This window comes from Pyrgilauda ruficollis, unplaced genomic scaffold, assembly GCF_017590135.1.
Source record: "Pyrgilauda ruficollis isolate IOZ18807 unplaced genomic scaffold, ASM1759013v1 scaffold13, whole genome shotgun sequence".
Classification (NCBI taxonomy): domain Eukaryota; kingdom Metazoa; phylum Chordata; class Aves; order Passeriformes; family Passeridae; genus Pyrgilauda; species Pyrgilauda ruficollis.
The window spans coordinates 14,163,927-14,285,822 of NW_024511432.1; the positions used below are offsets into that span (position 1 = coordinate 14,163,927).

Consider the following 121,896-nt stretch of genomic DNA (forward strand, 5'->3'; position numbering starts at 1 on the left):
GTGCTCATTTCTGAAACAGTCATTGGCCCAACACTGCAGAGCAGCGAAGAGCAGAGAAAATGCAAAACTGACCCCCTGATCCACGTTATCCAGAAGCTGAGCAAAATAGTTGAAAGTGAGAAGTCACAAAGGTGCCTTTTAATAGGGAAGAAACGTTCCCATGCCGACGCTTCTGCGCAGTCCTTGGACGCAGCCGAGCTCTGTGAAATCCCGGCTAAAGCCATCGAGCTCTCGGTGATTGCTACTAAAAAGACTGAAGAGTTACAAGCAGATTATTTTGTGACTGAATGTCTTCCACCAAGCAAAAAAAAGGTGACGTGCTACCAGTGTGGTCTCTGTAATTTTCTATCGCCTTCGCTCTTAACTCTACAAGAACATATAAAACAACACGGGCAGAAAAATGAGGTGATATTAATGTGCTCAGAATGTCATTTTGCCTCCAAAAGCCAAGAAGAACTTGAATCCCATTTCCAAAATCACCACGAGAACGGTGGTAAAAACAGCATCCAGAAAAAAGTGCAGCAGTGTGTCAACGTCACAAGTTCATTTCTGCAAGGGCCAGTGGAAGGAAGTGTCAAATCAGGGACTGATCAGACAGGAAATGTGGAATGTAAGGATCCAGCTCAGTCTGCTCCTGTGCCTGAAATGGGTAGGAGGAAATGGTACACCTACGAGCAGTATGGCATGTACAGGTGTTTAATTTGCAGGTACACCTGCGGTCAGCAGAGGATGTTGAAAACACACGCTTGGAAACATGCGGGGGAGGTTGATTGCTCCTACCCCATCTTTGAGGAAGAAAATGAAAACACCAGCTTGTCAGAGACAGTTGTAACTCACACACCTCAGAGTGTGGATGCAGTTGTCCTCTCTTTGGAAAACAGTGAACTTGATATCCATAGTGAGCCTTCTCTTCAGCTTCAGATTTGCAATTCTGAGCAGCTGTCGTGTAAATCGCCCATAGGAACAAATGTAAAAGAGGAAGAGATATTGAGTGAGTCCGTGGTGCATTCTCCTACTACAGAGGTTGTAGAGGAGACTGTGTCAGATACAGAGCCAGACAATATGATAACTGACAGCCTGCTTTCATCAGCACAGAAAATCATCAGTTGTAGTCCAAATAAAAAGGGTCACGTTAATGTCATAGTAGAGCGTTTGCCAGGTGCTGAAGAAAGTGTTTTACAAAAGCCATTCTTAATGAACACTGACATTGAAACAGAAAAAAAGTTGATCTCAGAGGAGTCCTCTGTTACCTGTGAAGAACCTGCTGAAGTTTATCATTCAGATGCAATTCAAGAAGTAATAATAGAATGGAATAACACCGAGAAGAAAGATAACGAATTAAGCACTAATAAAAATGTAACAGCTGACGAAAATGTGCCTCCTGCACGAAGGAGGACAAATTCAGAGTCTTTGCGACTGCACTCCTTAGCAGCAGAAGCTCTCGTTACAATGCCAATTAGAGCTGCAGAGTTGACACGGTCCAGCCTCAGGGCTCTGACTGGAGAAGATGCTGTGGATGCAGGTGCAGGACAGGGAGGAGCTGATGGCCCGTGCATGGCTCATTCTAAAGTGGTGTCCTCACTTAAGGATCCTTCAGAGGAGTTTGGTGGCTTAAACCAAAGTGAATGTGCAATAGTCGAGATAAAGAAAGACAGACCGGAGTTATCAGAAGCACCAATTAAAATGGGCATCAGCATGTCGCTGCTCACTGTCATTGAAAAACTGAAGGAGAGGACAGACCAGAACGCCTCAGACGATGACATCCTGAAGGAGCTGCAGGACAACGCGCAGTGCCAAAGCGGCGGCGAGGCGGCCGTGGCGGGGAGCAGCCTGGTGGAGTTCATCCCCAGCGCCGAGCGGCCGTACCGCTGCCGCCTGTGCCACTACAGCAGCGGCAACAAGGGCTACATCAAGCAGCACCTGCGCGTGCACCGCCAGCGCCAGCCCTACCAGTGCCCCATCTGCGAGCACATTGCCGGCGACAGCAAGGGCCTCGAGAGCCACATGATCAACCACTGCAAAGCTCGCATGTACCAGTGCAAGCAGTGCGACGAGTCCTTCCACTACAAGGTAGAGCTCTTCCCCGTGCCATATTGTCTTCTGTGTTGCCATATTATCGCAAAAGTTCCGTACTGTTGTCTCCTTATCACAAAAAAAAAGTTTCCTACCTTCTTCATGTTTTCTCATGGGCAGCTTCTCAGAGTGATGACTCTTTTTTCTTCCCAAAGTAGCCAAATTACTCCAGTTCCTTCTCAACCAGCCACCCCACTCTTACAGCACTCTTCTTCTCATCCATCACTGCTGTGGCCTGTTCAAGTCAGGCCTGTTCCTAATCTTTGGTAATTGGGACTCCAGTTCCTTCTCAATCAGCCACCCCACTCTTACAGCACTCCTCATCTGTCACTGCTGTGGCCTGTTCAAGTCAGGCCTGTTCCTAATCTTTGGTAATGGGCCCAGCTGCAACTCCTTAGGGGTGAAATTACTCTCTGCACTATCTTTGTTTTCTTATATTCTATCCCCCCACATCTCTAGAATCCCTAAATAACCTATTTCACTGCTTTTTTAATCGCTGGTGATCCCTCTTTCTAACTTATTTCAGTCCGACATCCTGGCTTCGTTGTAATTACCATTAGGGATTATTGCCAGCAGCACGTGCTGAATATACAGTTCAACTGTGATTATTCTGCTTTACCCACTGAAATAACCTTGCTTCCTTACATAACTTTTTTTCCTGAGAATTATCTTACAGACATAATTATATTGTGTTGTTTTTCTGCCCACACATAGCAACTGCAGGAAGATAGGGAAACATCAAGGATTTTAATAGCTAAAATTTTAAAAGAATGCTCAAACATGCCTTCCTCTTGTGAGTGTGGCAGTTGGGGGTAACATTGAAGCAGAATTTTTTTTTATTTTTTCCGCTGTTTTGTTGCTTTGGATGTTCTGTAGAACTTAGATTTGAAAGATTACATACCAGAGCAGAATAATATATTTCTGTCATTTTCCTAATTGCTATTTTAAGCATTAGTGAGTGAGTTCCTATGCACTCAGCTCAGTATTCAGGAATACAGAACAGATTGCATCAGTACCCAGCTATACAGCTGAACCTCTTGGAAGCAAGAGGTGGTCATGCAATTTTTGCCACATTTGTCATTTAGTCCTAGTTTGAAAAACTATACAAGTAGGGTGGCAAAAGGCTCTCTTGTCTTTCTCCTCCCCAAGCAAGTAGAAACAGGACTGGTGTATTCTTAAGTCAGTAGGCAATATGAAAATTGAGGTAATTTTCACACAAGCCTCTAATCTCATACTGCTTTTGGAGTACAGTAATTTTGGAGGAAGAACTGTGGCCACTTGTCTGTGGCAATGGGGAAAGAAGGAAATCTATTTTCTAAATAAACACAAATCATAGAATCCTCTCAGTCACTCCCACCAGTCCTTTATGTTACTAATCCATGATATTTACTTGTTTTGTTTGTAGTAAAATTACCTAAGGGATAATCTGCATATATGTTAACATGCATTTCATATCAGTTCTCATTAAAGCTTGAGTAACAATGTCAAGATGATTGCAATATTCCAAGTGATCACTGTATGTTTGTAGTATATATTTAAACATTAGGAACTGTATTTTCAGAGCCAGCTGCGAAACCATGAAAGAGAACAACACAGTCTTCCAGATCTCTTCTCCACAGCCACAGCTAACAAACTAATAGTTTCCAACGAAGCAGATGATAGAGAAGGTACTGTGTATATTTACACTTGGAATTACAAAAATTTATTAATTATATTACTTCTTTGCTGCATTTGTGTAACTGGTTTTAGGATCTCTTGTGCTGAAATGCTTTCATGCCTGTTCATGACCTTAAATGTATGTTCTTTCCAGAGGGCAGAATTTACCATAGTCAGTCTTGAGGCGGCGTTTATTGTTAGCTGATATATTTTTAGCCCCAGTAATTAAACCCTTCTTATGAAAAACAACTTATATGCAATATTATTCTGGATTTTTAAGGAGAAAATCTTTTTTTCCTTCCTTCCTTTCTTCAGCAGCTATAGTAGTTTCCAAATGACCTAAACAAAATAAAGCCTTTTTTTTAAACTCACCATGGTAATGTAGTTTACTGTCACAATATGCATACACTGCCATCCCTTCTGAGTTTAGAAATTTCTGTTTAATTATGGTAATGTCCAAAATGAGTCATTTATTTTAGCCTTAGCGAGACAAATGTAAGACATTCTAAATATGCAACCTGTATCTGTAAGAGTTGCCTGGGTAACAGTAGGTATGCATTTTCATAGAGATCTAGAGAAGAGGTCTTTATTTCACAGAGACCTGGAAGGGACATAAAAGCTCCTCTCTTTCCAAACCCTGCCATGGGCAGGGACAGCTCCCACTAGACCAGGTTGCTTAGAGCCTCGTGTTTGTTTAACTGTGTATCTGCTTCTAATTTAGTAGGGTTTGTTTGCTAAACATAAACAGAAACAAAAGAACAAAACAAAAACAAACCAAACAAACTCTTGAGGCAGTAAGGTAATCAAATAGGGGGAAAAATAACCAAATTCTGAAGTTTAGGAGAAAATGTGGCCTTAAAATCCCTTGTGTGTCATGGAAATCCACTATGTATAATTGCAGTGTGAATGCACCCTCTTCTCTGGTGAATTACAGCTACTGAAAATATTTACAGCATTTTTATTTTGAAGGCAACACTGTAATTATTAGCATTTGCAATTTTAGAGCATTATGGATAAATACTAGTAATTAGATAGTCTCTGAACAACTGTGAGCTGAAGTATTCCCATTTTGTGCACAAAGCTCTTTTCTGTCCTGTCTGTGCTCCCTCGTTTGTTTAGACAGCAAAATGTGCACTCTGATAGTACTTAGGTTGCTGTGGAAATTTCTGTGTTCTACTCTTTCCTCTGCAGCTGCTCAGTGAGTGCAAAGTGGTTGAAATGGATGCAATTTCTTGTGAAAAAAGGCACTGACCAGCAGGAGCCAGGGTGGGTGGGCAGTGGTTTGCCCAAAACAACTTGACATGTGTCAGACCAGAAGGAGTTCCCAGCTTTGCCTTCTGCTCTCTCAGCTCCCACTGCCTCCTTTTCTGGCTTTCAGTATACAAGTTGAAAGTGAATTACCTTATCAACCTCAGGTGAAAGGTACCTGAGGTACCCTCCCAGCTCCTTTTTGCTCTCATCAATGCAGAAGGCATTTAAATTCAGGAAATTGATCTGTACTGCTCAGTACTTCCCCAGGACCTAAGCCTGAGAGGGCCATTGAAAGCCAGAGGGAGAGGGCCAGGGAGGGTCTGCTGGGAGTGGGAACTTTTCCTGTTACATACTGGGGGGTTCTGCAGAAGCACTAGCATAAATGTTTAATGGAAGTGATAGGAAATAAAACATTGTTACTTTAGTAAGTTACAAATATCTACAAGCACAACTTGGACTGTTACTTCTGACAGTGTTTTGTGTGCTGTAAACCAGTGTTCCTAAAGATGTCATGATACAGGAATAACTACCTTGCAATGCCTGAAATGTGGCAGATTTGGAGAAATACTGTACTTTTTGAGCTCAACTCCTGGTAATGGGACTGGTAATGTGAAAATCAGTAGTCCTGTCTGCTTTTGAAATTGGTATGTTTAATGAGGTTGTTTTATAGTTTTTATCCTGATTTTGTAATTTGACTTTCCTGAAAGGGAAGCCCCTGTTCAAGAAATCTGCCTACTTTCAATTAATTTAGAAATGTTTTTATAAATATTATTTTCTTACTATATTCTTATACAAGTGTTCCAGCCATGCACTTTTAATTGTTTACCCCACATCAAATTTAGTAATGTGGCTTGAATGAAAACAGTTCTCCTTTTAAACTTTTATTAACTCGTACTGTGGAATGCTTAAATTATTTCAGAATCAATTTATAATCAAATTGCAGCACCACTGCAGTACAGCAATCTCTTGTCAAACAGATGTCATCCCTATAAAGCGACACAAAACAAAGAAGTTTATGGCATAGCATCTGTTTATGTGAAAGATGCCTGAGCTGGAACAGTTTCATTTCTTGTTTATGAAATGGTTAGTCCTAAAAGTCTCTTTATTCATCATGGTTGTACAATAAATTAAAAGGAGCATTACGACACTGGATATGATAGGATTGTAAATGTCTAATAATGAAGGAATAGGGTAATAAGCAGCATTAGAGGAGCACCTGTTACTGCTGCTGCAACAAAGATCTGTCATTTCCATATTCACTTGTAGGAGACCTGATATTCTCCATCCAGAAAACAAAACAGGCCCCAAACCCACAAGAAATAAGCCAGTGGAGGGGGTGAGGGACACGAGTGCTATTTTATAACAGCAAGAGATTATGTGATGTATTATAATTTATGTGCATTTTGTGGAAGGAATAAATATAAAGTAGTGATTGGTATAAATAATTGCTCCTAAGTGTGTGCTGCTGGGTGTGAGCATCTTAGAACTATGCTGTAGCTAATATGTTTGCATAATGCTTTAAAAATCTCATTAGATACTGTTGGTTTTAAACTGCCTGCCCACTGAAATACCAAATTCATAACAGAAAATACATTTGGGAGCAGATCATTCTAAAGCTGCAGAATTTAAGATGGAAAACCCCTTCAAGCAGAGCACAGCCTCTGCTCTCCCATGGATCTGCAGCCCAGTGAGTGTCCTTGATCCACTTGAGGTCTTCTACATGAATGTGTCTTCATAAAGGAATAATGCATAGATATAAATTCCAAAGTCTTCAAGTAAATAATTAGGATTGTTCTGATAATTTTTACATTAAAGGAAAAACAAATCTAATAAATTTTGAGCATTTTGTAGGAAAAATTCCAATATATTTTGCTTTAAGGTTGACTTGCAAAGAGTGCCTGCTGTGTATTACTTCCATATTATTTCTTATAAGAATGCTAAAGAGTGAGAACTGTGCGATGTTTTAAAATGAAATACAGGAGATATGTTTTCAGTTATCTTGGTACACACAGAAATACTCCAATTTTATTTCACTATCTGCATTCAGACTGCTATTTTATTTTATATGATATACTATATATTCTTCACAATAACCCTCTGGGGTTATCAGCCTTACCTAATTACTTTGCATCTTGAACCAAAAGTGCTAAATTTTGGAGTGAAAGTTTAATTAGTTGTAATTTTTCCTTGCTCTTGAAGCTGTGTGACTGTATTCATCAGAATAATATATATAGAACCCTTTTTGGCATAATTCAGTGCCTGCCTGTGGGAAAAGAAATGTCTCTTTAAAAGAGTTTTACCATCATGACTCTTAATTGTTTTGATAATGAGAAAATTCAGCCTAAAAAAAAAGTGCATGAGGTACAGCATGATAGGCTGGAATGGGAAAATTACCTGCATAAAAAATACCATCCCTCTTCCCAAATGTTAATATCTTAACCCAAATCAGTCCCATTACTCAGTGAGGGAACAGGAACAGGGCTATTAAAGTGTACACACTTATATCTCAAAAATATTCCAACTGTGCACTGGTGGGCACACATTTTCCTGTGTAAGGAGTCATTAGCCTTTGTCTCTGCAACCATTAATTTTTCAAGAGTCTTTTTCATTCTGGAAGGAAAAAATTACTTTTGTTACAATTGCTTTTTAGTCATTTGGATAAGTTCCAAATTATTTATTAAGACATCTGGTCAATATCCATTTTTTTTATCATCTCATATCTTTCAGAAAGTGTGAGTGTATGTTGGATGATAAAGAGGATTTAGAGGCTTCAGGAGGTCTTTTGCTTTTCTTTTCTGTGTTTGCCAGTTTGAAACTCATCCATTCTCAATCCCAGTGTTTACCTTTGATTTGATGCCTTCTGCAAAGCACTGAAACTGCTGGGTTCAGCAGTCCCACATATTATCACCTTTTGCTGTAACACAGGACTTTACCCAACTGCAGGGAGAAGGAAATGTCCACACAGAGAAAAAGAATGTGTTTTCCTAAAATTTTAATAATTCCTGTAAATGGCAGGGCAAATGCAGAACAGTATGGTAAAACCATACCTTTATTACCTCTGTGTCTGTTGTCTTATTTGATACTTTAAAAGTATTAAATATTTATCGACATTCAAAACTTACTTTAAAATGTGAATTTGTATTTCATAATTCAGTTGTGATGAAATTATAATCTGAGAATGCTTACAATGCTGAGTGCAGCTCTCTAAAATAATGGATTTTGTTCCAATAGGAAGCAAGTCTTCAGCCCAGAAGCTGTTCAGGTGTGATGTCTGTGACTACACGAGCACAACGTACGTCGGTGTGCGGAATCACCGCCGCATTCACAGCTCGGATAAGCCATACAGGTGAGTGCCTGCCTCACCCTGCCAGGGCCACCCAGCTGCTCATGCACTTGGCAGAGGTGCTGGAAAAGAGCTGCAGTTACACTGGTTTACTGCAAATTACTGAAGGAGACACACTTGCTGGCTGACTCAAACCATGTAATTAAGATTTGCTAATTTTTCCAGAATGCATCTTTTGCTGTAGCAGTCTTCTGCCTGTTTTCAGTTTGAAGCATTCACATGTGGAGTGGAAGATAATTCTGTTATGATACTGGACTTTGGCCAACAGTAATAATATATTTCTCAAAACCCTTGCACACCTAACTTCATTTTGGATTTGCTTTATTGCAAAATGTTCTCCATTGTCGTATTACTGCTTTATACATCAGCTACTAGAGAGCGTGGAAAAATTCTGCCCTTGTCACCAAGTGCCTCATCTTTTTCACTGGTTTCTAACAATAGTAACATACTCACTTAGGATCATATTTTATAATTTTTCTACAAGGGTATCATGGATTTATATAGGAACTTGAGTACCTAAAACCACATGTAATACTACTGCTGAGGTCCCTAGCAAAAAAATAAATCCTGCATTTTCTTATTGGTTGCTGCATAAATTCCCCCAAATTCAATCTGTGCTTATGCAGGGTGGATCTCTGTCCCTCTCTAGTGGCTAGAAAATAGATCTGAGTCAATAGATTTTTTGAGCTGATCTTTAATGCCAACCAATGTCTTTAGTGTAAATTCTGGAAACTCAACACCCTGAAAGGCTGAGCTAAGCCAGGGACTTTCTCTTATGGATAAACAAACCCTGAAGACGTGTTGTATTTTGATTTGTGCATTATAATGATATCCCATAACACCAGCAAAAATTCATAAGATGTTTACTCAGAGAGCAAGTGTGGAATACAAATAGATTGTTTTCTCCTCAGAACCTTCACTATTACCATTATTTATTACTTAGTGAGGTTGGAGCAGCAGATATTGTAGAGTGTCTTGTACGTGGTAGTTTTCAAATTGGTGTTAGCAGCCTGTTTTGATTTAGGAACCCATGGAAATTTTCCATTGGTGATACACACTGCTGCATACTAAATACAAACCAACCCATCTGCCTTGCTTCTCTTATTATTTTTTCATAAACCCCTTAGACAAATCTGAAAACCTGGCAGGATACTTGAGCCAGAGTCTGAAAACCATAATGATCCAGTAATTATGGTATTTCTCCTTCTGAAACATGAATTCCTCAAGCCTTCCATAGTGTCAAACAGCAACCTACTACATTGCTGCCTTTTTGAGAGCTGTAAACATACCTTATTATTTGTTTGACAAAACTTGCTGGAAACTAAGCTGTAGAGCCTTAAATGATATGTTTTTGTAGATTTGATATGTTTTGGATTTTAATACTGCACAATTAAATCCTTTCAAAAATATATTCTCAGGCTAAGTATGAGGCAGTTTCAAACTGTTTCACACTACAGAACATACTTCCTAACTGGACATTTTACCATTAAAAAAAAAAAAGAAAGAAACAACTAAATTCAAACAAATACATAAAAATTTTAGCTGAGCTTGATGGTTTCTGTTTTAATATGGTAGATACAGGAAGGTTGTGTGGTAGTATATTGATATTTATGAATAATAAGGAATTTGTGTAATACTTTGGGATCTAAATCCATGTATCTGAATTCAGATCCACGCTGCTTTATGTATTGGTTTTATAGAAAGATATTGTGACAGAAGTAAAAAAAAAAAGAAAAATTTGAATGGCATGATGTGACACGCTTAGGGCACTTAAATCTGGATACGTTGATCTTGTCACTGACTTCTTTTTCAGCAACAAAGCCCTGAAACTTGGTGTTTTATTACTGGTTTGGCTTTTACAATGTCATGAGAACCTTGCTGGTGCATTAAGTAGAGCACATACTCTCCCCTGCAGCTCTTAGGGTCACATTGTGCCTTTGGAAGGGCTGCACCCAGCCACCTGCATCCTCACCTCCCTTGCCCTTAGTGATGCTTACCCACATCAGGAGGGGGGCACGAGAGAGATCTCAGGAAGAAGCATAAGCCTAGTGATGCTTGCTGAAAGGTGGAGGCTTTTTTGGGCTGCAAAGATTCTCACTGCCCAAGAACAGTTAATGTCATAACCTGGAGTTGTGTAAATATGGTTAGTCCTCAGCTGTAGCCTTTCTAGGCACCTTTGCGTTCTGGCGGCTGTTGGGGCTTGGAGCAGGGTCAGCAGTGCACGGGCAGATCAGTCACTTGTTGTTGTCTCTTCAGATGTCGCGTGTGTGACTTCGCCACCACAAATATGAATAGCTTGAAGTGCCACATGAGGCGGCACCCCCAGGAGCACCAGGCAGTGCAGCTCTTGGAACAGTTCAAGTATGTAACTCACGTGGCAAAAGCTCTGACACCGGGGTCTTGTTGTTAAAGCAGTGTTCAGATCCTGTTCCCTTCCCTCCTAGAGTCATTCTTTGCTCCACAGAGTTGTTTGGGGCTGTGTGGGGCTTTTTGATGGATTTGCCATGGCATTCCAGGCCGTGCTTCTGCTGGCTGATTAAACATGTCCATGACTTCCCTCTGGGACGCTGTTTAGCTTTTCCTTTCCAGAATGTGCTGGTTGCACACAAACTGCCTATTGCAAGTAGTTTCTGGGCCGTGTTAATTACCTAAGCATGCCTGGAGTTCTTTAGGAGATTGTATGAGCCAAAACCATGCCATGACACTTCTAACATTTAACATTATAGATAGGTAAATTCCAGTATCCAGGAATGTTCCCTGGCTTTCTTTAATAGCTCAGTCTAGGCACAGCCTTTGCATGTACGTGTCAGCTGGAATCCAGGTTGGCATCACCTAGTTAATGAATAGCCATTAAGGGATGAGTGTCCCTTGTAGTCTGTCCATAGATATGGGTGGTTTATAGGTGTATGAGAAAGTTGGTACAAATATGTGTACTACTAATTTGCAACAAAAAATAGAAGTTGGGAAGGGAAAGGAAAGAAAATCGGGAATATTCTGAATATTTCTTAGTGAAAGATTTTAAGGGCAGTATGAAAAGTCTAAATAAAGCACACTCGTGTAGAGGTTTCTTTTCAAGAAAAGCTGCTTCTACAACTTGAAAGTATTTCCACTGCATTTTTCCCCAAATGTTCCTAGAAGCATTAAGTTGTATTTGCTCAGCTGTCATACTTCCCACAGTATTGCTTTTGGTATTACCATGGATTATTGGAAGCCTCCACACTTTGGTCCCTGACCCCAAGGAATTAGTCTATCCAAAGCTGCAAGAGAATTGTTTCCTCAGTGTCTCAATGAAGACTACACCTGAACAGTGAAGTTTAATAATTCAGCACAAATCAAGCAGTAGGGCAGGTCATGCTATGGAATTGAAAGACTTCTGCTACTGAACTCAGTGGAAAATAATTTTGTTTCTCTGAGAAAGTTGCATATACTGTAAGTATATGATCATTAAATGTAGTGCAGCATACTGAAAGCTACTGGAGTTTCTGTGTCTGATTTGAACTGTATGCTAAAATAGTCATCAGTATTTGGCTCAAAAGATACTGTTCTCAGCAGAGTAATTTGTGTTAGTATATCACCTGAGCAAATTAATGAGCTTCAAAAAATGAGAATATTTTAAAGGGACTAAAAATGGACATTGGGCTGTGGCTTCATTGATTGTGTTCCCAAATCACTGACCAAGCAGTGTTAGTGGCACAGAAAATCGTATGTATGGTGAGACTAGTGGGCACATTAAATGAAATTAAGATTATTTGTTGACCTTTGTGTTTTAAAAAAAAAAAAAATTATTTTGGCCTAATTTTATCTATAAATTAACTATAAGGTCTGCCTTTTATCTAATGATGTATTTTGTAACAGCCTGATTAGAGATACTAGGATTCCCAATCTGAGAATAGACTCACCTATCTTTGAAAGCATCCATTTTCTTTGTAAGGCTCCAAATTGAAGGAAAAGAGACAAACAGGATCCTACATTCCAAATCAGTAGGGAAGAGTGATCTAGAAGGACACACCCATTGTTGCCCAGCAGGACAGAATTACCTTGCTCCATAAGCAAGGTAATGTACTGTGCTTTCACCTCACTTGGGAGATTTCTGCTGTTCTCTGCAATCGTCTGCTGAGCAGAAATAGTTTGCTGTGTATGATTATTTGCAGGCTATTTAAGGACTACACCCTACTGTCATTAAGAAAAGTCATAAAACCTTACTGAATTGTAGTGTACAATGTGGTTTTATGTAGGCCTTCTTGTGTTTCCAGGTTACATTTCTGAAAAGCTCTTAAAAATTAACAAAAACTGACTTGCATTGTGGTCATTTTAACAGACTCATCACAGTAACACACTGGGATCATATTGCTTGAGCAGAGCTGCATTCCTAGTTATAATTTATTAGCACAAGGTCACCTTCAATTGATTCTGATCTTTTCCATGGGATCTGGGGAACTGAAGCCTTCCCAAGTAGCAGGCAGCTGAGCAAAAGAGCTTTTTTATCCAAAAGACAAAAAGACAGATCCTGCTCTGAAGTGATGTCATGCAGTATCACTCATCTCCTTCATGCTGAGGTGACTAATTTATCATCTTAAAAAACACATAAAAAACCTCCTCTGATGTATATTCGTGCATGAAAAGGGTTATACAGGATTTGATCAGTCTTGGGTTATTTCTGTCCATAAATATACACTACATCTCCCTGTCAATAGGATTTATTCTTCAGGGTTTTGTTCTTTACTGCCTAAGATGGTGTTTTACAGGGAAATAGAAAATTTAGTCTTGTGGTACCAGAGCTGATTGAAAACTCTATGAAGAAAATGATCACCTGTCTGAATTTTGATCTGTGAATATATTCAGAATCTGACACTGCCCTCAGCAGCCTGCTGATCCTGCTTGAGGGGCTGGATTGGACTGTGTGACCTCAAGAGGTCCCTTCCAACTTCAACAACTCTCTGATCCTTAATAAACTAATACCTGCTATACCAGGAAAGACTTCTTTTGTTCAGTTGACATAATTAGTGCTAATTACACAATTCCTGCTTGGTTCAGAGCTCACCACCTCTCTGCCAAATGCCATGTTTCTGCACTCAGCAGAAGTATTGCATTTCTGCAGTGTTTACACAATTTCATCAGGCCAAACAGATGAGATTTCAATTCAGTTGTTTAGGAAATAAAAATATATATATTAGAAAGTTCTCAGACCCTAAAAATAGTCTTACATTTCAGGAAAAAACTTTGCAAACTAATGTGACCCAGTTATGGAACCGAAAATGGGACCAAGAAGAAGGTTCACATGGATCTCTCTGCTTACTCATCCTTTTGGAAGAACTAAACCATTACTAAACAAATAAAATTTACTTTTTAAATGGTTCTCTTTTCCCTTCTCCATTTTCCCCCTAGATGTTCTCTCTGTGGATATGTATGTAGCCATCCTCCATCCCTGAAGTCCCACATGTGGAAACATGCAAGTGACCAAAATTACAACTATGAACAAGTGAACAAGGCTATTAATGATGCAATTTCACAAAGCAGTAGGTATGTCTGATTTACTGTCAAGCCCTATTATCTTTCAAAAGACCCAACCCTGACCCAAAATAAAGTTCCCATCTAAAAGCAACAGCTGTATATTTTAACATTTGTTTTGGTTTTTATTATTATTTCAGGTTTCAAGGACAGCTGACTGACAAAACCTTATTAGAAGGCGCAGATGAAAGTACAGTACCTATACTAGGAAGTTCAGACAACCTGGTGTCTTTTACAGAGTCCATTAACCAGACTACAAATGAAATTTCAGGTTCTGATGAAAATGAAAAACCTACCTTGATGAATACCTCATGCAGTTTAGAAAAGAACTCCACTCTACCCCATCTTGGCACAGAATACTGTGTTCTTCTCTTCTGCTGCTGCATTTGTGGTTTTGAGTCTACCAACAAAGAAAATCTGCTGGATCATATGAAAGAACATGAGGGTGAAATCATAAACATCATTCTAAACAAGGACCACAGCACGACTCAGAATACAAACTAGGTGAAGCAGTAAGTTGAGAGGATTTCCTAGAGTGAATATTTTCTTTTTTTTTGCTAATTTTTGCCTGAGAAACTTGCTAAAGAGAAGAATTGCAAGCAAAACTTGATTTCCCATCCTGAGTTCTTGTTTCAGTAGGAGTACAGTGTTTGAACCAGGGACTGATGAATCATTTAAGAGATAAATATAAGGTTTGGAGAATAGAACGATCCAATTTAACCTGTTACTTCTTTATATGGTGCCAAGAATGTAGGATTGTTGGTTTTTTCCATTTCCTGTCAGGTACTAGTCAGTAATAATGCATTAGCACAGTACTTTAAAACCCAAAGGTGTGAAAGCTTTGAATCACTTGAAAAGCTTTTTTCTTCCTCCCTCTTTGTTGTTTTCCAAGTAATTCAGCAAAGAAGGTTTTTACCCTCTTTTTTTGAAAGATGATTTGGCAACAGATCAGGTAGAACTGTTACAATATGATCTGGTAAAGCCCCCTCCCTGGAAGGTGGGGAGAGGGGAGGTGGGCCAGGGCATGTGTGTGTCATATTCACACACAGGAGTTCCATTTTTCCCAGTCTATTTTTGAGGCTTTACAAACTCAAGTCATTTTCCAACAAAGACTGCCATCCTTTCCATTGATTTACAGCAGCAGGAGGTGAAGGGCCTAGAAGCATTTTGTTAATAACTATTTGTTTGATTGGATCCTAACTACAAAACTGCTATCTTTTCAACTCATAGTGTGTCACAGATTATTTTTAATAACAATAACCAGTTGTTTCTTCATGATTTTCTTGACATGTTCAAACAAATTATTTAAAAAAAGAAAAGCTTATAATGTCACTTTCCATATTTGGTGATTATTTTGCAGTATGGATGAGCAATGTTTTTAATGAGAACAAGATATTAACAATAATTGCCATAAAGTGATGCAGATTAAATCTATGTAGATTCCAAAAGATGTAGGTGAGCACAAATTGGGATTTTCAGAACGCCTACGTGTTTTGGCAATCTTTGAAATGCCACTGACTGGTCAAATTTCCCACTTGTCTGTCAGAGCTGTAACTGTGGAAATAATGAGCTGCAAGATAATCTTCCTGTAGAAAATCATACTTAAGAAATGGTAAACAATGTCTTAAGCCAAAACTGTATCCAGTCACTTACTGAATAAATTTTACTAGTGCCCATAGTATGGATTGATAAAAGGAATTAGAGATTACTTTGTTGACTAAGAAACACATAGAAATCTCTCCCTTTAAAACTCTTCAGCTTTTAAAATGACAGTGTGGGGATTTTTTGTGTGTTGTTTTTTTTACAGTTACAGCAGTTGGCAGCTGAAGATACTCATCTGTATATCAATGTGGAATATTATTTCACTGGCTAGTTCCTGGCAACTTTGTTGAGGTTATTGATTAAGTTGGCTACTTAATTTCTTGAAAGATTCATTAAGTGTAGTATCACTTCCAGAGAAGGCCTTTGGCAGCCAGATTTAAACTTCCTAGTTCAGGCATGTATTCCTGCTTCTAGTGAATGGCAGATGCACAGCAGCTTGCCTGCTGCTGACACGGGCATGCAGTGACCTGATTTTTCGTAGCTCAGTACTTACCAAGTCCCTTGCTCTTAGGAAAACAGTGGTTTCTGTTCCTTTATTTGCACCCTTCTGGCAGCAGAAATGAGCTGCTGCAGCTGTAAATGTGAGAGGCTGGCACATGGAGTGTCTGTATTGTGCTAGCACTGCCTGGAAGTGGCAACCAGGAAAGGAAAACAGTAACAGAAGTCACAGCTTCATGAAGCAGCACAAAATGTAGAGACCAGGGTAAAAGCACCAAGACTTCAAGTGTATTTGATACTTGTTTGCAAGAGATTTCCTCAGTTTGACTTCTTCTTTTGGGTTAAATAGTATTATTTTGTTTATAAATTAGATAGCAGAAAGTACACATTTGACTTGAAGAATTAGTCAGGATATAAGGTCAAAGCAAATTTGTGTTGAATTTTTGAGATACTTTAAATCTGTATTTGAAGTTAATTATACATTATTTTCAGTTAATTGCTATTTTTCATGTTCCTACAGCTGCATTTTACATTTCAAAAACACATTATTTATTTACATGATCCCAAATTCCAGAGGAGGTAATATAAATATCCCATTAAAAGTTTATTGTCTTACTGACACTGCTATTTTACCTTCAGTATAGAATTAATGTGAAAATACTACGTCATCTGGAATGTATCTCAACTTTCTTACTCAGAAATCCCATTTGTTTGAAAAATTAAAGGACAGTGAGATCCCTAGTAATGCTAAACTACCAGTCAGTATTCACAGAAACAATATTTACCACACTGTTATTTTTGTGTAATTCTGTTCAAGTTGCTCAGCTAGTGAAAGATAAAAAAGGAAAAACTTGCATTCATAAGCTAAAGAGGAGATGGCAGTGAACCAAAATTTCAGAAGGCAATAACCTTGAATGCAAAGGAGCAGCTCTGGTGTGTGTGGAAGCACACGAGCAGCGCTCTGTGCAGCGCACCGGGAATCAGCGTCAGGATTCCTGAGCAGGATGTGTCTGTTCACAGTTGTTCTTTGCCATCTTGTTGCTCTGTTCTTTTTGACCATGTGTTCCTGTAAAACAGAAAGCTACTTGCCTCTAAAAACCATTATCAGTCCTGACAAATGCCAACAAAGAATTCTTTCCCATATGCACAGAGATTTACTTTTTTTAGCTGTCTCCATGCTGCTTGCAATTAGTTACCCACTCACAGTTCCCAGGGACTTTGTCAGAAGTCCTGCATGTGAAATAATTATAGACTTAGTTTTTCTGAAAGCAAATTGTTTCTCAGGTTATCTGCTTTTGAAAGTGTATGGCTGGCCTGGCTGCATGTTTTGTAAGGGGTTTTAAGCACATTTCAGAGTCACTAACACTGCAAATTTCCCCTTTCTTTAAGCTTTTAAACTATTTTTGTCTCTTCGGTCACAGCACTAGCAGATGATCAGCTATTCACGTGCTGTTTGTTCAAATTAGATTTTATTCTGTGATACAAACTGTACCTTGCAGCTTTGTTTGCAATGCCTGTACTTCCACTAAAGAGCAAAATTCATACTTGGCTGTGCTGAAAAATGGGTGCATATTTCATCTTCCTGATTTATGCTTGACCTGGAAAAACAGAGTGGGATTCAGTTGGAGTTATTGTATTTTCCTCTTTCATAAGCACTTATTTAATCATTTGAAGCAATGTACAGTTGGTGCTCAAAGTAACATTTGTTAAGATATATTTAATAGAAATTTACATTTGCATTTGATATTCATGGACATGGGTACATGTATTTTTTTAAGAAAAGGTATTGTAACACTATGGCACTGCTTTTATAGCCAAAGTATAAAAAAATTTAGAAAACTGACATGTAAAGACTGCAGTTAATTCTGATACTGTATCTTATTAAATAGGATGAGTTTTGTTTTATAAAGTTATCCAGCACATTAAGCTGCATGCCTTAAGCTCTCTCTAGGATTGTGTTCCTGATAGGCAACTCTTTGGAAGGATGAAGCAAAGTCTGTAGTACTACTTTAACTACCTTCTGGAATACTGTACAATGGTAGAATAATTTATTTTGCTTTACAGGAGTTTGTCACGTATTGACTTTAATATTGTATTTTGGTAATAAACTTTTTTTGTTAAACTTTTTTGTCACTTTTATTTGACTTCTATGAAATATGAATATAGAAAATCCAAACACTGAACCAGTGTTTAGAGAGAGGGAAATCTGGTTGAGTCAAAAAGTATTTGAAATACTTTACTGCCATTTCTTACTGGTGTATGAAATTATTAGTATTAGTTGTTATTACTAGTTTAAATACTGCTAATACAAGTTTTATCAAAGTAACTGTTGTGAAGAAATATGAAACTATTAAGTCAAAATATTTGCATGCAGTTAGGGTGGCACCATGCTGAAGAACTGCAAATTTGAAATTCATAATGAAACTAGTAGGAATTTTTTCCCTAATTTAAATAAGAGTGAAAGCCTTAATCAGCTTTTTTTTCAGGTGATTGACTTTTGCTTTTCCATCACATAAGCTAAAACATATCTTGAAACCTATTTTTAAATATACAGCATATTTCTTGGCCTTGCTGGAGCTTTTGTTCCCATCTTTCTCAGGAAAAAATAAAGTCAGTTGGTGTTGCTGGGGAGAAAAGAGAGAGTATGGCCAGGATACCCACTGCTGGTATCAGCATGGTTTACAGTAACATAAACAAGCAATCTTTTGCCATTTTCTTCTTGTTATTATTAGGGCCCTGGGCCAAATATGTTGAAATAAAGGCTGGAACTACAAATGGGTTAGATGCAACACTACAGAATGCTGTGTCATGCAGCTTTTTCACATTTTCTCTAAGGCAAAACCTGGGAGAAAAGCTCTCTGTGGTAGGATGTGGCATCCAGGTATTATCCTGTTCACTGGGCTAAAAGACCTTCCTCACTTCAGCTAACAAAGCACAAGAGCTCCCCCCATAAATAACCCGTGTGATCACAGGTAGGATGGGCCCCGAGGGTCCTGTGGTGGTTGGATCAGCCCTGGGAGCTGGGAGAAAAGGAGCCAGAGCCCTGGCACAGGGCAGTGGGATTCAGTCACTCTGTCCTAGATCTCTGGCAAGTGTTTAGGGCTGGAATTGCTGCGGAAAGCTGATGCACCACAGGGAGCCTTTGTTCTGCATCCCCTCGAGGCATGTTTGGAGAAGAGCTGTCACACCAGGAAGGGACACACCATTGAACTGACCTAACATTAGCTAGCTAATGAAATTCACAATTGGTAAAGCCAAGATTTTTTTTTTTTTTGCACAAAAGCAAAAACTTCAGGAGCCTGAAAAGGTTTAAAAGTTGAGAAAAGTGAGAACTCAGAAACTTGGCATGTTTGCCACCTACCACAAGGTTGCTGAACAGCAACTCAAAACACTGCAGGTTTAGACTTAAAATTTACTGGGGCAGAACGTGAGTCCTCCTGCTTTTCTAGTTCATGGTAGCTCTTTCTGAAGCACAACCCAAGAGAAAACACAAATAAACTGAATTGAAAGTTTCTTCCAACCATTTTGCGTTTGTAGATGTTTGGCATTTGCTGGGATTATTGCTAACTTGGTGCCAACAGGAACACTCCACTACTTGGATCTAGTTGGAACAGAATGAGCAAACAGAATATTGTTAAATATCCTTTTGTTATTTTGGCAAGTAAGAGGCCAGCATTGCAACAGTATTATAACAATACAGTTATGATATAATCATCAGTATTACTGATTGCAAGCTACAGTTTGGTGACTTTTAATTTACATTTTATAATACAACTTTTAGATATTAATATCCATCTGGAAGCTCTTTAGTTCTTCTGTATTCTCATACTTGAAACATTACAAATCCCTTACATCCATGCACGGGGGGAGAATTAAGATAACTCCCCCTTCTTAGGGATTTCTGAAGCTCTTCACTGATTATGTTTTCTAAACCATTTCTGTAACTGCTTTTTCTTGTAGAATTTACTTTGCATTGGCCTCTTTACAAGTAGTGGAGAAGTAGAACTGTTATTCCAGGAAATATCTTCCACAGCATGCCCTTTCTTAGAAATGTAAGTACATTATCTGCTTTACACAAAAACCTGCAGGCACTCAAGGTGTTTATCTACACTGTAAAATTTCTTGTACGTATACAATGTGTTCATTTCAACAAACACATGACATCTAGGATGTGGCAGTGAGAAAAGGAAGGTAAATCTATTGCCCATGGTAAGGCACATATTTATTTAGTTTTCATTCTTAGTTTAAGCATTCCCACAAATGTATGACCTGCCTTATTGCTCAAAAAAAAAAAAACAAAAAAAAAACAAACAAACAAACAAAAAAAAACTAACGGAAAAGCAAAAGAAGTATGGCTGTAAATTGACTTACAGTAGAAATGTTTAAATATTTGGCAGACTTGATCAGAGGAAGATAATTCTGTTGGTTCTAAACAATACTTACAAAACAAAATAAGCACGCAGAGCAGATACTGAAAAATTTCCTGATTTCTAGTGTCAATGGCTTCAAAGTTCAGAATGACCAGGATGATTACTACATCATTTTCTTGCTGTCTCTGAGCATGCTTTCTATAAATTTCATGGCTCTTTCTGCTTGAAATACTACCTTTTTTAATGAACCAAAGTTGTGGAATAAGAGAGAGAGGAAAAAAAAGTGCTGCTGTACTCTAAAATTATGATGGAAAATCAGCTAAATATTGTCCTGAAGTAGTGAACTCTCTCCCTGACAATTCCACAGAATTTGTACGGATTCTTGGGAAATCAGCCCTCTGTGATAGGACCTGGAGTTGGTTTGCTGGTTACAGCTTCATGGGGCATGGTTTTTTCTACAATTACTAAAGAGTGCAAATAAAACTTACAATGAAGACTTACTGCAGGGCTAGCTTGTAGCCATTAAGTAGAACAAAGTCTGGCATTGCCGTTATCTTCCAGCTACAAAAGGTCTTTCCCCCCTTTAAACGTTTATGGGGCATTTAAGCAAGAAATACAGTGGAGCTTACAATGCGTTGAACAGCACACGCAGCTCTAATTTCAATTTTAAAATCACACATATACGGTACTATATCGAGGGGGGAGAGGGGCGGTGAGAAATACATTTTAAAAAACACTACAAATAAATTCTAGGGCACTATTTGAGCAAAGCATCCTCCGCCAGCGCAGCCCGCTTCCCGCAGGGCTGCCCGGCCGGCCGTGCCCCCATATGCCGGATTTCCGCCGCACGCCCGCCCGAGCCAGCGATGGAGGCAGCGGGGCCGGGGGCCGGGCCTGTGACGGGCGGCTGTGCCCGCCCCGGCTCTCGGTCTCCGCCCGGCAGGGCCGAGCGCCCGGCGCCGCGCCCGCCCCTTCCCCTTTCCCTTCTCCTTTCCCTTTCCCCTCGCTTTCCCCGTCCCTGCCCGCGGCGGGGCCCGGGCGGCTCCCGCAGCAGCGCCGGCAGCAGCGGCCGCAGGTAGCGGGGCGCGGGGCCGGGGAGCGGCGGCTGGGGCTGCCCGCCCCGGCGGAGCCCAGCCCTGCGGCACCGGCGTGCGAGGAGCGCTGGCACCGCCAGCGGGGTGGGGATGAGCATCTTGCCTTTGTTAATTAATTGTCAGGTGTGCTACAAAGCCGCTCTTGCAGAGCGTGAGCTCGCCTCGTTCCCCGCGTGTTTCCCCAGGTGTGCGAGGAGGAGGCGAAGCTGATCCGCTGCGAAAGCTTTAAACAAAGTTGTGTGGTCGAGGCGTTCGTTCCCTGCAGCGCTGCCCGGCCCCAGCAGCCGGGGAGCAGCTGTTGCTCCGGGATGGAGCGGGCGGTGCCGCCGGGCACGGACGGAGGGAGGGAGAGGAGGGAGAGGAGGGATTGTCACTGCCCGCCGGGTGACGGGAGCGCCTGGCCACGGACAGCGCACGGACCGGCCGAGCTTCTGGCCGTGAGGTGTTCTCAGATTCTAGGCGTGGAAAACAGCGAGTGCTCTTTTAATGCTGTTTCTAGTTTTTTATAACACAAGTGTCCTTTGGCATCGTTTTTGCATCTTTTGACCCCCTTTTTTGGGTGTTTCCTGAAAGTCAGGATTTAAATGACTGCCGTCATATTTTAGGCACCCAATTAAAATAGGCTGAAAAGACTATTTTTTCTTTGAAGGGCTTAGGCGTTTTAAAAAAGGGGAGCCTGGTGTGTGTTTTGAGTCACGGGCTAAAAAACTGAGGGCAGTCAAAATAACAAATCATTCTGAAAACCTGTTCAAGAGTATGTAAAATGGTGAACATTAGTCTTTATAATTCTAAGATAATGTTTTCTTTAATGTACTGTAATTTGCTGAGTGGTACAGACTTAAAGAAAAACCTTGCATTTTGATAAGATAGCCTTTATGTACAGTGGAGTTCTAGAAGTTAAAGTCAGTAAGATGTGGTTTTATTTTCACATATTTCATACAGTATCAAGTGACTGCTTGGGTGGGAAGATGCATTGCTTGTCTGTGTCCATTTAGGAGTCAGGCTGAAGAATAATGAATTGAAGTGACTGACACCATGACAACCGTAAGACAGAGAAGGGTTGGAAAAGGCACAGAAGCAGCTGAAGATCAGCCTTCAGAGGAGACAAATGTGAAGCCTGATGGGAAAATTCTGCCTGGTGGGTAAAGAAAAACAAAGTGACATTCTGGCTTTTTAGTAGTGTTTTGGATTTGATCTGTCCTAAGCACAGCTCAGAGCTAGGCATGTGCCAAATGCATTTCCATACTTGAATATCACCAAGATTAATTGGATGAGACAGAGGGTCTCATGCAGATTGCTCCATGTCAATCTTATCTCTGTTTTAAAATCCTAGTTTAAATTGGTGAGAACAATTTTTTCAGTTTATTATTGGCGACACACTATCAGCTTGTATGTAGCCATCCAAAGTTATTCAAAGAATCCCTGTCCAAATCATTGGTAACATAAAAGGATTTGAAGACAACTGATGAGATATACTTAAAAATCTGAATTTAACTGGTTAGGTAAATTTAAAAGAGAGTCATTAAGTGTCTTAATTCCAGGATCTGTTTAAGTAGTGAAATTCTGACATTTTTGTATGGAATTATAGCTTTAGAGCTGACAGAGTTCCTTGTTTTCCGGGGGGATCTTTAGATTAACTTATCTTAGGGGATATTTTGATCTAAATTCTAAATGTTTCTCTGCACTTGGGCAGATGAAAGGAAATTCTGCACAAACACACTTAGGCTATATACAGAAAGAACAAGTGGTCATAGTTCCCTGCAGCCCAACCCTCAAGTTGCATGGAATTGCATGGTTGGAACCCTTAAGCAGATGTCACACACAGTATGAAATAGCCATTTCAAAGATACAATTCCAGATCACAAATCCATATTAAACCTTACATTACCATTGAAAATACGAAACCCCCAGGAACGTGAGTGCACAGTGAAGGCCTGGCGGCCAGAACCCATCCTTTCTCTGCCATCACCCCATCCCTGCCCCTGCTCCTGTGTCAGCAGGAGCCCATCTGCAATTCAGAGCATGACACCATCATCAAAGGCTGCTTTGGCTGCTGTTCAGTCTCTTTGTGGGTATTTAGTGAGGCTTCTGAACCTTCACTGTTGTTTTTACAAAAACTGAGCAAATCCCCCCAAAAAGGCAGCTATTTTTAGACCTTTCTTGTGAATTTCTTGCTTTGTCATCAGTCCTGCTGCATTGCTTGAATTTAAAAAGTTCTGGAAGATATTTCAATTCAGATTTACAAATTAGTTATGGCGTTGAGCTAAACTTGTATAGGATCATTGTGTTCTTAAATTTAAAGTATGCCAGTTAAGGCACACTTTACTTAACTTTGTATGTAAGTAAAATACTCTGATTTTTTACATGAGAAAATAAAAACAAAAGATGTGTTAAAACCAGATGTCCTGTTACCTGCAGAATGTGAACTGTACTAGCATAGGCATTGGATAAATGGCTTTCCAAAATCCCCATAGGGTCAGTAATATGTTTCACAGTTACAGACTGAAATATTTTTCTTCCAAGATCATCCAGGTGGAAAGCTGTGGAGCATACTCTCAATAACTCTTGGTGGAATTGTTGCCATCTCTCTTGGACTTCTTACTTCTGTTTATGTGGCTACACTGCATGAAAATGACCTGTGGTTTTCCAATATCAAGGTAACAATCATTTTCCTAGTTTCATCAGTAGTTTTGTGGAGCATTAACATGAATATTAGTTGAAATTTCTTTTTTTTTGGAGGGGGTATTTGTCTTGCAACCCGCTCAAGACCAGAATATTTCATTTTTTAAAATTCAATTTAAAAAAAAGCTGTGCTTCCCACCATGCTTCATCAGTTCTATAAATACCTGTCCCCAATTTTTTCTCTAAAAATATTGCTAGAGGGCTCCTGTCTGAGTTGTAGCTATGGTTCTTCCAAAAATTGATCTTTATCTACAGTAGAATTTCAACATTTACTTCAGTATGTTTTCATATTTTCAGTATGTTTTTCTATAATCATCTTACTTTTATGCAAAGCAATCTAAAATTAAAATAAAACCCAACAGTTAAAAGAAAATGTATGCACAATCCTGGCACACAGTTCTTGAATTGTATTTACACTGTTGTAATATTATTTTGTAATACAGTTTAGGGACAGTCTCTTGCTATTCAAAACTAATTTTATGTGATATCATCCTAAATGTGCAAACATCAGAACATATTTCTGCCATTCACTAATGTCAACCCAACCATTCCCAAGACCCAGGACTGACTAGTTTTTTCATAGAATCGCTGCAGAGAAAATAATGCAGCTGTACCCACAGCTAAATTTAACCAGAGAAAAGAACAGGTGAGTCATTTCCCTTTCAAATGCCTAAGATCCATTCTGCTAGGTCTGTGTATTGTGTTGTTCAAAGAGTACATTTATTTAACTGGAATACTTGCCTTGCAATATGTCTTTTCTATGCTACACACTTTTTGTGGCCCAGAAACATTTATGTTCCCCTAATACAAAGCATTTGCATTTGCTGCAGCAATTGCTGTTGTGTTATACCTATAACACCGTGTTGTGCCCACCCTTATCTTCCCTTGATTATATAGAGAGGCTGTACTCAATATATTGAAGGAACACCTTGGGTTTGCATTTTCCTTCCAAAAGCAAATAGTGACTAATTTCAAGGTGTTGAATATTTCCAAGTACAAGCAGGCATGGGCTTGTGGCAATGTATGAACATAATGGATACATCTCTTTTAATTCTGTCAGACTGACCCAGAGGAGCGCAGAGTTGATTGAAATAAGCAGCTCTGTAATTATAATGAAGGTGTCCCCTCAATGGGTGAAACAGTTACTTTATTTGATAATTACTGTTTTCATTTTAAGTACACTAGAATGTCACTAGGTATCAAAATTGAAATAAACCCCTCTAGTTTTTTGTAGTCTGGATTCTGTTGTCTTTGTAGCTGTTATTTCATCCCATGGAGGTGATGGATAGCTGGTAACACTGCAACAAGAGCAATTTCAGCCAATTTGATGGAAAGATTCTAAGAAGCATTGAGTTTATCTAGCAGGAGGGTGAAGGAGAAGGAGCTGCAGACACTCTCTGGTCTCACAGTGTCCCTTCTTAGAGGGATGTGATCTCCACCAGAGCGTGCATGTGGAGATTACACAGTGCTGACTTCAAACAAAATACTGCTGTAGGAGTAGCAGGGGAAGAGAAAAGTGCATATGAAGAGTCTGAAATTCCCTGCAAAGCTGAGGCAGGAGGGCTCATCCCAATACCTGTAAAACAATCCACAGCTGTCTCTGTGCCTGTGTGTAGGAGTGTGGTCTCTCCAGAGCTATGTGCATGTTTTCCAGCACTTCTCAACTGGCTAATCTTTTCATTACAGCACATACTATATACTAAGAAAGATAACACCCTCCAAAATCACATAGAACATAAGTGGAAAAGGTGCTTTCTTCTCTAGCATTTTATAGTTTGGCCAAAGCATCTATTTTTGCAGATATTGACTGAACTTTCCAAAAGTTTGAAAAATGTAAGTTTTGTTTTAATTCATACCCCTGCCCAGATTCTCAGAAGGGAGAACTGTAGTCTAATCCTTGCCTCACAATTACTGCATCCTTGATTAGTGAAATGCAGAGGTCATCTCATTTTATTATATTTTCATAAAACATAGCATACAATAAATGGATGCATTGCAAATGCACATCCTGTGTTTTATTAATCCCCATGCCTGTGAAGTACAGTAGAGCATCATCACTGCTCTGCAACATAGAAAAGAAAAATTCTAAATCAGTTCTATTTCCATGTATTTTAAACTACTAATTTCAGTCACCCTGAATTGGCTGTAAATGGGGCAGATTTCAGGATCTATGTTGTTGAAATGTGATACAAAAATTATATAACAGTTATTATTCCCCTGAACTTTGTTCCTTTCATCCAATAAGCTACAGTTAGTCAGATTATAAGAATTCATGCCCAGAAGGGTCTGTGTAGCAACTTAATTAATACAGAGATGTAACGGGAGACCTGTTTTTTCATATTTTATTTTATATTAAGGTACTGTTCTATTGAAGAAGGTCTGCAATGTTTTTCTGACACTTCTGCACCAGGCAGATGTTTGTACATGCACCTTTCAGGTGCAAAAGGTGGAATTTTGGTTCTGAAGACCCCACTGATACATGAACACCATGACTGCATATTTAAAAAGTATGCAGTTGAACTCGACCCTAAAAATGGGAAGTAAAAAGAGTTTATTATGCAAAGTCATGAGTCCTAACTCCTAAATAATTGGAGTCAGGACTTGCACACACACTTGCAGTGATTGCCTTTCTGTAATTTCAATTGCAATTCATCGAAAGCCAGTTCAGATTTGGGTGTCTTCCAGCAATGGTTCACCCAAGTAGAAAAACTGTCTGGTTGTTGTTAAACTGTTCTGCTGTATTTTGAATATGGCTTTCAACAGTGCATTGCTTTCAGCTGCTGCTCTGTGTGCGAGGCTTGTTCTTGTTGCTGGTAAATGTGCCTGCTATTATCCATTAGCCATGGTCACAGGAGAAAGATGTACAATTGTTTTCTCACCAGGAAAACTGAAAAAGGACATCTTGAAGAGTGGTTTATGCTATGAAGGAAGTACACAACTGTTCCTTTTATTTTTTTATTAAAAGATTTCCTGAAAGAATGACCAAAAAAAATCCCGAAAGAGAAAAGATTCAGCATATCATGACACCTAGTCAGGAGCTGTGTGTGTGTCCCCTTCCAGCAGGGATCACAGGTTATAATCACTTATCTTGATCAACTAATTTTTAAGAAAAAATTTTGAATCCCTTCTCATATACATTAAACCAACAAACATTTCTGTTTGTGATGGTGGAAGTCAAAACAGATTTCTTATCCAAAAATCCTTTCTCAGTTTTCTGTAAATGTTCTGGCATAACACATCTGAAATGGCTTGTCTATTTTCAGTGATTTTCAGTAGCAGTTTAGTGACTGCCCCTCCAGTGTAGCATCTTTTGGGAACAGAATCTGCTATGCAAATCACAAAATGGGGGGCCACCTCTCCTGTCAGCCATTTCTTGTTCAACTGCAAATTCTGAAGACACTTTGAACAGGAATAAGCCAAGGCCATGTAGCAAATTAATACTGTAAGAAAAACAGATAAACTTCAGAGCATTCATTTCTTCTTCATCCCTTCTGAGTAAGCATTTAGATACTGATATTGATTTTTCCTTTAATAAAATTGCTGCTTGCAGGAAGTCAGGCATGAAAATATAAGATTGTAAGTCTTTCAGGATAGGAATGCCAGGATTTAGTCTGTGAAGCGCTCATATTTTCCCTTTCTACGTTTTGAATGCAAACCCAGAGAATTTGTGGCTGCCCCTGGATCCCTGGAAATGTCCAAGGCCAGGTTGGACACTGGGGCTTGGAGCAGCCTGGGACAGTGCAGGGGGTGGCACTGGATGGGCTTTCAGGTCCCTTCCAGCCCCAAACAAAATGACTATGAAGAAAAGCAGGGAAACAGGTGATGAGAACTGCACAAAGTGAATGCTCAGGCATGAAGGGAAGGAGGGCATGCAGCTTGGGCAGTACTTGTGCACAGATGTGCCTGCCGAGGAGCTAGGGGTGCTGTTGCTCTGGATCACATCTGATCTGGAACACACCATCCAAGGAGATGGGCTTGAGGTTACCAGCCAGGAGAGCTGTCCAAAGATTAAATACATTTGCTGAAGGCTTGTTCTCAGCTGGGAACGTTGACAGCTGCTGTGTGTTGAGAAAATTTTCAGATCATCCTCATCTTAAATTGAAAAGTAACGAATAGTTTCAGTTACATAAATTTTGTTTTAGCTATCTCAAAAAAAAAAAAAAAAAAAAAGAAAATTAATTGGAGCTTTATTTATGCTCATTATTTATAGAAAAACTCAACTCAGACTTTGGCTGCTTGCTCAGCTTTCTGAAGGACTTGCTTAAAGAGTTTGAGGAATCATATGCTCTAAAATTTTACACTGCCCTTGAGAGAAAGTCCTTTGTATTAGGTTGTGAATACTTAATATTATTAGGATACAATTGCATAAATTGAAATAATAAGCAGCTCTCTGTGTCCCAGAGGAATGTGTTCTTTATTTTTCCCTTGGAACACTGGTAACTTCTTTGTTACAGCCTCACAAAGTGCATATACAGACAGATAAGCATGTGCTCTCACAATGTTTACCCATAAGTCTGTATGTTTTTATTGACATGGAGTGCTAGGAAAAGTATAAATTGCTGTAGAACTGGAAAAGTATTTTCAGTGAATAAAGCAGATGTTATCTTAGCATGAAACAGATGTAAAACTCACTAGTGTTTGTCTCATAAAGTATAGCATTTGGTTGAATACAGCTGGTGCCAGGATTACAAATTAATCATGTTTGAATGCATTTTTTGCTAATTAGATCCCCCTCTGTGACTCCTCTCTCCCCCTTAATAAATTCCAAATGTTAGCATTCCCATTTTTTTTTTGTCTTATGAGCCTTTAAGAGTCAGCTACTTTTTGGTATTAGAAAACTTTTCAGTAGTGATGAATTTGAAACTAGAGTTTGTTTAAAATCCAGCCCTCTAATTTTGCTAAGTGTGTGGCTTGGTATGATGATGATTTCTATGTCAGAGGGCAGCTGTGAGAGTTTAATTGTGAGCATAGATTGAAACACTTGTGGTTTTATCTATTGACTTTTCTCAGACCAGAACTAATATTGGCTTGTCAACAATTGACTTCAATAAAACACATCCTTTGAGATAAGAACCTGTACTGGGCAGCAGAGAAGAACATGATTTTTTTGTCAAGCTTTATGTTAGCTCTGAAATAGAATTGATTCTGCTCCAGCATAAGAGTTGGGACTGTATGAGAAAGCTGAAAGTCTTGAGGTTCTGTGCAAGGTTGCATTAACAAGATTGGCATTCATAAAAGTCTCTGAAAAAGTAATATTCTGTTATTTCAGTAACATTCTTTTGTACAGAAAGATGAATTCATAAGGTTATTTTTATAAATCACACAAATTTTTTAATGACTTGCATATACCACATATAGGGATTTCACTGGATTTTCAAATCTAAGTATAAACTTTTTCTAACTGGATAGAGACCTTTTCTAACTACTACTTAGGAGATACATTTGCTGGGATGTTATTATACAAACTACTGAAAAGATCACTAACAATAGAACAATTCTGTTTAAGACAATTGTTAGTTCTCATCAGATTGGTTGTTCATGCCATCTTTGTTTTAATGTGGTTGCCCAAAGCTGTGGATTTGTTAAATTTCATTAGGTCTTCACAACTAATGAGGTAACAAAAGGAAATGCATTCCAAAGCAAAAAGCTTTCAGATCTTACTAGACCCCATCTGCTGCAATATTAGCCAAGAAAAAGGCATAGTTTGAAATGTACCTGGTTTGAAGTGTACCTAGTTTAAATAATTTGAACATTTTTAATTAGATATAAGAAGTTCACCAGCCCTAAAGCCCAGTAAAGAAGCCCTTTTCCTTTCACCTGTAGTTCAAGAATGAGAGTGATGCCAGCTGGCTTCCTGCAAGAAGCAGTGTTGAACAAGTGGGCAGCAGCATCCCCTGCCAGCTGAAATATCCCTGACATCATGGTGCAGCTCCCTCATAGCACTGAATTAATGGAGCCTTGAGCTGGCAAAGCCAGGGAACACAATGGGATAACTACATCTGGGAGAAAAGGTTAAATGCACAAAGCAGGCATATGTAGCTTTGCAGTCCAGCTGTGGGCCACTGTGCCGGTCTAAGCTTGTCATATTGCAAAAAAATAGCAAAATGCCCAAAATGTCTCCAAGCAGCAAATCAGAATCACAAAAAGCTTGTGCATTTCCCCAGTTAAAAGAGTCATTTACACCCCAGCCGTTTGCCTCTCACCCTCATTTGTCCATGTACGTTTCCCTTTGGTGGAACTAAGTTGCTTGGACTATGAAACCCGAGGACTGAAGCCTCTCTGCAGGTCAGTTTCTCTGGTGCTGCAGGAACTGGCGTTAAAGGCAGCTTTGGATGATGGTGAAGAGCAAATAGAAAGTGAATTCACTGTTAAACTTCACTTGCAGGAGGTTGAAAGAGAAATTTCATTCAGAACCGAGTGTGGACTTTATTATTCCTACTACAAACAGATGATTCAGGCTGCTTCCATTCAGCAAGGTATTGTAAACTGTAAAGTAAGTTTTGCAGCTGACTATTTGTAGGTTTGGTTGGTGTTTTTTTTCCAAATATAATTGACAACAAGGTATACCATAACTATGAAAGATAGTGTAACAGTTGTACTGGAGACAGATTTATTCTGTTCCTATGCCAGGGAGCCACTAAGTTATGGACATAGTAAATTTCACAATGATGCATTGATTTCTGTGCCACACCTTCACATGCTAATGAGGGCAATCACTTTGAGGGACAACTTTTATATCTGTTCAGGTTTCAGCTGCTGGTTTATTCAGTTTATTACTTTCATTTTTATTCTTCTCTTGTTTAATTTGAGGTATGAGCTATTGCTGGGAAGGGGCAATGTTTTTTGCTGAATTCCTGGAAGTAAGTGACACAAGGAGCAGCTTCCAAGCAAATCATATACAGTGATGGGGCTTTCTCAGACAGTCTCATGTTTTCTAGATATTTAGCTGTTGCTCCTTAGCAATTTTGCTTATATTACACATTTTTTCAATAATAACTTCACCTGTGATTAAAGTAGTGCCAAGAACAGTTCTCAGGATCCAGAATGTACCACAGATTCTATGCTGGGGATGGAAGTATAAAAATAAATGTTTTATACACTACTAAATATACAGTACTTGAATTAGCACTGTGAGTCACATTTGAAATGGGGAAGCTGAAGACCTCAGAAGGTCATGTTGATTCAGAGGTAATATGTTCTGAATCATTGACTCAGAGTTTGCAGTTTCTGATAAGAGATCCTAAAATACCTTTGAAAAAGTTATTCACTGTTCAAATGAAGATGGAGGGGGAAAATGACAATCTCCTATTTCAATTTCTCTTTATCATTAAGGTTTACATGGTTTAGTATATGACAATAAAACTGAATCTGTGAGGACAATTAACATACTTGAAAGAATGAATGTTTACCAGGAGGTGTTTCTCAGCATTCTGTATAGGATTCTTCCAATTCAGGTAGGCATTTATTTATGGCTTTAGATTGTAAGTGCATTATGAAGATTGCGCAGTGAATCATAGCTCCCCTTTGTAGATATTTTCTAATTAGAAATATTCCTGATACCTTTTTAATTTGTAAAAGCAAAACCTAATTCATACTAAGTATAATCCCCCCTGTGAGTGTTTTAATGTCAACATCAGTATTCTTGTGTTTTACAGCAATACCTAGAGCCTGTTTATTTTTATATCTACACTTTGTTTGGACTTCAGGCAGTTTATGTCATTGCTCTGTATGTAACAAGCTGGCTTCTTAGTGGAACATGGCTTTCAGGGTTGTTGGCAGCTTGCTGGTATATTACAAACAGGTAAGTGAAATGAAACATTTAATATTTCTAAAATTTTACCTAGTTTCAAAGGTAAGGCATTAAAGCTTTAATTGCATTATTAATTGGACAAAACATGAAAGTCTAAGGCCTGTCTCCAATTAGCCAGAAAGTGGAAAGAATGTTTAAATAACAAAAAATAATTAGAAAATAATCAGAAATGAGCTGACATATCAGAATGGGTTTTTAAAGGTTCTGGAAGTTTGAGTAGAAAATTTTGTCTTAAAGTGGTCTCTGAAAGTGGACTACATCTTTCAAATGCATCTGGAGCTCCAGGTGATGTACCCTGTCTTCTCCAGCCTAGGATCTCTCAGATGTTAAAGACATCTGCATGAAAACCTTCAGGTGTCTCCTCACAGCCCCACACCTGCCTCCAGGGGTTCCTTCCACAGCCTCAGCTCATCTAAAGTTCAGCTCCTCCCTCCCCTTATTCCTGTAGCCACCTCCTGCACTAAGCCTCAGAGAAAAAACATGGTAATTGAGCTGTTCTCGTGCTTCATCACTTGAAGTGGCATCAGTTTGGAGATAAAAACCTAAGAACTGGCTTTATGCCAGAATTAAGCTGCTGGCAGGAAGCTAAGATTGGTGACATTGGCTGTTACCTGTAAATTACTCAAGAAAATAAAAGTACAGTCTTGGTTCTACCAGAAATGTTTGATATGTTAATGAGCAGCTCTAAAGGAATTTATCTGCAAGCACATTCACTACAGAATAATTACACGTGTATGGAGGCAAGATGTTTCTTTCTCCAAATATAAAAGTAATTAAAAGCCACATGCAATGTACAGTATTTCACACGTTTCTTTCATGAGGTCATCTCTTCCATTTACAGAATATCTGCAGCAAATTTGTCCCTCTTTCTAATAATTGGTGAACAGTGAGAGCTTGTTTACTTTATGCAATATAATAAGTGCATAGAATGGTTTTGGATAAAGACTTTCTGTCCAGATTAATTACATCTGAGGCTACTGAGTAATTCCATTTAGACACATTCTTCCTCCAGCTGAACATGTCTCAGATATGTTGCTTACTTGCCGTTTTAGCAAATATTTTCTCTACACTGGAAAAAAAATAATTATTCTTTGTTTTTAACTTTTAAACCAGATTTTGTAAATGACCGTTCTTTGGGGAATTCTTCCATCACATACTTCTTATGTTCAAAAGCTTCAAATCATGACCAAAAGTTCATAAGCAATTAAACTGTCTTCATGATCAAGTCATTGGGATCACAGTGAAAATTATATTTTGCTTATATTCTTATATGTGTATTTGCAAACCATAAAATGAAGTAACATGACCCGTGGTGTGGAAATCCACAAGCTGGATTTTGCAAGTGCTTTTCTAAATTACCCAAGCTGGGCTTCAGAAGTAGGATGTAATCCATAGTATAGTTCTTTTACAGTTAGTGAAGCTGAAGTACATCATTTGAGATGCAGAAACAATGGATAACTTGCAGAACCTTCGTAGTGATTTGTTTTCAGAGCCAGCTGTGTTGAAGGAACTGGAGTGTAGAGCCTCCAATTTTATAAATTAGTTAAAATAGCATAAAGATGCCTGTCATTGCAAGCTGTCTGTGACCAAGTGTTTGCTTGATTTTAAATTTGTGAAACTCTGTTTTGTACAGAGTAGATACTACAAGGGTAGAATTCACCATTCCTTTAAGGGAGAACTGGGCACTGCCATTCTTTGCTGTTCAGATAGCAGCCATCACATACCTACTCAGAACTCATTTACAGCCTGCTCAAGAAGTGAGTATTTCTGACAAGTATTACCCAATAAACTCAATAACAGAGAACTGTCCTGATCTGCAAGAATTAAAGCAAATGGGTGATCCAGTTTCTTTGACCAACAGTTCTTAAGTTACCACTCCTCATTTTGATCAAGTAACTGCTATTTATGCCACAGTAAAACAGGTATTGCATTTTAATCTGGGGTCTGAAACTATCCAAGATCTCACTGTTTTCTTGAAGATGCTATTACAGTGATAAAACACAGGCATAAGTCAAGAATTTGTAACTCTAATAAAAAGTTTGTTATCCTCTAAGCTGTTATTGCAGTTAGAAAATTCGTATTTTAAAAGTGGTTTAAAATAAAACCAGATTAAGGTGAGCTTTGGTTTGGTTTGTTGGGGTTTCTTTTTGTTTGATCTTGTGTGTTTTAATGAAGAAAACTACAAAAGAAAACTTTGTTCCCTCCTTGCAGAGGCTCACACTCATGGCAGTATTCATAGCAACGTTTCTCTTTAGCCTGACTTGGCAATTTAACCAGTTTATGATGCTGATACAAGCATTGGCATTGTTCATACTGGACTGCTTGGACATGCTTCCCACAGCAAAGGTAACTTTAACTTTCTCTTTGGAAAGAACCTAATTTTGTTTCTTTGCCTTCACAAAGCCAACAGTTTAGGAGGTGTTTTCCTAACCAGTGGCCTGGATGCCCAGAGTAATAGAGATTGTACTGTGTGCCTCATGCTTTGAAGTAATCAGAGTGTGTAAACCCTGCAAGTGTAAAAGTGCATAATGGAAACAACACCATTCCTGGGTTTTGTTCACTTGAACCTAGTTCATGTCTTGTTCATTTTTGTCTACTTTGTTTAGACACTATTTTGACACTTCCAAACGCCATCCTAACAGTGGATCTGATACCACAGCTTTAGCATGGCCTCTCAAAGTTGCCAGAAGAAAAAAGTACCACAGGAAATCTTTGTGTAAGCTGAAGTCAAAGCAGTATATGAATTCTGCCTCAAGCATTGTGCATCCTCGTTTGCCAGTCAGGGCCAAGCTCTGTACACAGGAGGAGGATGCAGAACACCAGGTTGCTGGGGAGAAGCAGTTGTCTTGCCTGCATTGACATTCACCGCAAAATAACAGCATTGCCCCTGCTGTGTTGCTGAGCTGGATAAGCCAGAAAATAAAACAAGTCTTACTAAGAAGGTCAGGGATCATTGACAGTCAATCTTTCAAAATAGAAATGTACTGTAGAAGATGAAAGAACTGTCTTTGACATTAACATTGCTGTGAAATTCTACCAAGATCATTTTAGGCATGCTGAAAGCTTGCACTGGTTGAAAAAGGTTCTAACTTTAGGAAAGGTTACAGGAAGATGAAGAGTAATTAATGTAAATTCATTTTAAATTTGAAGCAGACTTGAACTTTACTGATTGTATTAATTTAACTGAAAATGAGTATGGTGCCTGCATATCAAGATAAATGTGGCTTACTTAAGTTTTTGAACTCTTCATTATATCAGCAGCTGCAAGCTGAAGTCAACATTTAATGTGACTGGTCAGCTGCCTTAAAAGTCAGCAAATTACCAGCTTCATCGTGAGTTATTCCAAAACAGACTCACCACACCACCGTGTCTGTACTCATTTTCAAAAAAGCACTGCTTAGAACTCTTGGAGTTTGTTGGGCTCTTTGATACTGATTTATACCACTGCTGTTACACAAGACTGAACCTGGGACCTTTGTGTGAGGTAAAATGTATATTTTGGTACCACTGTGTCAGAAAATCAGCTGGGGTTTAGTGCTTACAGTGAGCTGAACACTGATAATAGTTTAGCATAACCCAAAAGGGATTATACTGAACCATTACTGAAAAGTTTGAGAAGGTAGGTGATGTTTGTTTGCTGAACTGCACTGAGCCATAACTCTCTAATCATAAAGACATCACAGAGGCTACAGAAACACCTCATGGACTGAAGAAGATATAGACATCTTCCAAATATTAAGTAATTATTATTTTCCTCACACTGCAGTTATAATCAGCTATAATCAGCAGTTAATCTGCTTGATTATAGTATCAGGCTTCCTTAAGTATAAAATGGGCATAAAATATTAACCTAAGTAGTTCAGGACATAAATATAAAAAGGATACAGTAATGGCTTTAAATGTAATGATTTACTGCAAGATGATAGATTATTTGCAAAAATAATTGATGTTGAAATAAATTGTAAAGCATATTCAGAGAAAAGCACCTATGACTGTAAAGTTTTGTAGGCATAAAAATCTCCTTATTGTTACAGGTTACATGGCTCTATATCATTCAGATTTCTGGGTTACTGCTGGTCTGTGTCCTACAGTTCTTCAATTCTATGATTCTTGGGTCATTACTTATAAGTTTTAATGTTTCTGTCTTAATAGCAAGAACAATCCAGGTAGGTACCAAAATATTTCTCTAGTACTAAATAAAGAGTATTTATATATATATGTGTGTGTGTGTGAATGAGTAATTTAGATGCATTATAATTTTCATTTAGCAATACTAATTAGAGGAATTACTGTAGCATACAGCAACCCAAACATTGCCTGATCAAATAATGAATTCCATTACACTAACTGCAGCTTAACCAAGCACATCAGACATCATAATTCCATGATTGCTATTAACATTAATGACTGTGCAAGCTGCAGTTTGGATCCTGGAAAAAAAAATTGCATAAATGGACTTTACACCTGTTTCAACAGGACTTGGCTTGAATTTGTGGATCTGCCTCCAACAAAATAATCTGAAACAACTAGGACAGCTAGGCTCATGTCGAGTTCAGCTTCCTGAAATCCATTGTCTCTTTCAAAGATTAGGGGTTTTTTACTGTAGTTATGGTTCTTTTTTTTCTGATTCTGGCATTGGTGATAGGCTCTGACCACAATAAAGGAGTTTACAGGGCCATTCCTATTGTCTGCACCTATTCCCAGTTACCTGTGAGCACCTTATCTGGATCTGGAGCTTGTAACTGGAAAATTGCTCAAAATCCTATCAACTGACAGAGCCACAAGATCCCTTTGCCATGTTTAGTGGAAGGTGTAATGAGTAGGTATTTCAAAAGGCACACAAGACTGTGGAAATCAGGGACTAACTTCTGTAAGTACACTAGGCCTGCTGCCAAAGAAAGGCTGTTTGGCTGCTTCCAAAACTTTGCCAGATCACAAGATCAAAGCTTTTATGACATTGTCCCTTCAGTTTTGTGCAAGAAGTATATCTTTATTCTGGGTACTTGGTTCTGTGTCTATTTTTGCTTAAATGACCCTAATGCAAAGTTGGTGCTGCTCAGGACCAGCAGATGAGCTGTTTCAAATAGCCTGTGATGCTTTTGTTCCAAATACATTAAAATAAAAAAAAGGACTGAAATACTAATATTTTCTTCTTTGTAGAAAAACCTAAAAAAGGGTGGCTTGCTTAATAGGCTTGGGAAACTTATCCTCCATGTTCTACTAGTTTTGTGCTTGACTCTCCTAATAAATAAATTCATTAAGGTAGGCAAATAATTTTTAATATCAAAAATTACGTATTGTTTATGTTAAAAGCTATTTGTTAACCATCTACAGGAATATCATTAAACAAAAACTGCAGTGAGATTTTTCTGCATCTCAGAAACTGCATTTTAGAAATTAAAGATAGTTTTGCTAATCTTTGATATATGGATTTGAAAACTTCATAAATTGCCACCAAATAATTTCCATTAACTTGAAGCTCACCTGTAGTTTTGTCAGTTGTAGATCTATACTGTTGAGCATTTGCAAAGTGTATCACTGAATTTTCTTTTCAATGAATGCAGTTAAAACTGAATGCTTCTTTCATTGCAAAGCACCCATCTTAGTAAGCCTGTGTTGCTTTACAGTTTCATTTAAATGAAAAAAAAGCTGTTTACTGTGTGACTTTTTTGATATTTAAAATGTAATTTCCTGTCTCTTCCCCGCTTTGTAGAAAATTCTTAATCTTGAGTCAGATGAGCATATATTCAAATTCCTGAAAGCAAAATTTGGATTTGGAGCAACAAGGTACGCTTCAGCTGCAATTTTGCTTTTTTGTTTGACTTCTTTAATTGAAGCCTTCAGGTTGTTCCTATTTCAAATGTGTGCAATAAATCACAGTTTTACCTCATGTTACTTGCCCTAAGAATAATCTGCACAACTGTGACTTTATAATTTCTTGAGAAGAAAGGAAACTTTGATCCTTTTTGACATCAAGTCATGAAATACATGATGGACAAAGATGTTTATTTTTTTTTAGAGATTTTGATGCTAACCTGTATCTTTGTGAAGAAGCCTTTGGTTTGCTACCTTTAAATACTTTCTCAAGACTCTCCAGTACATTACTTTTTTACATCTATGGATTTGTTCTCTTCCTTCTGACAGTAGCAGCTGTAATTGTTGCCTTTCGGAACCTCAGGTAAATCCAGTTTTAAGAAAATTCACATTTTTATCAATTTTATTTTCTTCAGCTGGCTGAGGAACTGACAGGTGAACACAGCAGCAAATACAGGATTGCTTTGCACAGCTACTGAGTAGTGGGGTGTATGAGAGAGAAATCAGGCAGAATAAGTAACTTCCTGTTGAATCTAAAAATGGAACCAAAGGAACATCCTTCCCTAGATTCAGTTAAGCTCTTTGCTGCTGAAGTTTTGCAGTATGTATAATGTTGGTTGGGTTTTTTGGGATGTGGGAAAGCAGGGGAAGGATGTTTTTATCTAAAACATTGTTAGTTTCTTTAGTTCATCCCATTTTCCCTGTGCAAAGCACTCCAAATCACAGATTTCCCAGATGTTACCCTCAAACTGCCCAGAAATGAGCTGGAATAGTCTGTGCTGAACTTTGTGATCTGTGTGAAGGGACAGGAGCTGTAAATGTGTATCACTGCTGGCAGTTCCCAGAGCTGATCAGTGGGATTCTGAGGTATCTACAGAACACAATCAGACAGAAATGTTATTTTTAAAAAATGGTTCATTATAGAGCTCTCAGTTTTACTTGTACAACCTGGGCAAAAGGTGGAAGGGATCATATAAAACTTGATTAAGCAAAAACTCAAGGAGTGTCACCTGACCAGTGTCACTATCAGAGATTTTAGGGAAGACTGGATAAAAAGGAGAGCAAGAGAAAGGGAGAGTATCCAAGACAATTACATTACATTACAATAGTAATTGTCAAATGCCAGTCATCTGTAAATAATTTTGGTAGTATTCAGCCAGCCTCTTTAAAAACTTACTGCATCAGTCAATTTTAAAAAGAAAGATTCTGGTGCTCTTATTTTCTGCAACCCTAGATGTAATCCCAAACATGTCCCTAATTTTTAATGCATTTATCTCACTTATCCCCTGCCCTGAAAAATCACAAAAACCCCACAAATTGAAGCAGCTTTTTTTTTTTTTTTCCCAAGGGCCCTCCACATATATTCACAAGGCTAGACATCTCAAGCAATAACCACTCCCTTCAGGGCTCATTTTCCCTAACTCTGCTTTCAATCTGTGGCTTTGGTAACATCCAGACAGACCAGCACAACCCCACAAATCACAGTTAAATTCTTCACTCTCATCAAAAGCCCTCTGAACATGGGACTAGCTGCTTCCAACAAGAAACCAAGCTTGCCTTGCTGTAAAGAATTTTATCTCATTCTAATCCAGTTTATTTAAACCCACTGCATTTCCAGAAATCTGCACATGAAAAGAAATACCTGATGCTGCATCGAGTTGGTGGCATCAGGCTAAATTAGATCATAGAGACAATAGAAGGTTGTGGGCTCATAGCAATGGTTGTTGTTTCTGGTCCCAGAAAGATTCTGTGCTTTTTAAAATGCAGATAATTATTTGAAATATGTTACAGAACTTCATATAACACTTTTTTTTTCTTCAATTAGTGGTTCAAATCAAGTCCATTTTAAGGACAAAATGGAAGAATACACAGTAACACTGAAGCCTGATGCTGCCTACAGCTTAGCTCACACAGTTCTTTTTGGATGTCTGGCATTAAGCACAATGAGGTATATTTTCTTGATTCTAAGGGCTTGTTCAGATGATTGAGTATATATTTATAGAAGTGTAAAATATGTTGACCACAAACTGATAGGATCATAAGCATTCTTTCTCTCCCTGGTGTGTTTCTACTTGTAGACTGAGGCATTTCCCAAAGTTCTGCCAGAAAGAATGGAAGTCTGGGAACAAAGATGTTCTCAAGAGTGCATAGCAAAGTGCAGTGTCAGTCCTGTACCTCAGTTATTTCAGAGGCATGAAAGTCCAAGGAAGCCGTGTTCAGAATTTCTCTAGACATTAACTGCTGTCACAAGCAGCTTTGCAGAGCTCCAAATGATCATGAAAAGCTTGTGTTCTTCCAGGATGAAGTACCTCTGGACATCCCACATGTGTGTTTTTGCATCCTTTGGCCTGTGCAGTACAGAGGTTTGGAAACTCATCCTGAAGTGTCTCCATCTCTACACATCCCAGAGGGTGAGCACTGTATCACAGCCTTTCATCCGCTGGGCTTTGCGCTGCATCTGAACCAAGTCCAGGCTCAGGGCTGAATATTGCTTGTAGTTCTCTCAAACCAGGTATCTCTGCTGGATGCTTGTATAAATTTAGTAAGTAAAATGGATTTTCTGGTGATTTCTATATTAAACAATTCCACTGGAATACACTAGATGGCAATATAGATGTGGCTATGAAAAATAACCTTATTTTTGCTAAAAAAGTCTCCATATTAAGAAATCATCAGCAGTCTGAAAAGACCTTTGCAGTCAATTATATTGAGTGACAGTGTTTTCCACCTTGTAGAATATAGATTTAAAGATATAAATCCATCTTTTGTGATGGGTCTGTAGTTGGGGTTTTACTTGAAAATAAAATCAGAATATGGGCTTAAAATTCAATCTCTTTAATTCCACTACATGTTAAATATTTCAGATATCAATACATTAAAAATTAAGTCTATTAAATGTATCATCAAAATAACCAATTATTTTTTCAATTTCTCATAGACACAGGTGATTAAGTATTCTATACCAATAATTACATTACTGTACATTTCATTTAAGGTAAGAAATTTTTATCAATGTTTTGGCATATTTTAATTGCATGAAATTTTTCCTTTCTCCTAGAATGGTTGTCTTATTAGTAACTACATACAAGAATTGTAACTGAATTTTAAAAATAAGGATAGCTGTGCCTATGGAATTGTCTGTGAAGGATCAGTTGGGCTTATTTGATCCAAAGTAGTTGTACATAGATACAAATGTTTATCTGATTGTATGTGTAAGTAGCAGGTGCTATTTAAATGCATAATTTTATGGAAATGGGCGTTGTCTCTTTTGGTTTTAACTAAGTTGTGGATAAAATGGCGATTTTCACATTGTGTCATGATTTCTTGTAGGAGCAGAAATAATCATAATCTCTTCTGCTGTGCCTCATCTCATGTGTTTTAAAGTTCAGAATTATTAAATGGTTTGTCTTCTGTCTGTTCCAGAAACAGAACATTATTATTTCAAACACTTAAATGTAAATGCATGAAACATACCTAAATCAATAACATGTACAAGATTATCAATCTGTCATAGCAGTGAGATTCAGAACACTGATTTAATGGTCAAACCATTCTTTTAATCTGTAGTCACAAAGACAAAAAATTCACAGTCTGCTTTGATGGAGAAGTTGTTTCTGCAATAACTAGTCTGAGATGAAAGTAATTCCCTTCAGAAAAACACAAGATTCATTTCATTGTTCCAGTTCAAAAGGCAGTAGTGAAGCAGTTAAGAAAGCTGCTAATAGAGTTCACTCCAGTATTGTGTTCCCCCCTCCAAAACTGAAACAAAAAGTAAAAAAATGCTGTTTTCCACTTAAATTGTCGTATTGTTCTGTTAGAAGACTCTTTTTTGTCCACTGATGTGACAGTTAGGAAGTCATTAGCCGTTTTCATCATCTCCGAATATGACAGAAACAATGCCATTTCTTCTGAGATGGGGGATACCAGGAGCATGACATTCTGATAGTCTAATGTGACAGATCACTAGGAATAATTTTCCTCCCACTCTTCATGAGCAGATATAAAGTTCCTAAATTCTGTCAGATTCAATTCTGAAGTCAACAGAAACACTGATTTCATGGGCTGTAGAGCAGTCATTAGTTGTGCTCAGTCTGCCTGAAAAGCATCATTTTTGTGTTTCTTCTAAATAGAGGAAATAATTTTTATTGACATTAAAAATACTGTTTTTCAAATTTCTCAGTAGGAATGAGAAATTTGTCACCTCTCAGTTGTTTTTTTGTCCTGAGTCAGTTCTTGCAGTTGAGCAAGTTCTTGCAGTTGATCCACACCAGAAGAGTGGATCTCTCTGTGGGTCTTTTCTACAAAGCTGAAAGAGTTGATGAGAAGCCTGAGGGAATCACAGAATATTCTGAGCTGGAAGGGACCCACAAGGCTCCTGTCCCAGGTGCCCTGGCAGTGGTCAGACAGGAATTCTTACAGAGATCCAGAAAGGACCCATCGCTTCTGTAAGAATGTGGTTTTATATTCTCTCTCTAAAACCTTATAAAGAGACAGTGGAAGGATATTTTTTGGAACAGAGACTTACTTATCTTTCTCTTTCCCAAACAAGAATTTCTCTGTTCAGTCACTGACTGCTCAGATTGCAGGGGCAGTTTCTCTGTACACCACAAAGTTAAAGGGCCATCAGGGCTGGTTCTCTTGAATTTGCAGGAGGACAGTTAGGTGTTTCATTATTTGTTACATTAGTCAGAAGAAATATTCTTCAGTGCAGTTCCTCAAAATAGGATTTTTATGGGATTATTAACCTAATCCTGAATAAGCCAATGAAAGCCTCTTTTGAGGCATGTGGTTACTACAGCCCCGAATACATCTCTTGAACAATAATTTATTGAGGTGCAGATGCAGCTACAATGCTGGCTTTCTTTCAGATTTCAGGTACAGGATGTTTGAGACCTGTAAGACATCTGTATTCCTGTTTGCATGTGATTTTCATTATTACAGTGCAAACATCTTTCAGATAAAGTGAAAATGCTGAAGTATTTCCATGCCTGCTTTAGCTGTGCTGCAGATAACACATGCAAAAAGCAGTACCAAGTAGTATTTATGTTTCGCTTCTTACACTTCTCAGGTAGATTTCACCTTTTTCTGTGTTCATTGTATTTTAACTTCAAATTAATGCTCATCAATTTGTGTTTGCATGTCAGTAATCTCTGAATAAATTATTGGTACTTAAGGTGAGATCCTGAGCTTGAGCATTCTAATTCCAAGGATTGCCAAATAATCTTGATTTCTCTCTAAGAGTAAACTCTGTATTCCCGTTACTTCTGCAGCTGCATTTTTATCTTCATCATGCCCAAGTCCTTTTGCTCCAAACATGGATATTTATTACAGCACGTATTGGAACATATGGTCTGAGCAGTCTTTGGCTGCATGAACAGCTTCAGTTCAGGGCTAACTTAAGCCACTTGACAACCAATTTCTTCTCCTGAAGACTTTGACCCCAGAGACAAGCACTGTTACAAGCTGGAAACCTCTTTGACATTTTCCTCTCTCTTCTGAGCAGTTTGTTACATCCCGTATGTGCTCCATCTGTTCTTTTTATCCTCTCCTGGTGTCACCAGACTTTTTCTCAATCTGACATATACTTGATTTATAAAACAAAGTTCTTTCAGTGTTATTAGTCCATATTTTCATATGCTTTACTTTTTATTTGTCATTCTCTTGTATTTGGAACTCCTGAAGTACCTTCGTTTTCTCTTGGTTCTACTAATCAGGTGTAGCGCTACCTGGAAATTTTTCAATTCACAAATAGCAAGCCCCATGACCAAAATTTTCCTCCAGTAGAAACTGCCTGTACTCACTCAAAACTTGCAGTACTGGGACTTAAAAAACCTTTACAGAGTGAATGCCATGGAATAGCCCCAGCAGTGAGCAGGGAGCTGTAGCACTGGTGGAACAGCCACTGGTTCCTCAGGAGGTGACAGGGCAGGGTGCCCCCTTATATGACTGAAAAGCAAAGCAGAGTCCATTCCTTCTGTCTCCACCCTGAAGGACTCGAAGCTCTCAGAATGTGTAGCTATTCCAGGCAGTTTAGTAATGAAGAGAGGAAATTTTGATTCATGATGAGACTCCACAATCTCCTTTCACAACAGCTGAATTTACTAATCTCTGGGAGAGCTTCTGAAGAGCAGAAATACATCTGTTGTACTGTTGTACTTCCCAAAGCTTCCCCACGGCTGTGATGCTGCCATGGCTCCATCTGGGAGGTGCCAGGAGTACTTGAACCAAGTGTTTTAAGTAAGCAGGTACACTAGTGAGAATCTTAATTGGCCCAGCTATATCTCCTGCCCCCAAGCCTGCAATGTAATTACAGTTTTAGTGAAGGAATGCCTGTGTTTGCTAAGGGGCTCAGCAGCACCACATTCAGATTCCTTCTGAACTCTTGGATGAGCATTAAAATGGGATGATTAATGGCTTTTTAGATTATCAGGTGGGTTTTCTTAGACTTTCTCCTGTAGCATTTCCATTTTCACACCAACAGTCCTTATCTAAAGAAAGCAGGTTTGGAATAGGTTTCACCATAACATCCTCTGTAGTAAAGACTGATGCACAGCAATCTGTCATTAGCATTGTCATTATCTTCCTTAATTGCTCCCTTCTGCCCTGCAATATTCACTGGCTTAAACAATAAACCCTTAAATAAATCATTGTTCCCTTAGCTTTTTGGACAGGAGGGTTAAGCTTTTCAGAATCAGTTTCCATCCTTTTTTCTCTCCTCTGGATTTAATTTATGTATTCTTTGTATATAGTAAATTTTTAAAAGCTTTCCCCTGATGGCCTGTTCGTTGTTGTCATTCAACAACGAGAGTTTTATTTTTGCCTTCAGTAGTTCTCTTTTAATTCAAATTTCTGAAATACCATTAATAGCATCTTCAGCATATCTAATAATCTTTACTTCTGATACAGATTTCCTGCCTTTTTAAATTTAGTCTTATATTTCCTTTCCTAACTTAATGTTAATTCCTGGGACCTTTCCTTGTCTTGTCGTCTTTGACAATGGGCAGTTCTGGTCCTGTTGGTTATCTGGCAGGAGTGCAGATCTCCAACTCTGAAACTGTGTGTTCATCCTGCAGTGACAGCCACCTCTCCTTCCCAGGAAGAGTAGATAGATACTCTTGAGTCTTGCAATTTACCCATGACCTGGACAAGATTATTTGCCAGCTAAGAGGAAGTAATACATTTCAGCATCCAAAACTTGTTTGGTTCATTCTGTCTTCAGGTTGTTCTATTTTGTTTCCATTTTAGTTCTGGCCAGGAATAATGGATGAACTATCAGAGCTGAGAGAATTCTATGACCCAGACACTGTGGAGCTGATGAACTGGATTAAGTAAGAGGATTTTTTCTCTATTTCAGTTAAATGCTATTTGTGTAGACCTAATGTTCTTAGTTATAGTGTTCTCCTTATTTGTCCCAGCTCAGCAGTGAACTCTGGTGACCCATGAGGATAGTTAGGGTGAGTGGGTTATCAGGAGGTTGGCTATGAGCAGCTGTGGACAGCAGCTCTGTATCACTGTTCAGTGTCACTGTTCAGTATCACTGCTGTGTTCCACGTGCATCAGGGAACCAGCTGATCCCTTTGCCCCCATAAGGACACAGTTTTCCCAGCCAAAAGAGGTAAATTTGGAGGTGCCACGCTTCTCTCATCATATTATAGCTGCTTTACATTAATAGACCTCTGCAGTGAAATCATTTTATTCCTCAGCCCGCACGCCCCCAGCCGAATGTCCTTCTCAACTCTGTAAATGTTAAAAAGCTTGGATGTAGTGCTGGAAAATTCTTACTCTGCAGTCTCTTTGTTGGACTTGAAAACAATCTAAGTTGTTTCTGCTTGTTAGAATTAATCCAAACATGTGTTCCAAAATGCAAGCAAAATATTTTGAATTGAACTTGAGCTTGTCACAGCTAAGCATAGGTGCAGTCTTTCAGGGGTGTGAGTTAATAATTCAGACCCCACCTCATCACTTCTGCTTTCTCACAGAGCATAGGAAGGTATTTTTTAGGTGGAAACAGTTTGGAATACTTCATGTAAAAGATGCTGAGAAAAAAGGCCAGGTAGGATGTTCTCTGGAGGGCTGTGAACTGAAGGGATATGTTCTCTATTAACATAGAGCAGCCACTAAAAACTTACAGGTTAAGTTTCTGAACAGGGAGATTCCTGGGACTTGTATTTATTTGCAACTCCGGCAATGATTTTAAAAAAATAGAATTGGTTTCATGTTATAGAGAAAAACATTCTGAAAGGAAATCTGAATATACAACATTAAATATTGAACTGTTTGAAGTATTTCCTTGGAGTATTTCCTTCATATGCAATGAACTTCAGCGAAACCAGTCACCCAGACTGTTCTCCCCATAGCAACATATTTACACTCCATAATGTTGTATTTCTTTAATCCATAAACTAGAAGGAGTAATTTAGAAGTGAAATATATTACAAGCCTTCACTGACTTATTTTGAAAGCAGGCCATGATTTTTTCCATCATTTAGAATCTTTGCAGCCTTATTGACATGTTTTTGTGACTAATGTTTACCAGCCAGTTCCATTTAGCACTACTGTTTTATTAAAAGATGGTAAATGTCTGATAGTTCAGGTCTCCTGTGTGCAATATATAGAGTTATATATAGATTTATACATAAAATATGCATGTGGAGTTATTCCCAGCCATGAACTGGATTTGACTGGCTCCAATGAGAGTAATTTTTCATGTGTTCTTAGTGCTGAGAATGCTAAACTGGTGCTTGTCATCTCTTCATTCCAAGTCATGACAGACAATTACAGAGGGGCATTTTTTTACTTAGAATTTATTGTATTTAGAAATATTATTCCTGTGAAGAAGAGTTAATTATCTATGCTTTAAATACCAGTCAACAAAATTTATGGTAAGTTTCTCAAAATGGGACAGATTTTGTTAAGTTTGATGTGTAAGAGAACACTTTTACTTTACTAATACTTGATAGTTGTGCTGTAGTTAATGACCTGTCAAGGCTGGTGTCAGGAACTAATCATTCATTATTAAAACTCAGTATGAAAAGCTCTAATTTGTCATGTATAGCAGTGAATTAGGAATAACTCATCTGTCTTGCAATCTCTCCACAACAAGAAAACCCTTCTGTCCGCTAAGCTCTAAATGCATATTAACTTGTCCAGATATACAATCTGAATAATGGCCAACTATTAGTCTGTCCCCTGTGAAGTGTCTGCAGATGCATTTCTTACTCTTGCCCTCACTAAAATTGCCATAGCATTTTCAGGAAGATTAACTGGTTTGTATCTGTACAATTGCAGAGCACAATTTCTTACATAATGATCTTGCATATCCCAGTCTTCAGCTGTTTTTCCTACCCGCCATCTCATTTTCTTAGCTTTTTTCCAACAAAAAAGTTAAGAATCCAATGCTCCAGGGATAGTTCATAGTTCTGTTCCCAGCTGGGAGGTACATTAAAATTCTTAGTTTTGGTCTTTCTCCCTAAGACAGCAGGAACAACATGCTCATTTGTGAGATGGGGAGGAATATCAGTAGAATGAGCAAATCAATAGCGTGAACTTCCCTACTCTGTTTACTCCTGGTAAGTGCTAAAGAAGCTATGTCTTCTGCCTTTAAAGGGGAAATCTGTCTACAGTTGTGGAATATATCAGTAGCAGTTGCCAAAACTCAAGAGAAAAAGTTCTTAAAAATCTTGGGCAGCAGCCAAAACAATGAAAAAGTTAACTGAGACTGAGATTCAGCAGAGCATTGTTGGATGTCAGCTGTACCTGAACCAGGTGTAGGGACAAGCAGGCAAATATGTATGTTAATGGAAACCCCACAAAATTCCAAAAAGCTCCTAAGGTTATGCAAATGAAACACCCATGTTTCAATGGTGGTTCTTTCTTTTAGTAATTTATACTAATTTATATTAATGGCTATATTTTAATTTCAAGCCAGCTTTAAAGTTTAACTCTGTTACTTACATTCCTGATTTTCAAGGGTAATCACAATGAAATCAACACGTGTTCCAGACTTTAAAGGCAATATTACATTTTTTTTTAAATTATTGTTCTTAAATTCTTGGGCTTTTGTTGGACATACATGTGAGTAAATATCAGGCATGAACTTGAAGTGCCTGAGAAGTAGGTTTATACCAGCTGTGTAGGTGCAGTCCTTTATGTGAGCATAATCTGCATGCATAAAATTGAAGCTGGGACTCACAAAAACACATCTTGTTGCTCTTTCTCTGTGACGTTTTCCATTTTTGCAATTTTCAGTCTTTCCAAACCAGAGGGAAAAAAAAGAACCATGTCAGTGTGACTGAATATGCTTTACTGCCTGTCTTCTGCAGCTAAATCTGTGATGTTTTAATATTGCATTCTGCAAATAAAAAGATTTTCTTTTAAAGAAGAAGAAAAATCTATCATGGCATACTCCTCAGAATCTCCTTTTCTCAAATCCTTTCACTTTGTTGATTCATACCATACTCAGGCACTAGTAATGAAGTAATCTGTGACTTGTTAGATTTTATGGCTTTGAAAGTCAACTACAGGGTTCAAGTCTGGAGGACTTCTACTAGAAATAGCCATTTTATTTCTAATGATGTAACCTGTAATTGCAATGTTGGCCATTTCTTCCTTAGTGCTTCCTAAAACCAGCTCACAATAATTCTTTAGTATTTTAAGAGAAAGAATTACTACCACTTTTCTAGTCTGTGCAAGTACTTCCTGTAAAACCCTTTTATTTTTAATGAGTTATTCTTTCCTATTTATATAATTCTCTAAATTCTTAAGTGTAAGGTAAAGAAAAGGTTCTCACACTGTAATATAGTGCTTAGTTTACCCATTAGCTCAGCTGTAATTAACTTGTTGAAAGCTTAGAGCTTCAAAAATAAATGAGATTATTTGTTCAAAATGCCATCAGGTCTGCTTGGAATGGCATTTAAATTATATAATGTAAATCAGTTTGACCTGTAAGTCCTTGTCATTATTTAGTGACATTTCCTAGAGAATAAATTGTTTGCAGGTTGGGCAGTGTGGTATGGAGCCTGGCAGAGAGCTATAAAAACAAATTATCCTTTCATTTTATACATCATTTGCTCAGACAGTTGTAAAAATGGCTTGGTTTTAGTGCAATAGAGAAGTGTCATTCAGGGGTTCGCAGCACAGGAGGTGCCCTGGCTGCAGAGCCCTGCGGCGGTGCCCGGCTCAGGCAGGAGCATCCCTGGGATGCAGGAGCCATCCTGGCCCTGGGAATGCTCCTCAGGGCTCCTGTGTCCCCAGAACTCAGCAGTGGAACCCCCAAGAGCTCATGGGGAGGGAACTGGAGAGGGCAGACACTGCCTGGGGCTCTGTGTCACCTCCCAGTGTCACCTCCCAGCTCTCTGCCCGGGGCACTGAAATCCAGCACTTGTGCTCCTGGCACTGCCAGTGCAGCACAGGGAAAGAGGGCTTCCAGTAGCTCCTGCTGGTCTGGGAACATCTGAGCTGGCCAGTAAAACATGGACAGTGATGTGTCTGAAGGAGTATCATTTCCTAGGACTTCAAACTTGTAAATCTCAGGAAACATCTGCCTTTACCCGGAACACCAGATGTTAAACTCCCCCCCAGACCAAAGCACTTACGGCAGTTGTTTGAAAAGCAAGCAAGGGTCACTAGATTGTCTTCAAGGGATAGGGAGAGCAGGAAGTGCTGGCAAAACTCTTTCTGTGTAGTAAAGAATGCAACTCGGCTGTATTTCACCCATTCAGCAGGAGTGAATGCTTTTGGAAAGGGGAGGAATGGAGCCATGAATCTTCTGCAGGGTCCATTTTCTGAGGGGAGATTCACTGAGGGCTGCAGCTCCAATCTCTGCTCCATGTGACCAGAGCAGGGTCAGGCTGGAGAGCAGGGAAAGGTTCTGCTTCCCCAGAGGGTGCTGGCACTGCCCAGGCTCCCAGGGAATGGGCACAGCCCCGAGGCTGCCAGAGCTCCAGGAGCGTTTGGACAGCGCTGCCAGGGATGCCCAGGGGGGATTGCTGGGAGGTCTGGGCAGGGACAGGGGCTGGACTGGATGAGCCCTGTGGGTCCCTTCCAACTCAGTATGTTCTGTGATTCTATATTTTTGACAAGCATTTTTACCAGTAGGTTATTAATAAAGGGCACTATCACCTTTAGATTTCTTTTTAAAGAAAAGAGCCTGCAGGCTGGTTTGGCTTTTTTGTTTGTGGTTTTGCCTTTGGTACTTGTTGGGAGGGGCTGTGTGAGTGGCTTTAAGAAAGTTTGAGTCTGCTACAGAGCCCATTATAATGCAAATCTGCAATCAGAAGAGCAGGGTTGCCTTGGTAAGACCAGTCGGGTTTTAAAATTTGAACTAATCTTGAACAACCACAGAAACCTACTTGTCACATTAGCAGTTGCCTGGCCCAGGCATAAACACAGAAACATGTTGAAGATGCTTTAAGAATCATCATTTTTATTTGGGTGTCTAAGCTCTCCCCAGTCCCTCTGTGAGTCCAGCCCATGTCCTTTGCAGCTTAGTCCTACAGACTTGTGCTTTCCCACAACTCCAGGGATGAGTCCTGGCTGACAGCCTGTCAGGGCTATCCCATTTGCATAGTACTAAATTCTATCAGGAATTAATTTCTTTTAATGGAACATGTACTTCAGGACACTTGTGGCTTTGAATATTTTAAGTAATAAGTAATTTCTTAAGAGATTAAATATTTTCAGACTTTAAAATTAAACTGGTTTTATAAAGTGCTGAAGGACTAGTCTATCAGGAAAGTTAAACTGGCCTATTAAAAATACTATCTCTGGCCTGCCTTCCTAGATGAGATTAATGTAGCAGTGCAAGATTTTTTAGGAAGGGTTTGTAATTATTAATTCATTTGCTAGGCATAATCTCTTGAAAGGCGATAATAAAATTTAATACTTGTCTCAACATTTTTAAGCTGATCATGGAGCTAAAAGATGATGACTGAGTGTGTAGCTGCAGTTTCCAAAGGCTCCCTAAAGTGCACCCCAAACTGTCACAGTTACTGGAGTACTTTTGTGTGTGCATGGGGGTGTTAGGCACCTATTCCCATTCTAATTTCATTTTAGTTGATTTAATGTGTGCTGCTTTCTGTTGGTTTAGTCTTCACAGACCCTTCCATGGTTATGTGCCTACTAAGCACTAGAAGTCACTTCAGCATACTATGGCCAGTTCCAATTAGCCTGATTACAGGAGTGTCTATTGCCTGGCATTTTTACTTTCTTTTTGTGCTGCCCTTCTGTTGTGTCTTTGCAAAGATTTTCGATTGTAAACTTTTTGGGAAGAATGTGAGCAAAAAAAATTTTTTTTCATTATTGGTACTTGAGTGATCTTGAGATACCAGGACTGCTATTTGGAATTTCAAAGGTTACAGTAACAAAAAGTGACAGCATTATTCTGGCATCTTCTGCATCCCCCTGCCCCAGCTTTTTGCAGCTGGGATGTCTTTTTTCATAGTTTCTCTCTCACAGTTGTCAGAATAGGAAGAGTAATGTCTCATGGAACAAAGTTTTTGTTCCAAGTGAATGGTGAATGCCTGGACAAGAACAGAAAGTTTTACCATTCAGATTAAATAATTATTTTATATAAAGTACCTTATATATATATATCAGACTCAAACCTAAGTCACAATACGTTTCTTGAAATATTAAAAGAATTGGAATATAGAAACCTGTAAATATTCATTGGCTTTATGAACCTGATAAATGTATGAAATATAGAAATAGTTTGAAATTGTCAGGATCATGTTTTCCTTAGATTTTCTCATAGTGCTTAGTAAATTTTTATTTGCAGTTGAGTATTATCATAATTTATCCACTTGGCATTTGAAGAATACACAGGTGCTTGAACAGTTTGCTCCCTGAATAGAGGAGAAGCAGAAAAATACTTTTGCAGTCTTTTTTTTCCTTCTGATCTGTCACAAGCATTGAAAAAGTGCCCCTGCAGAGACTTCCTCAGACTTATCAATGTTTGTTTAGGTCAAACACTCCAAACACAGCAGTGTTTGCTGGGAGCATGCAGCTGTTGGCAGGAGTCAAACTGTGCACTGGACGGACCTTAACCAACCATCCCCACTATGAGGATAAGAATCTGAGAGAGAGAACAAAACAGGTAAGAGACTTCAGATTTTTTATAGTAATCCTTGCCCATGTCACTGACTCCACTCCAAAAAACAGTAATGTCCTCATGGCACACTGCAAAAGGCATCATGTGCTTTACTCATGGATAACTTACTGTCAGGCACAGGCCCAGGATTTAACTGCTTTGGGATCTCCTGACTCAATTCTGGCAGCTGGTGAGCAGCTCTGTGCCTGGGTACCCAGCTAGTCCCAAGGGCACTGGTTTGCCTACTATGGCATCAGTAGATCCTGGTGCCCACTTGGGCTGTTAAACCCACATGGAACATTCCCTGATACTCCCCTCAGTTCCCAGAGCAGCACGCAGCATTTGATACAGAAACCATCCTGAGAAACTGCACACGGAGCTGGGAGACTGTTTTCACCTCCCCTTCTCTGGACTTGAGACATTCCCAAAGCCTGACAGCACCATCCAGTGTTGTGTAGCCAGCAGCATCCATGCCATAACACACATCTCCACATGGAGATTATACTGAATAAAGCACTTAGAGGTTGTTTCTATAATATTTAATCACATGATTTCTCAGTCCCAGTTCTTTGTTTGGCTCAAGATAGAGGGCAGAGCAAACAAAGCAGCAGTGAGTGGTGTTGTGTGTGTTGGAGCTGAGTTCCCTTGCTGTGCAGATCTACCAGATCTATGCCAAGCGCTCTCCCGGTGACGTGCACGGCATCCTGCGCTCCTTTGGCACGGACTACGTGATCCTGGAGGACAGCATCTGCTACGAGAGGAGGCACAGCAGGGGCTGCCGCCTGCGCGACCTGCTCGATGTAGCCAACGGCCACGTGAGTGTGACAGGACATCAAGGAACAGAACACATTCGCTTGCCTTGCTCTGAAACCCACTTACTGAGAGCTGAGCTGGCTCAGCGTATTTGCACTGTGGGAAGGAAAACCTACTGGATCTTAGACATTCTCAAAATGGCCAGATTAACATTGCTAGCTCTTAAGGGTATTTGAGAATAAAAAAGGTGGGATTTCAGCCTGGGCAGGATAAGTAATCACTTCCTGAAGAGCTCCAGGTTAGGAGCACACAAGCAGAGTTCCCTCCCAGGTGTAAATCACTTGAGAGCTTCAGTTCCCTGAGGAGTGGTTCTGTTACCACTCTGTGTCAGGGGAGTTCTCAGGCATTTCTGGGGCTGAGCTGGAGCCAGAGCAGGCTGCACAAGGCCAAGCAGATATGGACCTCTGACAAAGCAGTTTTATCCATTTAGAGACAATACTCTAAGTCTTACTGCTTTAAAGGTTCCTCCCACTTGTTTCATACTGTGAACAAACCTGGCCAGCCTGACCCAGTGAGTGTATTGTGGAGGTTTTTATGAACTTGTTATTGCCTGGAACTGTGAATTGGCTAAAGAAATTTCACCCATCTGTTCCATTTCATTGCAGATCATGGATGGCTTGGGAGAGAATGAACCTGATTTGAAACCTTCATTGTATCCTCGCTTCTGTGAGGAAATTAAGAAAAACCTTCCTTCTTACACCATGCACTTCACCAGGGTGTTTCAGAACAAAACATTCCACGTTTACAAACTTGCCAAGCATAAATAACATTTCCAACCATGACTTCAAGTTCAGTATTTCACTGCTAGGACCACATTAGGAAATGCAGTTAAAGTTTACAAACAGGTTACATTTGTAAGACATTTTACACCAATGGTTTTTTGTTTAATTACTGTGATTCTTTTTTTAGACAGCTTAATTTTGATAACATTATTGATGTTGCCAAAATTTTCATAAATTCATAAATAAATGCTAGCAGGGGCCATTTAGATTTAAATTCTGACCCTCAGAACACTTAGGTTGTAATTGTTTTCCAGTTTCAATTGATTGGAAGACAAGGGCAGCAGCCTGTGAATTGCTCAACAGTTCAGATTTTCCTCTCCAATTATAGAAATTCGGTGAAAGCAGCCCATGCTGCTCCTGCCCTGAGTAAGCATTGCCTTTGTGAATCCTAAAAATAGTCACAAAATGAAGTTTTGTCTTACAATCTGATCCTTTTTGACAGATCCTTGTGCTCTTTCAGTGCCTCTTTTTTGAATTTTTTGGGAATGTATGCGGATATGAGTTTCCAATTTTGTGAGTATGATTGCAGAATCAGTGAGTGCGGATTAAGAAAACAATTTTGAAGAAAAATAATCTTTGGTCCAGCATTTTTAGTGATCAGAAACAAACTGGTTTATAACATTAAGTGTTTAATGATGGAGTGTTACGTATTTTTAGTGAGAAAAAAGGCTGGAGCATGCTTGATACATGTTGCATGTTTGTATCCTTGTAAAATGCTCAGAACAAACAAAAATCCAAATTTCTCAGTTTGGATTTTCAGAACACTTTCCTGTATATATTTTCTGAACTACAGGGGATCCTTTCTCTCCTCGTGTGAATCCCACTAGGATAGCAAAATTGGACAAAAGAAAAACTCATCTCTAAAGCAGCAGGAAACCAGTATTTCAAATACATTCAGATAGCAGAGCTTTGTTTTGTATTATTTCAGACACAAAGCTCTATATTTTAGCACAAAATCACTGTGTCCTTGTTCTTTAGCCTAAAACAGAGACTAACAGTATTTTAAAATGATGTGGAAGATTAAGTGAAGCCAGAGCTCAATGGTGAGAATTTTGTGATTTGTTTGTATTCTTTGTCTTTTTACCAGCCCGAACTTTGTGATTTGTATCAGATTTCTAAATGTTATGAAGGTACCACATGACTTTTGCCGTGTTTTTAGCACTGCTTTGGTTTTAGATTGAAATCAAAAATAAATTTGGAAGCCTCACAGTACTCTCCATCTTGAATTAGACGTCCACTAGGCTCATTGTTTGTTACGAAAAACAGAATTGTAATAATCAAGTGCCTCTAGGCCCAGGCTGAATTAACATTTGAACACCTCTAAGACTGTTTGTGGCCTGTGCAAATAACTCAGTTATAGTAATTACCACTGCAATTAATTTCTAATGATGGGAAACTTAAAGTGCTACAGATAGCAAACTCTACATTTCATTTAATCAAGATGTGTAATGAGATTAGCTGTCACAACTGAGCTGGGCTCCAATTCCAAATGATTTAAGTGTTTTCCCTTTCAGTTGTACCAAGGTAAATTACCAAAGAGATGGAGATGGTTATGTCACATGCTCAAACAATTTTATATTCAGTAAATACTCATTAAACAATGTTAACATCCTTCTGCCTTTGTGGCACAGAAGGCTGTGCTGTAGCCAGGCTGTGTTAAATCACACACTGACAGGAGCTGGGTTGTTACACTGAGTAGCTGAAACTCCTGAGTAATTCCTAGCCTGTATCCTTTAATGAGGTTGGAGACCACTGCAGTTTAACATAATACAATAATAAAACATTTTAATCAGTATTAAAACTTTAATTAGGCCTGTAATGATGCATGATTCTTGCTGCAAGCCTGGGTCAGTGAATCCCTCAGTGGGTGCTTTCAGTAACTGAAAACAAGCACACAAAAGGTAAAAGATGTCTGGGCTGTATGGCATGTTCTAGAATGCAACTGCATCTTTCTGGAAAGGTGCAGTGACTTTCTTTTGGTGGAGGGGAGGCATTCCCAGGCCCAGTGATAACCTGGTTTCTTCAGAATTTACTTGTAGGTAACAGCTGAGACTAAGAAATCCTGACTGAAACAGTAATTATTTTTAAACAAACTTATTTCAAAAATGCAGTTTCTAATCTTGCCAAAGGAGAAATTTAACATTTTCATAGAAACTACCAAGTGCAATCTGGTTTGTTTGGGGTTTTTTACACAGAAAGATGCATTATGAGAGATTATCAGAAAGGTTTAACACTATTCCAGGGACTGTAGTGCAGCATTCAGACACCAACCTGCTTCAAACAGTACATCCAGGTGCCAAGAGCCAAAAGCAGTTCCCTGCTCCGAGGGAGCAGCTCCTCCCTGCGCCTGTTTGGGACAAGCCTGGGAGGGGCTGGGGGAGAGGGGCTGCACCTCCCTTTCCTGAGGTACCCCCAGCAGTGGCAATGGCAGGGACAGGCTCCTCCCGTGTGCTCCTTGGTGGCCACAAGGACTTCGTGCTGCATGTGATCAGTGGGATTGTGGTATAAATTACTTTTTCTGAGATTGCAGAGACAAAAGTGCTATCGAGGAACCAGGACTTTTTTAGGAGAGAAAAGCCTTTGAGATCCATAAGTGTATTTTAATTTCTTGTTTCAGTGTTCTGCTGGTGGGATCTAACATAGTTATTTTATAATATGTTGTTGTAAAGAGATGTAATGACTATTGTATACTAAATAAATTGTGTAATTTGAAAGTCACTTTCTTTGCTTGTTTTTATGTTGGGATGGGCTGACAAGGACCTGGTTTGGGAATGAGCTTTGTTTCAGTCTATATGGAAGAAAGCAAAATATTCTTCACAAGCAAGTTTTGGCTTCTCAAGATCATTATATTGTGTACAGCACTAACTTTTGGAATCACCTTTGTGTTTTAACAGCTCACTGGGCTTCCTTTGTTAGAAGCTAAAGGTACCAGCCATGATTTTTATCAGTCGTCACCCCACACATGTCAACTCCAGTACGGTCAGTCGGCTGAGGCAGTATATCCATTTAAATAAATATTATTTCTTTCTTTATTAAGTGTATAAGTGTATTATTTATTTATACTTACATATATAGTAAATGCTTTGCCCAGCAAGGATCTGCTTGTTTCCACACTGTAGTTCAAGTTCAGTATTTTTATTGAACAGAAAGGTGCATTCTTTGGGAGTGAAGAAGCACATTTCAAGGGCTCTGTGTGCAGTAGGATGTCCTGATGTGACTCTTGTGGCAAGAGCTGCAGGATGTGCAGAGCTGGAGAGAAAACTGCCCATGTGTAGGACTGGACTAAAGGGGGCTGGGGGGAGTTTGTCACTAGCATTAATTAGAGATTAATGTAATTAATCTCTAATTAATGTAATTAATGTAAATGAGCCACACGTGGTGTTTTTGCATAGAGGGGATTCTGGGCTCCAGGGAACCTCCTCCTTTAAATCCCCAGGAGATGGCCATGGGTTTTAGCATTCTCATAATTAAGAAAATGCTCAGCTTTCTTCTGCCCACCTAATCCTGCTTTTTTACAGCCCTCTTTTCCCTCCTAAACCTGCTGGTCAGTAGGTCAGGCCTAAGGACAATCAGCTTTCCTAAGGCTTGGCTCCATGTTATGTACTTGGAGTTTTATTTTAACAGGGGAAAACCACAAAGATTAATGTAGTTGACAGGCAGCCAGATTAAATACTAATATCCACATGATTATTTAAATTTCAGACCTTTACAAACATTTTATGCTAAATAAAATGTTCTTACTATATGTTTAAAGTCTGTAAAGAACATGGAAGAAGATTAATAAAAGTACTAGATTACTGCAAATCCCACTACCTAGGGACCCAATGGGGTTTTTTATTCAATATTTTTCCTTCCCCCCGACCCAAAGCTTTCTGTGGAAAGCCAGCTGTTCTCCCTGGGAGCCATGGCAGTGCTGGGATAAGCCTTTCTGCAGAGGCACTGAAATATTTGTGTGTGCCTGTGCAAATGCAGAACAAGTGAGGATATGATTTCAGCAACTGCACAGTAATTAAAAGACAGCATGCAAATTAAAACAGATAAATTAAGTGAACTAATTAGTTATCTCTGGAACGAGGAAGAGTAGGCTTTAATAGGGCATGACAGCTGTAAATGAGTGTGTCCTATTACTGAGATTGTATCGACACAAGCTCCTAGAGGAGTTTGGAAATGTTTCCTGCCCTTTTGTTTTAGTCTGTGTGTTCTGTACAAGGTGGGGCTCACTGTCAGTGCAGAGGCAGCTCCGAGGCTCTGGGGCTGCTGTTTCCATGTCTGGTTACAGACTAGGGCCACAGCTGAAATGGGGAAGGAAGCAGCAGCAGGGCAGCAACATTTGGAACAGCACTGAGACATCTGCACATCAGCTCTGTGGCTGCTCTGTGTGACCCATGTTTGTCACCTTTAGGGTTCCTGGGCACCACTTGCTGTCACTCTCACCCAGGGACCAGTTCCTCAGGGATGGAGGAAGAGCTTTGATGAGGTCTCATTCCCCTGGGGAAACCCACAGTGGTTTTTGGGTGGGTAACTGGATCCTGAGCCCACCAGCAGAAGCTTTTCAGGCAGCACAGCACCCATGACTCACATCTGTGGAAGCATCTGATCAAAACTGAGAGAGAAATAATTCAACAGAGTCCACCCTTCAGTCATCCTTAAACACAAACAAGGCAGAGACACCCAGGACAGAAGGCTGGTTTATTATTTATATGGTGCCTGAGATAGGCAGGACACTTCACAGGCAAATAAAGACAGTGTTGGCCCCAAGGAGCTTACAGGCTAAATTTAATTAAAACCAGCCAAAGCACCAGCATGGCCATAGCTATGGGAAGAACACAAGGTATGTAGACAAAATTATTGCTGTTTCAGGAAGGAATAGATTTTTGTGCATAATACATATTTAGTTCATTTTCCATACCCTGTTTGTGACAGCTGAGATGGTGGAATACAGGAGCTGGCAGACTGGACTGGTGAACACTGCGAGATGTTTCAGCCAAGGTTTCCTCCCAGGCAAATAAATGTGTCAGTAAAAGTACAAAATCACTGTGTACTGTGTGTGAACCAAAACCATTGGGTGTGAGTAACAACTGGATTTAGGTTTTCCAGAGGACAGTGCCCACCACCTGCTGTGTGTAACAGTGCTTAATGAATGGTGCACTCAGGATTTTCCAGGCAGGCACAAGTGCACATGAGAACAAGGTACTGTGTGAACATTTCTCATTTGGGAAACATGCAAACTGAGCTGGCCTGCAGACAGCATTCACCTACTTATGGGTTTTAACAGATGTATAAAAATAAAAGCCAAACCTCCCAAAACAAGCTACTGAGCAAAGCAGTCTCAGTGTCTGTTACAATACATTGTTTCATGCTTTGTTTTAATGAAACATTATTAGAAACTAGGATATAGTCATATTATTAGCTCATAATATATAATGTACATATTACATATAGTTTACATATTATAGTAGATGTAATTTACATATGATACATAGAAGAAACAGCACAGCTTAAGATTTAGGGTTTGCTGCATTGTACTCCATTTATCTGTACAAGTGGTCTCAATTAAAAAAAAAAAAAATCAAAATTAATTTAGTGGCACCTTTTCTCTTCCAAATATTGTCAAGTTTAAGAAAAATCCAGCATAGTAGCTGGACATTAAATGGTTTCAAAAAGGGACTGATTAATTTAGAGCATTATATTCCACCCCCTGCTACTGCTGTTAGTTTTCCCTGTTCCTCTGTCCCCAGATATGTCCTGCAAATGATTCTATCAAAGGAGATTTAACAAAACATGAGGGACACAGTTGTAGATGCAAATGGCACAGTTCAGGCTGGTTTAGGCTCAGTTTAGCAGCTCATTAGGAATGAGAGATTGTGATGTACTGTGTTATTTGCTACTGAAATTCCTGACCAGCCCCCTTTGAGGCATGCAGCCAGCACACCTGGCCTTTTCCTTAGGAAAATTATGTAAGCAGCTGGGTTCATGTGTTATGCCTAAATCCAGTTTCTGTCCTTGTATGGCAGCATAAAGGGATTTCAGCACAGTATAAGTGAAGTTCCAGTTCATCCTTCTGCTTCTTTCCTTTTCTTGTGCCCGTGGACTGGCACCTGCACTGTGATCAGTGAGCAGGGCTGTCCCTGGGCACTGTGAGAAATGAGAGGGATGTAATACACCATGGACTTCATTACATGAGAAAAACACAAGGTGTTTTGTTTTTCTTCAAATAACTCAAAGCACCAGAAAGAGCACATCCAGCATGCTTCCCTCAGCTCCAGCACACCTCCGGCCGTGTGCACTGGATCCCTCAAGAGTCCTGCATTACTTCAGTGATAAAAGAGACCTGGACTTCTTAACCACACTATGTGAATGGCTGCATACCCCAGATTCTCTCTTTATTCCTCCCAGTAGGTTTATATACCAAAATGCAGATGTCCAGCATGTCCCAAGGCGAGCTCCTACCCACCTTTGCTGCCCAATGTGCCTCCTTTGTGGGAATCTGAATCCCTGTTGGCATAAGGAAAAAAGGCCGGGTTGGGGTAATACAGAGCAGGAGTATAAAAAACCGTGCCTCACCTCTGCCTCCAGAACTGCACAGAGCAGCCTTGGGGAGCTACAGGTCTCCTGCCTCTCTGTGCGAGTACAGCTCCCTCAGTTTCTCGAACTTGGGTCCCCACTCGTGGATGTCCTCGCAGGCGCTGCTGCCGCCGCCCAGCCCCGCGGAGCTGAGGGAGCTGAGGGAGCTGAGGCTGCCGGCGCTGGAGCCGGCGCCCTCGGTGCAGAAGACGCGCAGCGAGTCCTGCGGCGGGCCCGGGCCGCGGCGCTCGGCCTCCCTCAGCAGCGCGGGCAGCGCCCGGCCCAGCGCCGCGCCCCCCGCCGGGCCGGGCCGCGCCCTCACGGCGGCCTGCCGCGGGGCCGGGAGCTCCTTCCTCCTGTGCCGGGAATAGGCCGGGCTGCCCTGGATGGACACCTGCAGCTCTGCCATGTTGTAGGCGTCCTGCAGGGAGAAATCGGGCGCAGCGAATTAATACTCTGTGTAGGTCCCACAGGCTCGTGTTCTGGTGGGAATAGAGAAGGAGTGATGGCGAGTCAGTCTGTCTGCTGTGAGCACCTGAAGGGTTGGGTGTTCTGCCAGCTCTGCCGCCTGCAATGCACCTGAGAAAGCCTGAGGAACACCTGTGCACTCTGTGCTGCTGCAGTCAGGGTCAGAATCAGGTCTGATCTCATCCAAAAGCTAAATAAACGTGACAGGAACACCCCAGCTTTTGTTCTGAAATTCAGATCTAAAGTGTCTTATCATGACTGATTCATGACGCTGATTATGACACTGATCCCACAAGTGTGGCAGAAGACAGAAGAAAGAGCGTTCACAAACAGCATGTTAAAGAAATCTTTCTGCAGTAATAGTAGTAGTAGTAGTAGTAGTAGTAGTAGTAGTAGTAGTAGTAGTAGTAGTAGTAGTAGTAGTAGTAGTAGTAGTAGTAGTAGTAGTAGTAGTTCAAAAATGTACTGTGATTTCTGATAAAATTTTACCAGTCTCTGGAATAATGCCTAATTATGTTACATGGCAGTGGCACAATTGTAAAAGCCAAAAACTACTTACTCCCAAAAAAGTCACTAATTCCAGCTCAGCCACAGTAAATGCTGTCTGGGAACTGTGCCACAACCTCTGGCACAAAGGTGCCAGTGCCAACAGTTAATGGCATTCAGTGATCAGAATCTTTGTGCCACCTGCAATGAAGAAGTCCTGTCCCCCAGCATCCTTCGCCTCCCTACAACCCAAAGGTTGCTTCCCTGGACTGATTTACAGGCCAAAGTAGAATGCAGACAGGTGGAGGGAGACAGAATTCATTAGAGCAAACAATTATTTGTATTGCTAATACTGTTCATGGTAACAGGAGCCGTCAGTGACAGAGGTGTGGAATCAGCACTTCCCCAAAGGTTTCTTTAGCTGTCCAGCATGTGGCATTGTGCATAACCATGTTGTAAGAGATTAACCGAGGTAATCTCAGTGAGCTTTGCTGAATTTCCCCCGGAGGCTGAGAACAATTTAAATTCCCCCCACCTGCAATCAAGAAGCTGCCTAAGTGGCAGGATGGGGTTTGGGACCTGCTTATTCCCATTCCTCCAGAGATTTAGGAGTGCTGGTGATGAGCACCGAGACCTGCAGCCCAGATCCCTGCCTTAGGCACGTCCTAAGTTAGTGCAAGCCCCAGTCCAGCCCCACTCTGAGCAGGGAGACCAGGAGAATCCGTGACATGGAGCAACTTTTCATTGTGCACAAGTTATATGGGAGTTGTTCCAATACAGACTTGAGGATCATCCCTTCACTGAACTGGGTGATGATAAAAGCATCCTTCACTGCTACTAATTGTTCATTAAAATAACACATTTCTTCTGATAATAAACCCTTCTTGGCTGGCCATCCAGCCAAGCCCTCAACTCAAGCCCTGCCTCTGGGTCCAGAGCTGGCTTTTAACAACATCTGGTGGTCAGCTGAGTTCAGTGTATAATCAACAATGCACTGACCTCCTGCAATTCTTATGAGCTCCTAATTTCTCTGGGGGAAATTTTTATTTCAGATGCAGAAACTCCTTCATATGACAACCCCTTGTCCTCATAGCCCTACTATCCACAAACACTACAAAAATGAAGCTCTTATCCAAGCAGCCTCATGGTGCTTTTGTTGAGGTAACATTAGAACACAACTAAGGTGGTGTAATTCTAGGTATTTTGGGCACTGGTTTGTTTGTTTGGGTTTTTCAAATCTAGAAAAACAACTAGGCTTTAGCCTAAAAAGTTTCAGCTGCAATCCCAGCAACTATTAAATCTGAGTAATTTAGGAAGAGTACACAGAACCCAGAGAGGTTTCACTCCAAGCACTGTTTCTTCAGGCAGAGTTAGAACCTCAGATGGAGATCATCAAGTCACTAATATGGTTCCACTGCTTAAAATAAGGAATGCATTTTAAGAACTCTCCAAAAGTAATTAAACATGTCATACAGTAACTGTAGATTTCCTCAAAGAGACCTTCTGGGTGTAAAATTGCAAAATATTGCAGAGGAAGTTAATCTGATTAAGAAAAACAGGATTTATAGCTGTCTATGTTATCACATGGGAAATGTCTGTGTTTATTACGTTCCCACTAATTCACCAAGAAAACAAGGATATTCTACAAGTAAGAATATTTTTAAATCACTGGCTTTTTTTGCCCTTCACACTGGTACTATGACTATTATTACCTCTGCAGAGTCACACCACTCCTTGAATCCATGAAATGAGCAGTTAGCAATGACATTTCTTACCTTTTATAAACATAGAAAGCATCTATAGGTCAATAAATAATCTAATAAGGGTACTTGTTTATAACATTCACTGTTTTCCTTCAAAGCTCTGCCTTTCACTGACACATGAAAATCTTAGAACAGCCAGCAGGAATGTTAATACCTGCTTTGGGTATAATCTGCTCTACTCTAAGTATAAACAGCTTGTGTTCAGTGGTGTATTTATCTCCAAAACACAAAAATGCCGAAGGGTTCTTCCACAACCACCACATGCTCCAGGGTCTCAGAGGAGCCAATTCAGCACCTCTGCTTCCCAACAAGGGAGGTGTGAACACCTGCTGTTGGGAGCAGTGTCTGGAAAAGCCTGGCCATAAGCAATAGTCACACCAGGCTCTTCCAAGCCCTTGGAGCTCCAGCAGAAAAGAGCCCTGAGAACCTCAGTGTCTCCTGAGCCCCAAAACCAAACCCAGCAGCTGTTCCCTACTGCTAAATTCGCCCTACAGGCTCCTATCAACATGCACTCAGGACCACTGGCTTTAAGACAAATTAAAAATGTATAGGCACTTATCTGAGCTTAGGAAACATGCACCCTCATCCAAATAATTCATTTGCCAATTGCAGGGCTGAATCAGCAGAACGAAGACTGAGGACAAAGCACAAAATGCATTTTCCTTAGCATGGTGAGGCACCAGTCCCCTCTTAATTGTAACATAACAGCGATCCTTACTTCATCTTGCTCCCCACCCCCTTCTTCATTGTAGTTGAGGATGTTTTCCCTGATGTCCTCCAGATCCTCAGGATGAGCAGACCCGTGGTAAACGCCTCCGTGCAGACCCTTGCGCGTCTTCCAGTGAGCCCAGAGGAAGGCGGCGCTGAGCAGAGCTGTGGGGACAGGAGCAGAGCTCAGGTGATGCAGGCACCAGTGAACCCCAGGGCACAGCAGGGCCAGCACACCTGCACTCTGGGCTTCCCAGCAAATGTCTGGGCTTTGCACTGTCCAGTGTGGTGAACATCAAACACAGAAGAAGCCTTTAAAGAGCATTTTGCAACACCCTTTAAAGCCCAGCTCGAAGTTGGTTAAAGAGCAAGTGGTGTCTCTGACCTGTCTCTGTCCTGTGTAGTGTTGAACTTTGTCACAGAAAATGCATTACAGAGGGGGACAAAGAAGAAATAACATGTTGACAGTAACAGACACAATTACACACAAATGAAACACAAGAAGACACAAGACAGAAGAGGAAATTACTTTTAGATGTTTTACTAGAAAACAAGAATGAGGCACATTTTGCCTTAGCATTCATTAATTTAACATTTTTCTTAAATGCTGAAGTGCATTTACACAACTGACAAGCTTCAACATCAGATACTGAACATTCTGTAAATAGAAACTTGTGTATCACTGTGCTACCAACTCTATAAAAATCGATAAAAGCTCAGAGTAAGACCTCAAAGCATTGAGTACCATAAATTAGCAGTGCAGTGAACTAAATACACTAGAATCTCTTACAGAATATCTACATGGCAGCAGTTCTGTGGAGCAGCATCTAAATGACCTTGGGACTGAAACTGGGGTACAAAGAGGTCATGCCCTGCACTCCTCTAACATAAAGATCTACTATCAACCTCGGCTGTCTGGGATTCCAAGAGCTGTGATACCACTTAGCTTCCCAAGAATTTGCTGCTCATATTTGCATGGCAAACATAGTATCTAGCAGAGTTGGGGAAAACTATGGTATTTCCATACTCTTACTACAACTTCTGAACAAAACTGCCTTAACACAAACATCCAGGAGAAAAATCCTATGTCTTTACTTAGGCAAACTTCCATAACATTTGAATAAACAAAAAAGACTCCAAGATGTGATCCTTCCTCACTAGTAACATCCTTCTGGTTTTCCTCTTGAGATCCAATACCTAAGGGCTGAGGAAGACATAATCAGCTGCTTAGGAGCTGGGATACAACTGGCAAGATGCAAAGTCTCCTCCTGCCTGACCAGTGTATTCCTATCAGCCAGGAAGTTTCTCCTAGACTGAAAAATCTGTTTCATACTCAGCAGTATTTTGAACAATGCTTATCTGGTAGCAATTTCAACTCTTGCTGTTAAATTGCTTTTGCTTCCAGTTATGCATCTGAACAGTTCCTCACAATGACATGAAAATGTGAAGAAAACAAAACTGCAGAGACCTTCCATAGCTCACACATGTTGATTCACTTAGCGATGGATGCACAGAGGGGTGGGAAATCAGTGATGGCAAAGGAACGAAGGCAGAGCTGGGTCTCCCTCGGGAGCTTTCGGCAGGAGATGAGGCGATGGCTGCTCAGGACAGGTGGACACATGCGCTCACCACAGGTAATACAAGACGTAGTTGCCGTAGCTACCTAGGAGTGCCAGGAAGCAGACGCAGATGGCGAAGAGGGAGGTGAAGCTGAGGCCCGTGTCCTTGTGGAAGATGGCCAGGGTGATCTCGCAGTGGCGCCCGGTGTAGCCGTCGGGGCAGTGGCACTGGAAGCTGCTGGGGGACAGGGACACGCAGGTGCCGTAGTTGCAGGGCCGCTCGGCGCACGCCGTGTGCACGCACTGCCGGCCTGAGGCGTTCTCCAGGATCATGTGTCCTGCGGGGCAGCTGCACACACCAGGGCAGAATGGCACCGTTAGGCTGGGAGAAAACAGCCGTGACAGGCAGCACTGAAGATTTTAAAACACACTTTGGTGACACTTTTTGCACGGTTTCCGAAGCAGTTACTGGGAATAAGTTATGTGAAATCATGACATGTCCCGAGGCAGCCATAGCATAGCTCCACAATTTCAGACCCGTATGTCTGGGGCTTTCAGAACTCAGGTATTTCCACTGCCTTCTGCAAGATTATCCTTGTGACGACCAGTTGGGTTGCCTTCTGCAGTTCTGGCTAGCCAGGACAAGCTGCGCTATGTTCTTTGAGTTTCCAGAGTTAGAAACTCCATTTATGTGGACAGTGCCAGTTAGGAGAGTGTGCAAATATTAAGGTATGTGTAAATAAAGTGTTCATTTGCACACCACAACCAGCAGGAATTAGTGTTGTCCTGACCCCAGCCACAAGCACAGGAATCTGAGCTCAGCAGAGTGGTGTTTCTAAAGCAGCTTGAGGAGGATGGAAGGGAACAGAGGCAACAACCTGGGGCAGTGCAAGAAATCAGACCCTCACAAGAGAAAGCATTGACACTGCACAGCACAAGCTTCACAGTACAGCCAGGGAACTGTGCCACTCCAGCTCACACACCCTCCTGTGCTGGTTCCAGGGTTTACAAGCATTCTGGATTTGCTATTGCTCTTTAAATGTTTTCCATTAGACAGGCAGCTGAACTTGCTCCACAATCCCTGGAGCCAAGTTGATTTATATCAGCTGTGGTGGTGTCTCTAAGGACACAATAACCTGCTCCCTGTGCAGGTGTTCATCTTTGTGTGCCACTGTGGTTCCAGTGATTTGATGAGATTGCCCAGTGCCAGCCTTCAAGCTGAACACTTCAACATCCACCCTTTCCCACCTCATTCTGAAGGGTTTTGTGCTTCTATTTCCACCAATTACCTGCATTCATGCATCATCCACAAATCAATACAAATAAATTCCTGGTTGCAAGGGTTATTCCTACAGGCCTCTGAAGAACAGCCTTCTTTGATGCCTTGGGCACTCAGTACTGACACCAGCTCCTTCCCATGAGTGTCCAGAGGGATTCTGTAATTGTTAAATCTGACATCCTTCATACATCCTACAGCAGGCACAAAAAAACAGTTTTAAAAACTATTCAGCAAGAATCATTTGAAGCAGTTATAAGATTTGGCAGTTTGTGCTTAACAAAGGACACAGGCTATCAAAGTTTAAATCCAGGACTGAATTCACTTAAAATCTCATAGCATTGTCCTTCATTTTTGAACTGAATTTGCTGAAGTTTTAGATCAAGATTCCCAGTGGTTTCCACGAGAATCAAGTGCTGCTGCAGGTCTATACTGGTTTTGGCTGGGATAGACTTAATTCTCTTTTCAGGGGCTGTGTTTGGATCTGTGCTGAACACAGGGCTGATAACATGGAGCTGTTTCTGTCATTGCTGAGCAGGGCTCACACAGAGCCCACGCCTTTCCTGCTTTTTGTGGGGCCATGCTGGAGAGGGGCTGGGGCTGCCTGGGAGCCTTGGAAGGGACACAGCCAGGACAGGGGACCCCAGCTGACCCAGGGGATGCTCCAGACCATGTGGGATCATGCTCAGGATTTGCAGTGAGGGGAAGGAGGAGGAAGTGAGATGTTTGGAGAGAAGGTGTTTGCCATCCCAGGTTCCCGTTGCCCTGCTCTCCTGAGGTGAGAACACCTGCCTGCCCATGGGGAGCAGGGAATTCATTCCATGTTTGCTGTGCTTGTGTGCATGGCTTTTGCTTTCCCTATTCAACTGTCTTCATCTCAACCCAGGGCTTTTCCAGCTTTTACCCTCATGAATCCCTCTCTGATCCCTCTGCTGGGGAGAGAGTGAGAGGCTTTGAGGGGCTGGGGAAGGGCTGGGGAAGGGCTGGGGTTAAACCATGACAGGGCCGCTATTCCCCCTAAGGTAGTCAGTGGAATATGTTCCCCTCCACTGTGATTTCCATAGAGAAGTCCAAATATTGTGGAGAATCTGTTACATATGGATAACCTGTTCTATTCTTCAATGTACCAGTAAAAATTGTTTGGCTGATTGTAAATGGTAGCTTATGGTTTACCTTTATAGTATGAAGAGCAAACCACAAATAATGGTGAGAGAGTCTTCAATCAGGGATAGAAAATTTGTACTGAAGATGTGTGACATTAATTTTGTATGCACGAGATGCCTCATCATGAAAACATATACTTTGATTAATTAAGTACATTTTATGACTTTGAAGTCCTTAAAGCTTCAGCTTCTTAGCAGCAACATTAATAGTCCTAATTAAAATGATCTTCATGCAACCATTTGACTTCTTTATTTACTTAAAAACAAACACTACTACTCCCATAAATAAAAAATTCAAAATATGCTCCCTAATTCATATCATAAACTTTATTTATTGGAATACTTCTAGTAAAGCAATAGAAAACAATCTTTTTCTAAACAATTTGTGATACACTTAAGTGGTAAATTATTACTCTATTTATTTTCTCTCCAGGCACTTTTGTATTACTCACTGAAGTACTTCTGTGTGGTGAAAAGATGACCAGCTTGCTTTGAATGGATTTACTGGGACCTAGTTAAAGAGGTGAAGGGCATGGGAGAGAGGTGACCTACAGACACCAGGCAGGTTTAACCAGCAGTGATGTGTGTTACTTAGCAGTAAAAGCTGATTTGCTTTACTTACACTGTGGGTTTAGGCAAAGGCCAAATTTCCAGCTGAGCTCAGAGTAAAGAGCTGCCATGGATATCCCAAACTTCCTTTGTGGAACTACTCAATTTCCAGGCTGGAAACTGATTTGCTTTTAACACACACTGTGACCTTATCCACTCAGTTGCTAAAAATTCAGATTTTTAGCTCTAATTCAATAAACCATTTCTAATTTTAGTTAATGCTTTAGTTAATGAGTGTAAAATCCAGTAATACTGAGGTAATAAACCAGGTTTTGGTGGGTGTTATGCAATGCACATATAAAATGGGAAAAAATTCCTTTTACCATAGAAACAGATGTGTTTGGGAGGGAAGGAGAGCTGCCAAATGGACTGGACAGAACCATGCACTGAACCAGCTCTGCCTATCCAAGGCAGGGAGCCATGCACAATCTATCTGGAAGAAGCTTCTGGATCTCCAGGTACCAACTCTCTGCAGCCAAGGCAAGAGGTGACCATCATTGTTCCAGGTCCAAGTGTATTTGCAGACAATTCCCTGCTGTACCTTCTGGTCAGAACAGCTTATCCATCCCTGTTTCAAAGCATCATGCAGGCAATTTGTGTACTTTGGGCTCTACATAAACAAGAAAGTTTCCTGCACTAATTTTTTTATTTTTACAGATCCATATTATGAACAGTGAGATGAAGAATTCCTACCTTGAAAACTCCTGTTTTGGCTGAATGGGTAGGTGTTTCCAAGGACCAAGCTGCTGGGGTCAATGACAATCTCTTTGTATATTCCTGCTGCTTTAGTAATCTCTCTCTTCCCACCTCCTTCATAAAGGCGAAGAGTAAATTCATTTTCATTTCTCTCCAGTGTGATGTGATGCCATTCACCGTTATCAATGTGGTAGGAGGGAAGGCTTACAGAATAGTTTCCATCACCCAGATTGTATGAGACCGCTAAGAGTCCCTGAACAACCTTGTGGATAATTAACAGATAGCAAGAAAGAAAAGTCATTGCCTGGCATTTTGTATTGATCTGTAACCTCAATCTTAAAACATTTGTTTAAATTTAGGGTATATTTACACTGCAAATTTAGAAGTAATATAAAAATACTACAGGTGCTACTGAATTAGGCCACCTAGATGTGGCAGCAATATACTCACAGTAGTATCTAAGTCACCTTAGGAGTAATTTTATCCTGATTTCTCTTGCAGAAATTTATGGGGTTCTTCTAATAGTTGAGAGTCTGGTGTATCACAGCTACAGTGCCAGCTCAAACCAACATGGCTGAAGAGGTGACTTGTTCAGTGGTGTGTATAAAATGAGAAGGTTGTCACTCTGAGAGCCTGACATCATCAGAACTGCCACAGGCACCTTGCTTAGCGAGTCTGAACTACACAGAACTGGCCACATGGTTCAAAAGGACACCAGGTACACACCCTATTCTGTATAGAACCTTATTTCTCTGCAACTGGCATCGAAACCCAATGGCATACCAGATCTGAGTGGTCAATATCTCAAGGATCAGATATATCTACCCATAAAACAAATTCCAGACTCTTGGTGCTCAGCGTAAGGCTTTTGTTCTGTTTCCATCTCTTGAGCGAGTGTTTCTCAGAGCTGTGTGTGGCCCTGGTGTCTCTGTCTGTGAGTGGGTGCCCTCACCTGCAGGGTGATGTGCTCGTCCCTGGCCCGGGACAGCACGGTGGCGATGACGCCGTCGGGCTGCCGCGTGCGCACCAGGGCCTGCAGCCGCGTCCTGCGCGCAGACACGCTGACCGGCAGCTGGTAGCGGATGTGGCTGCCTGCCTCAAACCTGTACTCCTTGGCCACTGCAAGGGAGAGAAACCTTTAAACCATCTCCTGAGGAGAGGGAAATGTTGTTATTGCCCTTAATGTCATAGTAAGAGTTGAAAGGAAAAGGAAATAGTTGCGATGCACAGTATGGATCTGTGAGACAATTTGTCCTTTGGGACATACTCCTGTACTTATTTCCACAGCTCCTACAGTCACTCTCATACTTCATTTTCCTCTGTAAAGAGGTGTTCTCCCACCCAGCTTGATCCTGCTAATGCTCCTCCTTACAATGCTCACATGGGGTGACAGCAGGGAAGCAGCACCTTTGACCAAGACAAGAGACTGCGGATCAAGTACCACAATCAAATTTCATAACCTGCTATTTTATAATTGTCATTCTGCTGCAAACTTTGCCTCCATGACAGCTAAAAATCCTACTATTCCCAAAGCATAGCTCCTTAAGTTAGCAGAGTCTCTTCCTGACACCAACGGAGCAATGATTTCTAATTCCAGTTGCATGGTTCTAATTCTTCACAGAAAGTGGTACTGGCACACTCATACTTTTTAGGTATTAGATATTTCTGAAAGTGTAAACAGATGCAAATCAAACAACTGTAATAAAATGAAATACTTTTTTCACAATTTCTTTGTCATGCAGCCATGTCATCATACAGTCATTGCACAAACACCCTCAGGATTAAAGAAATGATCCTGTACTGAGAAAGCAATTTCTCAAAGGGAATTAGAAAAGAAATTGTTAACAATTGCAGGCAATGACACTGCAACATGACTTTACATAATGTAATATAAAACCACCTCAACAATCATTACCTGCAAATATTTGAAGTTTCCTGTAGTGTAAAATTTAGCAGCCTACACAAATGAAACAGAAAAGAAGGGTTCACCTTTATCACATCGATAGCCGTGGTAGCCTGGCAAACAGTGACATGCAAACGAGCCCCAGTCCCCAAGGCACTGCCCATGGGCACCACAGGAGGAAGATCCCATGGTCTCACAGCTCCCATCCGTCAGGGTGCAGCCAGGGAAGCTGTTCAGGGACTCTGCAGGAGACTGAAGGTCGTATACCTTCAAGAGACAGTTCATGACACAAAAATATTATTTGAGAAACATATTTCATTTTTAAACAGAAATAGCACTTCACTGTGTGTTCCTCATCTGCATTGCTTAAGTTACTATGTTTGCTTTTTGACATTCAGACTTCAGCTGATTTTATCAAGAGCATATTTTGCCTTTGAATAAAGTCAACTGACTACAAAAACAAAAAACCCCTAATACTTCCTAACAAAGCAGACAGCTGGCATAAATATACCGTTATACAATTGCCATTCAGAAGTTCCCTGAATGCACAAAGAAGCTTGGAAAACAGCTGCATGAAACAGGGGATAAGCAAACATAGTTTCTGCCTCACTAATACATCTCCTTCTATCTTTTCAAGGTACTTATTCTAATTATCACAGAAAAACCCAGAATTTTCTTATATTTTACCCTGATGCATGTGAGCATTGAATACATTGATGGAAGCAGAAGTTTCATGTATAATATTAATCTCCCAAAAGTTGAATAAAGAAGTTTTCTTCTCTGCTAAAGCAAACATTACTCTGCTCTTACCTGAGTATCCAAGATGAAATTGCGCAAGCAGCCAGAAAAATGTTTGTGTAGCAATTGTGGGTAGGAGTATGGTATGGACTCTTTCACACCACCCAGCTGGAGAACATGGTTCACATTCAAATACCTTGAAAAATCATATCAATAATAAAAATAATGTGCATCTACCTTCAAACATAGATGTATAAATAAATAAATACACTGCTTTTCCAAATATAACAGTAGAATGCAACTACTTAATTTTCCCTCTCTGAAATAAAGCCCTTTAAAATAAAGGATATTTTTTAAAACATGACAGTGAAAACTGCTGAATGTTTAACTGTGGGACACTATTACATTTTGGGTATGTTTGCATCCAAGTCAGAAACAGCTGTGGTATTCTAGACACCATATTCTCCTTCAAGTGCTCTGTGTGTGTGCACAGACATGCTATGCTGTAGGAATACTACAAAAAAGGCTGTTCTGTGTATGGCAAAACTCAGAAATCTAAAAGTTGGGTCCATGTGGTCTGAAAGGCCATGGTAAACATGTCCAAGCTCTGCACTATCTCCCAATCATCTCTCCAAGCCAAAGAACTCCATGCATTTTAGTCCTCATGCTTTCTTTTTCCCAGAGTTATCAATTCATTTCTTTTGTTTTCATTTGTCCTTATATTTTTCCCTTTCTTTGTGCTCCTTTCATGACCAGGAGAGCTCCAGGCAGCTGTGGACAAGGATTAATCCCAATGCTCATCAGAATACTTGCTTGGACTATCTATTCCACAGCTGAAGTATCTTTGTTAGTACAAAGGTTTCCCTAAAACATAACCTGAATATTCCTCACTGTAACTTTAGACCCTGTAGAGAAGAGATTGTCTAAATCCTCTTTGTACCATTCTTTTGTACACACTGAGACTTATCTCTCTCCTTAGTTTTCCCTTCTTTCTGTTAACTGACCTCAATTCCTTCATTCTTGATTCTTACTCTCAGGGTGAGCTGATTAGTCATTGCTCTTCTCTGGACTGTACCCAGCTGCTCCTTGTCCATCCTGCACTGTGGGGCACCAACTGCACCCAGGACTGTGATGTCAACTGGCCTAAATTCGTGAGGTTTTAAGGAGTAGGATCACAGATAAACAGAGAGAAATCTTGTGGGTGGAGGATGGTACACAGGGCCCACAAAAACTCCAATAATAGCCACTGAGTTTTGGAGTTGTCAATTAGTACTGCAACACTACTCAGTGGAAGACTGGTTCCTTAAAATTTGTTTAGTTCTTTGAGGTCCAGGCTTGGTCTAGAAGGTCTGAGAAAAGAGGAAATGCTTTTTATGCTCCTAGCCATCAATAACTCTGCTTCAGTCTAACAGTCAAATGTTCACAGACCTTAGAATGAAGTGCCTGTCAGGGAACCTCCAGGAATGTACCTTGCTCTCCGTGGCACAGACCCCGGGACTTCGCAGTTGGTGCGATCTTCGGTGGACAGCCAGCGGCCAACGCCTTCGATCTCGGAGAGCGCGGCGGCGCTGCACTGATCCAGAGTGAAGCGGACAGCCTGCACACAGCACACACTCTGAGCTGGCCCTGCTGCACAGCCCCACAGCCGCAGCTTCTACTTCCTGCACATCATCCAAAATGGGCTGGGTGTTCCCTGTTCTGTTCATCTTTCAAAAACCAGTAGGGCCAAAATGGAGCCATTCAGCAAAAGTAGGGACTTCTCAACTTTATTTGTGCTTTTGAATATTTTAACCACTTACACAAGACCTGTAACTGCATTTGCAAGTAAATAAATACGTGCTTTTTTGTTCATAAGTAATGGATTCCAGTGGCCATATTCTACATGTGCTGCAGCAGAGCATAGAAAAGGTAAAGATCACAGAATATGGATTACAACATCACTGGATGTGGAATTCACAATGAGGTTGTCCCAAAATTTCTATTACTCATCAAATCTACATGAGCAGTGAGGACAATACCTATTGTCTGTTGTTTATTGAAAGGCTGTTCTTTCTATCCTCCTGTATCTGCACAGGGAAATATTTTTAGAAATATTAATAGCCTGATGTGAAAAAAAAAAACCAAAACAATAACTGACCTGACCATTGGTTCTGACTTCCAGTCGATGCCACTTCTTGTCTGCTACATTCAGATGACTTGGAAACTGCAGCACCACAGAACCTGCGCCATGGCTCATCTTCAGCACAGGAACACCACTAGAGAGTTCTAATACAACATGAACCAGAAATTAAATTCAGCTACAAAATGTCACTTTTGGTATCTCAGCAGTTAGTGACTATACTGATTTAATGGTTATTGCTAGTCACATACAGGGGGGTCACTACAGAAATAACTAGAATTATACCCTCTGTCTTCTATTAAGCAGAAGTACTCATTCAGTATATTATTTACTTATACACTTTAGATTATTCCACTTCTCTGTCAAAACACTGAAACTAATTTCTGAGAAGCAATCTGCAATTTTATGATGCTCTAAAACAATTAATATATGCAGGTTTCTTCTTTCCCATCTTCTACTCAAATTTACAAGTAACTGCAAAGCAAAAAAGAGGTAAATTATTAACTACTCAATCACATTACCTTTCAATTAATCAGGAGAACATAAAATGCCAACCATACTGTTCATCTTGTGTGTTAATTCACAAAAAATAAGCAGCAGTAACCTTTTAAAAATGTGTCAACATAAAGCATTGAGTTCTACTTGTAGATGAATCTTCCCACAATGGCAGGTGGGGCTGAATTAATCCATCACATCATTGCCATTTTTAAAAAATCTACAAAATTACCCCAAGACCAAAGAGAGTTTAAGTGGATTTCTTTTCTCACCAAACTAGATAAGAATGACATGCTACTAAGACTGCACTACTCATGTAATACCTATCTTCAAAGCACCAAAATTCCTTTATAGCACTACAGTTTTTCTAGGCAGGTTATTTTTTTTATATATATCAATCTGTTTTGCTTTCCCCTTCATTTCTACAACTCTGTGATGAGCCCAAAGCCAGAGGTGCAGGCTACAAAAATAGACATCAAAGGAGAAAGACTTGTTAGGAAATGCTTCAAAATATTTTTCCACCACCTCATTAAGTGGAAAGACAGAATCCATAGTCTAATTGTTACACTGGTCACAAACAATCCATTCCCAAAAGACATTTAATTTTTCCACACCCTTTTGCAGAAGTACCTATTGCAATGAAGTTTTCTGTACTCCCAGGTTCTGGATTTGATAAAGGGCCACTATATAGTAAAAGTCCATCTGGAACCACAGTAATAAACTCTAGAGAGAGTGAGCTTTCAAAACAAGGTCTGATGGGACGAAACCATGCATAACCATTTCCATGGAAACTGTGCTTAGTCTGCTGGCAGTCTGGTCCATGAAAGGAAGCAGGACAAAGACATCTGAAAGACCATAAACAAAAGAAATAGTCAAAATTCCCCCATGTTCAGCTTATTTTTTGGTTTTGCATGCAGCAAATGCAGAACTTAAATCAGAGTTAAGAAATCAGCAAAACAAAGATTTTACCAGAATCTTAGGTGTGTTTGGCAATTATTAGAATGCTCTAAGAATACAAAGTAATTTTGTTCCTTATACTAACTCCCTCAAAAAAAAAAGTATTTTTGAGGCCAAGTTTTTGCGAAAAAAGAACTTTTTTTCTAAATAACACAAAACATCAAACATCAATTTATTACAGAGTAAACTCAGGAAGGTTAATTCCTAGCTGGAATTAATTTCACTAAGGGAATACTGCTGCATGCCAGGTGATGCTATAATAAAGCAAGTTTACAATCCAATGCTTTTCAGGCTCTTTATTACCCATTGTTTGAACTATATTTCACTCCTACATCCCTGCTGCTACATTGATACTCACTTTTATTATTGCTCTGCTGGAAAAGAGAAAAAAAAACAAAGCACATACCTTCATCATGAATTAGGTGCTCTTAACAAATGACAAGTGTTAATTCTGTGTTCCCCAGGGTTTTCTTTGTTACTCATGCACTTTTTGGGACCACAGCCCCATTGAGGCCATCAGGAAGCCCCTGCTGCTGTTAGATTTACACCCCAGTGCACCTGTGGGGTTTTCCTGTTTCTCCTCCAGTCAGAAGTACATTTATGGTTATTTCAGGCAGGTACCTTGTAAGCATCACTCAACACCTTAAAATCAGAGGGCAGAAATAACGTGCAGAGCAGGTTTGCTCACCTGTAGCCGTTCAGAGTGTCGACACAAAGGCCCCCGTTGAGGCAGGGGCTCCGGGCGTAGGAGGAGCAGGGCTGGTGCAGGCGCTCGCGGGCAGAGCAGGCGCAGAGCCCGTGGCTGGAGGTGCTCAGGGACACGAAGGACACGCTCCCCGTGTCCATCACTGTGGGGATGTCACTCACGCTGAGGTGGTTTGTACAGCCCTCACTGCAGTTGGCACTCCTGCACTCGTCAACATCGATCTGGGAAACGTTCAGTCGCAGAGCTGACTGCATCTAAGAGAAAAGACGGCAGCACTGTTATCCTAATGAAGGCTTTCACCTCAATTCTGAAAAGCTGAATCAGAGACTTAACACAGGGTTTAGTTTCTTGAACATTACTTAGTAACATCCCTGATTATATGGGCAAGAAAAATAATTTGAAAAATTCAGGAAACATTTCATTTAAAAATTACAGCAGCAGCATTTCCTATAAACTTGATCATTGACATGATTGAGTGTGAACATGTTGAATCTGTACTCGTCTAATGATATTATTTCCAAGGACCAAAGCTCTGAGAGCTGTGACACTCCTCAGAGCTGCAGCATCTGCACCACACGTTTCTGCCCTTCAATAGCAACAGGAGTGTTTCAGCTCAAACCAGGATAAATCCTTCCTCAGCAGTAACACCCAGATATTATTCCTTACATTCTCTCACACAAAAGGACACAGACACAGCAAAATGCAGGGCTGAGCTGCTTTCAGTAATCATGTCCACAGACAGTGACCTGACAAGACAACTTTGTAGCAACTTGGATTCAGTCTAATGATTTTTGCCCCAGAAATTTACATTTCATGTCAAGCTGTCTGCAACAAAACACAGTTCATCATACTGGATACTGTATTCTATGCTACATTAATCTTTGCTAGTGCACTGTTTTTACTGTTAGTTGGGCTTGCACCTGAAAGCCCAAGTACCGAATAAAAAGAGGCTCAGTGTAACCACAGCTCTGGTAATGTAGGCATGGGGACTCTGAGATCACAACTTCCATTCCAAATGGAGCAAGGAAGCACTGGCAGAGAGGGAGGGAAGGGAGCTGCTCACAGTGTGACGCCAGAACAGAGCTACCATTAGTCCTGGCTTTTTGTCCTTCAGCCTGCACTCCTAAATTATCACAGTTTGTTCTTTCCACTTATTTGGGGATTTTGCACAGGTGTCTGTTATAAAGCTTCAGCATTTGATCTGTATTTGGTGATTCAAATACACTGAAATGTGTATTTAGTACCCCAACCCGAGTTTGGGTGAGTGAGGCAAAAAGACCTCACTACTCTCACAGTGGTACACAAATGAACAAGGTATACAAATGTAAAACTAACAACACTAGAGCTTTTTGTATTTAATATGGAGGGCTTTTTCCAAGTGGTAAAACATATGGCAAATATCTTAAAAATAAGCTTTGAAAAGATCAAAACACACAAATACTCAAGTGCTTCTATTTTTTCTCATTTGTGTAGTCATCTCAGTTCACCACTGTAAGAACTTTGATCTTTATAATCCTTTGCCTCTGTATTCTCAAATATCATACCATGTATTGATGCCCTGCCCCCACAGGCACAGAGTATACTTTGCAATGGCATGATGCATCCTGTCAATGCAGGTCTGTGTCTGCTGCCCACGTTTATCACCATCAATGGAGAGTCTGTAATGCATATTTAGACATCTGTGTAATACTGTCATTGAAAAACTGTATAAAAACAACCTTGGCTCCTTTAAAGTATTAGGATGGATTATTTTTCTGCTAAATAAAAATTGCTGTTGTAAAACTATATCCCCAGGAGGTAATGCAAACATATTATTTATGTAGAAATTCAATGAATAATTCCAGTGCTAATTACTTATTTTCTATATTTATAGTTATACACATAGAAAACTACTGGAGGAATTCTCCAGCTATGATTGGTTTTCTGTAAACTATTGGTGATTACTCACTAGAACTATTCATTAAATATAGAAAGGTGGTATATAATTAAGAAAAACATATTTTTTCATTACAATACGTGAAGCAATCCCCTTGTTACCACTTTGATGAATTCAGGTGTCATGTATTATGGCAGAGAATATTTGAAATCGATAGGATTTTCTATCTTATTGTAGCAGTAATTCAATAAATATGCAAAAGAAGCAGTCATTACCCTTCATGAATACTCTCTGTCTCTGGCATTTCCTATTTGGTCACTCTGAAGACTCTCATAATCCACGGAGCCGTTCAAGATACACCAAGAAGGAGGCAGGTAGTAAGTTAAGACAGCCCTGTTTGGTTCCCAGACTCAGGCAGACTCCACCATACTCACACAAATGGAAAGTGCTGATTTCTCTTTGGAAAAATCATCCATATGATGTACCATGTATTAAACCCACATATGGCCAGGGCAAGTGAAAAGCTGAGCAGTGTCACTTTGCCTTTGTGCAGGGCGACAGAAAAATCCAGCTGTGGCCAAGACAGACTGTGTCTGTAACTGAGTCAGGAAGCAGGACAGCTAGGGAACACCAAGAAGGGGAGGAAAACATCTTCCATCAAAAAAAATTTTCTTTGACAACAGTAAAAGACGTTGGGGGATGGATGGTGTCACTTTGTATTTGAAGCCGTCCTTTGGTGAGATAAATGCAACCACAGGACTGGTTGTCTCCATCTCACTTACCTGTTGCAAGTGTCACCTCGTTATACTGCAGAATTTCTGTGAGGGTGCCATCAAGCCTCCACTCTAAGTGTCTAAACAAGCTGATGTGGGGATTTGGGGATGACACAATGAAACACTGACTGGAGAAAACAGTATCTACCCCATGGCAGCATTGCAGACCCATTTTTCTGCAGCTCTCCAGTGACTATTCATTGAACCAGAAGTTAGTACAAACACACCATACCAGTATGTATGGCACTAAAAAGAAGGGAGAAAGCTTGAATTAAACACTTGTTTTTCTCATGAGTGAAGCAATAAAACCCTTCTCTCTAGATGCAATGTCGTTTTCCACTGAGGTTTGGGATGCACACCCTGCAAACTCAGTGTTTGGCCGAGTTCCACAGGTGAGAACCAACCTCAGTTTTGAAGGCTGCCATCTCCGCATGCAGCTTCTCAGGTCTGTAATAGGCTGAGCCAGCACGAACTGCAAATCTCACATCTGTCTGTTTTCCATCCCTGCCCATCACACTGAAGACAATCACATCACTCAGCTTTGCAGGTAACAGTTTTGCAAGGAACTCCTTGAACTCGCCATGTCTTGTTTTGCCATGTTCATCTCTCCTTACGAACTCCTCTGCTGTGACACCTGGTCAAGGGATTCAAAAATAGATAAACCTGAATACCTGGGAGTTCACAGGTTAATTTCTCAATTTATTTCATATTTAACAATATGGAAGCATACCAGAAACTAGCATACAGTGATAAGCAAATCAAGTATTGATATAATAATAGCTACACCACATAAACATTCAGTTAGAGAAGCAGCTGATCTAAACTCTCATCAGCAAATAAAACCAACCTGAGAAACGCACAGTGGCTGAGTTTTGTATGGCTTCATTTTCCAGGTCTCTGACATGGATTTGTACTGTAGATATAACATCAGGACAAACTCCATCAGAAACTCTAACTCTTAAGTTGTATATTCCCGGAGGAGTGTTATCCACCATCAGCAAAGACCCAGTCCTCTGATTTAGTCTGAAAGATCTAGACAGAAACCTTCAATTAGGAAATCTTAACAAATCAAAGTTGAGGATTTTCTTTACTCATGAACACCACTCAGAAGGCCTTAAATGTTACTGCAAAGGTTATAGGGCCAAAACTTAAGGGAATTATGCAACAACCTCAAGAAGGCACCTCAGCCACCTTAACTGAGAAATTACAATCTGCAGATCTTGTAAAGAGGTGTTCCTGCCACTCAGCCTTTCCCAGATTTGAACAAAAGCAATTTGAACTTGCAGTTTGAATTTGTGCAGTTGAACCAGGTGGTTCAGCACAGTCATCATGGGCAAGCCTCTGATGTCAGTAAAAGGGAGTGACAAACCCACACTGATCATTCCAGGTTCTCACATCTCTGCCTGGAGCAGGGTAAGTCTATATAAAATCTCTCACAGCATCTTCATTGGACACCTCAAAGGGCCAGTAATCAGCAATTATGGAAATATTCCATGACCATTATTATGGAATAGTGACCTCTTAGCACGGAAACAGGCCTAGGTGCTGGTGATGAACACAGTCTTTAATTCTGGGCTACTTCAGGCTTTTAAACTTTTAGTCATAGCACAGAGTAAAATTCATTTTCATATCCATTTTTCCCTTTCAGACAGCACACAGTTATGCCATAAACCATCTCACTTTATGATATGAACAAATAATGTCTAAGTAGGAATTAAGGGTCCAATTCAACATTTCAATTAACAGAAAAAAACCTCCACTAATCTGAGTCATGGTTTTCACATGCAATTGTTAATTTAGCCATCAAAGGAGAGCACCAAATTCCCTTCCACTTTTGATGAAATTACTCCATTCCTTGCTTTTAAATTCAGATTTGTATTCCATCAACCCTAACATCTGAAAGCAAGCATTAGGACTCTGTCTATTTTTAAATTGGAGCTTACAGAATGCACATTTTAAAGTAAATTAACTATGACATCGGACTAAAAATCAACATCATGGTGTGATCCTGCATTGTCTTGGAAAAAATATTTAATGCAGTAATTTCTTAATACCTAGTAACCAAGTAAAAAAGAGCATTTGAAAGGTACATCCCTTAATACACTCAATAACCCTGGCTTTATGCACATCCTGAACACAGAGAAATACATGGTGAGAAAATAATTACAGAAGCATAAATATTACTCATTTTGACATAAATACAATCCTCACTTGAGCAGTTTTCCTTCAGAGAGAAATGTTTTATTGTCCCAGTCATCCTGATCTGGTGCAAACACTTCCCCAAGCACTGTTGTTGACCATTTTCCTGTTGAGATAAATTATAATAAATCTGCATTTAATTTTTGCTTTTCAGTGCACTTTATATTCTGTGACATTCATTACTGCTTTTATTATTTTCAGACTCCTGCTCAATTTAGTGATGGTTATGATCCAAGATTCTTAAAACAATGCATAGCCTGTCATATGATTTCTGCCAGTTCTGGTAATGTGAGCACAGTGGAGATGCTACATGAAAGAAGAAAAGCTGGAAATAGCACAAAACAACACCAGAATCATACATAAATACAACTTTCTAAAATCTCTCAGACAAAAGAAAAATTAAAAATCACCACATCAGGAGTTAAGTCCAAATGTTTCATTGCTACTCTATTATTTTGAAGAGCACACAAAGCGGAACCCAGCAAAAGACAGAGATCATCTTATGGGATACAGCTGGGCGAGAAGGACATGACTGGGAAAATGAAAAGGGCAGGAAGACACCAAGCTGGGCCAGGTCGGGAGATCATCTTATGGGATACAGCTGGGTGAGAAGGAATGACTGGGAAAATGAAAAGGGCAGGAAGACACCAAGCTGGGCCAGGTCTTGGTGATTTTTCCAGGCCCTTGGGGGCTGGCACAGAAGTGGAACATCCAATCAATTTTTCTAAAACAGCAAGAGGAACAAATCCAGGGAAGGAGACTTTTGAAATCCACAGTCCAGGTTCAGCAACATGGGAAATTTTTAAGGTTCAAATCTGGAGCCGAGCCAGCCTAGATGCTTCATTCTCTCATCTCTACAGTATGATCTGGTCGTATCTTTTTTGTTGTTTAGGCATACCAAACTCAGAAAATGTAACTGCAAAATGCCTTCTGTATGTGAACACTCATTAAGAGAAAATAGATTTTATGCGTTTATAAAAATACTGCTTTTTCTGCAAGTTCAATATATACCTGTTTGCACCTAACAGTTCTTTGGTAGATAATCTTTTACACACTAAGGTCTGAGTTTAACAAATATATTTCACTTACTCCACTTTACTTAGTATTTACAGAACAGGAGCTGCAGTTTTGAAGTATGTAAACCATTAAAGAAATTAGTCTGCAGATTAACATATTGCAAGAAAGAAATTAAGTGTAAAACTCTGCTATTTCATGAATTTTATCTAATATCCAGAATCTGATCTCACATCCAGCTAGCACTTACCTTTGTAGCTGTACACATAGACCTCCTTGTGGCCAGACTCATGGCAGTTGTCGTTCTCATCACCAACTGTTATAGTCAGGGTGGTTGTTGAGCTCATAGCTGGAATCCCACTATCTGTTATAACTATTGGCAGGTGAAACACCTTCTGCTTTTCTCTGTCAAAGGACCTCAAAGCTGTTATAGTTGCTGTGTTATTTCTGTTGTCAGTAAGAGAAAAGTCCAAGGAATTCTGATATTCTGGAGGCAATGAAAAGGCAAAGGGTGGCCCGTTTTCCTCAGCGTCCGGATCAAACGCATGAAGTAGCTTTGAGGTGTGGTTCATATGCACTATCTCAGGCTTCAATGTATTCTCCCAAACTACAGGCATGTATGGTGCTTCAAACCTTGGTCCATTGTCATTAATATCCCGCAAGTTAATTAAAACTGTAACACTTCCAGTGCGGGCAGGTGTCCCCTGATCTGCAGCTTGTACAATTAGAGCGTATTTCTGAATGGCTTCACGATCAAGGGCACTTGCCACAACCACGTGACCAAACTGGTCAACCACAAACTGTCTCATAGGGTCTGAATCTGACTTTATAGAATAGATAATCTTCCCATTCAAATCAGAGTCCTTGTCTGTAGCCCTCACTGTGGTTACTGTAGTACCTACAGGCACATCTTCAAATACAGGGTTTGTCTGAATAAACTGAGAAAGGAAAGCTGGGCTGTGGTCATTTGAGTCTTCAACTTCAATCAGGCATACTGCAACACTAGAAAAATCCAGATCTTCCACAGTAATAGTAAGATTAAACTGCCTTTCACGGGCATTCTCAAAATCCAACTTTTTTTTCAGTCGAACAGTGCCACATTGCCATTCTTTGTCATTCTCAATATAAAACTTCTCATCTGGGTCTCCCCCAATGATACTGAACATTAAGTCTGCATTTTCCCCAATGTCTGCATCCGTAGCACACACCTGCAGGACTTCTGAGTCAATGGCACTGTTCTCAGGAATTGCTGCCTGCCACAGCTTCTTTGTGAATTTGGGAACATTATCATTGACATCTGCAACCCAGACAGTGGCAGTGCCAGTTCCTGTTAGCCCTCCCCCATCTCTTGCTTCAACAGTAAGGAAGTAACTTTCAGTTCTCTCCCTGTCCAGCAGTCCCTCTGCCACGTGGATGGTCCCGGTACTGGGATTGATACTAAACATGTCAGTACCAAACTCGTTCTTCACATTCTCTGTTATCCTGTATGTCAGGACAGCATTCACACCAACGTTTGGGTCATCGCGATCCACTGCAGCCATTTCCATGACTAAGGTGTCTGCAGGAGAGTTTTCAAAAACATTCCCATTGCAGTCATCAGGCATGCATGAGAACGTGGGTGCATTGTCGTTTATATCCCACACGTTGATGATCACATCTGCAAACCCTGTAAGTCCTCCTCCACCTTCATCAGTGGCCAACACAATGAATCTCCACAGGGCTCTCTCTTCCCGGTCCAGCCTCTTATGGGAGTAAATGCTGCCTGTTTTCTCATCTATTGTGAAAATGTCAGCTGCACCATACCCATGCAAGGAATATCTCAAATCTCCCCCATCAACACCACTATCAGGATCAGTGGCCATAACCTACAACAGTTTTGAAAAAAAAACCAAACATAGAAAGCATGAAATATGCAGTGATTGCATCACATCCTATATGCTGCTGCAGACTAAAGGAGTCCAAGCAAAAGCATATGACATGGTAATAACACGTGCATGCCAGGGAATAGCAAATCCAGGGACAATTCAGGGCAGGCAAATATGCATTTTTAACAATGTTAACAATTTAAAAATTTTAGGACTAAAATAATATTATATTCTTCATATTCATACAGGTAATTTAAATATTACATTCTGATAGCTGCCTTAAATTGTCCATTATTTGCTTTTTAGGATTAACAAATGATCCATCCTGTTTATCCTACTTACTATCCCTGTAATTTATTTTTTTTCCACAAAAGCCCACTTCTTCTCTTCAGTGACAAAAAAAACTTAGTCAAAATCAACTTCATTAATATCTATGTGCTGAGTTATTTTTAACATAATTGTACCACAGTAATCTGTGTTCTTTCATTGAAATATTATAGTCTGTGAAACTACATACACTACCTGAAGTATGAAGACTGGCAACGAATCCAGTTCCTCAATTATACTTCCATAGTATTCATTGATAGAAAAAACTGGAGCCTCATCATTTTTATTCATGATGTTGATGATGATAACTGCATAATCCTCCCATTTCCCATCAGAGGCCAACAACTGGATCTCATACATTTTTGTTTCTTCATAGTCCAGTGGCTGGGCAATGAAAATGGCTCCTGTTTCTGGATCTACATCCAGCACCCCTCCTGTGTTTCCAGCTGTGATCTGATACCGTAGCTTAGCATTTGTTCCTGTCAATTACCAACAGTGTCAGAAAACACACATTTCTTGAAGTAAACTGATGGTGAGATGAAGTACAAATCATACAATAACGGATTAGTGGTATTATTTTTATTGTATTGTTTTTGTGGTCTTTTAAAACATGCAGCTATGTCAGATTACTTAGCAGCATTTTCAATTCTGGTGTGTCCAACTGTCATTTGCCTCCACAAAATGTGTCTATGCAATGAAGTAGTAATTCTGTTTTAACTTTATTTAGAGGGCAGAAATGAAGGGCCATATATCCATCACACTAGGTCCCCTGTCCAACACTGCAGAGCAGATTCACAGGCAGCCTAAGTCCCAAACTAAAAGTTCCTTGAATGGGTAAATCCTTCTGCAGTACATCTTCACCACATTTGCCTCAGCCTCCTACAGAGTGGGAGGAATCCAGTGAAGTCAGGATTTCCTTGCATTTCACAAATACACAGAGAGCAGTCCTTGGGACTTGTGCAACAAAAAAAAAAAAAGTAGTGTTTCACCATACAGTGAAGCTGAATTAGCAGTGCTTCATGGTCAAAAGATGGAAGCATGCACTGATCCCTCTCTCTTTTATCAGCACTGGTTATGTACTTTTAAATTATTAGTGGCTGAATTTCTGGCTGATTTGTGGATAAAACAGTGTAGCTAAAATTCATCACATGCATTTAGGAAATCTAGATTCAAATAAAACAAAGAAACAAAGAAACCAAACACAGACTATACTGTCCACCATAGAAAAAGCAAATGAATCTCACTGAAATGAAGTCTTACTTATTCTAGTTATTCAGGACATTTTTATTGGCACCCACTTGTAACAAAATGATCTGATCTATAAAAAATTTGTATCTGCAGGCAGAGAAATTATCTCCTATCATCCCACATTAGTGTATGCCTCCTGAAATAAAAATTGTGCCTCACAGCTCACAGTTATGAACTAATGTTCATGCCTGAAGAGCGCACATTTAAAGAAGTTTTAAAATCTGGAGACAGAAAGACATTTCCTTTTCTCATACCACCAAATATGCCTTGGAGTGCTGAGATTAATGAAACTGATTAATATTTTGGACAGAGCTGTGGGGGATTGCAGTGCTTTACCTTCATCCTCATCGTTAGCACTGACTGTAAGGATGGTGGATCCCACATCCTGGTCCTCGTCCACGCTCACCTCGTAGACGCTCTGGGCGAAGACGGGCTGGTTGTCGTTCACGTCGCTGACGGACACGCGCACGTACGCCGTGTCTGCAGAGACAAGGAGCCACACATTCAAATCCCAGCTGTGCCACTTCTGTCAGCTGCAATCCCTTCACCTGTCTGCCTGCACGTTCAATGGAGATAAATATGCAGACAATACAAAAACAAACCCTTAGGGTTGTGGAATGCCTATATACCAACATCACTCAGAAGCACTTGGGTATCAAATAAACTTCACATCCAATTTGTTTAAACACATACTATATGAATAATTGAGTCATTGATGCCTAATATGGCAGTTGTACAGTGCTTAGTCAAAAATTTTTCGTCCTGAAGCCACAAAATTTTAACTTTTTATTTAAGCAGGGCAATCAGTTGAGAAAAGGATTTTCTGTCTTACATATTCCTGCTTCATAATTACTTGTGACTGAATACTGTACATATGCAGTGCTTTGAGAAACACTTGCCCTGCCCAGAGATTTGCATCCTACAGATAATAGGCACATCTTTACCGGCTAGTCAATACTCTCTAAACTCTAGATATGATGGTCTATATGTTTTTTTTTTTTTTTATTTCAGAACAAAAATTTGCTTGATCATCAAGCTAGTCAATACTCTCTAAACTCTAGACATGATGGTCTATATGTTTTTTTTATTTCAGAACAAAAATTTGCTTGATCATCATGTAAAGCTTATCTTCCAGCTCTGACACAACTGTTGCACAGCTAAACAGTAAAAAAGCCACCATGAAGACAGAATAACAGACACTTTTTCACAAGACATGGAAAAACAAAAGAAAATTACTATTTAGTCTTGTATTTCAGAGCTGTCTGTTTTCAGATATAATCCAATAATACCACATTTACCACAGCCATCTGTTCCTTACCAGAGTTTGGCTTGCCATGCTTTCCAGGTCGAGCTGATTCAGAGCCATCCACTGACTTGACTTCCAGAAGGTAGGAGCCCTTCTCCTCTCTGTCAAACACTGAGGTGGTGTAAATGGAGCCTGTCTGGGGGTCCAAGCGAAAACAGGTGTAGTCTCTGCCACTGTCATGTAACAGGGAGTAAGTTACCTACAGGATTAAAAAGAAGTTGTTAATACGTACTTTCCTGTTGTTGAATAGTTCACCACTAGAACAGTACTTAAAGAGAGGAAGAGCTGTCCCATGCCTGAGTACTTGATCAGGCCAAGGAAGCTGGGTAAAACTGCAGCTTCAGCAATCTGGTCTAAAGCCAGTTAACTTCCTTGACTGCTGATCTGTAAAGGAAAATAATTTGTCTAATCAGCTCCTGATTTCACTAGTATGTGTTTGTACAGTGCTTGTGCTGCAGCACTCAAACTCAACTAAAGATCCCAAGTATTTCTACAACATCCACAGGTGAGGTCCATTTGAACCTGTGATCAGGATCACAGACCACGTTCTACCCTCTATTACATGCATGGTTTTGTGACTTGACTTCAGCTTGCACTCTTGCTCTAAGGATGTATCTATTTTCAATTTGTTTAATCAGCAAGGAATACATTCTCTTTGGGTGTTAACTTGCCATATTTTGTAAGGATTCAGTTTGCAGTACTGCCAATGATTTCCAGCTCACAGAAGCTTTTAACACAGCTTTTCTTCCATTCATTTATCCATTCTTATTTTAGGTCTATGTAGAAGTTTCCACACAAAGGAATTCTACAGCAAGCATTTCAACTAAGCTACAGGCTGTGTAAATATTTCCTCATTGTTTTCTGCCTCACACCTACTAGTTCTAGTTGCATTTTTCACCTGGCAACACAGAGAAGCATGTAATTATCTACTTTATTTCATTCTACATTTCCATATTAGTCATCCCTTTTCTACGCTGAAGATTTCCAGACTATTTAGCCATTGCTCCTGCAGAAGTTATTCCACAGCTTTCATCAGGGGATATGAAGGTGCCCACTTTCTTACCTCACCATGCTGACCAAGGTCGAGGTCTGTGGCAGACACCTGAGTGACAAATGTCCCCACATCAGCTCCCTCTGTTACCGAGGCTTCATAAATGGATGAAGTGAAGAATGGGACATTGTCATTGACATCTAGAACATCAAAAAGAGCCCACAGAGAGAAAACTATAAAACTTTAAAGGAAAACAGTGCAGGATTATACTGTGACATCACTGAGAAACTCACACACCTGTGACATTAACATGGACCGTGGTGAACGCTGCCAGAGGAACTGCAGCCACGTTCTGTGCTCGCACCCGCAGCTGAAAGCTCTTTGTTGTTTCATAATCCAGGGGCTCAGCTACCAGGATTGAAGCAGAGCCATCATGTCTGTTTGGAGTCAGGTAGAAACGCACTGGCATGTTGGTCTCTGGGACAAGCCCCTCTTCCAGGTTGTAAGTGACACGGGGATCTCCAAGGGGAGAAGTTGCTTTGATTGTCTGCACAGTTCAAAAAGTGTGTGTAATCAACCCTTCTGCAAGTACAGCAACATTTCTAAAAGCTTTTGTGTTTTCATTCTCCCAGATATTCAGCTACAAAACACAAAACTCTTATAAATGCTCACTATTTATGCAAATAGAAAATGTTCAGTTATCTTGTATTTGCGGGGTTCCCAGATGAAGGAAGGAATGATGTATCTGAATCTATGTTCTTAGAAGACTAATTTATTATTTTAGGATTTATGTTATATTAAAGAATACTATACTAAACTACACTAAAGCATACAGAAAGGATACAGACAGAAGGTTAAAAGATACTAATGAAAAACTTGTGACTCTTTCTCCAGAGTCCAGCACAGCTTGGCCATAATTGGCTAATAAGTTAAAATAATTCACAGCAGAAACCAATGAAACAATCACCTTTGGATAAACAATCTCCAACTACAATGCAAAGCAGAAAAACACAGGAGAAGCAAATGAGATAGTATCGTTTTCCTTTTTCTCTGAGGCTTCTCAGCTTCCCAGTAGAGAAATTGTGGCAAAGGGATTTTTCCAGAAAATATGATGGTGACACAGTTACTCTGCAGTCTGAGAGCTACAGACAGACAAACAACCTTACCAAAATTGAGGCATCCCGTGTCGTATTCTCTGGAATAACAACTTCATAGCTGTCTCTTTCCCACTGTGGAGGCTGGTTTTTTGCACTGGTTACAGTTACAGCAAGTTCAACTTTACTGCTCCTGTTGCCTCCATCTGTAGCAATAATCTCTCGAATTATAGATGACTTCTGAACAGTAAAAAAGGTTTCATTACAGAAGGTTTTGAGCAGGCCTCCAAAATAAATTAAAACATAAAATTAAAGGTACACTTAAAAATTACCTTCATAGAAGAAAAAGATCTGAAGATGAACTCAAAATATGAACTAGGTGTAAATTTGATGAAAATTCTATTTACTTACTTCAGAGGGTTGGAAGATTTTGCTATATGTCTCAATAAACCTAAGCAAATGTCACACAAAATTTAAAACCAAACAGAACCAAAAAACCCACTTTGTGGAGGTCCTGACTTCTTAAGCTTACCTATTAACAGTTCTTGTTATTAGGTCTGTAGGGTTCTTAGAGTCATTAAAGAAAATACATTAAAATTATACACCTTCACCAAACTTTTGTGTGTCAATTATTTAGAAATTCAATTTCAGAATTAAAAATATCTATTTAAAGACTGACATCTACAACAATACTTCAATTTCAAAACAAATTACTTTAAAACCTGAAAATATCAAACTGCTTTGTAGGTATTTAGAAATAGCTGAAACTGATCTATTTTAGATAACTACATGAATTATGCTTTCACCTTCCTGAGGGACATAAAGCTATGCTTAATGCACCACAACTGACATATGTCAATTTGGGAATCTGTATCAGGACCAAAATTTCACGCTTTTTCCCATTCAGGTTTGCATCTTGACTCATTGCCTGTAAACACAATGAAGTGCTACACCTGGGTTCTTGCTCCTCTGCTTCTGCCCTCAGCCCCTCCAGCCCTTGGAATCAGCATGCCAGAGCCAGGGAAATGGGAAGAGCAAGTCTCAGAGGCAGTGCTGTGGCTGCTGCTTCCCAGCTGAAAGCAGGGCTTGCTCATAAGCAATTCAAATTCCATGAACCCAGCAGCTAAAAGCCTTAGGTTCATGTTTAATTTAAATAGATGTATTGATCATTTAACCTGAGAGGTAACCCAAACTCATGACCTCAGTCTCTCCTACGGTATATTGAAATAGCTTAAAAAGGAAAGCAAGCACCATACCTGAGATATGGGTTGGTTCACAAACACCCAGCCTGTGGTAGGATTAATCTGTAAATAATTTGGTTCATCACTCGCTATGGAATATGTAATGGCAGCATTTGAGCTGTAGTCATCATCACGGGCTGCAACACGCAGGAAGCTGGTCCCAACTCTTGTGTCCTCTTTAAGGAAATCTAATGGAAGGAAAGGATATTTCAAATTTATCATTAATTTGCTAAACTACCATGGACGTTTTAATAAGTCATAAAGAAATAACTGCCATACATTATTACTTTAGTATAATTTTCTCCTCCTTGGAACAATGGCCACACACACTGAGTATTTTAAATGGCTGCTATCACTCCAGAGCTACAGATCATATCTGAACTTCATATTACCCTATTCATAACCTGGAATTCTTATTTCTTATAAGATACTTCTTTTCACTGTATTTTAACCCAGAGAATAATTGCTCTGTATGAATGACATGGCTATTGTTTCAAGGAACTTTCCCATAAGGCAGGCCTATGAGCCAAGGCTGTACATGTTACATCACACATTACACAGAGTAACAGCTCTGCATTAAATAAGCAAAGTGCATCTCTGGATGCATCAAAATTTGTCACGTGTTCTACTGCCAGGATAGGCAAAAACTCAAAAATCTGAGACATGGGGTACGCTCACAGTCAGGGCACTGAAAGTCTATCCAATGACTCTCAATTACATTCATAGTGGGTGTTTTCAAATCTGGGGTCATTGTCATTTTGGTCCAGGATGACAATATTGATCTGACATATTCCAATGAGTGGCTCCGCTGCCTGATCTGTTGCTGTCACAGTGATGGGATATTCCCTCTGCTTTTCTCGATCAAATACCTGAACAGTTGTCAGAACTCCTGAAAACAAATTAAATATAAAAGAGTTAAAATTCTGTGCATCTGGCAACCTTCTTCAAGCAGATGTTTATTTTTCTGTCGATACATTGGGATACCATGCAGTAGGTTAAGTACACCTGTAACATCAGCTTCAGGTTCAAGGATCCAATCCTGAGATTTAACAATTGCAACAGCTGACATTGTACTGCTCAGGCAGACTCAAACTTCAGTTACATTTCATCCACACACAAGAGGAATTTGAATTACAATGGAAGCTTAATTTAAGTATAGAAAATGGAGGTAAGTACAAACTAAGAGAATGAGTTTCTCAAGAAATTATTTCTTTTGAAGAGCTGTAAGTACAGGGTAAAGGAATGTTTCATATCTTTTATCCTCCAGAAATTCAGCCTGAACTTAGTTTTCGCCTTCTAAGATTTAGTTCCTTTGCTGTTTGTAAGACTGCTGTCATTTGGACAAATCACTTATATGCTATTAGCAATGTTGCAAGATAATGTACACTTAAAATAGGTTTGTTTGGGATTTTTAAATCCAGTTGCAAAAGCACACAAGTTACTTCACAAAGCAGAATTTCCACGTTTCAAGGAAAACATCAGTTTTAGTTCAGTACTGGACATGTATGAAACTTAGTTTCATGGAAAACTTTTTCATGCAATTAATACAGTTTGTATTTGGTCTGCAGTCAAAACTCTAAATGAAAAAGCATGAAGTCTGATTTTATCTAAGCCTTTTTTCCAACAGTGTCACAAGATGGTTTCTCTATGCCATTATCAGCACTGACATTTGCTTTACCTGTGTCAGGGTGAATGCTAAATGCTGGCAGGACACCATCTCTGTGCATCAAGCCATATTTCACTATTCCATTGGCCCCTTCATCAGCATCAGTGGCTTCAACCTGCAGAACAACAGTCCCTGAAGGCTGATTTTCCAGGACAGAAGCATGTTCCCGATAATACTGGCACTACGAGATGGGGGGAAAAGAAAGAAAGAACAATTTAAAAAAGAGAAAATCAAGGACTTCCCTTGCCATTTGATTTAAAGGTATACTGGCAGAGGGAAAAAATAATTATTTAGCTACACTTGCATTGCCATGCTCTGCTGTTAAAGCATTATCTTACCATGATTAATTTAAATTTCCCTTGCTATTTGTGGTTATACAAACAACACAAAACATGAGGCCACTGAGCATCTCCAGCTAATGGAAATATTTGGAGAAAAAGTTAAAGTTGCTTCCAAATGCAAATATTTTTCTATACCAGCAAAGGTCTAGTAGAAGAGGCATACACTTGCCCAAACCACAGAATTGTTTTGATCAAAAAGGATTTCTACACAAAGTAACTTTGTCAAGGAGAGGTTACTGGAAATTTATAAGACTGACATGAATACTTGCTGACTTTTCAAAATATGCAACATTGCTCATCAACATCTGAGCCATGAGCACCCCACCTGAAGTTTTTAGACAACAGATCTTTAATGTGAATTAACATTCTGAAAACAAATTCAAGCATTTATTTTTTACAGTACTTCACTATTTAAGCTAAAACACTCGTTCTTCTCTCTTTCATTAGTTCCAGATGCCATCATCAAAGGAAGCCTTTGTAATTTAGAGGGGTGTTCTGGAGTATTGTGGAACAAGCCCACTGCACAGACAGCTATCCTTGGGGATTCCTGCTCACATGGGATCTCCAGAAGTGTTTCACTTGGCCTCGCCCTCTGAAATGCCAGAGATGAAGTGTGGCTCAGGGAACAGACAGGAGCTCACAGCAGCTGTTCTGCCACAAGAGCAGAACAAACCCTGAAAGCCTTAGGGAGGGATGGAAAAGGAGGAGAAGACAGGACCCAGAGGGAAGCAGAGCTCCTCCTGACCAGCTCTTCTGCTGCACACCTGCAGTGCCAACAGTGCTAAAACAGTTTTACACAGTCCAGTACAAATGCCAGAGGCTCATATATTTACCTTCTGAAAGACAGGTTTGTTATTGTTGACATCATCAATTTTCACAACAACCTGGGCAGTACTGGTGAGAGGATGGGGCCCTCCAGAGGCATTATCATCAGTAGCTGTGACATTCAGAACATACTCTGTCCCCTGCAGCTCAGGAAATGGGCTTGCACGAAGTCTAACTAGCCCTGTAAAAACAGCAGGTTGTGGGGTTTTGCTGCGTTTACCCATTCCCATTATTCTTTTCACTAGTAAGCATGACAACAAAGCATTCTGGCTTACCTATTCACCAATAAACCATAAAGCTGTGCTGTTTAATTAAACTATGGTGTTTTTACTGCAGACCCACATTAAAACAAAATTAAGACATCACAACAGGTTTGTCTGCAGGTTTGTTTACAGAGCAAACTGAGCCTGCAGCCATAACTCAGCTGACCTGCACATAATGGCTTTCTTCAATCTGCAGCTGCCATGGACAGCTCAGCTGAGACTCCTTCAATTTTACCTTCCTGCAGCTCAGTCAGGGCACAGGCTGGGAAGCTACAGAGGTACAGGCTGAGAAACCTCTGTTCTGCCTCTCAGAACTCCCCACTGGACACAGCCTGCTGGGTGGGACACGGAGGCACTGGTAAAAAGAGGTGCTACAAATGCAGAAGGGACCACGGCTGCCTGAGATCCTGCAGAGACGGGCTGTCATTGTTTTACTCCACCATCCATCACATCTGTTATTCATCAGGAATAATCACAATTGTCATCACAACAGAGTATTTTCACAGCATCAATGTCACTAAATTTTGCTTGAAAATGTAATGTTTTAGCTGCAGCACTTATCTTTGACACTTCTCCACTGTACCTTCACATTTCTACAAGACGGTACAGATTATTCCCCTGACATCATTCCTAAAAAGGAGCTGCTGTAAGCCACTGTATAAACCTTTACTGGTTTATTCAGCAACAAAAGCTTAAAAGTGTTTTGGAAAAAAATGCTAATATTCCTAAAATTAAGTTCCAAATATAGAACTATAACTATAGAATTAATTGGCAAAGAAGTATAATTGTACCTATTGCTAATGTTCCGAAAATTAAGTTCCAAATACTATAGAATTAATTGGCAAAGAAGTATAATTGTACCTATACATGATTTTCTATATTAAAACTGTGGAGATAATCCCAAGAGATGCTATCAATCAAATGTTAAGATGTTTTGACCAAAAACATCTGTTTCTCACAAAAAAGATCTTCAGAAGTGTCATGTATATTCATGCTGCAGCTTTTAGACCCTTTCAAAACCTTTGTTCCTCTTCAGGTGCCAAAGCATCTGTAGAAATTTAACTCTTGGAACCTGCAACTCTATTTTTAAGTCAGAAAGGAAGTAAAGGAGCTCATAGTAAACTCAGGGTCAGTATTCAATACTTGCAAGTTATCTGCAGACTGTATTTTTGGGAATGTTTCAGAATCTAACATTAATATTGCAGAACTATGATTGCATTGAAATTAAAATTTCATGTTAAGTGAACTCCATGAAATAAAGTGAAGGAATAACTAAGGGCAGCTTGGTCCTTCCTATGTGTTCAACGCTTTGGAAAATCTAAGTTCAGATTTTGATTGCAGTTCAGAATACAAAGTAGTTTAACTGAAGTTAATTAAGTTACTTCAATCCTTCAATGGGATTTCAATTTGTTTGCCTGTTTCAATCTCAAAACATCCTCTTCTGTTTTTTTCAAGCAATCAACAACAAATAAATCCTATTAATTTAAAGGGATATGCCAACCTACTCAGATGTTGGTGTTTGTGCATTTATTTTAATTACTTTTTTTTTTTCTAATAAGGACACCAATGTGGTGGGAACCTTTTTTCTTCTTATGTTTTGAAAATATGTGACTATTGCAAAGAATTTTAAAAGATGTAGAAATTGCCATTTCAGAACAAATGCCTTAAACTGTAAAGTATCCTCCACACATCATCTTTTCTCATGCATGCAGTATTCTTGGCTAAACAACACTGGGCATGTGAATGATTAATCTTAAATGAAAAATGTACTTCTTCAGATTTTATAGACTTTTACCTTCACTTCAATAAAACAGTGGTAGTCTCATTCCACCTACAAACACTTCATTTTCTGTCAGCACAACATAGATAAGTCCAGGCAAGAAATGTTTGCTCTCACCAGCATGATCAGGACATTGACACAAGCATGGGGTGGGAAAAGCCTCATTTATAATCCCAGATGTCCAGTTTCTTATATTAAATTCTATTCAGATACTTGTCTGACATTTTGGAATGTCATCCTGTTATCAATAATAACATTCTCTATTAAGTTACTGTCTCTTGAGCTACCTGTTATCTATAATAATGCCTCTATTAAGTTACTGACTGAAAGCAAACATTGAACAGGTAAGAGAGGTCAATTATACATAGATTTAGAAAATTATACAATTTTTTATCATTATAAGAGAGTATATGCATTCTTTCCCTGCACTTACCAATATTAAGCTTCAAAGATGGCATATGTGATTCAGTTTGATAATAAGACCAAATTCAAGGTGCATCACAACAGAACCAACATTATGACCACAGCAGCAAAGAGCTAATATACAATTACCTTTCTTAGGGTCAATAACAAAGTTCCCTCTCTCATTCCCAGACAGAATATCATATGTCACACCATCTCCATCAGGATCAACAGCATTAACTGTGGCAATCAGTGTGTTTGGGCCTGCATCTTCAGAAACAAAGCTCCTGTAGCTGTTAAAAAACCCAGACAACAGCACATTCATGAATTTAACCAGGATATAATAGATACAGAACTGAACTTTACAACACCTACTAACTTCTTGTTCAAAGGGCACTGCAGGAATTTGTAATTTTCTAATACAATTATACTGATATGATGCTTTTTTGTTAAGCAGTGAAATTATGGCATTAATGATCTATCCAACCATCCACAACTTTCTGTTTTTACCCCCACATTTCCCTCCAAACTTCCAGCAGTACCACAGCCTTGAAGATGAGCTGTGCAACAAGACTTGTGCTAAATGCAGAATTCACTTGGGATTTTTTGAATTTGAGAAAATGAGCTTCCTGATTCCAACACCAAGCAAACATTTGCTAAGTTAAAGCAGTTCCCATCACAGCACTTTCTGACACAAGCCCTCAAAAGGCTTTCAGTGCAGTCCTTGCCCAGCAGGACTATGATAGTGAGATGTGGAGGATATGTGCATAATGTCAGTTTTACAAAAATCTCTGCTCAAGTCCAGACACATCACTGACATTGTAAGCTCTTAAGAGGCATTATCAGCCTAAGCTTAATGCTCTCTGGAGTAGAAAAGCCCCTGCTTTAGCAAAGTCCCAAATATTTATTATTCTATCTGACTGCATTGAGCGTGTGGCAGACTAAGCACCCACCAGGTCTGTCCACAGGAGACATCCCAAAGCTCAGCTCTAAGACTGAACTGCAGCTGGCTGTATCCACCATAGTACAGATGCACCACTGCGTTAGAGTGCTTATGGACACACTGGCCAGATGCTGAGAATAGCAAAAAATTGAAAGGAAAAGAAAATGGATGCTCAGAAAACCTTTTCCTTCCCTTTTGTTGTCGAGATATGTGAGTTTTCTATGAAACCTCCATAGAAACAGCTTCTTTTCTTCCCCCAGTTTTATATGCAACGAAGTAAGAGAAGTAAATCATTCTGGTTTAGCTCAGTCACAAACCTCAAGACACTGTCTTAACTGTGCATCTCAAAAGCAAATGAACAGTAATACTGATAATTTTTTACATGAAATACAGGGAGAGTGGAGTTCAAAAGAGATCTCTTAAAAAAGAGAAAGTAAAAACTGACAACATGAAAGAGAGTGGTAGCCTTAAGCATTTCCTATCTGAGATAAAGAATAACTGTGATGAAAGAGAGCTCATGGCAAGGAATCATGAGTTTATACTGGGCTGTAAATCTGTTTGAACAAAGGGCTAGAAGGACAACACCATCACCTAGATTTGTATTAGACTGCCACAGAGCACAACATTAACTGCAAACAGTCTCTCAACAGGCCCCAATTTACATGTGCTCACAATGATTCTATTTCATGGAAAATTTCAGCTAAGTTCTGTCTGAAATTTACCTCTGGGTTCAAGATTTTTTTCGTAACAGGAAAGATAAAGTAAAATCAAAGCCTAGTTAACCAAAAACTTGAGATAATTTGTATTCCAGGGGATGAATTCAATTTCAATGCCTATCTACATGTACACACAACAGTAGTTTCCCTGCTATTGCACAGAGAACAGAAAAGCTTCTTGTGAAGGTTTGGTGATTTAAAATAATATTATTTTAATCATATTCTTCAGCAAACTTTAAGTACAAGAGCTGGCAGGGAGTTTTATTTAAACTATGTTTTCTGTTTCCAATTTGTTACAGATGTTACAGCATCTTAAATATTATCACTTGCTTCTGATCAAAATATTAAGAACAGATGCAGATAAATATTCAATATCTCTGAATAGTAAAAGAAATTAAATTAAAAATAGGAAGAGAAACACAACCTGGTTTAGTATTTGAAAATATAGAGAAATCCAACATTAAATTACAAAAGATCAAATTTTCCAAGCCATATCTCTTCAGTAATGTTTGGAAAAGAAAGAAAGGCACAAGATTTCGAAGCCAGAGGTTACCTGCATATAAAACAAGGACTGTCAGAAAGCTTTGATGTTTTGTTCAGCTAAACCCCAAGCTTAACATCACTGAAATCTTTGCTTTGGTTTTGTTCTGGGCAACTTCTACTTTTAAAAGTAGAAGTCTGGTGCAGAAGCTGACTGGAAATTCCATTACTAAGGCTCTAACATCACTGCAAATTTACAGCACTTCTGGTATTGCTTCAGAAGCTGCTGAGTCCCAGCTATGGAAGTGCTTACATGTATTTAGAAGAAAAAAATATATACATACAATTTGTAGGGGATGGAAAGTGAAATTAAGTGAATTCCACTTAATGGCATTTATCTTGTGGGTTTTGTAATTCAGTTGCCATTTAGGTTTGTGTCATCTAAGCATTTTTCTTTGACAGCTATAAACCAGGGATGCAGACTGCTAACTCTAAGTTTCAACTGCCTAATTAAAAGGCAAAATTCCCCCATGTCTCTAAATGAAGGCTGATGGCAACAACTCTGTTGCCTGTTTTTTCTGCCTGATTTCCTGTGGTGGTGGAGGGGTGCTCCTGAACTGTATAATCTGAAATTATTGCTCCGGATATTTCAGTACACACTGGAAAAAATAAAAATGCATAAAAGAGATATAATAAATAAGAATAAAAAAATTAATAAGATATATAGTGTTTATATACTACCTTTTTTTTTTAATGAGAGTTTCAGAGTCAAAATATCACCCCCCATTTGTCAGACCAGCTCTCAGCTTTGACTGAGCAAAAGCCAATTGCCATTCTGTGATCAGCCATTCAAACAAAAATATAAAAAGCAACAGTAATAAATAACAGATTCTGAAGAATTTGTATTTACATAGTCTGAGAAAACTCAGGCGCTTCATCATTCACATTGGAGACATGGATCCTAACAGTTGCTGTGCCAGTCCTGGGCTCTTCCCCCTGATCTACAGCCATGATGATGAACTCATAGAGGTGGTCAGGGCGCTCATAGTCCAACCGTGTGGCTGGAAAAATAGTGCCATGAGAAGTAATGCTGAAGTCTTGGCTCAGAGTGTAATACAGCAACTGGGCATTCTCCTTGGAATCACAGTCAGTGGCTGTCACTGGTAGAAGAGAAGAGAAAGATATTGTGTAGGTCAAAGTTGGTGAATTGGAATGGTAAGTACATTTACTACTACTGCAGCAGGATTTGCCTTGGCATGTGGTGCTTGACATCAGTCAGAGAACTCTGCTGCCCCTTGTGCTTTTGAGTGAACTAACCCTTGCTCAAAAATAGGTAATTTAAAAAACCAAAAGTTAAGTTCCTGGGAGAATTTAGATGCTAGATCTTGACTTTGTTAAAGAGTCCTGTACCATCAAGACTATATTCTCACATAGAGAAGTATATTCTCATGTCCACCTCACCTACACTGCTGACTTAAAATCACTCAGATCACACACTGGGAAATTAAAGATGGGATATTTACATATATTATTCAATTGATGCCCATTATGCATTTGTCAGATCCTATTCACAACTTACAAAAATCTATGCTAAAAGCACAGTTACAGACCAGTAATTAACAAACTACCATTAGTACAGGATAAATAACTAAGCAGAACAATAGGAGGTTATAAATAGTAACTATTTACTAGGGAAAAGCAATTTTCCAGCAGTTGAATTTCCTTTTCCCCCCTCAAGATTTAGAGAAAGTTTATGGAAGGGTTAAAGACAATACAGGGCCCTTGTACAACTGCTTAATAGACACAAATTTGTTTTCTTGCTACACTTTACAGAGCACCACCACTTGAAGCTCAAGCGCCTGGTCTCCCTGGGAAGAAGCAGTCTTCTTGTCAAGCATCCAAACAAAACCTCCCACAGAACAGTTAAAGTGTACAAGAGACTGTTAATGCAAGAGAGCAGAATTCCTACAGCAAGCCCACACAGGACTCAGAGACAGAGAAGGTGAGCTGAGGCGTCCATAACTTCTGATCCAGGATCACTCTCTTCCTTCAAGAAATGTAGCAAGACTGCTACTATGAGCCTGCTGCTGTAATACCAACCACAACAAAGTTCTGTTAGTTCAAAATTCCACACAGAAAATCTGTTTCTTTTGCCTTCCTGTCCCCCAAAATTGTTTGGGCTGTGGCACCAGTAAATAACTCTGACATGAATCTACAAGGTGTCATTTGCCTTCAGAGAGCTGCAACTACCCATGCTGGGACAAGTAATTTTGCTTTCTGAACTGAATTCTAAGTGGTGCAAGGGAGAAAAATACAGTGAACATAATAAATGGCTTCAGGAGCACTAACCTTGGAGAAGTGCAGTTGTCATAGGAACTGTTTCAGAAACACCGACTTTGCTGTAAATCGACTGATGAAATTCGGGGGCACAATCATTCACATCTGTGATTACAACCAAAACCTTAATGGAGAAGAGGGGAATGTTAAACGGCAAAGTGAATCAAGGGAACTGCCTCACTGCTCTGGAAATACCACATGGAAGAATTTCCCAAAAACATCCTTGAAGTCTTCAGGAGCTATAGGATAAGACATTTTTCTTAGATTGCTCTTTTTCTGCTGAGTGCCACTGAAATATTACATTCCAAGATACTAGCAATTGCCAAGTCCCTGACCCTGCAGCAATGTTTTCCACTCACCCTTCATCTCCATTGATTATTCCTTATTACTAGTTTAAAGGAAAATGCACCATCTGCTTGCCAAGCACCCTTTTCCCATTATTTTTATCTTGCACCACTTCTGTGATTTGTAACACTAAAAACTCTACTGCCAAGCATATTACATTTTAGCATTATAAATCTCTAAGACCAAGTTCTGAATTTAATTACAGCAGCACAAATCAGATATAAGTGGAACTGATCTCCAGGGAAGTGATCACAGCCCCAAGCCTGACAGGGCTCAAGGAGTGCTTGGACAATGCTCTGAGGCACAGGCTGGGATTGCTGGGGTGTCTGTGCAGAGCCAGGAACTGGCTTCAATCTCTGTGGGTCCCTTCCAACTCTGGATATTCTGTGGTTCTGAAAAACCAAGTAAGAGATACAATTTTGCCTCCAACATCTTTACAAATGCTTTCTTATCCCTGTGTCAAATATGAGTCCACAGTTTACACTCCCAACAGTAAGGAGTTTGTAAGGGAGCCTTTCTGGTGGCTCATGCTGCACCTCATGCAGTTAGTGGAGGCATTCTGCCTTACAGAGCACCAAGCAGAGCTGTATTTCATGAGCCTTGCAGAGCAGGTATGCATGAACTGGAGCTTCTCTCTCTACCATTGAGGTTGTATCAGTGTAAAGCAGGTACAAGTTAAACTACCTCTAGGCTAAACATATTTGTAAATCATCTCATAATCCTCTTTTGAGTCATATTTTACCACTCTTCATCTTGTAGTACACAAGGGTCAGCTGAAACTATCAGGCTCTGGTGTGCTACAGCCAGTGGTTGTTACACTGGCATACTGCTTCCTGTCTCTGTGTCCTCACACTTGATGCTAATAATTCTGTCTCCAGCTCTCTATCTTATTTCCTGCAGCAGGAACAAACTCATAATGTATGCTTTTCCTAGCTCAGTGAATCTCTGAATTCAAATAACTGTAATAACTATATTAAGAAATATTTTGGTGTCAAACAGCTTTCTAAAATACCACAAACCATCAGCTTTTAATATCACTGAATTTTTATTACTTTCTTGTTTTACGAGTTCACTTTGTGTTCTTGATACAAAACAAGTAATTCTTAGTTCCTGCCTTTGTTTTAGAGTGGAATAATCTCAAATGTACTTCATACTTGATGATAGTAGAGTTAGACAAAACCTCATGTCTGGCTTGGCCACACTCATTTCCATGTGTTACCAGATAAGGCTTGGGATCTATGATGGGATGGCATATTGATCCCTCAGAAACAGCTTTTAGAGCATCTGCAAGAATGAAATCCAAGAGTACCTAAACCACTCCTCAACATCTCCCCACAGACAGAAAGACTTTTGAAATGGACAGCAGAACAGTCAGCATGGAGAAACAGGAGCTCCTGGTGAATCTCCCCAGATTCAAAAGGATGAAGGAAAATGGAAACGCACCCAGGCTGCTGGAGGGGAACACCTACCTCAGCAGCAGTGCTGAACTGCCCCTCGCTCTCCTCTGCCCTGACCAAAAGGAGGAACTGGTGGGGGTCTCCTTCATAATCCACACTCCGAGTTAGACTGAGCTCTCCTGTTGCTGGATCAATGCTGAACAGACCCCCAGGATTAGTGAGCAAACTGTAGCTCAGGGATTTCTTTTGATATGAAACAGCAGTGACTGTAAGAAAGCTGCATTAAACGAAACAAAAAGAGAGGACTCAAGGACATAACACGACAACGTGAAAAATATGACAAAAGCGATGCATATCAGAAACGATGGTGCAAGCCTGCAGGTCTGCTCAGAGGTATCCTCAATGAAGTCAGTGACAGCTGTATCTAAACACCAAATTCAAGCATTTTGTTACACAGTGCTTCTATCACCTTGGGGTTAAACAGATAAAGATTCTTGGAAGCAGAACACAGTAAGGATTAAAAATGCAGGAGCAGAGGATTTAAATTTTGCTGCAACTGAATTTGCCTACTTCAACTTCCTTTTGTGGTAGTGATGGTTTTCAGGCAGAAAACTAAAAGATAAAGCAAGATGAAAAAGATTTGTTTTAATAACAGCACAGTAAGTTTGCTGCAGTCATACCATCCTAAAGTTCCAATAGATAACAGCAAAAGGATAAAAGCCAGGCCGTAACAGCAGTGTGAGTTACAGCTTACACTGGACATATATTTTTAGCTCATCTGACACTATCTTTTTTCCACTGAAGTGCAATGTGTTTCAAGCCTTCAAGTGGAAACACCCACAATAAGAAGAAAAAGAAGAAAATTAAAACTAAATATTTTTAAAGGACTTAAGCCAGAAAACTAATTCCTCAAGTTCTCTTGCTTTAACATGCAAGTTTCTTAGGAAAAAGAATTTAATCTCTTAGGAGAACACACCAACATGATCCTGTGGCAATTACAGTCAAAAAAAACACAAACCCATTTTGTGCAAACTCTTTTTCATCCCCCCTGCATTGCCATGCTGCTGTGCCTCACTTCCCTCTGGTGCACTACTGCTGTGGGTCATTATCTCTCCTCAATTTTCTCCTGTATTTTCCTGTGCTGAGGTCTCACAGGCAGTTTTAGGCAGTGCATGACTGCATTCCTGCCAACAGGAATTATTTTGCTCTCCTTCCAACTCCCTGTTCTGGCTGCATGTTCAAGCCACCTCTGCTCTCCTGCCAGCACTGAAAATCTCAAGGCCATGCTGGGAGCACATTTAACAACACAACTGAAAACTTTTTTTGCCTTTTTTATCTTTGTACCTCCTCGGCTCAGGCTGCCTGTGCAGCTGTAGCTCATTGGTGTGACAGGCAGACCAAAGGAAGGGAAAGATTTCATAATGCTCCTCTGCTCAGCAGCAGCCTTAATCAGGCTCTGATTAGGAAATCCTAAACCCAGAAATTCAGTGATAACAGCAATTCTGTTCTGGTTTGGCAAACCAAAACCACTACACCTGCATAATTGGGTAATTGGTCCAATAATTATGGATTTTCATGGAAATGGATTTTCATGGCTATTTCTGGCCAACACATTACAGAAACAACTTCCACACTTTCACTGTGTATATTCAAACCTTTTTAGATGTAATAACCACACAAAATACTGCATTTCTTTTGGATATTTCTAAGTCATTTGATCAACTGACTAATCTATTGTCATCTAAGGTGTGCAAACCTATTTTTAATAGTGATAAAAAAGTTATGAATAATTTTTTTAAAATTCTAAACATTATTGAACCCAAGACAGCAGGTGACTGTTGGACATTATAGTATTTTGCAGTTATTCCATTTCTTTTATGCCTGTGCAATTTAATTTTATTGCAATTTAAAAAAAAAAAAACTTATCTACTAAGATTTTTGTTTTATATCTTAACAGTTCTTAGTTATTTAGACTCTGTAAAACTGAATGTTCTAGCACCACAGATAATATAATATGAATAATAGTTGAACTGCCACAGAAGGAACACATTGACTGGACAAAAGTATTCTCAATTCAAGTGGAAGAGAAAATATTTGTTGTAAGAAAAAAACTGTTTGGAAAAGAAGGGACTTATGTTACTAACATTTTCTGTGATACTTCAGTTGACATGGTCATCGAAAGGATGGAGAAATAACATGGAAAGTTCTGTGGCATCTTCATTTTAGCTCAGTTTGTCATTGTGATGAAGACAGGAAAAAGAATCTTAGTTTTTCTAATTTTCTCTTAGTGGAGAAGGCACTTCTCCAAATCTGACACATAAAATTAATGTATTCTTTCACACAGGATATCTTTCTTCATGATGTAACGGTACTAATTTGTATTCTGCATTTTGTTTGAAAGTTAAGAAACAATCAACCTTTCCATATCATTTCAAAAACTAAGAAAGCACAACTCTTCCATAGCACTTTTCCCTTAAAAGGGTGACTAAAACAATACATCATCAAACTGTGTCTGGATCACTTCTATTAAGAGACCTACATTGCTTCTCACAGTATTAATTTATGACTCACAAACAATACCGAAGCTCTGGGGAGATCAAAGAGAAGTCCAAAGCAGAAGCACAGCCTCGCTGCACTGTTGTGAGCTGTTACTTACGGTTCTCCTTGCGGGGTGCTCTCAGGAACATACACAGAGTATGAGATGTTGGTGAACTGGGGTGGTCGAAATCCAGCAATTACAGAAACAGAGGCTGGGGATCCTCTGCTTCCGAGTTTATCTGCTGCTAGTACAGTCAGCAAATACTCCTTGTCCCTCACCAATGGCAAACCTGTTGTTTTAATCCAGCCAGTGTCCTTCTCAACTTCAAATCTGTCTTCACCACCTGAAAGGAACACGTCCACAAATTGTCATCACTGAGAACATTTTTGTTTGATTAAAATTAGGAGGAGAATACAGTGTCAATTCCCAAGTTGGCTTTGGCTTAGGATCAGCATGTACACTAAGTCCAAAAGTTTGTTTAGAACTTGGAAATCAGTCATTACATTCATTGTTCATGACTGCATTTCAAAATTCTATTTCACTCTCTAGACAATTATCACTATTTGTTATCATTGAATTATAAAATCGTTTGGATTGGAAGGGACCTTAAAATCCATCTCATTCTACCTCCTGCCATGGCCAGGGCCACCAGCTTGCTCCAAACCCTGTCCAACCTGACCCAGGACATTTCCAGGGATCCAGGGGGAGCCTCAGTTTCTGTGGGCAACCTGTGCAAGGGTCTCCCCCACCCTCACAGCGAGGAATTTCGTCCCAATATCCCACCTAAACCTACTCTCTGTCAGTTTAAGCCACTCCCCCTTGTCCTGTCACTCAAGGCACTTCTAAATAGTCTTTGTCCATCTTTCTTTTATCCTCTGAAACTTTGCTGTTGCTTGACCCCAAATATCCCTTACCAGAAAATACTCACTGGAGAGGTATTGTTGCTCCTCATCTGCCCAGACACTTTTGAACTATTACTAAAAGGAGTTTCTTAAAAGGAGACACACAAAATACTATCACTGAGTTTGTACAAGCTTTGCAGAACCCAGACCTTTAAAAATTTATTACAAATGAACCAGAAGCATGACTCCCACAAGGAATAAGAACATTAACCCTCCTCTCCACCCAACACACTACTCCTCCACAGACTGTCTCATAAATACAGTCCCCACTGCCTCCCCTTGCCAAAGCCTTGGGATTACTGACTGCACCAGTCCCCATCATCTCCAGGGATATATATGGGCAAGAACTGAATTTTGCAAAGAAATCTGTCCATACATCAATAAAAGTTGATTTTTCTCACATTCAGAGCTGAAGGTTTATGAACCTCTTGCAGGAGGAAGGGAAATTCAAGCTGAGGATTAAAAGTCACAATCATGAGGCATAATACTCAGGGAATGGGAGGGTTAAAATTTACCTTCCAAGAGAAAATATTCTACAGATCCATGGATCCCTTCATCTGCATCCACAGCAAGCAACTTGTACACTTCAGTCCCTCCTGCAGCCTCAGGGGAAACCACAGCCAGGAAGGGGAAGGGCTCCATGGCCCACTCAGGGACGTTGTCATTCACATCTGTCACAGTAAGTGACATGTGCACCAGGTACCAATCCTTCCCTAAAGGTCACAGCAAAAGGAAGAAATCATTAGACAGCTGCTTCATGGCACTGAGAGTAACAGGAACCCATCAGGACCTGAGTGTGCACTTGCTGCAATACTGCTGGCACATAATCCAGAAAAACATGGAGTCTGAAGTTCTTCTGGAATGAACAGCATCCAGAAATAATGTGGGGAAGAAAAAACCAGCACAAGCACTGGGGATAACCAGCATAACCACACAAGAACTGCAACACTGGGGCCACCCATATCACATTCCTCTAAGATCTCTTCTTCGGAAAAATCACACATTCTTAAATTTTCAAACTTTAAACACCTTTTTTCTAAAAAGTGTTTCTCTTTCTGAAGAAGGAAGAAAAAGCATCAAATGTTTTGTTTATGCAAAGTTACAGCAACTCTAAATTTTGAAAGTTAAATACTTGTTGCCAAAAAACTCTAATCTGCCCTAACCAGCGATTTGCCCTTCTATAAAGTTCACTGAAATGCTAATATAGTTTTCATTCCTATTTAAGTTGAAATATTATTAAATACATACAATCAAAATCCAGAAGAACAAACCACCACAAAATGGAACTTCAAAATTTTCCAAAAATCAACAGCACAAGATCCTTAAAAATTGAGGACAAAATGTTTATTATACTTTTACCATTATTAAATTAACTCATGAAATAGCAGTGCTCCTAAGAAGTAGTAAGTTTCACCCAGGTGTTATGTTTGCTCAATTATCCAATCACAAATAAAAGGCCAAACAAAATTAAACGTAACAATAATTTTAATGAAATTTAAATAAAATTGTTTAAAGTATATAAAATTGAATACAATCAATAAATTGGCAGTATAATTTGGTTATAATAAAATATAGTCTGGTTCGGGTAATGATGTATAAGCAAAATTACCGCGGGGTACGGAGCGCGAGGGCCTTGGGACCCCTGCCACCTCACGTACAAGCTTGCCAAGCCCAAAATTCCCCCCTTTATACTGTCTATTATCAGCATCCCCTCCTATTTTCGATTCATCACCCTGGTGTCTCCACCTTCATCTTCATCGCACATGCGCCACCATCTTTTAGGGGGTCGCACCACTCTTTGGGGGTCGTCCAGATGAAGGCCGCTCCTCTTCCTCAGGTGTCCTTTATTTCACCTTTGGGTTACACATGCGCACCAAGCTAATATCATATATGCCAAAACCAAAATTATATAAGCCAATATCATAAATCTTGTAAATTAACATATTTCTGATTTCCACCCAAGTTTTCCCTCTTTCAGTTAATTTTAGCAAGCTTTATCTGACTCCTTTTCCTGCCTCAAACATCTGCAGAAGATAAACATCTGCAGAACATCTGCGGCGGACCTTTCCCCTCTGCTTTCCTAGCTTTTTACCTTTTTAACCATTTTGTTATCTCCAAATATTGATTACTATATCCATATTGATCACTGTTTCAATTTTATCAGCACGAATCACACCTATTTATCACACAGGTATTGCTGAAAAGGTGGCAGAAAGGACACCTGAGACACTGATGGAGCAAAGGGGTTTTTATAAATGATAATTCTCAGTAATGTCAGGAAGGACAGTATGAATAAAACTTGGGCCTGTGGGCCAGCATGGCTTCCAGCAGACCTTGTAAATAGTTGTGGCCAGAAGCCAAGGTGATGTTCCTGCAGGCCATATTTAATGCCTCTGGCTCCAGAAGTGTGAGCCCTGTATGGCCCCAAAGGCAGCACAACTGCACTGGCACTGCACTCTGCTCCAGCCTGGAATGTGGCCCAGGCCAAAACTGCCATCTACACTTACAGCACGACTTAGCCACAAGCTCAGTAATGGATGTGAAGTCAGAAATTTTAAAGTTGATGGTGTTAATACTTGATTTCAGTGTTGATTTATTATTTATACATACATGAAAACATACAACAACCATTTATTTTCAAAACAGCTCTACTGGAGCTGAAACAATGTGGAAAAAGGAACATCTAAAACTACCAGTTTTAATTGAAATCTAATTAATAATACAAAAACCCTAGTATTTAAGTATATATTGAAGTAGAAAGTGCTGCCAAAATATCTAATCTTGTAGACAATGCCAAGGAAGCCTGTTCTCCCAGGAAGTTCACTTAGGCTGAACTGCTGTATTCATTTTCCCTCTCTATTGCAGCATTACATCCCTCTACAAAAAACATCCACATTCCAACTAAAATCTGTTCCCTTGTGTGAGGTGTGCATGTACAGACATTCTCCCTTCACTCCCACAGAAGCATCACCTCCTGCAGCTTCAGCTTGCCACACTCAGGAGTTCCTGTCTGCTGGCACGTGGCAAGTTTAGCATAGCACATCACAATCTGCCATCTGTGAACAAGCAGCTCGTGGGCTGTTGGAAAGAAAACTCCTTGGTGTTGTGACTGGCAAAGTCAAACAGAAGTTTCTTAGTTTAGATTCCTGAGACTTAATCCATCATGACCTTTGAGTACATCTATTTTTACCCAGAAAATTCTCTTAACAGAAAAAATCAGCAGTCACCCAGGATAACCACTGAGGCTTTCTTGAGTTCACCTTGTAAAATTGTACTAATTCATCTGTATTTTAAACCTGTGAGTCAGTACATGGCCATTTTTTGTTTCTCTAAAGAGCAACAAAAAGTGTATTGACAGTAACTTTTTAAATCCAAATTAATTTCTTTGTAATTATACCCTGTACCCAGAACCTAATGCTTCAGGGAACATAATATCAGTTTTACAGTAGCACATATGAAAAAACAGTGCCTACAGCAAAATCCAGTATCTAATTTATCAAACAGTAAATTACATAAGTTGTCAGTTTCCTGAAAAATAAGCTGTATTGGGTTTGCCCATTAAACATGCTTTGCACCACTGTAGAACATGTATGCATGCAGCATGTGTTCTGACATTTTCAAGGCAAAATTCCCAGTTACTATGAACATCCAAGTCTTACAAAGCCTTCCTGACTGTGAGACCTGCTGTGTGTCAGGTATTACTGCAACTCTGCAGAGAGAAGGGAGAAGGGAGGCCCAGTGTAAGGATGCTCAGTTCAGCTTCTGCAGACAGACGTTCTTCAAAACAGTGCCTGTGAAGCCAAAGTTTCCAAAGACAAACTCAAGCTGCCTCACCACAAAACAGGTGACACTGAGGTGAGAGCACAGTTGCCCACTCTGCTGTTGCACTTCCCTTGCAGTCACCCAGGTGTAATTCCCTGCAGCATTCAGACAGACTCTGAGAGCAGCTGCTTTGCTTTCTCCTGTGTGTAGGACAAAAAGAGCCACAAGAAGTCGAAAAACCTTTAAAAAAACCCAAATATGTCAAAAACAGCAGCATGTATATTACTTCTCACTCCTAAATAGTACAGATGTGTTTTAAATAGATGTGTTCTCATGTCAAAATGTGCATCCCAAAAGTCCCAGGCCAACCAGTCCAAGACACCGGAAGAAAATGCAGAGGAGGGAATGTGCTGGACATTGATCCAAGGTTAAAACACACCACAGCAGCACACACCAGGGTAAGCTCTAAATGAGAAGTGCCAAATGCAATCAGTGACTGCTTGAACACTCCTAAATTTTAATTAAAAGGTGTCCAAACAGAGTAGCTGCAAAAGGGATAAGTTAATGTCAAAGTTGCCTGTCTCTTCTCAAAAGAACAGCTCTGGTGGAAGCTGCTCCCAGTTTGTAAATACCCACTATTGGCCTAGTTTGCCTGGGCATACTGTGGGCTTAAAGTAGCAGCACTAAATTAGAAGCTGGGTTAAGAACCTCTGAAAATCTGCCCCTATAATAGCAAGACCTATTGAGGATTTGAATGCTACCTTGGTAACCCTGCTAGGAGTAGAAAGGTTACTGATGTTTGTCTCTCTGGAGTCTGGAAATCATTCTCCTAATCAGCTCCTGAACTCAGTCTGGTTCAAGTCCTGCTAGAGTTCCTAACATGCATGTATTATGTATTCCTGTCTCAAAAAGTAAGTCCCAATTTAAGAATAATTCATTTTTATTGAAGAAGTATTGAAGAAATCTGGATACAAATCCCACTTTTGTCACTCAACCAATGCCAATTCACTGAATGTCTCTCTGGAGTCTGGAAATTATTCTCCTAATCAGCTCCTGAACTCAGTCTGGTTCAAGTCCTGCTAGAGTTCCTAACATGCTTGTATTATGTATTCCTCTCTCAAAAAGTAAGTCCCAATTTAAGAATAATTCATTTTTATTGAAGAAGTATTGAAGAAATCTGGATACAAATCCCACTTTTGTCACTCAACCAATGCCAATTCACTGAAAATGAATATGCTGATACTTACAACATACTTGTAATTGAGAAACAGTTGTAAGAGAACTGTGCAAAAGTGCATAAGGACTAAGCTTAATCCTAACATGCTCTATCAAAATTCATTGCTCAAAAACTCAAAGGACTTGGGCACATTCCTCCAGGTACTTGTATTTTAGCATTTAGGAGACCTTAGTGTCATTCTGACATCTTGGCAAGACCAAAGCTTTCAGCAATATATTGGTTACTTCTGAAACATGTGAATAACCTTAAGAATTTTGTTAGGACAGTCAGGACAGTCAGCAGGAACTGCACTGCAGGTAATGGAAGAGACAGCATTTAAGTGCCTTTCTTGACCAGCATCCATTTCCACTGCATATGACTCCACAGATCTTATTGGTATATTATCTTCCTCCATCAACCCCAGATAATTTGATTCATAAGACAAAATGCTGAATAAATCATCATGATTTCCCAGATAAAGGCAGTCTGGAGGAAAATGACTGCAAGTAAATTTTCCCTTGACTGCATGCCATATATCAAAGGAAAAACTACAGCAGAAACACCGCCCAGGACTGGAGTTCTCTGCAGAGACCTACAAATGTGACCTGACAACTTGTGGAACAACATCAGGGTGTCCAGCGAAGCATGATGGACAAGGACTTGCCAGAGGACAACCAATGTGATGAAGAGACTGACAGCAACAATAATGTCTGTGTAATATGTGGATGTCTAGCAGGATTAAGCATTTCAAAGTACATGTTCATGAGCATGATGTTTTTTAAGCATAGCTCCACATTGTAATTAGCACAGCACGTACTTCCAAGTTTTTCTTGACTGTAATTACCACGACACACACAAAAGGCAGTCTTTTGTGTTTTGTAACTGACACAGCTGCTTGCCTGCAGAACAGACCTTAAACCAGACCTTAAACCAGATTTTCAACTCATTTTGAATAAGGTACATAAAATTAATTTTCTCTCTTACTTATGAAAATTTTTTGTGCTTTAAGACAGTGGATGAATAGAAATTTTAGAAATATACACCTCGCTATAGTTCAGGTGTCTCAATGCCTCTGTCCATCAAAACATCCCCCATATGTACCTTACAGATATATTAATGTGTACATCAGTATATAAAAGTAACAGTACGTGATCACGAATCTGCATTCATATATTATGGTTAATAGTAGTTCATTAGTGCTATATGTGCAGTAATATTGCTACATTATGGAAGAAAATAATATGTTACAATTCCACTCAAATCTTAGCAGAAACAGCTTAAAACTGATAATCCTCTGTGGATTTGGGTTAAGTCCTACAAACACACAGAGAGGTTCTACTGAAATTATCTGTTCCCAATACCAGCCCCTGACAAGCAGTGGAGATACCTGCCACTACATCCAGCAGTGCAAGTCAACCACTGCTGAGACCCTATGTCAGGAATCTGACCCAGGCTTCATTTTCCCAAAAAGAATTTTCAAACTCTTGTGTAACACAATAGCAATTACAACTGTCTCAATATTAAATGCTAGATGGTTGACTTTCAAGCCAGGCACACCATAGATATCTTACACAATGTCATCCATTCAGAAGAAATCCTACTCAAAGAACGGTTCTACTAATCAGATTGTTGGCACACACACGGATTTTGCATTTGACAGATTTTCTTCCTAGCTTCACACAACAGAAAAATTTAAATTGCTTTCTCAAAGATACTGAGCAAGAGGAGATAAAACACAAAATGGCCCTTGCTGATCATGAACATGACAGTAACATAACACTTATGTCAAAATTGAGTATTTTTAAAAGTCATAGAGAAAATAATACTTCCTATCCAAAAGGGTAAAATCATATTTTTATTTAATCAGAAAGTATCTTTCCTCTTATTTTTCTTCAGCATGGAATCTAATGAAAACAGGTTCTGTAAGTAGATTGCTTTTCCCACATATTTTTAAGCACCACTTATTTGCCCTTTGCAGTATCAAATCTAAGCCCCCTCCATAGCTCTCTTTTCAATTTATACAGGAAACTAAAACTAAAATTATAAACTCTAGTCCAGAGGTTTTTCCTACTTTAGCTGCTTAATTCCCTATTAGAGTCAATTCGTGTATCATCAAAAATCCTTCTTAGGGCAGCTCATCCTGAAGTCTGCTTTTTTTCTCTCTGATATTCCCTCCAGTTGGAATTACTTCCTTTTAACTTAATATTACTGACAAAAGCTGTAGCACTGAAATTCATTCCCTGTCGCCAAAATCAATCTTCATAATCCACTGCTGAAACTTCATCATAGGTATCTATCTATAATTGCTTATTTTTCATGCCTATCTGTGGTTGAAAACTGATAAACAGAAGGATTTATTATACTGCCTTGCTCTGAAATCCAACCACATTAGGTAAGGTAATACACTAGATGGCCACCTTTCTGCTCACAGAAAATATATATCATCACTCATCATTTTCATCCCTTGGGAAAAAAAAAAAATTAAGTAACTTGCTGGGAAGCTTAATCATAGTAAAAATGGAAATAAATGGTGATGAGTCAGTAAAAAAATAGGGAAAGTCTCTAAAACATTTAAACAGCAATAACAACAACAACCAAACAAAACAGAAAACAGGAAAAAGCCTTAATACTCACATACTATGAAGACTTGGTTACACTTCCCACATCGAATTTAAGATATACAGAGGAACTTAGGAAGGGAAAGCCCTCTCAAAATCATTAACTTCTTGGGACAGTTCAAGTTAAAGACTTGTCAAGACGGAAGAACATACTGAAAATTACAAAAAGCAATCAGGTATGTTGATGGGATAATGGTTCTCTTCTGCTTTAAGTTTTTACAGCTTTACTGAATCCAGGCTTATTTGAAAAATCTCTTCTGTGATGTTCACCATCAATTTTCTGGGAAGGGATTTTAACATAAAGTAACATGAACCAGTTGCTCCAACCTGCTATTGCAGCTGGTTATAAAGACTCATTGGATTGCAGAGAGCTATTATAAACTGATACACCCAGTCATTTCAGACAGCAGCTAGAAAAAATATTCCCCCACCTACCAATAAAGTTACACCAAAGGTGGCAGGAAGAAGGCAAAGGATTTAAAACTTAATCATTCAGTAAACAGCAACTTCTGAAGGCTCTTCTGGTTAAACCAAGCCTTGAAAATCATGCCTTCTGAAACAGTCTGACTGCAGTTTCAAATACTGTAGGTCAGAGCTCCTCTAAACTCATCTCTTTTCACCATGTCATTTTAAAAGATGCTGTCAATCTGTGAAATCCAACGTATTCTCAGACTTCTGATTGCATTAGGATTATATGACTGTCTTTTCTCTCAAAAATCCAATGGATAATTCTATAAGACGAGACTTGGAAATAAAATCCTTATATTCATGCAAAATGTAGGCTTCTCTGCATCAGTGTAATTGATAAAACTGACAATGCCAGACATTCTGATTTTTAAAAATCTGACAATAGAGAATATGTAGTTGACTGAACATGTCTCTGCAATTGTGGACAAACATTATACATTCCTTGAATGTTCTGAGGGAAGAGGTATTGTATTATCATGATTAAACCACAAGGGGTGAGAAGCCAGGCTGCTCCTGGCATTTTCAGGTCATTACAATTTCTTTTTAAAAGGAGATTATGAGAGTGTTAAAAGTCTTGCAAGCCTTGAGGTTACTATTGCTATTACATACTGCCCTAAATCCATCAGCAAATTAAGTATTCAAGCTGGTATTTTTCTTTATGGCTTGTGGGTTTTTTTAGGTTGCTCCCACTTTTTACCTTAAATAGACAAATGTTTTTTGAAAACTTGGGGTGTTTATTTGGGTTACTCCAAGTTAAATGTTTGGAGTTGGTGGAGAGGATCTTGAAGTTTGGAAGACTCTGCAAATATCATACTGTGCTATTTTAAAACCTCACTCTGTAATATGTCTTCATGTAAAATACCTACTGAATACAGAGTTTGGGAAGATACATTTTCAGAAAAAAATCTTAATGCCCTAAGCCTCTAGCTGCAATCAGGAGAAATCTCTTTTCCCATTTTCTTACGATAACATGAGATAAAAAGCTACTGGTTATTGTACCCAGTCCTACTGTATATCCTTCAAAAAATAGGACAATTATGCACAAACATTTCTCTACTGTCATTTCTGAAAATTCCTGAGGTATATGATGGGCTACTTTTAAGTACAGTAGTTTGCTCATTCATAAAACATAAACCTTCTAAAGAGATAACTTTGATGGGCTCAAGCTGGGGACAGCCCATGTTCTCTCCTAATATGCCTCATCTTTTTTGCAGACAGAATAATGACAGCCTGGTATGTCTCTGCTCCTTACCATCATACAGCTTTTAAAATAGAAGTTAAAGCAAACCAGAAAACAAAAGTAAAGAAAACATCAGAGGAACTCAATGATCATGGCAGAAAGGATATTAGCATAAATAACCAATTAAAAGACATTAAGGTGATGACCATGTTACCAGAGACCTCCAGTGTGGCATCAATCTTCTGAGGATGGCAGACAGGGAAACCAAGCATGCTCAGATGTGAAATAGTGACTGCAAATTAATAATCACAACAGACATTCTTAAATAACAAAACATGTGTCTTAATGAATTACTATTGATTGCCAAAAAACATTATCATTAATAGAGAACTTGGCTAAAGCAGAAGCATCTACTGTGCCACTGTAAGACGGGAAGTTCTCACAAAATTTTTCTTAGAGTTTCTTGGGGAAAATCCAGCTTGTTTTCTGTAGTCTTTCCTGTGCAAGGAGGAACAAATTTTTAAAAAAGGAAAAGAAAAGGTAGAGGTACAATCAGTAGCCTCACCAACAGAACCTGCTGTACATCCTTGGATCATTGTGGAATCCTGGAATGATTTGGGTTGGAAGGGACCTTAGAGCTCATCTCATTCCAACATCCTGCCATGGGCAGGGACACCTCTCACTAGACCAGGCTGCTCCAGGCCCCATCCAGCCTGGCCTGGATGTTCTATAATTTATTTGTTCTATCAAATTGTCAAATTTGTGCTGAAATTTAGTTAGATTTTGAGAAAAAAGGAAGTTCATTTCTTTTGTAGAAACTGAATGTTTGAGATGATAAACAGCCAGAAGATCTAAACATCGTTGGTGTTCAAGTCACAGCAGTCTCAGAAAGATATTTTTAATCTAACTGGAATAGAAAGCAGAAAATTTCAAAATATTCAGACTGATCAAACATCTAGATGGTGCTCCACAGCTTCCTCAGATGTTCCTTTCTCCACAAATCAGTAACATTCCAAGCCTGTAAACCTGTCCTGAATGCACAGAGAACACCTTTTTTTTTTTTTTTTTTTTTTACTTAAGTGCATGAAGTGCATTAAACTGTTGACAGCTGTAATTCATGAAAGAGGTAATAAGAAATCTAAAAGGCAAAACATCACCCAGAAGCTACTTAATTCTTAGGGATGATCCCCCCAGAATCAATACAGCTAGTAAGGGACTAAGGTCTGAGATAAAATTAAAACAGATGATCCTTGACTTCCAAGCACGAAATCCTTCAAGATGAAAATATTTCTAAAATTGGGATCTCCACTCTCTATGTTGATTTAAACAGGATAAATATATTTAAAATACAAGACATGCTGTTAACTGTTGGAAGGCATGTCAAACATCACCATCAATGAATCCCCTGATGAGAAAAAATGAACGACAGGAGATTACAAAGCTAATGCCCATGGATCAAGTAAGGTCAAGGGAGCTTGAGACAGCAGGATTAGAGAGGTGGGATCTTTAATGCACTTCCCCCAAGCACTAATGGAATAATCATGGCTCCTTCTCAAATTAAATGCTACCCCATGTTGAAATATTAATGTGTATGACAGTCTAAGTAATTTTACCTTCTGCTCACTGAGTAAAAACTTAAAATAGCATTATGCTTTTGCAAAGAGTAAATTGTGTCCCAATAAATTGGATGGCATAAAATCCTCAAATGCCACCAAAAAATCATGAGCATAACTATCAGTCCTTCCAGGCAAGGCCAACTGAAGAATATAACCCAGGGCTGAGTGACCAATGGGATCACCAGAGGAAACTCCTCCTCAAGGACCATGTGCCAAAAAACACGTTAAGCCCTGAAATTCTGGCATTCTCTTTAGCATTTCATGGCACAAACTAATGCATAAAATTTTCCTGGTGTTTCCCTTTGGTTTGAGGTTGTAAAGTTTGTGTTTTGGTTTATTTTCTTTTGGATAAAATGTTTGCTAATTACAAAAAAACAAAGATTGCCAGGTCATTCTTCAATTTCCAGTGTTTTCAGCTCTCAAGATTGGTTTTTCTCTCCAGTGTCAAGGCAGAACCTCACCTTCCAGTATCTGAAGGAGCCTGCAGGGAAGCCAGAGGAACACCCTTTGTCAGGAATTGCAGTGACAAGAAAAGGAGTCATGGGTACAAATTGGAAGAGGGGAAATTTAGGTTAGGATGTTAGGAAGAAATCTTTTACTGTGGTAGTAAGAGACTGGAACAGGTGTCTCAGGGAGGTTGTGGATGATCCCAGCCTGGCAGTGTTCAAGTGCAGTTTGGGTAAAAGCTCACCTGAAGCTGAAATACCAACCAAGGCAATATGTCCTCTCTTGTCCAGGCCCTGGAACTCCTCCACAGGCACAGGAGAATCCATTCCATTTAAAAAAAAAAAAAAAAAAAAAAAACCAAAACGGGCTCCATTAAAAAAAGTCCAGATTTTTCTGTTGCTACTTTCTAGTGACTTATTACTGACTCCAGAAAACAAAAAGTATGATAAAACTAAGTATACAAAGTATAAATAAACCCCAGAGAGATACACAATGAATAAACAGAACTAGTAACATAGTATTTCCTCTACAGACTGCAGTTAATTTTATTGTAGCAGTAAAACAGACCAAATTCTTATTTCAAAGGATAAAAAAGATTTTTTTTTGGGCATCTACATTAAAATAAAACCATTACATTGATAACCAAAATATGTTCACTTACAAACCAACCACAGCATGTAATGCTCTGGTAATGATAATAATCATTATTATTATTTGTGCACATCATTACCACAATCTTAGAGCTCAACTGCAGCTTTGCCAAAAATCTCTACCCTGAATGCTGAAAAGCTCTTCATACTGCAAAAACCCCTCAAATCTACCCCTGACATGGGTAAAAATACAGCAGCACAAAGGCTGTGGTCTACCAAGAAATACTCCAGGCAGTGATGAGTGAGTGTGTTACACTGGTAGGTACTTGCCAGGCCAGGTGGAGTGAGCTCCATTAACTCATGCCTTCAACAAAATGCAACTCAGAGAGAAAACCCTTCCTTGTCATCAACATGTGGGAAATATCTGCATATTGACATGCTAAAGGTCTGGTTGCTGCTGGAAGCCCTGCCCTGCACACACTGCTGTGCTAATTATCCAGGACAGAATTGAGAGGAAGTAAACAGGAAAATATTCAAAATTCTCTTTTAGCTAAAGGGGGAAAATAACAAACATGCAGTCTGTTACATACCACTTGAGGAAAATTGAATTTGGGCAAAGAACATCTACACAGTCCCATTTATGAGCTAAAGAGTGGGGGTTGTCACAACCTAGGAATAAACTGCTCAATGTTGCTTTATTACCATATACCCATCTTCTTGCTACTAATTTGAGAAAGTTCCATCAGATTTAAAAAAAAAAAAAAAAAAAAAAGTTATTGTGCCCAGAGATGCATTAGGATCATTTCTGGCACAATGCTTTTAAGCACTTTTTACTGGTGTAAGTAATGAAGTGCACATTACAAATGAATCACAATAAACTACACTAAAAAGATAAAGGAAAAGAGGGTAGACTTTATATGCTAAAGTATTTAAACATCTTGTCTTATCCTGAACACCATTGCCTGGGCTGAAGAAGAGCATCATGACAGAATTCATTATTGCTTCCTTTCAGTGCACAGTTACCAGGCAGCAAGAAGAGTGGAAGGTGAAAAAAAAATATTGAAGAAATTAATACAACTTTACAGCACTTGAAAATAAATAGACACCCGATACCATAAGCTCTAATACTAGAAACCCACAGCTACTGAAATGTTTATGGTTATGTGTAATGTAAAATAAGTGACCACAAATGTTAAAAGCAAAGTAATTAAACTGGAGAAAGAACTTGCACTTTTATTCACAACAAAATTCAGTGTAGCCATCTCCACACTTTAACTCATCCTGAAAGATGACTTCTGTAAATATTTTGTTTTCTCCTGGAGGTTTTGCAATATTCTGCAACTATGTCAGACTAAGTAAAAGACATAGTTATGCTAGGCATCTTTCTCCTATCCCTTCCTTTTGGTTTTCTTTTTTCAGATTACTGCAGTTTGGACTATGAGTGAGCAGAGAGACAGAACTTTCTAAATCTGTTTCAAAGTATTATGTTAAATGTATTTAACTCCTATAAAAGGAGTATGAAATCATTCTGCAACTTCAAAGAGTTTTAAAAGTACCAAGTCATTATTAACCTTTAACTGATGAATACAATAGCATTAAGATGTATTTTGAATTTGGTCTCCTTTAAACCAAGAAATTTAAAATCATCACTCCCTAAAGTATGGCATTTGGACTGTCCACAATTAATTGCTGCCTACCTTATCTCAGACTCAGAACTTAGTCCTAGATATTTCTTAGAGATTCATTCTCTTACTACTACATACTACCAGCAGTAATACATTAGGCTAGTGGAAAATGCTCCAAACTACTTAGTGAAACTACATGATGGTAAAAAATAATCCCTGAAATTAAGTTAAAACTTGTTTCAGATTTTCTTATACTCCATTAGCAAGCATTGCCCTGGAAGTGAAATCTCGGGCATGGTAGAATGACAAGCTTTGTTCCAGGCAATCTCAGACTTCTATATTCAGACTAGGTAAGGGAAAAAACGATCACAAAGGTGAGACCAGCAGTAACCCGAGGCAAGGTTAGCTACCACTTCTCCAACAACATCTTCTTGATCCTGACAGAGGGAACTGACACCAGCAAAGGGCTGGAACTTGAGCTACATGACAGAGTGGTGAACATCCCAGCAGCACACTCGGATTGACCCGATGGCTTCTGTCACTGCCTCGGAGCAATGACATTCCCCTCGGCAGGCAACCTTGCTCAAGACTGACTAGCGGGGGTAGGACACACAAAGTGCTGTGTTTTGGAAATTGGTCTGTCAAGCCCTTGGTCTGCAGCCAAAGCTCAGGCTGGAACACAGTACAAAGCCAGTGCAAGTGACTGACACCAACACGCGACAGCGACAGGCACGACAAAACCCCCGACAGAACGAGAGGAGGATCTGAGAGCTGCTCCCCAGGACCCGAGCGAAAGGAGCTGCTGGTGCAGCCTTGCTCCACAGGGGGAAGTATCCGTGTCACCGAAACTGTCAGCGCTAATTAGAGCCCTGCGGGCATCCTCAGGGATTGCGCAGACCGAGGAAAAAACTGCCTCTCACTCCTATGGGCTGCCCCTCAGTCACCAATCGGGCGAGATAAGGGAGAGGAATCGCGTGGGAAGCTTTTCATCTCTCCCGCCTGCGCTGCTCTGTGGCTGAGGGAAATCGCCCTGAGCAGCTGTGCTGCTGAGCAGTTTTCGTTTGCACAACCACTAAAGTCTCATCATGCCAAACCCTCCCTGAACCTTTCCAAGATGAAATCAGGCCAACCGACTCATGTCTTCTGGTAAGATTTTCTCCGGAATACTCATTCTGGGCAATCTCTGCAACCTTGTTACAATCACAAGTAACATAAAAATTAAAAAAGCAACATGGTGAATGGGTAGAGATATCCACCATTCATAAATTAAAAATATGCTTAAACTAACCTGTATTTTCATAGGTGAAAAGTATTAACCAACATCAAAATTTAAAGGAAAAGAGAATTTTAAAAAGCAATATGTGTAATCAGCAAACGAAATAATCAATTGTATTTAACTTGAGTAAGAGCTTGTGAAAAATGACAATTTAAGCACAGACATGTCATTTTATTGGTGTACATTAACTCCTGAGATATTTTTTTAAAAGAACAGCTACCTAAACACAAGGGCACCAGTCCTGCAAAACCCCACATCATGCTTGTCAGTCAAACACACTCAACTTTAATAATGACTCAACACTCAATGGCTTCAGCTGCATGCTTCAAATTAGGCATTCACCTTACAGGATGAGCGCTATGGAGAATATTTTAATAGCAAACACCTGTGCTGTGCCTCAACCACTCACTAACAGCTAAGAATTCTAACCGGTGAAACACTTAAATTCTGCTGAACACCTTACTGCTCCAAGCATTTTCACATAGCTGCACAGTCCACTTTTCCAAAACTGCATAGTGCCTCTTGTCACTTCTAGTGGTTTTAATACTAATAGTTTACAGATTTAAAGGACCAAAACTACATTCCGCAACACTGCATATGACGCCTGATGCTAAACCACCGTTAGGTGCTTTGTCTCCAGCCACCTGGAGACAAACTGTCCTCGGACTCTCTGATGGGACAAGACCACTACTTCGTCTAAGACTGCCTAACACCCACCTCGCCGCTCCTGGACGCGGACGACGAGCTCCCAGGTGGCCACCGCCTCCCTGTCCAGGGCCGCTCGCAGCGTCACCTCGCCGCTCTCTCGCTCCACGCTCACCGGCGACTCCTCGACGGGCGGCGACAGCAGCTCGAACCACGCGGAAGAGAAGCGCGCCGGGGCCAGGGTGGCCAGGCGGATGCCCGGCCGGGCGTTCTCGGGCAGGGCCAGTGCCAGGGGTGCGGCGGGCGGCAGCGCGGCCCGGCGGCGGCGGGGCGGCGGCGGCGGGAGGCGCTTGGGCTGCGGCAGCACCTCCAGCTCCAGGGGCTCGCTGAGTAGCGCGGGCCGGCCGCGGTCCCGCGCGTAGAGGCGCAGCGGGATGGGAGCGCGCAGGTGGAGCAGGGAGCTCACCAGCACCACGCGTCCGCTGCGCGGCACCACGAAGAAGTGCGCGCTGCGCGGGAGGGCGAAGTAGCGCAGCTCCGCGTTGGCGCCCGCGTCCGCGTCCTCGGCCCGCGCCTGCCACACCTGTGACTTGAGCGCCAGCGTCTCCTCCACGCGGAGCTGCGCGGAGCCGGGCCCCACGAAGCGCGGCGCGTTGTCGTTGTCGTCCAGGACGCGCACGGTGAGCGCGGCCAGCTCCGCGGGCGCGGCGCCCTGGGGCGCGCAGCGCTTGCAGCACAGCCCCAGGCGGAGCGAGTACAGCGCCCGCGCCTCGCGGTCCAGCGGGCGGCGGGTGCGCAGCCACACGCGGGCCGTGCGCGCGTCCAGCGACACCTGGAAGTGCGAGTGTCCCTCGCCCAGCAGCTGCAGGTGCCAGCGGCGCCCCTGCACCTTGGCGCACCAGGGCTCGGGCCCCAGCCGCGTCAGGGGGATGCTGAGCCCGCGCACCCGCGTGCCCGCCGGCCGGTTCTCCGCGACGTGCCCGTCGAACGAGGGTGTCCTGCGCGGGGCGGCGCGGGCGGCGGCCAGAGCCCAGCACAGCAGCAGGCAGCCGGCGGCGCGCCGGGCTCCGCGCCGCGCTCCGCGGGGGCCCATGCCGGCTGCGAGCGGCGGCGGCTGCGGGCGCTCCCCGCGCTGCCCGGCCCTGCCCGCCGCTCCCCGCAGTGGGCGGGCGGGGAGGGGCCGGGGCACGCTGGGCCGCCCCCGCCCTGCCTTCCCCCGGTCCGAGAGCACGCGAAGCGAACCGTCCCGTGCGCCTGCTGTAGGATGTCCCCTCTGGCGAACTGCCCAAATGATCCCGCTGTTGTAACAACCTACCCCTCTCTTTTCCTCCTCCGGCAGCTGAGTTCTTCCTCTACGCGCCGCGGGCATCGGTGCACAGGTGATGTCCTGCAGTCTGTCACATGTCAAGCAGGTTCTCCCAGCACTCCGGTGTCCCCTGAAAACATTTAGTTGTTGATTTCTAGGCAGCAACCTATTCTAAAATGCCAGTTTTGCTCTCAGCTTATACTTGAGCGCTGTCACTGACCTAAAGTCACATCTTTAGTCACAATTAATCAGCTCCCTTATATCTCCCGATTTGTGAAGGTAAAAAAATTCTTGATGAAATGTAGCTTGACTAAAGAATGTTTCTGGTGATAACCAGAGAGAAATATAACCCAACATTTATTTGCCTGTTTGGATTTTTGGAGTAAAACTAAAAACCCAATAAAACTAAATTTCACCATGTTATGACTACATAAATCAGGGATGTTGTAGAAAAAGTTACTAGATTATGCAATTCCTCTTCAAAACAGATCAGTGCTTTCAAGAATAAAGTCCAAAACAATGTAAAATGGGAATTGGCTGTGTTTATGTAGTACATGAATCATTTAAGATTAAGAAGCATTCTGAGATTAAAGAACAGCAAAATAATAAAAGATACTCTATTGGTCACATTACTCAAATTTCATGAGACTGAATAATGTTTACATTTCTCATAAAACAGTGCATTTCCCTTATGTACACCACCCAAGACTGTGAAAAAGTTCATAGACTCAAAATTGTGCTT

General features: G+C 40.0%; 3 protein-coding genes across 8 annotated transcripts in view; 2 read left to right on the plus strand and 1 right to left on the minus strand.

Moving 5' to 3' along the window:
* Positions 1-17,993, plus strand: part of ZNF507 (zinc finger protein 507) — a 20,678-nt gene extending 2,685 nt beyond the window's left edge. For 2 of the 5 annotated variants that reach the window (XM_041458714.1, XM_041458713.1), the window contains exons 2-7: positions 1-2,070; positions 3,635-3,740; positions 8,212-8,326; positions 10,580-10,684; positions 13,709-13,843; positions 13,972-17,993. The exon at positions 1-2,070 is cut by the window's left edge and continues 62 nt beyond it. In XM_041458714.1, coding sequence (XP_041314648.1) covers positions 1-2,070; positions 3,635-3,740; positions 8,212-8,326; positions 10,580-10,684; positions 13,709-13,843; positions 13,972-14,335 — 2,895 coding nt within the window. In that variant the 3' untranslated portion in view covers positions 14,336-17,993. The remainder of the gene's footprint in view (positions 2,071-3,634; positions 3,741-8,211; positions 8,327-10,579; positions 10,685-13,708; positions 13,844-13,971) is intronic. The other 3 variants (XM_041458715.1, XM_041458716.1, XR_005954420.1) reach the window with 3 other exon arrangements.
* A 3,188-nt stretch (positions 17,994-21,181) lies between these two features.
* Positions 21,182-56,043, plus strand: DPY19L3 (dpy-19 like C-mannosyltransferase 3). Of its 2 annotated transcripts, XM_041458811.1 has the most exons (19): positions 21,182-21,316; positions 22,331-22,473; positions 23,859-23,992; positions 30,403-30,493; positions 31,350-31,471; positions 31,673-31,818; positions 33,461-33,584; positions 34,039-34,173; positions 35,862-35,993; positions 36,988-37,089; positions 37,541-37,614; positions 37,847-38,005; positions 39,467-39,589; positions 39,941-40,052; positions 40,580-40,636; positions 44,887-44,969; positions 51,604-51,736; positions 52,387-52,545; positions 53,149-56,043. In XM_041458811.1, the coding sequence occupies exons 2-19, from the start codon at positions 22,371-22,373 to the stop codon at positions 53,308-53,310; spliced, it is 2,151 nt and encodes a 716-aa protein (XP_041314745.1). In that variant the 5' UTR covers positions 21,182-21,316; positions 22,331-22,370; the 3' UTR covers positions 53,311-56,043. The 2 variants fall into 2 exon arrangements, with proteins under 2 accessions (XP_041314745.1, XP_041314746.1); XM_041458812.1 differs by lacking the exons at positions 21,182-21,316; positions 36,988-37,089 and adding an exon at positions 21,432-21,520.
* A 3,883-nt stretch (positions 56,044-59,926) lies between these two features.
* On the minus strand, positions 59,927-120,941 carry LOC121348854 (neural-cadherin-like). Its single transcript, XM_041458810.1, has 33 exons — positions 119,921-120,941; positions 104,921-105,118; positions 103,621-103,846; positions 101,037-101,241; positions 99,235-99,346; positions 97,796-98,045; positions 94,897-95,039; positions 92,310-92,482; positions 91,148-91,316; positions 90,188-90,358; positions 89,485-89,657; positions 88,301-88,468; positions 87,432-87,681; positions 87,207-87,334; positions 86,156-86,342; positions 85,174-85,317; positions 83,785-84,068; positions 81,648-83,262; positions 80,396-80,489; positions 79,032-79,216; positions 78,589-78,818; positions 75,518-75,789; positions 74,503-74,717; positions 73,396-73,523; positions 72,728-72,855; positions 71,331-71,454; positions 70,607-70,787; positions 69,570-69,736; positions 68,615-68,879; positions 66,163-66,343; positions 64,978-65,222; positions 63,325-63,479; positions 59,927-60,310 (listed from the first exon to the last, which is right to left on the minus strand). The coding sequence occupies exons 1-33, from the start codon at positions 120,939-120,941 to the stop codon at positions 59,927-59,929; spliced, it is 8,571 nt and encodes a 2,856-aa protein (XP_041314744.1).
* Between the last annotated feature and the right edge of the window lie 955 nt (positions 120,942-121,896).

Excerpts from the sequence above, each read along its gene's own strand:
- DPY19L3 (XM_041458811.1), top strand. The coding sequence starts at position 22,371 with ATGACAACCGTAAGACAGAGAAGGGTTGGAAAAGGCACAGAAGCAGCT. Across the intron at positions 34,174-35,861 it reads ACATGCTTCCCACAGCAAAG|GTTACATGGCTCTATATCAT; the intron begins GTAACTTTAACT and ends TTATTGTTACAG. Across the intron at positions 39,590-39,940 it reads CTGGCATTAAGCACAATGAG|GATGAAGTACCTCTGGACAT; the intron begins GTATATTTTCTT and ends GTGTTCTTCCAG.
- LOC121348854 (XM_041458810.1), bottom strand. The coding sequence starts at position 120,941 with ATGGGCCCCCGCGGAGCGCGGCGCGGAGCCCGGCGCGCCGCCGGCTGC. Across the intron at positions 80,490-81,647 it reads CTATGTGTACAGCTACAAAG|GAAAATGGTCAACAACAGTG; the intron begins GTAAGTGCTAGC and ends TTATCTCAACAG. Across the intron at positions 70,788-71,330 it reads ATTTCATCTTGGATACTCAG|GTATACGACCTTCAGTCTCC; the intron begins GTAAGAGCAGAG and ends TGTCTCTTGAAG.